This window comes from Thalassophryne amazonica, chromosome 4 (genome assembly GCF_902500255.1).
Source record: "Thalassophryne amazonica chromosome 4, fThaAma1.1, whole genome shotgun sequence".
Lineage (NCBI taxonomy): Eukaryota > Metazoa > Chordata > Actinopteri > Batrachoidiformes > Batrachoididae > Thalassophryne > Thalassophryne amazonica.
Genome location: NC_047106.1, coordinates 58,093,855 through 58,238,033, shown reverse-complemented (window position 1 = coordinate 58,238,033; position 144,179 = coordinate 58,093,855). Strand labels below are relative to the sequence as shown.

The 144,179-nt window shown below is 40.5% G+C and overlaps 3 protein-coding genes across 4 annotated transcripts in view; all 3 read left to right on the top strand.

The window, feature by feature from the left end:
- rap1gap2a (RAP1 GTPase activating protein 2a) overlaps window positions 1-21,273 on the top strand; it is a 291,908-nt gene extending 270,635 nt beyond the window's left edge. The window contains exons 16-24 of one of the 2 annotated variants that reach the window (XM_034167942.1): window positions 2,252-2,338; window positions 2,470-2,610; window positions 9,638-9,784; window positions 11,321-11,433; window positions 11,549-11,644; window positions 12,437-12,557; window positions 16,901-16,997; window positions 17,136-17,209; window positions 20,692-21,273. In XM_034167942.1, the coding sequence (XP_034023833.1) occupies window positions 2,252-2,338; window positions 2,470-2,610; window positions 9,638-9,784; window positions 11,321-11,433; window positions 11,549-11,644; window positions 12,437-12,557; window positions 16,901-16,997; window positions 17,136-17,209; window positions 20,692-20,700 (885 nt within the window). In that variant the 3' untranslated portion in view covers window positions 20,701-21,273. Of the gene's footprint in view, window positions 1-2,251; window positions 2,339-2,469; window positions 2,611-9,130; window positions 9,281-9,637; window positions 9,785-11,320; window positions 11,434-11,548; window positions 11,645-12,436; window positions 12,558-16,900; window positions 16,998-17,135; window positions 17,210-20,691 lie in introns of those variants that run through there. The other variant, XM_034167943.1, reaches the window with a different exon arrangement.
- Window positions 21,274-38,767: 17,494 nt separating this feature from the next.
- Window positions 38,768-41,438, top strand: LOC117508928 (NF-kappa-B inhibitor-like protein 1). Its single transcript, XM_034168764.1, has 3 exons — window positions 38,768-39,041; window positions 40,359-40,477; window positions 41,057-41,438. The coding sequence occupies exons 1-3, from the start codon at window positions 38,768-38,770 to the stop codon at window positions 41,432-41,434; spliced, it is 771 nt and encodes a 256-aa protein (XP_034024655.1). The 3' UTR covers window positions 41,435-41,438.
- A 12,218-nt stretch (window positions 41,439-53,656) lies between these two features.
- On the top strand, window positions 53,657-143,956 carry blmh (bleomycin hydrolase). Its single transcript, XM_034167941.1, has 12 exons — window positions 53,657-53,781; window positions 87,827-88,024; window positions 92,590-92,699; window positions 109,977-110,118; window positions 112,281-112,369; window positions 112,455-112,547; window positions 129,302-129,457; window positions 129,596-129,754; window positions 129,835-129,902; window positions 131,381-131,498; window positions 134,842-134,908; window positions 143,531-143,956. Exons 1-12 carry the CDS (start codon window positions 53,772-53,774, stop codon window positions 143,677-143,679), a joined length of 1,359 nt encoding a protein of 452 aa, XP_034023832.1. The 5' UTR covers window positions 53,657-53,771; the 3' UTR covers window positions 143,680-143,956.
- Window positions 143,957-144,179: the final 223 nt, after the last annotated feature.

Below are 144,179 nucleotides of genomic sequence, written 5' to 3'. Positions count from 1 at the left end.
CAGATGTCCAAACCACCTCAGTTGGCTCCTTACTATTGTGATCCCTCTGTAATTGACAGACACTCTCTGTTCCCCTTTTTTTAAGTTTGCCATTCCTTTGGCACTGTCCCAGACCTCGACACAGTGTCAAAGAGACGGCTCATCCAAGACAGTCCCTCCACACCCAGAGAGTCATTTGACTACCTCAGTGACTTCCACCAGGGAAATTGATGATGACCCCTATCAGCTTCCAGCTCTGCCGTGACTGCAGAGGGTGCTCCAGTCAGATGCAGGAGTTCCTCAAAGTGCTCCTTCCAGCACCCATTTACCTCCTCGGTTGAGGTCAACAGAGGTCAACAGAGGACAACAGGTCATCCTTACTGTATACATTTTGGATGGTTGCCCATTTTCCTCTCCTGTGGTGCCTCACGGCCCTCCAGAAGCACTTTGGTGCCGACCGAAAGTCCTTCTCTTGCTTTGAACTTCTCCCACACCTGCTGCTTTGCCTCCCCCACAGCAGAGGCTGCTAGCCTTTGGGACTGCCTCCAGAGTCCTCCGAGATAACATATCCTGAAAGACTCCTTCTTTAGTCAGACTGCTTCCCTGACCACCGGTGTCCACCATGGTGTTTCAAGAGTTGCCGCCTCTTGAGGTAACTAATACCTTCTGGCCACAGCTCCCTGCTGCAGCTTCACCAACTTGAAAATTGCTTATTCTGGTTCAATGCCCCTGACCTCCACAAAGATGCTAGAAAAGCTCCGTCAGAGGTGTGAGTTGGAGATCTGTCAGACAGTGGGCTCCTCCAGATGTTCCTAGTTCATCCGCACTATCTGTTTAGGCTTACCAGGTCTGTCCAAAGTCCTCCCCACCCTCTGATCCAACTCGCCACCAGATGGTGATTAGTTGACAGCTCTGCCCTTCTCTTCACCTAAGTGTCCAGAACATGCAGCCTCAGATCAGATGATATGATCACAAAATCGTTCATTGACCTTCGGCCTATGGTGCTCTGGTACCAAGTACGCTTATGAGCATCCTTATGTTTGAACATGGTCCAGATGGCGTTATAGATAGTCCATGATCAGCGAAGAAGTCTAATAACAAATGACCACTTGGGTTTAGATCAGGGAGGCCATTCCTCCCAGTCACGCCTCTCCAGGTGTCTCTGTCATTGCCCAAGTGTACACTGAAGACCCCAGCAGAACAATAGAGTCCCCCACTGGAGATGTTGTCCAGACAAGGACTCCAAGAAGGCCAAATACTTGAAGCCGCTGTTCGGTGCATATGCACAACAGCGAAGGCACAGGGAGGCGACCATCTCATCTACCGGGGTAAACTCCAATGTAGCAACGCTCAGCCAGGGACTCATGAGTATCCCCACATTCATCCGGCGCGTCACACTCTGGGCAACTCCAGAGAAGAATAAAGTCCAACTCCAATCAGTGAGAGTGGTTCCAAAGCCGAGGCTGTGCGTGGAGGTGAGGCGCTCCAGATCTAACTGGTAGCACTCCATCTCCGACACAAGCTCCGGCTCCTTCCTCCACAATGAGGTGATGTTCCACACCCCCAGAGCTAGCTTCTGCCACCTAGATCTGGTCCATCGAGGCCCTCGACTTTCATTGCCACTCTTGGGACAGCACATCTGACCCCAGTGGTTCCCCCTGTTGATGGTGAGGCCACAGGGTGGAGATGGAAGATCCATGTTGCCTTTTCGGGCTGTGCCTGGCTGTGCTCTGTGGCAAGGCCATCCACCAGGAGCTCGCTGACAGGCCCTCCGTCCACACCTGGCTCCAGACAGGGGACCCGAGCTTCCTCTGGCCGGGTTCATATTTCCTCTGCCTTGTTTTTCCATGGAGTCTTTGTGGACCATTCTTAATGTGGCCCCTCACCTGAGACCAATTTGCTATGGTCAACCCTACCAGGAGCAAAAAGGCTCCAGACAACACAGCTCTCAGGTTCATAGGGGCACACAAACCTCTCTGGATTCGTCTTTAGGAACCATCACCTTATCATGGTGAGAGAGAGAGATCATGTGAAATATCCAACCCATTGCACTATAAGGAAGTGAGGTCTGGGATCCACTCAGTATGCAGGCTTACACAAAGTGGGACAAGCATCCAACTGAAGTCCTACATGCAGAATTCTGCTGATCTGTCTTGAAAGTCCAGTCAAAAACACCAAATAATGCATGTACAGCAGAATTACACCTTTACCCATTGGCTTTACCAATTCAAAAGACAATATTTCTCTCTCTCTCTGTCTCTCTCACCCCCAGGGCCCCGAGTTTCGAGACTTCCTGCTGACGAAGCTGATCAATGCCGAAAATGCCTGCTACAAATCTGACAAATTCGCCAAATTGGAGGTGACCTGCACTTTCACATGCACTGAAGCACATCAGACCGTCTCCAGTCACCACTTAGCTTCCTCCAGCATCACCATCATTGTCTCCATACAGACAATTAAAGGTCGCCACACTCTGTGATTTCATTCCAGGGGCGTACACGAGCCGCGTTGCTCGACAATCTCCACGATGAGCTACACAGACGGTCCCAGGCCACACTGGGCCTCAGCCAGACGGGAGAGGAGGACAAGCTGGAGAATGGGGGGCATGGCGGCCTGCTGGAGTCCTTCAAGGTGAACATGAACAAGGATGAAAGTGTAACTGACAGCGTGTTGCCTTCCCTCAGCCCCGTGACATTTATTTAGTCGCAGTCGTCTCTGAGGCTTTCTTACTGTAGGTCACCCAAATGCTACAGGTGGGCTTAATGTGCTAAAGCAGCGCTATCATGGCTGCTGGCTTGTTTATTTCTGATTTATGCTTTTAAGGTATTTGTCGGCGTGTGCATTTATGGTATGTGTGGGTGTATTTTATACAAACTCAAATCAGAAAAAGTTCAGACAATATGGAAAATGCAAATTTGAAAACAAGGCAAAAAGCAAGGCATTAATTCTTACATTTACTTTGACATCTGTTTTACTGCAGACAGTATGAATCCAAGATATTTTGTTTTGTGTGGCCAGCTTAATTTCATTTGTTAAAATGCTTCCATTCCTGCATTCAAGGCATGCAACATATTTTACAAAATTTGGGATTAGGCAATTTTGGGCTGCAGATATGATGTAAAGTTAAATTATGATGCTATTTCAAGCAGGTGATGACAACGAGTGATTGTAATCATGATTTGTTATAAAAGCAGTATCCACGAAAGGCTGAGTCTTTGAGGAGTAAAAATGTGAAGAGGATCTCCAGTTCATCACCACATGCATAAAGGCAGTTTGACACTTGTTTGACAAATGTGATCCCCACGCTGCTGCGCAATTTGTTGCCATGCAGTACAAAATAATCATTTTGTAGCTGATAATGCATTTGCTCTCAGAACTTGGGTGATGAAACCATTCTCTCATCGCTCCCAGAATCACAGAGAAACTATCTACAGCTGCAGGTTGTCTAGTGCGCATCGTCCAGTGTAGAATGCATTTGGAATCTTGTCTCAAAGGTAATTATTTATAACATATGTGTTGTAATGAATTGGTAAAACAATTGCATTTTCATTCCTTCTCATGAGTTAGATAATGTATCTGTAAAATTATGTTTATTATAGATGTTAAATCTCCTCATAATTGTCTGGATGCCCTGCGCGCAGTGATATGCAGCGTTTTTGAAGAGGTGGCGCAATGTTCACGACTAGTTCATGAAATTAATGCGTGCCTGAAGTTTTGAACATTTTAAAATTTTCTTTGCGCACTGGCACGCGGCCATGCAGAGTTCACACACAGTTTACAATGAGTTTACTCACTGGCAAGCAAGATTGCGTGCCAGTGCGGTAATCAAATTTATGGAAGTGTCAAAGTGCCTTAAGAAAATTGTTGAAATGTTTACAATGTTTAAAAACAATGATTGGAAAAGATTTGCATATTTCTCCCTTTTCATTAAACAATTCAATAATCTCGAAGAATTTCAATGTGTTATGTGTGTGTGCTACATAGGCCAGCAGGAGTTGCTGTGCACATGGTAGTCGGTAAAGCTCACTTCCCTATGCCAAAAGACACTCTGGCCACAGACGCCAGGGGCCATGGCTTTTAGCCTCTTGGTTAAAGCGATTGCTTCCAGTACTGGAGATTGTGAGTTTGCTTTCCAAGTGGAGCGAGAGGGAAGTGAAGTGCATACACAACACAGGGGTTAAATTGGTGCCATGACCTGTACGTGAGTGAGGTTTAGGGGGGTGAGTGCGATGGACGCCAGCAGGAGTTGCTGTGCATATGGTAGTCAGTAACCCTCACTCCCTAATGCCAAAAGAGGATCTGGCCACAGACGCCAGGCCCCACGGGTTTTAGCCTCCTGATTAGAGTGCCTGCCTCTCATGCCAGAGATCATGAGTTTACGTCCCGACTGGAGCGAGAGTGTGGAGAAACACATACACAACGCAGACGTTAAACGTACAGGGCAAGAGAAGCTAAACACTCATGTTCTCCAATCCCTCAGAGGGCACGGCATCGAGAACAATCATTCATCAATAGCTAATATAACCACATGATCAAGGAATTACTTTGGGACACCTTTGTCAAGCAATACAATATGGAGCTACATTCACAAATACCAGTTAAAACTTTACTGTGCAAAAAAAGAAGCCTTATGTCAGCATTGCACAGAAGCAGTGTAGACTTCTCTGGGCTTAGAGGCATCTGGATTAGACTATTACACAGTGGAAATCTGTATTGTAGTGAGTTGAATCAGTATTCCAGATCTTTTTTGGGAAAAAATGGATGTTGTGTGCTCTAGACCAAAGACAAAAAGGACCGTCCAGACTGTTAGCAAGTCCAAAGGCCAGACTCTTTCTCTCCGATTGTTCTGTCTGAGTTATTTTCATTAGTTACTTCCTCCAAGCCATCAACATGTCTATTAGACCCCATTCCTACCAGGCTGCTCAAGGAAGCCCTACCATTAATTAATGCTTTGATCTTAAATATGATCAATCTATCTTTATTAGTTGGCTATGTACCACAGGCTTTTAAGGTGGCAGTAATTAAACCATTACTTAAAAAGCCATCACTTGAACCAGCTATCTTAGATAATTATAGGCCAATCTCCAACCTTCCTTTTCTCTCAAAAATTCTTGAAAGGGTAGTTGTAAAACAGCTAACTGATCATCTGCAGAGGAATGATCTATTTGAAGAGTTTCAGTCAGGTTTCAGAATTCATCATAGTACAGAAACAGCATTAGTGAAAGTTACAATTGATCTTCTTATGGCCTCAGACAGTGGACTCATCTCTGTACTTGTTCTGTTAGACCTCAGTGCTGCTTTTGATACTGTTGACCATAAAATTTTATTACAGAGATTAGAGCATGCCATAGGTATTAAAGGCACTGCACTGCGGTGGTTTGAATCATATTTATCTAATAGATTACAATTTGTTCATGTAAATGGGGAATCTTCTTCACAGACTAAGGTTAATTGTGGAGTTCCACAAGGTTCTGTGCTAGGACCAATTTTATTCACTTTATACATGCTTCCCTTAGGCAGTATTAGACAGCATTGCTTAAATTTTCATTGTTACGCAGATGATACCCAGCTTTATCTATCCATGAAGCCAGAGGACACACACCAATTAGCTAAACTGTAGGATTGTCTTACAGACATAAAGACATGGGTGACCTAATTTCCTGCTTTTAAACTCAGATAAAACTGAAGTTATTGTACTTGGCCCCACAAAAACATGGTGTCTAACCAGATCCTTACTCTGGATGGCATTACCCTGACCTCTAGTAATACTGTGAGAAATCTTGGAGTCATTTTTGATCAGGATATGTCATTCAATGCGCATATTAAACAAATATGTAGGACTTGTTGTGTGGGCCGCCAGAAGAGGAGGTACTGCTGGCCCACCACCAGAGGGCGCCCTGCCTGAAGTGTGGGCTTCAGGCACGAGAGGGCACTACCGCCACGGACACAACCGGGAGTGACAGCTGTCACACATCAACTCATGACAGCTGTCACCCATCTTCATTTCATCACTCCATAAAAGCCGGATGTCATCTCCACCTCACTGCCGAGATATCATCTACCTGTGAAGGTAATTCTCTGCTAAACTGAAAACACTGACTAATAGTCTGAACTTCTTTGCAGCCGTTTTCCTGTAAGTGTTTCCTTATCTGTGGGATTGCTGTTTGGTGTGATCAGCGACGGCTTTGCTTCACACCCCAACCAGATAAGTGGTTAGACAGGAGCTGCACGAGTGTGTGATTAGAGGTGGAGGTGACTTTCCACCTTCTGACTGTTTTTGTTACTGGGTGTGCACACACCCACATCTCACTGTTTGTGCTCCTCGCCAACAGTACCAGATCCGACAGTCTGGGACGGTGATCACCTGGGAATTCGGGACTTGGCGGCTCCAGTATTCTCCGGGTTCTGTGGCGGTGGAAATCTTGTGGTTCCGGCTCTTCTCAGGACAGACGTCTTCTATCCTCGAGCCTGCCCACACGTCACCTTGGTGTATTGACTGCTGTCAGATTCTGTGATTGTCTGTATCATCGTTGTGCACATTCACAACATTAAATTGTTACCTTTTGGCTCATCTATTGACCGTTCATTTGCGCCCCCTGTTGTGGGTCCGTGTCACTACACTTTCCCCAACAGGACTGCTTTTTTGCATTTGCGCAATATCTCTAAAATTAGAAAGGTCTTGTCTCAGAGTGATGCTGAAAAACTAATTCATGCATTTATTTCCTCTAGGCTGGACTATTGTAATTCATTATCAGGTTGTCCTAAAAGTTCCCTGAAAAGCCTTCAGTTAATTCAAAATGCTGCAGCTAGAGTACTGATGGGGACTAGGAGAGAGCATATTTCACCCATATTGGCCTCTCTTCATTGGCTTCCTGTTAATTCTAGAATAGAATTTAAAATTCTTCTTCTTGCTAAGGTTTTGAATAATCAGGTCCCATCTTATCTTAGGGACCTCATAGTACCATATCACCCCAGTAGAGCGCTTCGCTCTCACTGCAGGCTTACTTGTAGTTCCTAGGGTTTGTAAGAGTAGAATGGGAGGCAGAGCCTTCAGCTTTCAGGCTCCTCTCCTCTGGAACCAGCTCCCAATTTGGATCAGGGAGACAGACACCCTCTCTACTTTTAAGATTAGACTTAAAACTTTCCTTTTTGCTAAAGCTTATAGTTAGGGCTGGATCAGGTGACCCTGAACCATCCCTTAGTTATGCTGCTATAGACTTAGACTGCTGGGGGGTTCCCATGATGCACTGAGTGTTTCTCTTTTTGCTCTGTATGCACCACTCTGCATTTAATCATTAGTGATTGATCTCTGCTCCCCTCCACAGCATGTCTTTTTCCTGGTTCTCTCCCTCAGCCCCAACCAGTCCCAGCAGAAGACTGCCCTCCCTGAGCCTGGTTCTGCTGGAGGTTTCTTCCTGTTAAAAGGGAGTTTTTCCTTCCCACTGTCGCCAAGTGCTTGCTCACAGGGGGTCGTTTTGACCGTTGGGGTTTTTCCGTAATTATTGTATGTCTTTGCCTTACAATATAAAGCGCCTTGGGGCAACTGTTTGTTGTGATTTGGCGCTATATAAATAAAATTGATTTGATTTTCTAGTTTTCTAGAAAATCAATTTTCTAGTTTTGTTTGCATTATTGATCATTATCAATGGTTTATTTTCTTATTTGTGTTATCAGTTATGCAGTCATGTCAGATTTTGTTTTCTGTTATCATGTGGACACTGTTTTTCTATTGTTTGTTTAACCACTTGTTTCCTAGTCAGTTCCGGTGTAGTTTTGCTTTAGTGTTTGTTTCTCATTTATTCTAGTTAGTTCTCATGTTCATGCCTGATCCTAAGTTCCGATTCATAGTAGTATTATATTCTGTTTAGCTCAGTTCATAGTTCCCTGTTGTGCCTCACTCATATCTGATTATGTTCTCACTTCACATCATTGCACCTGCCTCATGTCTGTCTCTCACCTTGTTTCTGCTGCTTTGTTTTGATTCACTCACACTCCCTGCACTTGCCCTAGTATCTTTGTTCCTTACATCACTCTCTTCATCCCAATCTTGCACAGTGTTTAATCTTTGTCCACTAGCCACGCCTCCTTTCTAGAATCTTCCCTCCACACATGCACCTTGTTACCTAATCAGTCTGCACATGCACCTTGTTTACACCACCTGTTAAGCCCTCACAGTCTCACAGCTCACTGCCAGATTATTGTCTTTGTACACTTTCCAGCACCTTCCACAGTCCTGAGTTTTTGTCTTGCTGTGTTCCAAATCCTGCTCGGTACTCCTCGACCATGCCTCTTGCCTCATCCCAGATGTCTGTTTGCTTATGCCTCTGACCGCTGCTCGTTTATGACTGCGTCTCTGCCTAATCCTGCTGGTACTTCTGCTTTGCTGACTGACCACATGTGTACCGAACCAAGGCCTGCAATAAAGACCATGATTTCTTTTTCACCAAAGCCTAGTCTGGGAGTTTGCTTTGCAGGTCCAGCTACTCTAGGTGATGGGCAGCCACCCATCCTGACAATTACATACTGTTGCACCCCTTAAGACATGTTTGCAGAAAGAATGAGAAAAAATAACGCCTGACATGTTTCAGCGTCTGGCACCCACAAAGCCAAAACATCTTTTAAGTGCTGTGAGAAGGAATAACAATGTCACAAAGAGGAAAATGTTTTCATGCCACAATTTTTGGAATGTGCTGCAGACCTTAAATTCATAAATGGATTAATAAATGAAATGAAGTTTACCATATAAAACATGAAATATCTTGTGCTCATACTGTCTGCAATGAAATAGTCATAAGAATCATTGTTTTCTTGTTTTGTTTGTTTAAATTTACATGATGAAATACGTAGAAGTCTAAGTAGAAGTAAAAATCACTATTTTATTGTGGTTTGTTTCTTTGATTAAATTTACATATGGTCTCAACTTTTTGTGGATTGGGGTTGTGCCAATTATCCCAGTGTTTGCTTGAAATGCTTCTTTTTTTATTCATTTTTCCAAAATGTGATCACCACATCACCCTTGCTCGCTCTTCACCATTGTTATTATTATTATCTATTTTTAAGGTTAAGTGGTGTTAAAATGTGGATTAGTTTCTGTACTTGTAATAATGTGACATGAAGTGTGACATGCTATTTTGGCTCTTTCTCTTCACAGGCTTTACGGACCACGATTTTGCACTTTCTGCAGTCAGTTCCAGGGGGCGCTGTTTTGATTGTAGCCCTAGCTGTGACTGTATATTATCTGTCTGCATTCCTGTAGATTAAACAGAAGATGACTGCATCCTAAATAAACATTCTTTCATATAAAGGTGTCTGTGTGTATGATTTTAAATAATGTCATATGATCTCTAATGTACAGAGTAAGATTGGGAAAATAAGAATTTAAAATCCAGTTTTATGAGCTGGAAGTTGTAATGAATTCAGAATAAACTTGTGATATAAATAAATGAAGAGGATGATCACTTTGTATCCATCCACTAAATTAATCTTGTCACTTTTTAGGGAGGTGCTCCATCTGATGGTTGTATTTTGCAATAACAAAACCAAAACCTTTCTCTGTTCTTTCTCTTCCTTATTTTGCATCCGCACCACATTATGCTGTATTTTCACTGTGTCCGTCTTTCTTTCTGCTGATCTGCTGCTGCTCCTCTTCCTCCTGCAGAGAGCCATGCGTGTCAGGAGCCACTCCATGGAGACCATGGTGGGGTCGCACCGTCACAGGAGCCCCGGTGTGGGAGGGGGCGTGCCAGCCAGTGTGAGTGGGGGACTGCCACAGAGCACCAGTGAATGCACAAAAAGTACATTCACGGTGAGTGGAAGTGGATGATGCACAGGGAGGAATCAGTCTGGTCTTTTGGTTACTGTGTGGGATGCTGGACCCGGAGAGGTCACTTGAGGAAGGGAAGTGACCTGTCAACGCATAAACTACAACTGTCTGAGATCACTGACAGTTTATTTAAAAGAAATGGGAATTCTGTGGAAATGGAAGCATGACTTAGAATGACCATGTAGCAGTCAAACAAACTTTAGAAGTGTTTGTGGTAAAGGTGCATGCTTATTAATTAGTACTAAAATAATACATATTAACTCATTCAGTACTGCACATAAGTCTTCAGCACCCTCACATTTTAATTCTAACAGTCAACAGTAATGTTTGATTCCCTCTCCCAACCAGTATCATCGGTGGGTCAACAGATGATTAAATTTGAAACATTTAAACATTGATAATTCAACAAAAGTCAAGTATATGAGGGTTTTTATTTCATGACAAATGACATTTTCAACTTTACAATGAGAAATATTTGATTCCTCTTTCGGTGCACTGTTCAGTGCTTGACCAGTAGCTGATGGTCACTGTGCTCACTGGAACCTTCAAAGCATCAGAAATGTTTCTGTACCCTTCCCCAGATTTGTCCCTTGAGACAATCCTGTCTCAGAAGTCTACAGACAATTCCTTTGACTTCATTCTTGGTTTGTGCTCTGGCATGTACTGTCAACTGTGGGACCTTATATGTAGACAGGTGTGTGCCTTTACAGATCATGTCCAATCAGCTGAATTTACTCCAGGTTGATTCCAATTAAGTTGTAGAACCATCTCAAGGATGATTAGTGGAAACAGGGTGCACCTGAGCTCAGTTTTGAGCTTCATGGCAAAGGCAATGAATACTTTGTACACGTGATGTCTTAGGTTTTTTTGAATAAATTTGCAAAAATCTAAAAAAAAAACCTTTTTTCTCATCGTCTTTATGGGGTATTGTGTATGCTCAAAATTTTGAGGGAAAAAATTAATTTCATCCATTTTGGACTAAAGCTGTACCATAAAATGTAGAAAAAGTGAATTGTGAATACTTTGCATATGCATTGTAGGTGTGTTCTGGATGTACATATTAGCACAAAAAGGAGGAAAAAACCAAAGCACTCCTCAGGAATGTATTTTTAATGCCTATATTGGTGCATTGGAAATGCAAGATAACCTACAGTTGTGGTTTGAAGTTTACATCCATCCATCATGGGCATGAATGTCGTGGTAATTTTGGGCTTTTAATGATGTCTTTGAACTGTTCTTTTACTAGGGTGGACTGATTGTACAGCAGACATTATTAATGACTTTAAAAACAAGACAAATGCCCTGTGAATGTCCCTGTCTTATTCATTCCATCCTAAACTAATTTTTTCAACAAAAAAAAGCTTTTCTCCCAAACTGAATCATTGTTAAATATAAGTACAGCACCCGGATACTTGATTGATGAGTGTTTTAATCTGACTAACATTGTATAAAAATAATAATGAGGGATGCCATCCTTTTAAAAATCTAAATTCTGGTTCTGTAACGTGTGATTCTCAGCCTCCCGCATTATCAGCCAAGTCTCCTCTGAAGAGTCCAGTGAAGCGGCGCTCAGGCCTCTTCCCTCGTTTGCACTTGAGTTCAGAGTCGTCGTCAGACAAACATACACGCAGGTTGGTAGCTGCTCCTGCTTTTCAGTATCACACGTGTATTATGCCGTAGATGTCGGAATTATCTTTGTTTTTGTGCAGGTAGATGACCTCATTAATCTGTTCTTCTTGTCTGCAGTGACCAAAAACCTGCTGACAACTGCCCAGTGTCCCAGGAAGTGAAGTCAGAAACATTATCCAATCCCAGCTCACCTGAGATCTGTCCCAAAGAGCGGTGAGAAAAATACGGTTTCCCTGGAGACTGTGGTGGAAAGTCGATTGTGGCTAATTGGCCTTTTGGGTGCTTCATCAGACAGTCTTTGTATAATTTCAACTACATGTTGTTTTCAACCCTGCATGTCTGAGCAGCATAACTCTGATTTTGAACAGACTTGGTGGAATAACTGTGGTTCAGCCAAGGACAAAGAGATTTGTTTATTGAAAATTTCGCTAAAATTCAAGGTCGCTAGCTACGTTCAAAATCTTGACCCATTGTTTATATTTAGGAAGAAGTCCTACACAGAACCCATGGCTACTGTTAAACACCAATATGAAGTTTTTAATCACATGACATGTGACCTTCAATGACCTTCAGACCCGTCAGCTCTCACGCATTCGACATGTTGTCACGCTCTCACGCTAATGGAATGACATTCTCCCGCACTTCACCAATTTGACCTGCAAGAAGGTCGCTCCTCTAGTCAAGTTGGAATGTCTGCAATGATCGTGTCAGTCACAGCGGGATCACATGTCGGGACAATCTCACTCCTTGAGCGTATCTCACCTTGAAAGCTTCCACTCAAGGTGACAACTGTTTAACTCAAACAGTTTGGAGCCAGTATATGTTAAACATAGTGGAAGGGTTGCTTCAAATGTTAAGACCACACAGAACGATATAATTGGTGTGATTGAATTACGAAGAATTGTTTGTGCGTCCGTGTGAAATGTGTAAGGTACAGCTATTGTGTGAGCGGCATGAGCGCCCTTCTAGCTTAATATCTGTGTCTGTTACACTGTGGTTCTGCAGGCCGTTTATCAAACTGAAGGAGTGCAGCGGCGGCAAACAGAACATCTCTCGTTCGTCATCCAGCACCAGCAGCTTCAGCAGCACAGCAGGAGAAACAGAGGTTCTGGAGGACCTGGACAGTGTGAGTACGCCTCAGAAAAAGAAATGAGGAATTAGGCGCATTAAGTACTGGGGACAAACTGCCTCACCTCTTCGTTTGTCTACACTTTGGGAAAGGGGAGAATGAACGGTTTTGTCTAAGAAGGAAGAGGCCGATTGAGAACATGTGCCTAATGAAGCACAAGCTCGTTCAAAGATCAGCCTGTAATTACTAAAAGACAGTGCAGAATGTCAGCAGAGTGATTGCAAACATCTCTCAGCTATCAGGTCACCGTGTTTGTCAGTCTTGTTTTTTTTGTGAGAAAGTGCCGTAGTAAGGCTGGGGGAACAAAAGATTTCCATAAGGGCTTTTGTACAGCAGATACACACATGAAAATTAATATCAGAAATAAAATAAAAAACTACTTTATCATGCAGAAGCAGTGCAAAAATAAAACGTTTGTATAGAGAGTTTTCATGTGACGTTTCGGTCACGTGATTTTGCGCCCCACGGCCAGTCTAGATTATGACGCGGTGGCCTCTGTGATACGCTACGTGCATTTGGCGAACAACTGCAGAAGCTTCAACAATGGTCAACTTTTGTGCTGTCGTCAGTTGTTCAAAAAGGTGATTAAAAATGAGGCAGTTGCTCATTTTACAGGCTGCCAGCAGTTATTGTGCATCAAGCAGTGGAGTGTTAGGATCTTTCTAAGCGACACAGAGACCTGGCTCAGCAGAAGAGACAGAGCAGATCTGAAGGAAGCTTTAATATGGCCAGAACCAAGCAGACCGCCTGTAAATCCAAATCCAAAGCCGCCCGGAAGAGCGCTGCCCTTCCAGCGCCTGGTGAGAGAAATCGCTCAGGACTTCAAGACTGACCTCCGCTTTCAGAGCTCCGCTGTGATGCTCTGCAGGAGGCCAGTGAGGGTGACCTGGTCGGCAGCTTGCGGATCAGCAGCTCGGTGGATTTCTGGTAGCAGCGGATCTCTCTCACCGCCATGGTGCTGGGCCCGTAATGGTGACGCTTCTTCACGCCACCGGTAGCCAGAGCGCTCTTCCGGCTGGCTTTTGTAGCGAGCTGCTTCCTCTGAGCTTTTCCTCCGTTGGATTTACGGGCAGTCTGTTTGGTTCTGGCCATATTAAGGTTACACTGTGAAACTGCCGGCCACTTTGTTACGTTGTCATTAAATTCACTATCCAGTATAATGTACGGATCCACTGAGCCCACTGCTACACATCGATCACAATAGACAGCTTTATATCGAGGGTTTAAAGCCTCATAATAAGCTTTCATTCTCTCTATTTTCTTTCACGCGCCAGCCGCATAGTAATCCACGATGGAGACGGTAACTAATCGGTCAAGTGATTGAAAACCCTCTATATTGATGTCTTTACAATGTCAACTCTCGCGCGTAATCACGTTCTCGCTGGGGAGGCCGAAATTTCGTTAGTGTAAACAAGCGTTTGTGGGTGGTGGAGTGGACAAGCAACAAGCAACTTGTTTGCAACATTGCGTCATTATGGAGGTGCGTTCAACCAAATATGTATTTAGGTGTTTAACTAAGATAATCGTGAGTCTTTAATGTGAGTTTTATTAAAAAAAAAAAAAAAAAAAAAGCATTTTGTTGTTAGGGTTGCATGTCGGGAACCAGTTTTTTTTGGGGGGGGGGGGTGTATCCTTAAGAAATTATTCAATCCACCAACATCAATAGGTTTTTTGCTTAACGATTCCCTTATCGGCCCTTCAGAGTGGCTGTTGTTTTTGGGGGTGTTTGTCAGGAGAATGATCATTTCTCTACATTGATTACAGACAGTGGTGGGCACAGATAACCAAAAAATTAACTTCCATAACAGATAATCAGATAACTGAAAAGTTATCTTTGATAAAGATAAACCGATAAACCACCCAAAAATGTATCAGAAGTTGCAGATAATCGATAAATTCCAGTATTGTCTCTGGTACATTTGCAATTATTAAGAAGCTGAAATTGACTTTTAACATGATCGCTTTTAAAAGCATCAAAAGTGACAACAGACCCAAAGAATGAGCCTGTATTTCCATGTTTGACCATGCTGGCCCCTGTAGGAAGCTGCACAGACGAATGCTGAGACCACCCACAAAATCAGCTCTCTAATATTCATATTGCTGCAGTCAGGCGGAGGTCTTGAAAAATAAAGTCATACTAACTTATGGTTTTGTGAAAATACTGATAGAATACTCCATTAATGTCAATTGTCATTTGTACAAAGTTAAAATATAACATATATCTTTTAATGTTGAATAATGCACTAATTCTGAGGTTTTGTAACAAACACAGACCGCAAAGCATTCTGGGTAAAAGTGCCTCTGCTAAACACTGATTGGTTCAGTCATTCATTATGTAAACCAACACGTTAATGTGACTTGTGCCGTGTGTTGGTTTAAAGATAAATGTGCTTTTGTAAAATATTCCATTTTTATTTGTAAAAACAGGCATTTTTATGGAGCCCTGGAAGTGTCATCGCAAAATGTTTTGCATGTGGAGAGAATGTGCGCACCTTTTATTAGTGCCGTGCGCACGTTTGATGATGTGCGCACATTTTATGATGTTGTAAAACGTGCACTCAATATTAGTAAGTAAATTTATTTATATAGTGCCTTTCACAGACATAAGTCACAAAGCACTTCACAGGTTAAAATGCAATAATAAATAATAAAAACATAGATAAAACAAAGGACAAGGTTAACAGTTGGTCAGTTCTGAAAAGCCTTATCTTGACACATAAATGTTGGCTTTACACTGTGCGTGTTTTGGCCATTTTTCAGATGATTTTTCATTCGTGCGAGAATTTTTTGGACCGAGTTTCAGGTTAATCGCACGTCCTGCATCGTGTAGTGTAGTTCTCCTTTGCCTACAGAGGACAGAGTGGTTTCTTCTGAAAACAGCTCTCTTCTGTTTGCAGAGGGTAGAACAATATACCTATTAAAATGTTTTTCACTGTTCAGCTTGGTTTACTACGTTATCGGTCTAAAAGTTATCGGTCGGCAATTCATCAGAAGATAATTAGTCCGATGATGGTTTTTAAAGTTATCTAAAAAGATAATCCGATAATGAAAACATTATCTTTGATAATTATCTGTTATCGGATTATCGGAAGTGTGCCCACCACTGATTACAGACCCTGCAGCGGGTCTGTATATTCAAGCGTTTCTGCAGCGTGGCTTTGCTTTGAACCAATGAAGCAGTGCTTCGATCTTCGATCTGCTGCTTTGTTGGTTCTTTGTTTTACTTCGCTTTATCTTAATCTTTCATGTTTTTCACACGTTAGCATGGCTATGGCATTTTCAATGTTAAAGTTAGCATTAAGCTGAGCCATTATCAAGCCTCCCTCCCCAGCGTGCAAAGGATTCTGGGATACTCTAAAATCGTGAATATCAGTTTACAATGGAACAATAAACATTAAAGATTTATACAAAGTAATACCTTATACCTTTACCTTTCAAACTGAATATTTAAATGATGCATATATCATGTTCATAATTAGTTTTATTACAATAATAGACCATTGAGGAATCATGCATTTGACTGTAAACCTGCAGAATGATCATGTTTTTATTCATCTGAACGTAAATCTCTAATTTAGTGTTTTATTGACATAATAATGGAGAACAACCCCAGGGTGCTTAACACATCTGCACAGTACTGTGTATTTTAACACTGTTATTTTTATTTCAAAATGCCATTTATAGAGCTCTGTAAAAGGAAGGATGGAAAATCAGTGAGGCATTGCATAAACACCGGCCATATCCAAAATAATTTAGAACGTCTTTAAAAATCATACCACACATTTCATCAACCAAGGAAATGTGCAGCAGCTGATGACAGAAATATCTTATACATATTTATATACAAAAACGCTAAATATCAGCCAATGACATCGCCAACATTGTCCACAGGTGTGTTGTGAAGGTTATAACAATCCACCACTCAAGGAAGCCTTCAAGAGCAGAAATATAGAGGCCATATCAAAAGATGTAAACCGTTAATTAACAGTAAGAAATGGAATCCTGATGTCGATTTCAAAATGGGGGAAAAATACAGAGATGAGCCACAACAGTTTCAGAACAGAGTTTTATGACAACCTGGAACAATGATGCTGTGACACTCAATTGTGATCTAAATTTTCCCATACAATTCAGTGTTATTTTATAGCACAAAATCACAAGATGACCTCATACAGCAACCTCTAGCCTGACCCTCTAGGAAAACTCCCAGAGTCATGGCTTTTAATTTTTTGACATGAAGGTTTACAGTACACAAACTCCAACAAAATATCACTGATCTTCTACGGAGCTTCTTCAAGTCCTTTTCTCCGTTATACATTTCTCCCTTCTCTGCTCTGTAGCAGGCCAGCCAGCCGTCGTTTTCTGCCTTTAGCCCCACCCTCAGTGTAGACAGCCAGGGGCTAGGTACCCCAGTCATCATGTCTCGCAGTCCCACAGGTAAATCATACAGAGACACACACATGCAGTATTTAAGATTGTCAGCGGAGGTAAGGTTCATGCAGGAGATGTTGGCTTTTTCTGCTCTAAAGAGGATTCTCTTCCTTTCATTTTGTTTCTTTTTCTAATATTCCACAGATGGGAAAAGCAAGACATCGCCGAGGTCAAACTTGAAGTTCCGCTTTGACAAAATGAGCCACTCATCTGCAACTGTAAGTCACAACATCTGTATCCTACTCCACTTTGCTATTGACTTTTTTCCTATTTACTTTGTACATAATTTAAGCACAAACTAAGGTGTAGGGCACAAAGAGGTTGTATTTGGTCTGTTAATTAATCATGGGTTTCTTTGGGGTGTTACATAAAATAAAATAATCAAGAGTGTTATCTGTCACTGCTTTTCAGAGCTGTGTTCACTTGTATCTGGTGCGTTGCTATTTAGATGACAGACTCACAGTGCAGCAGGTAACTGAAAATCTCTCAAATAGTGGCTGGTACAAATATGTTCACCAAATTAGGTAAAAATGCTCCTTAGATGTTATCAAGCCATAAGCGTCAGTGGACTCAAATGAGGCCGACTCGGAATGAGAAACAGTTGCACTTCCTTTGACCGAGACTGGCTCCAAAAGCAAGCAGGGTCCCATAGAAGCCCATGTTAAAATGTCCAGCTTTAGAGAAGAAAAAAAATATGTTTGCAGTCTGGTATAGAAAATGGTTTTGGTCTCTATAGATAGTTTCCCCTCAATAACAATTGTATGGAGGTTACTTTTTCTAACGTCGGTTTAAGATATTTTAAGCAATAAAGATATGCATAATTAAGGGTGTGGCCACTTTGAGTGACATCAGCGTCACTGATTCAGAGGTTCCTGGGCTGCTGCTGCTAGCTGTTGTGGGGGACTGTTGTTTTGAGCATTTTATGACAAATATCTGCAATAATATGGCTTGTGTGATTACTTCTCATAACAGATCATCTAAGACAGTGGTGTCCAAACTATTCCAGAAAGGGCCGAGAGGGTGCAGGTTTTCTTTACAGCCACTGACTTCAGCAGGTGATTTCACTGATTAACATCCCTTTGAACAGGTGGGATGAGTTCATCAGAGAAGTTAATCAGTGAAATCTGCTGAAGTCAGTGGCTGTAAAGAAAACCTGCACCCTCTCGGCCATTTCTGGAATAGTTTGGACACCACTGATCTAAGACGTCTGGGAGTCACTGTTTTGACCAAGGGAAATTATCATGTGATTTTGAAAAATAGCTACTCTTCTGGCATATTGAGTTGCACAGAATCCCATCATGTGTGCCACTTTGGATGAGTTTGATGTCCAAAAGTACAGTTTTGGTTGAACGTTTATATACAATCATCATGGGCATGAATGTCATGGTAATTTTGGGCTTTTAATGATGTCTTTGAACTGTTCTTTTACCAGGGTGGACTGATTGTACAGCAGACATCATTAACGACTTGTTTAAAAAAAAAAAAACAAGAATTGGGTGCACAAGTTTGAATTTATTTTGATTTTTCTATTATCCACACAGGGTCAAAATTAGACATACAGACACAAATATTAACATATCACCCAGTAGTATTTGGTTAACGTTCCCTTAGCAAGTTGCACCTCGACCAGATGCTGTGGTAGCTAATGTATCACTGATTCCTAAGTCGGTTGTTAATGCTATTGCTTTGCTAATTTGTTTTGGATCTTCTCTAATCCACAGAAGGTCAGAATTATACATACAGACAGTCCATCTCTATCACAGAAGTCCAATATTAAACAATTGCTCAGGTTTAGATCAGGGTGGCTATTCCCAATCACACCTCTCCAGGTGTCTCTGTTATTGCCCACGTGTGTGTTCAAGTCCCCCAATAGAACAATGGAGTCCCCCACTGGAGCCCCATACAGGACTCCACTCAGGGACTCTATGAAGCCTCCACCCCCTCCCTGAGGGGAGGGGGTGGAGACAAGGCTGTGTGTGGAGGCGAGGCCCACCAGATCTAACTGGTAGTGCTTTATCTCCCACACAAGCTCCAGCTCCTTCATCACAGTGAGGTGACATTGCACAACACCACAGCCAGCTTTTGCTGCCCGGGTCTGGTGTGTCGAAGCCCTTGACTTTCACTGCCACCCATGGGACAGCGCATTTGACCCCATCAGGTCCGCCTGCGGGTGGTGAGCCCACAGGGTGGAGATGGAAGGTACATGTTGCCTTTTCGGATTGTGCCCGGCCGCTCTCCATGGCAAGCCCGGCTACCAGGCACTCGCTGATGGGTCCTCCATCCACACCTGGCTCCAAAGGTGGGCCCCGGGCTTTCTTCGGGCTGGATCACGTTTCCTCTGCCTCATTTTTCCATGGAGTCTTTGTGAATCATTCTTAGTCTGGCACCTCGCCTGAGACTAATTTGCCATGGGAGACCCTACCAGGAGCATGAAGGCTCCAGACAACACAGGGACACACAAACTTCTCCAACACAATAAGATGATGGTTGGAGCATATACATAAACCCTCACTAATATTTGGTTAAATGTCCCTTAGCAAGCTGCACCTTTTTTAAAGTCATTATTTATGTACGCTGTACAATTATGTAGCCTGTGTCATTATAATAATATGCGGAGAAAAAAGACTTGAACAATGTAGAGACCAAAAACAAATGCCAAAACTTCACATGTGACACTCATTTTGTATTTTTCTATAAGGCTGTTACTGTTATTTCTTGAATAATTTTTGTTTTCAGTTCAGTTTCATTTTAGTTTGATGAGTGATGATGAGGAGGACGATCACTAATCATCACTAAGCAAGTTGAGAACTCGGTGTATCTGAATATTGTGCTGCATAAATTGCTGAAAAACCCAACTTTTTTCAGACCAGTTTTTTTTTTTTTTTTTTAATGATCTTCGGCGTAATAGTTCTCTGCTGCCTTATGATAGCCAGACACACACACTGCACTTGACCACACCCCCTTTTTTTAGATCAACATCATATGTGTTCCTGTATGAGTGCAAGTATAACGTAGACACTGGGCATGAAAATGACAACCAAAAAAGACGAGAGGAAAAAAACAAGATGCTTGTGCTGTGCATTGTTTTGAGCCAGGTGTAAGACCGGACTTGTAAATGTTGTGCTTGTTATGTATTGATTGATATTTTTTTGAAAATATGTGCTTCTTGTCACAAAAACACTAAGAGCAACAAATTAAACCTATACAATGTGTCATTTCAAGAGAGCAGCTCTTTAACGGGTTTCTTGTTCTACTCACTTTTAATCTCTCTTTTAAATAAGGTTGGGTTTTCAACATCTTCACCGTTCTGGATAAAATTTAGGCCTGAAATGCCTTGTTTTATAATTTCTTGACATATGTTACAAAAGTCCATATTTGTACTTCTGCATGTTCTTTGAGGCACTCCCCTCCCTTTGGATGTGGGTGTGGCTAAGAGCAGCTCTTTTCCAATTAAAGTGACAGTGACAGAAACGCCTTTTTGGCTGAGAAGCATAACCTCAGAATCTTCTGGGTATTTTTGACTAAAGAGTTTAAAATCTGTTTTTACAATAACAAATGACCTGATTGTAAGCACTTTAAAGCTGATGTCTTCAAACTACACTGCCGTCCTGATATTTGACCTACAAACTGAAAGAAAACAAGATGGATGATGCACGTGAACACTTTCCACGAACTAACCTCCTTGTTTCTTCTTTTTCAGATGGAGTAGCTTTGGTGAATGGCAGAAGAAATAATTTGCACAACAAACGGGACAGAATGGGCTGATGGAGCTGCAAAAAAAAAAAGAACCACAACATCAAGACAAAACTACTGTAGAACTGCTTCACTAAGCCAAGGATCATCTGAGTCCCTGCGCACTAAAGAAACTGAAAATACTGTGAGTGAATCATGAGCAGAAGCAGTTGAAACGCTGGCTTGAGCTTCTTTTCAATCCACCTTTAGCTACAGATAGTAGTCCATACGTTGCTACCAGTTGCTGCACCTGACTTGCTCGTTGTTTGCTTTACACGGACGTCCTGGTACGGATGTAATACTGTGAGTGTAGGCTGAGCTGAACTGCCTAAATATTTTTTATTTAAATGAGAAGTATAATCGTGAAAACATAAGACTATGGCTGAACTGTTACTATGTATTTTTGACTGCTGAGAAGAGAGTTTGAAAAATTCAACAGCTCAGTGACGTACGTGGCTGACATCAGGGTGTCCTGTTTTGCCTTTGCTCTTAAATAGTTCTCTAGCAACATTTTATATACCTTAAAAAAAAAAGAAATTTCAGACAGGTACACAAATGGAGAATTGTATACGGGCGCAGTAATCCACATTACAGCATCAGTGCAACTGAATCCCCATTAAACCAGTGTTGAATCTGGATTCATTCTTTGCGTATAAGATCAATTACATTGCTACATTGTCACATCTTTCTTTGAAGATCTTCTGGCTTCAGAGCTAAAATTCAACTTGTGATCAGGCTCATTTCAACTAAACTGAAATAAATGTCATTAAGAAATGGCAAAATACGTTGCTGAATGATACAGACAAGTGAAAGTTTTTTAACCCCTCAACCAGTGCACAATGGAAAAGTGAAAAGTAAACCATACCAGTGATCAATTATATGCAGTTGATTTCAATGAAATGTCTTTAATTTTCAATTCTTTAGTCCAGTACCTTACTACCTGCTCCATTGTGTGTATGGCATTACAAATCATGACACTGCTGAAATTCAGTCAGAACTAGGGCTGGGTATCATTGAAAAACTTTTTGATACCAGTACCATTGCTGATACCTTGAGTCTTGACTTTGATACTGGTTGCAGGGCGATACATTTTCAATACTTTATATATATATATATATATATATATATATATATATATATATATATATATATATATATATATATATGCACTCAACAAAAATATAAATGCAACACTTTTGGTTTTGCTCCCATTTTGTATGAGATGAACTCAAAGATCTAAAACTTTTTCCACATACACAATATCACCATTTTCCTCAAATATTGTTCACAAACCAGTCTAAATCTGTGATAGTGAGCACTTCTCCTTTGCTGAGATAATCCATCCCACCTCACAGGTGTGCCATATCAAGATGTTGATTAGACACCATGATTAGTGCACAGGTGTGCCTTAGACTGCCCACAATAAAAGGCCACTCTGAAAGGTGCAGTTTTGTTTTATTGGGGGGGGATACCAGTCAGTATCTGGTGTGACCACCATTTGCCTCATGCAGTGCAACACATCTCCTTCGCATAGAGTTGATCAGGTTGTCAATTGTGACCTGTGGAATGTTGGTCCACTCCTCTTCAATGGCTGTGCAAAGTTGCTGGATATTGGCAGGAACTGGTACATGCTGGCATATACGCCGGTCCAGAGCATCCCAAACATGCTCAATGGGTGACATGTCCGGTGAGTATGCCGGCCATGCAAGAACTGGGCATTTTCAGCTTCCGAGAATTGTGTACAGATCCTTGCAACATGGGGCCGTGCATTATCCTGCTGCAACATGAGGTGATGTTCTTGTATGTTGGCACAACAATGGGCCTCAGGATCTCGTCACGGTATCTCTGTGCGCATTCAGAATGCCATCAATAAAATGCACCTGTGTTCTTCGTCTATAACAGATGCCTGCCCATACCATAACCCCACCGCCACCATGGGCCACTCGATCCACAACATTGACATCAGAAAACCGCTCACCCACACGACGCCACACACGCTGTCTGCCATCTGCCCTGGACAGTGTGAACCGGGATTCATCCGTGAAGAGAACACCTCTCCAACGTGCCAAACGCCAGCGATTGTGAGCATTTGCCCACTGAAGTCGGTTAAGATGACGAACTGGAGTCAGGTCGAGACCCCGATGAGGACGACGAGCATGCAGATGAGCTTCCCTGAGACGGTTTCTGACAGTTTGTGCAGAAATTCTTTGGTTATGCAAACCGATTGTTTCAGCAGCTGTCCGAGTGGCTGGTCTCAGACGATCTTGGAGGTGAACATGCTGGATGTGGAGGTCCTGGGCTGGTGTGGTTACACGTGGTCTGCGGTTGTGAGGCTGGTTGGATGTACTGCCAAATTCTCTGAAACGCCTTTGGAGACGGCTTATGGTAGAGAAATGAACATTCAATACATGAGCAACAGCTCTGGTTGACATTCCTGCTGTCAGCATGCCAATTGCACGCTCCCTCAAATCTTGCGACATCTGTGGCATTGTGCTGTGTGATAAAACTGCACCTTTCAGAGTGGCCTTTTATTGTGGGCAGTCTAAGGCACACCTGTGCACTAATCATGGTGTCTAATCAGCATCTTGGTATGGCACACCTGTGAGGTGGGATGGATTATCTCAGCAAAGGAGAAGTGCTCACTATCACAGATTTAGACTGGTTTGTGAACAATATTTGAGGGAAATGGTGATATTGTGTATGTGGAAAAAGTTTTAGATCTTTGAGTTCATCTCATACAAAATGGGAGCAAAACCAAAAGTGTTGCGTTTATATTTTTGTTGAGTGTATATATGAAGAGCTCACATGCAAAACCCAGTAAGTACTTCTTTTTTTCTCCCCCTGTCTGCATATATAGTAATGGTAAGTGCCACACTGGCAGAACCATTTATGAACATTAATATGCATATATGCAATTTATTCTTGCAAGACAGAAGGTATGTAGTGCATGAGTGAATGTGGTGTGTGTGTGTGTGTGTGTGTGTGTGTGTGTGTGTGTGTGTGTGTGTGTGTGTGTGTGTGTGTGTGTGTGTGTGTGTGTGTGTGTGTGTGTGTGTGTGTGTGTGTGTGTGTGTGTGTGTGTGTGTGTGTGTGTGTGAGACCCCTGTCCGCCCTTCCCGATCAGCCTACAACATCCTACTCAAAGCCAACTGACAGCTTCTATCAGGAAGGGGCAACCACCAAAACAACACAAAGACAGACAAGAATGAGCGACAAGTGGTGAAGACAATAACTGTGACGTGAGACACCGAAGAGACGGGGCCCCAACCATACGACATACCATGTCAAACAACCACACATGAACAAACAGTGACAGCAACAGTCTGTTGTCCAATTAGTGAGCATCCATACTCTAATCTAGAACACCGTAGTGTTAATCCTCTTAAGAGCACCCAAAAACCAAATTGTGGTGACGGCCACAAACACGCGACCATCCACACACAGAGACCCAGATCACAGCTAAATATCTGATCACTACTGTGGCTGGTGTGTTGGGCCAAGACAAGAGTACAGAACCTTACCTATCATATGACATGGACCACTCCGGCACATCAGAAGCCATGCGGCCGGCCGCGAGCCACGACGGAAGTGGGTCCAGGACGCAGGGCCCCAGGAGAAAAGGGGCAGCGGAAGGGCATGGGGGCCAGGAAAGGCAGCCCCCAGAGCCACCGGGCAGCACAGCAAACCAACAGGGGAGCAGCCCGACGGCGCCGGAACACCCCCCCGAATTCTTTCATATTTTGCACACTGATGGTCCCCTTGACAGCCAAGTACATGTTGGCCTCTTCTAAAAATGTATGGTTTTGGAGATACTGGGTTTTGCATCTGAACTCTTCATTCATATATATATATATATATATATATATATATATATATATATATATATATATATACGAGGTCTGTCCATAAAGTATAGGTCCTTTTTATTTTTTTCAAAAACTATATGGATTTCATTCATATGTTTTTATGTCAGACATGCTTGAACCCTCGTGCGCATGCGTGAGTTTTTCCACGCCTGTCGGTGACGTCATTCACCTGTGAGCACTCCTTGTGGGAGGAGTCGTCCAGCCCCTCGTCGGAATTCCTTTGTCTGAGAAGTTGCTGAGAGACTGGCGCTTTGTTTGATCAAAATTTTTTCTAAACCTGTGAGACACATCGGATTGCAGGGTCGGCTCGCAGCCGCCGCGACGCTCCGCCACAGGAAAAACACCTCCGTTGGAAGCCTTAAGGACAAGTTGGAACATGTCCAGCTGTTAAACAATTTCTCATATACTCACTCCACTGAAAACCATCAAAAGCCGCCTGGATTTTACAAATGGTTATCAACACGGAGGTGTTTTTCCTGTGCCGCCGCACCGCGCCGGCTGCATCCCGACGCGCGGACCCGTCCGCACGTCCTTCATTAAAAAAAAATCTCCTTTAACAGTGGAATATCCGGATAAAATGCTGAAACCGACTTCTTCTGAAACTTCTCTGTTCTCTCACGACGTCCTGGATCAATAGAGCCTGAAATGTGGAGGTTTTCAGCTTGAAACAGGCTGACGGCGGCGCCTGAGAGCGTTGCGCGACGTCTCGCACCGTGGGAAGTCCTTAAAGCGACAGTATCACCTCAAAATCTCTCATCAGCTGTTAAAATTTTTACCGAAAACCAGCTTAATTTTTCGAACCGTGTCCACTTCGATGTGTCTCACAGGTTTAGAAAAAATTTTGATCAAACAAAGCGCCAGTCTCTCAGCAACTTCTCAGACAAAGGAATTCCAACGAGGGGCTGGATGACTCCTCCCACAAGGAGTGCTCACAGGCGAATGACGTCAACGACAGGCATGGAAAAACTCACGCATGCGCACGAGGGTTCAAGCATGTCTGACGTAAAAACATATGAATGAAATCCATATAGTTTTTGAAAAAAATAAAAAGGACCTATACTTTATGGACAGACCTTGTATATGTGTATATATATATATATATATATATATATATGTATGTGTATATTTCTTCTTCTTCCAAAAACATGAACGTAAAAGTGAAAGTGTACCGATCCCACATTGGTGTGGAATCACTGTGCATGAATGAGTTCAGAATGCATTTGAGATTAGACCGAAAATGCCACCAAGTAATGATAAAGGTTGGCAGTTCATATGAATTAGTGTAAAATTTCATGGATGAGATAGCCACTGAACAGACAGACAGACAAATACTTTATTAATCCCAAGGGAAATTGTGCATTATCTGTGCTCCAAGGATAAACGGAATTAAAAGATACAATAAAATGGAAGGAACAAAGCCCACAACCGAAATAAATAAATAATAACTAAAAACTAGCTGCTAAAACACATTCTCCATCCTGCCCCTCCCAGCAGAGGCCTCATTAAGCAGCCTAATGGCACGCGGAACAAGTGAGTTCCTCAGTCTCTCTGTAGAACATCTCAATGACCGAAATCTCGAGCTTACTGAACTTCTCTGGATGGAGAAGACAGAGTTCAGCGGGTGACTCTCATTAGACAGGATGGCATGGGTCTTTGTGAGTGTTCTCTGCTCCACCACTGTCTCCACAGAGTCCAAGCCCAGACCCACTATAGAACCGGCCCTCTTAATGAACCGGTTCAGTTGATGAATGTCCTTCTTAAAAGCACTGCCCCCCCCAACACACCGTGGCATAAAAAAGAACACTGGACACAATAGCCAGATAAAACAGGTGCACTAACTTAGGGAAGACTCTGAACGAGGCCAGCCTTCTGAGAAAATACATTCTGCTCTGGCCCTTCTTATAAACAGCGTCCATGTTGGCTGCCCAGTTCATCTTATTGTCCAGATGTAGTCCCAGGTACTTATATGTGGAGACCACCTCCACCTCCGCTCCACCTATGTTAATGGGCTGCAGAAGAGGGTGGCGCCCAGCGAAAGTCCAACACCATCTCCTTTGTTTTAGTGGTGTTCAGCTGGAGCTTATTCAGCCGGCACCACTGCACAAAGTCCTTCACCAGGCCTCTGTACTCCCTCTCGTCCCCCTCCCGAATACATGCCACAGTTGCAGTGTCATCTGAGAACTTCTGCATGTGACGTATTGGAGTTGTAACGAAAGTCCATGGTGTAGAGGGTGAAGAGGAGAGGAGAGAGCACTGTGCCCTGAGATGCTCCAGTACTGCAAGTCAGAGTTGAAGACCTGAAGTCCCCCACCCCGACAAACTGCGGCCTATTGGTAAGATAGTCTGAGATCCAGCTCACTAAATGGGGTCCACAGCCATGATGTTGAGTTTATCCTGTAGAAGGCTGGGGTAGATGGTATTAAAAGCACTGGAGAAGTCAAAAAATAGCATTCTCACAGTGCATCCCCCCCATCCAGGTACTTAAGAACACGGTGTAGGAGATAGAGGACCGCATCCTCAACACCCACCCTCTCCCGATAGGCAAACTGGAGAGGATCCCTCACTGCCTGCACCTGGGGCTGCATGAACTGCAGAACCAGTCGCTCCAATGTTTTCATCACGTGTGACGTGAGGGCGACTGGCCTGTAGTCATTGAGCTCGCGAGGGCGACTGATCTTAGGAACTGGCACAATACAGGATGTTTTCCATAGTAAGGGAACCTTGCCCAGCCGCAGACTCAAGTTGAAGACCGTTGCAGCGGTTCTCCCAGCTCCACAGCACAGGCCTTCAAGAGCCTTGGACAAACTGAGTCAGGTCCCGCAGCCTTCCTAGGGTGGAGACGTTGCAGTGCTGTAGTCACCTGGTTTGTGGTAATGGAGGGGTGAGTTGAGTTGGGTGAGTTGGGGGCTAGTGAGGGAGTGAAAGAGGCACACAGGGGAGAGGCAGGACGGGCGTGGTCTGGGGAGCTGACAATAGGCTGTGGGGGATTGGTCGGGGTGAGCTGAACCGATTAAAAAAGGTGTTCAGCTCCTCAGCTCTCTGAATGTCCATGCAACCCAGATTGCCCTTACTACCACAGCCAGTGATGGTTTTCATTCCTCTCCAGACCTCCTGCATGTTTTTATTAGACAGCGTCCTCTCCAGCTTTTTACCATACTCCTCTTTAGCCTGCTTTAAACAGTTTGAGCTCCCCCTGCACTGCCCTCACCCCCTCCAAATCCCTGCTCCTAAACACCCACTTCTTCCTGTTCAGGAGCCCCTTCACTTCAGCTGTGATCCACGGCAATACTGCATACAATGATTTCAAATCTGCACAGAGTGAGGTTTTATGAGATGCCATAATTTGAGCAAAGCACAAACAAACTTAAAATAGGATAAATATTGAACACAATGCGTCACAAAAAAAGTTAAACTAAAAATAAAGTTTACGTGCTGCACAAAAATTCATACAAACATGAATGGCGAGATGTAATCAATTCATAAACATTTAATGAAAAAACAAAGTTCACATTGACACTTTGTCTCTCGGTGCTAAAGTGGCTGACGACAGCTCTCTCCTGCTCACAGATTAAAGATACTTCATGTAAAAACCAAATTTGTACTGAACCGTGATGTGTAAACACAAATATGACCCGAACTGTGACTTCTGTGTATCATGACATCCATATTATACATAAAACAGACACAAAATTACATGTTACAGTACAAACCTTTGTTTTATAAGGGCCCTGTCCCACTGGCGTTTAGGAGGATTTGCGTATGGATTGCACACAAAATTGGCTCATATTCGCTTAACATCCACAATATGCCTGAAACATGCTTGTATGAGTCGGCTGACACCCAAACACGTCTGCAATTATCTGCAGAAGCACGTTTTTCCGTTACCAGGATTTTTGAGCTGCACAAAATTTTGGCTGCGGATGACATCCGTCTTACATACTCCATACATACACAATACATAATCTATGTGCTGTATATTTGCCGTCATCTGCTGATATCCACAACTGACGGATTTACGGCTTGGCAGCAGACTCGTACAGTGTGTAAAACGGATATTTTGCGTGCCCATCATGTCCACATCACAAACTAAAATAAGTTGTAGCGACTGCATACACATTGGCCACAAATAAAGCATTTTTATTATGTCTGCTTTTCATGTGATTTGCGGCTGGACGCCGTTCTTTGTTCTACCGGCTGCCACGCGCTCTGCGCTGGATGCTGCCTATATAAAATAATTATTTCGTGGCAGATTAATCATTTTATTGTGCAAATTGGCTATTGAAAACGGCTCTAATCACCTCCTGAATCACAGGAAGCTGCAGCTGGGCGTGAACGGCTAACGAGCTGCAGAAAGTATTTTGAGCTGTCTAAAAAGGTAATTATTTGACTTATTTACATTGTCAAGGCCTGATAAAACAGTTGCGTGTTTTTTTCCTTCTTGCCTGCAGCTGTTACAGTATTTATTCCTATGTTTATAACATATTTAACTTCTTGTTATAATCGTTCAGACGAGCTGCGCTCTGATGCGATCTGCTGACGTCACCACTCGCCCTGTTCACTGCTTGTTTACAATCAACTTGTCCAAGTCCAGCAAATGCTCCAGAGGCTGTATTGTTGGTGTGAATAGTGATGCCGAAAGGAGCGAGTGCGCTTCTTTTATGACCACAATGCACACTGTAAAAAAAATAGTTGAGAATACTTCAAATTTGCAGGCAACAGTCTGCACTAAGACTTTTATGTTGTGCCGATGATGAACTATATACTATAACATATATTTCATCATCGGCACAACATAAAAGTCTTAGTGCAGACTGTTGCCTGCAAATTTGAAGTATTCTCAACTATTTTTTTTTTTACAGTGCAAATGCCGTGCACGCGCAAACATGTGCGCGATGCATTCATAATACACCTGTAATACTGCCGTAATAATCGCAATGTGTCGGATCCATTTCCTCACTACATGTGTTATACAACCGTGATTGTTCATGATATATTCGCTATACATTATTAATATATCCGTAATTCACACTGGGACATTTATCATTTTTAGCCATTTTTGTTGCGGATGACAACGAATGCCCGTAATTTGTGTACTCAATTCATGCGCAATTTCCTCTCCCCAGTAGGACAGGGCACTTAGCTGCATGGGAAATTCACAGTGGTTTCATAACATGACAAACATACATGCCTGTGTTTCGACGCCTTGAAATTTTTTCACTTAAATAAAAAAGAAGTAATACCTGTTCACCACAATTGGAACATTTAACATTATATAAATTAACATGGTTAGTGTGTCAAATTTGGTGTGCATTGACAAGGGATTTTTGATACGTGGTAGGATCAGTGCATTTACAACAGTGCCAAAAATATTGAAATTCAATACCCAGCCCTAGTCAGGACACACACGTTTGTATTTAGAATTCAAACTTCTTTGAATCCAAGTGCAGATAAAATGGAGTTTAAGTCAAATGAGGAAATAGGAAAAACACGCTTAATTCAAATATAGTTAGAACTCCTAATTTACACCCACAGTCACATCCATTTTTTAGCTAGATAGCTGTACAGTTGCTACAAACATTATGTAGCTCATTAAAACTGTCTACTTTTAATTTATCTAAAACTTTTCATGCAGACAATACACTTAACAGGTTTTAAAAATCGAGTAAGAGCTCTCACTGTATACACAACCATGTTGATTGTGATGTCATTAATGTACTCAGGATTGACAGAAACTACCTGAGCTCCCAACATTAAACATGCATTTGATTTTATTTTTCCAACTATGACATCAGAAATTCTCAGAGGAATAACCCAATACAACAACACTCTAAATACAGATGGATATTCATATACTGCAAAAAAGCCAAAATCAAGCTCATACACTTGCACTGCCATTTTTTCATGTGTATATAAGTAAAACTGTTCAGTATGTTTATCTGTGGCAGTGGGTGGGATTTATAGTCACTTGTTATAAACATGTAACACAACGCTAGTTTATTAAGATAAGTTTTAACAGTAGCAGCAAAGTTAGCTTGTAACATACAAACTACAAAGCTGCCTCAAGGAAAGTGATGACCTAGCAAACTCTTTAGAAATGAAAAAAATCTCTCTGACTTACAATCTTAAGTTTTCTACAGTACAACTCCTTATGCAAATCAGCATAAAGTAGTCTATACTGAAATAAATGATCATTCAAAATAGCTAAACATGTTGGTCAATCCTTGGCATATCAATATGTTACATGTTGCTAATCTATACCCTTGTGGTTGTGAGATAATATCGTTAAAACTAAATTATCATCAAGAAGGCCCCATAGGTATACAATTACATAAAAAAAGAATTGTACATGTATATTTTGACCCAAGTCTCATTGTAGTAGAAGGCAAAGTTCATGACATGGCCCTTAACCACCCACAAGGGGGCAACAAAGATGTTTTTGCTTCACTTTTCAGGAGTTGTCATATTGTCACTCAATAGGTTATGGAAACATTGTCTCTCTTGTGGGTCTGGTTAAAGCACAGTTGTAGAGAAGCTTGAATCTTCGACTGGACTGGGTTGCTTGACGCGAGGACGTTTCGCTTCAAATCGCAGAAGCTTCCTCAGCTAAAATTCTTGCTCTGGAAGTCTGACTTCTGTCTGACTCTTGTAGAGAAGAATAAAAGTAGGAGAAGAAGAAGAAGAAGAATTAAAGCACAGTTGCAGGTGTCCGATCAACATCCACACTTGCTGAAAATAGATGTTGCACAAAATGTACCTTCACCCATGGAAGCTTGGTCGCTTGCTGTATTTATTGTTTGATGGAAGTTCTGAGCAGGAAGAGAGCGTGTGTTAATTGATGATGATTTGAAAAAGGCTTTTCAGGCTAAATTAAGTTAGTACTTTGGCAAAGTCAATTTGAATGTGAATATTAATTTTATGTTGTGCTTTGCTGTCATTGCAAAGTTTCTTAGAAGTTACTTGCAGATCCAGTTATATAAAAGCACAAAATCTGAGTCTACTTGACTTTTCAACTATAAATAGATATTACTTTGTCAGCTGCACAAACAGGAGTGAGCAGGACATAGTTTGAGCAAGAATATCTTAAGTACATGACCACATAACCAAACTGCTCGACCTACAGTGAAGAAAATAAGTATTTGAACACCCTGCGGTTTTGCAAGTTCTCCCACTTAGAAATCATGGAGGGGTCTGAAATGTTCATTTTAGGTGCATGTCCACTGTGAAAGACATAATCTAAAAAATAAAAAAAAAATCCTGAAATCACAATGTATGATTTTTTTTTAAATAATTTATTTGTATGTTACTGCTGCAAATAAGTATTTGAACCCCGACCAACCAGCAAGAATTCTGTCTCACAGACCTGTTCATTTTTCTTTAAGAAGCCCTCTTATTCTGCACTCTTTACCTGTATTAATTGCACCTGTTTGAACTTGTTACCTGTATAAGGGTGATTCTTAGACTACGGGCACTTATTATGTCCTTTGATCATATTATATGAAAAACAGAAAAAAGGTGAAATTTCACACTTTTATAGTTATCTTTACAATGAAAGTGTGTTAAGAAATTTGTTCTAGTAGTCTATGATGACTTTTTCACCTTTCAGCATCATTATATGCAAATATTGCAGTTTTGTGCTTGTCCCACATCCAGACTTTTGATCTTCAATGATAAAAATGAATGGTAAAGAAACGTTTTTTCCAATGTTTTAAAATATCTCTGAATAAAATATCAGTAAAATAATCAAAACATAATTGGGGTATTCAATGTCATACAACTGTTGTGATTTTTTTTTAAAACAAAATGTAGTTGTCCCACACTATTGCCGTAATTTCCACCACAACACTGTAGTCCCTTTAAACAGTTTGTATGAAAGATTGTTTGGGTAGTTTCTATGGAGATAAACAGTGACATCAGAGCACATGTATATAGCGCCAAATCACAACAAACAGTTGCCCCAAGGCCTTTATATTGTAAGGCAATGGCGTGGTGGAAATTACATTTACAAGGCCAATAGTGCCAGTAATTAAAGAATCACCCATAAAAGACACCTGTTCACACACTCAATCAATCACACTCCAACCTGTCCACCATAGCCAAGACCAAAGCGCTGTCTGACACCAGGGACAAAACTGTAGACCTGCACAAGGCTGGGATGGATGACAGGACAACAGGCAAGCAGCTTGGTAGAAGACAACAACTGTTATGATTATTTATTAGGGGCTCTGTAAGAAGCATTTCAAGGTCCTGGAGTGGCCTGGCCAGTCTCCAGACCTGAACTCAATAGAAAGTCTTTGGAGGGAGCTGAAACTACAAACCTGAAAGATTTGGAGATCTGTATGAAGGAGTGAACCAAAAGCCCTGCTGCAGTGTGTGCAAACCTGGTGGAAAAACTACAGGAAACATTTGACCTCTGTAATTACAAACAAAGGCTACTGTACCAAATATTAACATTGATTTTCACAGGTGTTCAAATACTTATTTGCAGCAGTAACATACAAATAATTAAAAAATCATATATTGTGAGTTCCGAATTTTTTTTTTTTTTTTTTTTTTTAGATTGTCTCTCACAGTGGACATGCACCGAAGATGAAAATTTCAGACCCCTCCATGATTTCTAAGTGGGAGAACTTGGTGTTCAAATATTTATTTTCCTCACTGTATAAATGTCTGTGTAATTATTCCTGAGGCTGAAGGGATGCCAACATGACTGATATTCTGTCATTTCAGATAAATTTCAAAAATCATATAGTGCACTCCTGATACTTCAGACATATGGAAGCAAGGTTTTTAAAAAAAAGATTTAGAAAGTCAAAGGTCTGCTCTTCTTATTTGTCTTTCGGCTGTTCCCGTTAGGGGTCGCCACAGCAGATCAATCGTTTCCATCTCACCCTGTCCTCTGTATCTTCCTCTGTCACACCAACCACCTGCATGTCCTCTCTCAGCACATCCATGAACCTCCTCTTTGGTCTCCCTCTTCTCCTCCTGCGTGGTGGCTCCATCCTCAGCATCCTTCTCCCTATATACCCTGGGTCCCTCCTCTGCACATGTCCAAACCATCTCAATCTCGCCTCTCTGACTTTGTCTCCAAACTGTCCCACCTGAGCTGTCCCTCTGATATGTTCATTCCTAATCTTGTCCATTCTTGTCACTCCCAAAGAGAATCTCAACATCTTCAGCTCTGCCACCTCCAGCTCTGCCTCCTGTCTTTTTGTTAGTGCCACTGTCTCTAAACCATACAACATAGCTGGTCTCACTACTGTTTTGTAAACTTTCCCCTTCACTCTTGCTGATATTCTTCGGTCACAAATCACTCCTGCCACCTGACATAAGATAAATTGTCAGAACTCCCCAAATTTTGACTTTCTAAGTCAGAATTATGAAATTAAAGTTCAAGACTTTTCCTTTAAACAATAAATAAATAAATAAAATCTCATATGATTTCAAATGTTAATCTTTGGCTCTTGTCATAATGAGATTATCATTATAATTATGAGATTTTTTTTTTAAACCTTGACATTTAATCTGATGATTACTTAGAAAATCTAAATCTTGCTCATATCTTACTTCCAAAATGTTAAATATGACTTAGAAAGTCATAATGCAAATTAGTATCTCATCATTAGGAGTCAAAAAAAAGTTATGATCTCAAAATTATAACTTAGTTTCACAATTGTAACTTTTTATTTAATGACTCATAATGCCAACTTAAGATTTCATAATTATGAGTTAAAGTAATTTCAGTTTGGCAAATCTTAATTATGCCTATTTGAAAATTGACATTTTGAGTTTCACACACACAGACACACGCACACACCACCCCCACCCCTGCTCTCGTGAGGTAAACAGATTTCCGTAACACACATTGCACCCCAATACAACAAAAAAATAACAAGGACATTTGAAAACCTGGGTTGTTTCAATGAGTTTGGATTATTATTATTATTGTTGTTGTTGTTGTTCGTATAATAATAATAATTATTATTATTATTGGTTTGGATTATTCATGACAAGAATTAAATTATTTCTGGAAAGTCAAGTGGCTGCTATTTTTCTAAGCTTGAAGCAACTAAAAATTTAATTATATCAGATATAATTATATTATGATAATAGCAGAAAACTCAAAACCAAAATACTTACTCTAGTGCATGTCACTAAGAGTTAAGTATAAAATGTATGATATTTTGTAATTTGTATGAAGTGACTCATAGCAGAGCTGTTTTAGTCTCCAGTTTATTTCTACAGGCACTTCAGTGGTACTTTTCTGATATAACTGGAGTACAAACAGATGTGTTGACTAATATACGTTAGTCAACACTTTGTGTAGGGCAGTGATTACCTCGAGCAAAGGAAGCAGGGATTGAAATTACCTGTAAAGTTCAGATTTTTTGTTTTTTTCTCAAGTGATTGTTTTAGTTTGTAGCAGGTGTTGCTGAAATGCCTGTAGCCTTTAATCTGATCATTGTTAATCTGTTAAATGTTTAATTTATTAAAATAATTTCTTTTGCATTGATATCATTTCTAAATGTAACTGCAGAGTGTGCTAATTATTGAAATTAAAGGAAATATATTAATTTATAAATGTCTATACGTGTATATGTATATTTCGTTACGTAATGTGCCATTGAGGATTTATTCTAAAATGTATTTTGTGTCAGTTATGTGTTGTCAGTTTTTGCTATTTCAAATAAATTGCTAACACAATATAGCTGGAATATGAGCTTGGGTTAATATGCTTGAAAGCCCTTTTTCTTCTCGGCAGAAGTACATGCTCTATTGAGTGCCTGGCTGATCTTATTTATAAAAAAAACATGTTTTTGCCACATTAATTTATCAAGGACGCAGAGTGTAGAATCAAATAACAGTAATACGATGTTAGAAGAATATGTCAAGAAGACATCAACAAATTTCATTGACATTTGAATACTGGGCCTTGTTTCCAGAAAAGGTTGATTACATTTTGAGTCGAATGTAGCTCTAAGAACATTTTTAATTAATCTGTGACTACGAGCAACAGTTTAATCATCTCCCACAGCAGCCTGTACTCAAGGTTCTTGAAATGGTGCACTATCTCTACCTGGTGGATATTGGCTGTTATTGCAGGTAGAACAGAATTTTACCAAGAGCTTTAGTATTTTTATATTTTCAGCTAATTCCCATAAGTATTTTTGCCAAACAGCTCACCCACCTTCAGTGAAGGTTTGTATTTTCAGTTCCCTCCAGTTAAATTAATAACCAGACTTCATTAATTAGTCTCATATATTAGATCTCCTCAAGCCCCACACTGAGCCACAGTCAAAATTAATTCCTTTGACAAAAATCAAGCAGTAACAAAGTATAACCATGTGATTTATTTATTTATTTATTTTTGAGAAGCAGACAGCTTTTGTCCTCTTACATATTATTTAGAATATCTGACAAACACAAAAAGTGTTCAGAAAAGTAGATGTAAAGTTGTACCTACTAACCAGAAGACAGATTCAAGGGTAGCTGAGGAAAAGGTAAAAAGTTTGAGGAAGTGCAAAGAGTATGCTATCTGAAAGCAAAAAAAAAAAATTGAAATGTACAGTTCAGACTACACCAACTATTGTGCACAAATCATCATTCTTTAAACATACTCTACTACTCAAAGTCCAAATGATGAGTTGTTACAGCTAAGAGTTGCCTCTTAGGATTTGGGTGGAGCTGGCCCCCATTACTATGGATGTTTTATCCTGTTTATTTGCCTTTATTACAAATACTTTGACCCCACTCTCTGTTTTTGGAGACCCAATAAACAGGCTTGATTTGATGCTTTAAGACAAGCAAGACTCATATGTATTACTACATTTACGAATGTCATATTTTGACAGAAAAATAATTAGATTTTGGACAGGAAAAAAAAAGAAGAGAAAACGGGAGATCAAAATCATAGAAAAGGGACAGCTTTTTAATCTGGTCACTTCACAGCTCAGTAAGAGTGCCACATATTTTCTATCGAAACACAAAAAATTGTAACGTGCATTTCAAATTCAAAGGCTGTGCAAATACCAAAATAAAGGTGCCTGACAATGTTATTGTCATCACTTTACATTTTTGACTTGATTTTAACCAAACTTGGGAAAATGGTTGAACATCATTCATGGATGAAGTGATTAGACTGAGAAGAATTTGACAAGATCACATCCTACAGTATGCTGTATTTCACAAAGTGTTTGATGCTGTTTACCGGGCTGCTCAATGGAACATCTGGAGTATCTGAGGGATCACCAAAGAAGTTGCTGGACATCATACACAGCACTAAAAGTTGTGGTCTGGCTCGTAAATATAGGGGAACCACTTTTGGTGCTGCTTATAATGCTGATATATTGTATAATAGCATATCAAAAAGTCCCTAGCTGCCATTTTGAGCCCATTTAGTAACAGCCAGCAAATTGTAAAAAAAAAAAAAAAAAAAAAAAACCTCCAGAATTTCCCAAATTGGACCCTCCCCCCACCCCCCATTGTTTTTGGGTTAAATATTTCACGAAGGAAGGACAACATCAGTTTTAATCAATCCAGTATTGTTTCTGTGGGGAACACCAGACCACGTGGAACATTAAACCCCTTGAATTAAAGCTGAAAGTCTACATTAGAGAACATCTTGATGGTTTCATTTCAGTTCCACTGTAGTGGTGTACAGAGTTACAATTACAAACACTACAAAAAAAGTCCAAATACTTATGGACCTGTCTGTAAATATGCTGAGATGACACCTGTGATTCTGCAGACCTGAAGTGATGTTCATGGAGGACATGTGTCCCACATCACTGACTTCCTGACCCCAGTAACTTTGCCTCCATAGAAACCTTCATCCGATTGGTGCACTGAGGAATTTAAAGACGGTCTCGTTGGACAAACGGTGCCTCAAGGTGGCTTCAAAAATCATGAATGTGATTCTGATGATCCATTCACATGCGCAGACACAGCCGCAGTGCTGAACCACGCAAAGACAGACTTGCTGCTGCCTAGTGGTAGATGGTATGTGTGCCGTTTTGCCAGAACAGTGACTTCATTCTTCAGCACAGATACCTGGAAGAAGAAAGTTTGATTTAAGTCACCATGAGACCACAAAATAATGAATCATCCAAGAATACATTTAAATTCCAACATGATTTTTTTTAAATGTATAAAACACTTATTATATGACTTGATCAGATCATTTAATTTCTTCAAATGACAGACAGGCCAGTCCAGGTCAGACAGCACTGCTGCATATTGTTGTTAATATTATATTTTATTGTCTATTTTATTTTTATTTGATATTTATATTTATACATATGTTTATATTATTATGTATCTTATATTGTTTTATTATTTATATTCAAATGTATGATAAAGCCCTTATGTGTTTCAGTTTTTTGAGAATTCATATCTTGATCATCTGATTGGTAATCCAATAATTTACAAATGTCTGTCAGGAATCATTTGAAATGAATTCATTTACACACAACAAGATTTAATTGGGTATATTGTAAGTGACAGAAGAACATTAAAACATGCTGTTAATGAACAACAGGGCCACCTCGCACTGCTGCTTTTGGCCTCAACTTCAAAACAACGAGGGAATCAGGCCTGATTTTTCAAAATAAGCAAAATCATATGGAGCCTTAGCACAAAGAAGATAATGTGTGTGAGCCCACTGACATGAATTTCAAATGTTCTCACTTGACATGTAAAATATCTGAAATGAAATTTTTTTTCAAGAAAAAAAACCTTAAATGTGTCACAAAAATGTGTAATTAGATCTGAAGTAGAGCAAATAAAAAAATAATAAAACAGCTGACTGACTAACTACAATTTTAAACAGCAAAAGGAAAATAATCCGTAAAACATGAACAGGCCTCAGTTCATGTTTTGTCTTTATAATGTCCATGCAACAGCCACATTTTGCATTAGAACATAAAACATTATAAAACCGGACGAAATGCTTCGATAATTCTTCTTTTTTCAATAATGGTGACATCACATGATCGCTGTGCAGTGAGCTGCCCTGGAGATTGATGTATGTTTGTTTGTTTGTTTTGTCAGTTGGACATTATGACGTTTGAGCCAACGGTCTTTGACCTCAGAACTCAGTCTTTCTGACCCTCAGAGGTTGGCAGCAACATTTCCAGGTGCAGAAAGAAATATTTGATCGTGATTTCAGATTAGATTAGCAGCATGTTGACTGACAGTCAGGAGAAGCTGTGGACTCTCGTGGAGGAGGGCGACCTCATCAAACTCAAGTGGTACTTGAGGAAGAACCCGGGCCTGGATGTGAACTTCCAGCGGGGAAGGAGGCGGAGAACCCCGCTGCATCTGGCCTGTGAGCTGGATCAGGACTCTGTGCTCCGGTTTCTGCTGAACCACGGAGCCGATGCCTCTGTGGGAGACTTCAGAGGAGACACGCACCTTCACTACGTGGCCGAGAAGGTGCAGAGACACGGTGGAGCAGGTAAGAAGGAACAAGAACCACTGACAGGAACCCACACAGGGCTCCCAGAATGGATCACCATTTAGACAGTTTTTAACCGGGATTGTGGCCTTTTCAAATCATAATTTTGATTCTTAACTCGATTTAAAAGATGGCCATTCAAATCTCACTGAAAACGAGTTTAAACACTAACGGTTATAAATAGACGTTGAATAAACGTTGGAATTCAGACCAGTTTTCAACATATTTTCAACATAATTTTAAACATCTACTCAATGAAAATCTGAATTAATGATCATAATAATTGTTATTGACCATAACATAAAATAATTTTACTTTTATTTCAGTATAGATTTTGATCACTCAACTGGTCAACTTGTACTATTGCAGAATAAAGAACATTAAATTTGTGTTGCCAGGTTGGATTTTCTGCAATTTTGGCCTAATTTTTTTTCATGAAAATTGTTTATACAAAGTGTATCATATTGGAAATAAACCTAGGAATTTATGTAGAAATTTACTAGTACACGATATCGATATTGAAATTGAACTTGTAAATGAAACTAAATTTCTTGGGGTTTTCATTGACGATATAATGAGTTGGAAACACATATAAATTATGTTTCAACAAATGAACCAACAAATCCATTTTTACACATTTTAAAATTTTGGGACCTGATTAATAATACAAATTATGTTTAGAGTAAAAATATACTTTTACCACAACATGTCTAGGGCCTGTTCAAAATGAGGGATCCAGTTCTAATTTGTGAGTAACATTATTTCAAAAATCAAAGATTCGAACTACTGTAAAAAGTCATTCTGTTTCTGTTAAAGGTGTTAATATTTGGAATTTGTGCCCGGATCACACAAAAATCACTCTGTAACTTGTTTGGCATTAAAAGGATCTACAAAAATCATCTAATTGTGATGGTGTGATGAATTAGGTTTATCAATGTTTGTGTTTTGAATTTTTAGTTTGGTGATGAATTTATATTTTGTATTACTTATCATATATACTTTTTAAAATTTTTCCTTAAACTGGGGCATTTATAAGCTTTTGCTTCTGCCTACACCCTTTCGGCCACATGGGCGCATTGTTGGATTGTTTTCTTTGTGAGTTTGTTTTGGGTCTGTGTGTGCCGAATAAATTCATTCATTCATAAATTCATCCATTCATTTATACATTCTGACAGTGTTTTTCTGGCATCATTTCCAATATTTACTTGGGTATTGGCCCTTTTTTGGTGCGTAAGCTGCTGATTTTTGAATTGTTTTCATAGACACAGGTGCTTCTTTCCAGCTTTTCAGCAGTTTCTCTCTTTTTTGTATTTTCAGTGTTTGAGTGCTTCTTTGTGCCACTCCAGAATCCCTGTCCGAAATCTCAGTATCTTCCCAACAGAGCTGGAGTCACACCTCTGGACCTGATGCACAGGAGGAGCATCAACCCCAACAAGGTAACATCATGGATTCAAGACAAGAGCCAAAACTTCATATTTATGAACAGAGAAGGTTTTGTTTTCACCTGTTTCTTCATGCAGGAAGAAAACTCAAAAGTTTTATCCTGATTTTTAATGTGATGAAGGGATGGGACTTTAACATTTAACCTTATTAAACATGGCTGCACAACAGTTTTATTATTTTTATTTATTAATGTGCAAACAACATCACAAACAGATTCACTTTGTCAAAAATCAGTCTGCATTAAATTTAATTTACAGCTTTGAAATGGTGTAACAGATTTGTTCACTGTTCATGATAGATGTGAGATGAGATGAGATGGGGTTGTCTCACCTCTATCGGTCAGAATCCAAAACTTCAACAGGGAAAAAGCAGCAGTTTTTAACAGTTAGTGAGAGAAACTTTGTGAACTCGCTCACTCCATTATGTCCACACTCACACTGCAGTGAACAAAGTTCTAAAGGTGTGAAACCAGTGAACCACTTACAAGACAGTCAAAATGTAAAACATTAAATATAATATATAAATATGGCAAAATCAGGCAGTTTCTTGAACACATTGTTCTTTATTTTCAGAGGAAATGTCCTGAATCTGCACGTCACAAGGAAGAGAGTTGGGAGGTGAAGAAGCGTCGTTATGATGAGCAGTGTGACGCTATGTTCCACAGCGGCGCTTCATCGCTCACCACAAAGCTGAGCTACAGTGACGTCCCCTGGCCAGCTCCAAACGGCACCGTCCAACAAATGGTGTCCATCATGTTTCACGGTGTTGAACGCAGCAACGAGACAGAGTTTCGCAAAGCGCTCAGGAGGCAACAAGTCATGTGGCATCCTGATAAATTACCCCAGCAATGTGGAGCTCGACTGGAGGAGAAGGACAGACAGAGGATCCTGGACACAGTTACAGCTCTGTCACAGGAACTCAACAGACTGGCTCAGAATCTGAGGACGTAACACCAGCACTGTAAGTAACAGCAGATACTGCAAAACTGATTAACTTGAAAGTAAAACTGTATTTTTCTCAATTGTTTTGTCATTTCAGGTCCGTTATTTTTTGGAGGAAGCACCGTGAAAGTGGGACAACATTTGACATCATTTGAAAGGGTCAGAGTCAGTATGAGGAAATTCTGGACCATCTGGCATACGAAGCAGGACTTCAGAAACAAGAAGCTCAGCTATGAACAAACAATATGTTTGCTGCTGACATCACCAGCAGCTCTAACATCCTGTGGTCGGAGCCGAGGGATCCCTGAGCCGGCCAAGACTCAGAAACCCAACAACATGACTGAGAATCTGTACGCTTAAAGGGGGTCACGTGGAGGCGCACAGAAAAAGAATAAAGTGCCTCATCTTAAAATTAGACTTATTGTACATATAGTCAGACAATTCTGTAAATAGTGGTATTTAAAAAAAAAAAAAGTAATATATTTTATAAATGTATGTGACTGTTGGTGTGTTACCCCCTGCACATACACGTTTTTATGAAACTGTTGAAAATGGGTTTTGAATGATGCTATGATGGATTACATCACAATGAGGCCCAAGAGTGAGTACAGGAGTGAACATATACCCAGGTAAAACTAAAACGTACAAGTTACTGTCTTCAGTTTGAGCATCCCAGCAAAGAAAAACATTTATGTGCGTCCCCATTGTGACGGATGTGTTCACTGGTTGAGAAAAATAAAACCTAATGCCTGGTATCCAAGGTATCACATTTTGTTTTGTTGTTGTTTTTTCAGACAAACTATGAGGATTACTGTGAACACAAATCATCACTTTTACAGTCAGTTTTACTTTGATAATTCAGGGGAATTCATTTAAATCAATTAAGGAGGCAGTTTTTAAAAACTATAACACTAGTGAGGGAAGCCACCAAGACGCCCTTGACAACTCTGAAAGGGTTATCAGCCTCTGTGGTTGTGATTTGACAAATTGTGCATCATGCAACGTTTGTCTGTTGCATCACTGGTTGAAACACCCGGCAGATTTACCACACAGCACCACAATGTTTGTCGTTCTTACTGACTGATGTAAATAAAATCTAAGACGTTCAATGACTTTATACGTTTCCTGATTTGTCTGAAACGGCCTCTAAAAGTATGATTTGTACTAAAAATAGTTTTTATGTTTTAGTTTGTTCAAGTACTTGGGCTCTGAAAATGGAGGCACAGCCTAAAAAAGTGTCTGAAATTCCTAAAGAACTAATATATTTGTGTTAAACCCCTTGAATTAAAGCTGAAAGTCTACATTAGAGAACATCTTGATGGTTTCATTTCAGTTCCACTGTGGTGGCGTACAGAGTTAAAATTACAAACACTACAAAAAAAAGTCCAAATACTTATGGCCCTACCTGTAAATATGTTGACACCTGTGATTCTGCAGACCTGAAGTGATGTTCATGGAGGATATGTGTCCCACATCACTGACTTCCTGACCCCAGTAACTTTGCCTCCATAGAAATCTTCATCCGATTGGTGAATTTAGGAATTTTAAGACGGTCTCGTTGGACAAACGGTGCCTCAAGCTGGTTTCAAAAACCCTGAATGTGATTCTGATGATCCATTCATCTGTCCAGACCATCAATTTCTGTTTAATCCACTAGATGGCGGATGCAGCCTGTGAGCTGTTATTACGCATCACCAGGCTTTAGATTAAATAGAAATCTATGATGCGCTGACTTAAACTTGGGTTCAAGTGATATGAAAATACTGTTTTGTGCAGTGTTCAGGTGCTGCCACAAGCTGACAAAAGAGTATAAATAAAATAAAAAAAAATAATAATAATGAATTGTGTTGTGAGCTTTCATAAATGTGTATTATATGTAATATTAATGATGTGGGGAAACATCTAAAATTTCTGAATAACGGTTAGAAAATGTATGTGTGTGTGGGTGTGTGTGTGTGTGTATATTCTGGAAAGTAACTTCACTTTTATTGCCTGAATGCTTTGTTGTGATAAATATCTCACCATTCGTTTAGCAATTCAATTAGAAGTCTCACTTTCATAAGTCTCAATTTATCCCTTTTAAATTAGCCTCGGGTTTTTAATTCACATCAGGTTTTCCATCCTTAGATATTTTGTAAGAGTAAATTCATAGAATGTAAATGCTTTTTCTCTCAATTTGGTGGGTCAACTTTATCCAGAAATTATTGAACAATCTTATTTTCACCCTGGCTGGCGTGACTGTTTCATGTTTTTTATTTTATTTGAAATTTTCGCCATTCCAAGATGGCGGCCGCATTTCTTGCGTCTCAGCAACCATTCTACTCCTCTTTATGTTCATCTACCATCGGTTTATGGCTTTTTACAGCTTTTTAAGACAACGGTTTGTGGCTTTTTCCCCGCTGGGGAGATTTTTTTGTGCCATTTCCGGTTTGTGCTTTTGTCTACAACACAGCCTTGTGCTGCTGTGTGGCGCTCCGCTCATATTACTTGATCAGATCATTTAGTTTCTTCAAATGACTGGCAGGTCAGTCAAGGTCAGACAGCACTGGTGCATGCTGTCATATCTGTCACTCTGTGAAACCATTAGGTCTTATTGCTGACCAACCAAAGACCAATAAACCCCAAGGCAACTGCACCGACCTGGCAACTTTCATCACATATCTACACTCAACAAAAATATAAACGCAACACTTTTGGTTTTGCTCCCACTTTGTATGAGATGAACTCAAAGATCTAAAACTTTTTCCACATACACAATATCACCATTTCCCTCAAATATTGTTCACAAACCAGTCTAAATCTGTGATAGTGAGCACTTCTCCTTTGCTGAGATAATCCATCCCACCTCACAGGTGTGCCATATCAAGATGCTGATTAGACACCATGATTAGTGCACAGGTGTGCCTTAGACTGCCCACAATAAAAGGCCAAGGCAATGGCGTCGTGTGGGTGAGCGGTTTTCTGATGTCAATGTTGTGGATCGAGTGGCCCATGGTGGCGGTGGGATTATGGTATGGGCAGGCAATGTTATGGACGAAGAACACAGGTGCATTTTATTGATGGCATTTTGAATGCACAGAGATACCGTGACGAGATCCTGAGGCCCATTGTTGTGCCAACATACAAGAACATCACCTCATGTTGCAGCAGGATAATGCACGGCCCCATGTTGCACAGATCTGTACACAATTCTTGGAAGCTGAAAATGTCCCAGTTCTTGCATGGCCGGCATACTCACCGGACATGTCACCCATTGAGCATGTTTGGGATGCTCTGGACCGGCGTATATGACAACGTGTACCAGTTCCTGCCAATATCCAGCAACTTTGCACAGCCATTGAAGAGGAGTGGACCAACATTCCACAGGCCACAATTGACAACCTGATCAACTCTATGCGAAGGAGATGTGTTGCACTGCATGAGGCAAATGGTGGTCACACCAGATACTGACTGGTATCCCCCCCTAGTAAAGCAAAATTGCACCTTTCAGAGTGGCCTTTTATTGTGGGCAGTCTAAGGCACACCTGTGCACTAATCATGGTGTCTAATCAACATCTTGATATGACACACCTGTGAGGTGGGATGGATTATCTCAGCAAAGGAGAAGTGCTCACTATCACAGATTTAGACTGGTTTGTGAACAATGTTTGAGGGAAATGGTGATATTGTGTATGTGGAAAAAGTTTTAGATCTTTGAGTTCATCTCATACAAAATGGGAGCAAAACCAAAAGTGTTGCATTTATATTTTTGTTGAGTGTATATACAGAGACAACTGTGTGTGTGTGTGTGTGTGTGTGTGTGTGTGTGTGTGTGTGTGTGTGTGTGTGTGTGTGTGTGTGTGTGTTCCTCTGCCGTCCAAACGGCACCTCGGAATTGTGTCAAACTTGGCACACGTATACTTTCATTTTTACCTATCGGGTATTGCAAAGTCCTCATGTCTGTCTATCCATCTGTCTGTGCTCACTGCTCAGCATAAAGTCCAGTCCTATTACTGCCATGGTCTTCAAATTCACATGGAGTATTTTTGAGACACAGACCTTGGACAAGTTCAAAGATGGCTAATTTTGACCAATTTTAAGAGGTCAAAAGGTCACATTGTTTCCTATTTTTATGCTCACATGGCCGAGGATATTTTAGCATTACATCATATTTTTAATTAAAGTCAATCTGGAGTTTCACTGCTGCAATTTGTCAGCATTAGTAATCAGTTTTAAAGCTGTACACAGAACTCGCCATCACTAAGGTGCCAGCAAAATAAACGTAATAAGGGAAATACAGCAAATGCTGAACCTGATGGAGCGGGAATGTCTGTCATGGTACTTTCCCCTTCCATCATAATCTGTCATTTGTAAATTTGTTTCAGGACTTTGTAAATTTGTTTTAGTACTTCTTGTAAAAGTGTTCTGCCATTTGAAAAAGTGGTTTTGCACTTCCCAGCCACTGTAGCTTCTTCTGGTTGCTGACTTTATGCATGCAGATGTCTTTCCTGGACAGAAAACCTCTCACTTCTGAGTTCACTCTCTGGATAGGAATGCATCAAATGCTGGTTCATGTGTGTCTTAAAGGAAATGACAGATGACATTCTATTTGGTTTATTTTATGTTGTTCCCCCAAAATACCCATGAATAATTACGTGACAAAGTGCAACCCCTGAGTGCACTGCATCCTCCTTTGAGCTCAGATTTTGCACTGCATAAATAGCGACGTGGAGTTGAAGTGCCCCAGAAGCACTCACACAGGGGTGGCCAAGTTCGGTCCTCGAGAGCCACATTCCTCATTAAAAGTCTGCTAACAAGTCTTTCATTGGATTCAGGTGTGTTGGAGCAGGGAGACAACTAAGAGAGTCAGGAATGTGGTTCTCGAGGACCGAACTTGGCCACTTCTTAACCTCCAAAGTCATTTTACAAACCACCATTCCATGCTAAATGCTCCCTCCCCTGCCACCACCTTACTCTCCAATTTCTTTCAGGTTGCATCTCCTAAAAGGACATAGTCCATGTGCTGAATTAACCACCTGCCTGAACAAATAATTTTGGCTGATATCAGAACTGAAATGGAGTATTGTGTATTGTGTGCTGTACTGATATCTGAGTAATAATTTATTTACTTTAAAGAGAAAATAACCATTTTGCTAACTTGGACAGACCTTGCTACAAATTACAACTGACATCAAAAGCTGAAGATGCTCTGGAACAAAAATACACCCCTGGATGTGCTGCATCCATGTTTTCATCATCTTTCCTACTGTGGTGGTTTTGCAAGAAAATGTGAGGAAGAATGACAGTCTGCCAGGATTATTTGACTCAGCTAACAATGCTACTGGGCTAAGGCACAAATCGACAGTCTGGTTTTAAAGGCACTGCGCTGCGGTGGTTTGAATCATATTTATCTAATAGATTACAATTTGTTCATGTAAATGGGGAATCTTCTTCACAGACTAAGGTTAATTATGGAGTTCCACAAGGTTCTGTGCTAGGACCAATTTTATTCACTTTATACATGCTTCCCTTAGGCAGTATTATTAGACAGCATTGCTTAAATTTTCATTGTTACGCAGATGATACCCAGCTTTATCTATCCATGAAGCCAGAGGACACACACCAATTAGCTAAACTGCAGGATTGTCTTACAGACATAAAGACATGGATGACCTCTAATTTCCTGCTTTTAAACTCAGATAAAACTGAAGTTATTGTACTTGGCCCCACAAATCTTAGAAGCATGGTGTCTAACCAGATCGTTACTCTGGATGGCATTTCCCTGATCTCTAGTAATACTGTGAGAAATCTTGGAGTCATTTTTGATCAGGATATGTCATTCAAAGCGCATATTAAACAAATATGTAGGACTGCCTTTTTGCATTTACGCAATATCTCTAAAATCAGAAAGGTCTTGTCTCAGAGTGATGCTGAAAAACTAATTCATGCATTTATTTCCTCTAGGCTGGACTATTGTAATTCATTATTATCAGGTTGTCCTAAAAGTTCCCTAAAAAGCCTTCAGTTGGTTCAGAATGCTGCTACAGAACCAGGCTCAGGGAGGGGCAGTCTTCTGCTGAGACTGGTTGGGGCTGAGGGAAAAAACCAGGAAAAAGACATGTCGTGAAGGGGGGCAGAGATCGACCACTAATGATTAAATGAAGAGTGATGCATACGGAGCAAAAAATGAAAGAAACAGTGCATCATGGGAACCCCCCCACAATCTACGTCTAAAGCAGCATAACCAAGGGATGGTCCAGGGTCACCCGATCCAGCCCTAACTATAAGCCTTAGCGAAAAGGAAAGTTTTAAGCCTAATCTTAAAAGTAGAGAGGGTATCTGTCTCCCTGATCTGAATTGGGAGCTGGTTCCACAGGAGAGGAGCCTGAAAGCTGAAGGCTCTGCCTCCCATTCTACTCTTACAAACCCTAGGAACTACAAGTAAGCCCGCAGTCTGAGAACGAAGCGCTCTAATGGGGTAATATGGTACTACGAGGTCCCTAAGATAAGATGGGACCTGATTATTCAAAACCTTATAAGTAAGAAGAAGAATTTTAAATTCTATTCTAGAATTAACAGGAAGCCAATGAAGAGAGGCCAACACGGGTGAGATATGCTCTCTCCTGCTAGTCCCCGTCAGTACTGTAGCTGCAGCATTCTGAACCAACTGAAGGCTTTTTAGGGAACTTTTAGGACAACCTGATAATAATGAATTACAATAGTCCAGCCTAGAGGAAATAAATGCATGAATTAGTTTTTCAGCATCACTCTGAGACAAGACCTTTCTGATTTTAGAGATATTGCGTAAATGCAAAAAGGCAGTCCTACATATTTGTTTAATATGCGCTTTGAATGACATATCCTGATCAAAATGACTCCAAGATTTCTCACAGTATTACTAGAGATCAGGGAAATGCCATCCAGAGTAACGATCTGGTTAGACACCATGCTTCTAAGATTTGTGGGGCCAAGTACAATAACTTCAGTTTTATCTGAGTTTAAAAGCAGGAAATTAGAGGTCATCCATGTCTTTATGTCTGTAAGACAATCCTGCAGTTTAGCTAATTGGTGTGTATCCTCTGGCTTCATGGATAGATAAAGCTGGGTATCATCTGCGTAACAATGAAAATTTAAGCAATACCGTCTAATAATACTGCCTAAGGGAAGCATGTATAAAGTGAATAAAATTGGTCCTAGCACAGAACCTTGTGGAACTCCATAATTAACTTTAGTCTGTGAAGAAGATTCCCCATTTACATGAACAAACTGTAATCTATTAGACAAATATGATTCAAACCACCGCAGCGCAGTGCCTTTAATACCTATGACATGCTCTAATCTCTGTAATAAAATTTTATGGTCAACAGTATCAAAAGCAGCACTGAGGTCCAACAGAACAAGCACAGAGATAAGTCCACTGTCCGAAGCCATAAGAAGATCATTTGTAACCTTCACTAATGCTGTTTCTGTACTATGATGAATTCTAAAACCTGACTGAAACTCTTCAAATAGACCATTCCTCTGCAGGTGATCAGTTAGCTGTTTTACAACTACCCTCTCAAGAATCTTTGAGAGAAAAGGAAGGTTGGAAATTGGCCTATAATTAGCTAAGATAGCTGGGTCAAGTGATGGCTTTTTAAGTAATGGTTTAATTACTGCCACCTTAAAGGCCTGTGGTACATAACCAACTAACAAAGATAGATTGATCATATTTAAGATTGAAGCATTAAATAATGGTAAGACTTCCTTGAGCAGCCTGGCAGGAATGGGGTCCAATAAACATGCCGATGGTTTGGACGAAGCAACCAATGAAAATAACTCAGAACAATCTGAGAGAAAGAGTCTAACCAAATACCAGCATCACTGAAAGCAGCCAAAGATAACGATACATCTTTGGGATGGTTATGAGTAATTTTTTCTCTAATAGTCAAAATTTTGTTAGCAAAGAAAGTCATGAAGTCATTACTAGTTAAAGTTAATGGAATACTCAGCTCAATAGAGCTCTGACTCTTTGTCAGCCTAGCTACAGTGCTGAAAAGAAACCTGAGGTTATTCTTATTTTCATCAATTAGTGATGAGTAGAAAGATGTCCTAGCTTTACGGAGGGCTTTTTTATAGAGCAACAAACTCTTTTTCCAGGCTAAGTGAAGATCTTCTAAATTAGTGAGACGCCATTTCCTCTCCAACTTACGGGTTATCTGCTTTAAGCTACGAGTTTGTGAGTTATACCACGGAGTCAGACACTTCTGATTTAAAGCTCTCTTTTTCAGAGGAGCTACAGCATCCAAAGTTGTCTTCAAAGAGGATGTAAAACTATTGACGAGATACTCTAACTCCCTTACAGAGTTTAGGTCTGTCGAGCTGGATGTAAAATTTGTCTAAGTGCCCCCACGACTATGGAGTTGCCGAGTACACGTGACGTGCCACAGTGTCAGCTTCCCCCACAACACGTGTACGTGTGTTTCGTGCGCTCCCCACGCTCCCCCCAACACGTGCGTGTGTGGTTCACGCCCCCTGCAGGCGAGGCGCCTCTCATCTGATCACAGAGTGACACCTTGGTCTGTGTGCTGAATAGATAGGGGGCATGGCTGGCTGTCTCTGGTCCTGGACGTCACAGCTGCAGAACACATACCGTGTTTTGACAGACACGTGCGTGCTTGCTGTCCTCATGTGGAAATACATAAAAACATATATCGCTTTTGCAACGGGCTGGAGAGTGCACACATTGACAGGCTGTTCCAGCTGAAATGGACTGTCAGTTCATGTGGACACGCAGCAGGCGGTCTGACAGGACACGTGTGTCCTATGATTGGCACGCCGCGGGACTATTTGGCAAGCCAACAGTGCGACAAATACACCACTTTCAGTCTCGTATCAGCAGAAATACACTGTAACAAACGCCGTTTGGTCAGTTATCACAGCGCTTTTTCTATTTAAAAAAAAAATCCGTTCATGCTCTTGTTGATTTCAGGCATTTTTCCGCATCTTTTACAGGACAGTGATGGAAGCTCAGTGATAAATTTCCTGGCTGGCAATCAGAGCTTTTGTAAATTCAGGTGCGAATCCTGTGGGTGGCATGTATTTTTTTCTTCCACAGCAGCACGATGTGGTGATACATGCTCCAGCTGCTCAATTTCAATTTATTTCATTGATATAGCACCAAATCACAACAAAGTTGCCTCAAGGCGCTTCACACAAGTAAGGTCTAACCTTACCAACCTCTCGCACTGTGTTCCCGCTGTGACGGTGTCGTGCATGCTTGTGCACGACAACGTTGCAGTAGGTTCATTCACACCTGCCTGCCGGCTCGATGTTTTCGTGGTTCGATCATATGAGTTGTTCCGCCGTGATTCGCCCTGATTTGTACTTATTTGTACTATGTGTGAAAGGGCCCTAAATAACTCAGACCTTATTCACAACAGCATCAGAAGTCTTTAAACAAAAGAGGAGAGCAATAATAATGATAATAATAATACATTTTATTCATAGGTGCCACTGAAAGAGTCCAAGGTCACCTTACAAAGGAGACTTGGACAATGAGATCAATAAAATTAATAAAAAATAAAAATTTACAGTGTAAAAAAAACATTATGAACACAGGATTCATCAAATCAGATGGAAAGGAATCAAGCCAAATATGGTCATTTAAAGAGATGTGATGTGAGACATGATCCTTTCACACAATTAGCTGTACAGCAAGCAGTACTACCTCAGATTTTTGTATTCGGTCCACAGCAACTAGCAGTGGAGCTGTGGACCTGCTTACCGGCATATAAGGGCTGTCACTCAAAGTGGCCCCACCCAATTATTCATGACTTTGTGACTTAAAATATCTTAATTGTGTTTTTAATCACCCGCCACATGGTTGTAATGAAAATCTATAACTAGTTATAGAGACCAAAACCATTGTTTTTTTATCTTAATTAATTAATTGATTAGATTAGATTAGACAGAAATTTATTGATCCCTTGGGAAGACGAGAAACTGAGGTTCCAGCAGCATTGTATAGCGGCACATGGGGTAAGAAGCACACAGAGTATCAAAAGTGAAAGTAAAAAAAAAAAAAAAAAAAAAAAAAAAAAAGCACTTTGCAAATATAAATATAAAACACAAATGTAAATACCAGACATAGCAATCAATACTGATTTACTGGCTACTTGGTTATTTATTGTGTACTGTATTAATTAGATTATTTATTGTGTACCAGGCTGTAAACATGTTCATTTCTGCTATAAAGTTGGGGATTTTAACACAGGTGTCTGCGGAGTGACTTGCCTTTAGAGCAAGACTCAAGTGGCCATTCATGGAACTGCAAAACTTTCCTCTTCCGCCTTTGCTGCAGTTAAGAAGACCGGAAATTGGAGATTGCACTTAAAATGTGTTGATACGAGATTGACACATTACATCTACGAGGAGTCTACAGTGTGGGAAAATCATTCCTTTTGATGTGTCAATTATTGTGTGCACGATGGCTGTAAACAAAGTTAAACGGGTATTTATATTAAACACATGCCACATGGTACTGTTCTGTTTAATGCAAACATCAAAATACCAGTTCACTGACCACTACACAGAAAATGTTGCAGTTATGAAGCCCATTATCACATAAAACAGTCAACAGTTATTTCCTCATTGTGAAGTTGTGAATTTATTTTGGCATATTCTCAAGGTCGGTATCCAGGCAGATTAACCTCGAGGGGCAGAGTTTCTCGGTGAAAACATCACCAAACTCAATACATATAAATGTAATTTGGTCACTTTTCAAAGTCAATTTAATGTACAACGGTTCATTTTAGGTCAGCTTGATTGTTCCAGGCAATGATAGCTGTCAGCTGGTTGTTAGAAGCAAGTTAGAGACAATAAGCGAGCTCAGCATCACCAGTACACATGTGCGGCGCGCGCTTCCAGTCGGCGGCTATTGGGACTAACAAAGCCATTAAGGAGTTTTCATGTATCCCATAATCCCTTGCGTGCCAGAGAGTCGCTGCAGTCAAACAACATATAGAGAATCCACATTCGGAGTTTTCACGTATCCCATAATCCCTTGTGTGCCAGAGGATCGCTGCAGTCAAAACAACATAGAGAATCCACACGATGACAATTGTAATGAATATTATACTACAAAAATGTCATTTTTTTATGCTTTTCATCACGTTAATAAGAGACTGCTGCATGATACCCTGAAAACTTGCTAAAACAATTATAACAAAAAATCCGTGTCTGCTACGTTTAATCTGCGTGGAATTTAATAAGCGCTGACTGAATTTCAGACATATTATATATATTAGTCTGGAACAAAGAGGACAAACAGTGTTGTAAAGAACAATAATCAAGATGTTAAAGAGCAAACTTCACATTCCCCCAGAACGACATGATCAGGAAACGAGTGTAGCTCACAGCAGCTCCCATTGAAAATAACGGAGAGACAGCCTGTGATTCTCACGTTTACATAAAACAAACGCAATAACAGCGTCTATAAACCCAGAGAATATATTCACAAGAGTTTTAGGCACAATATAAAAATAGTTTTACGTTGCGATGTTAATTGTGTTGTCCGTGTGCAGCGGTTAAAGTGCAGCGTATCAGAGCGTATCAATGCAGTTCTCAATGTTACTGAGATCTTGCAGAGCGGTGACCTCTCCGAGGTTTGGCGGGATTTGAAACCTGAAAAGGGCGGATGTGCGCAGCTGTCAGTACTTTGTTAGCATTTATTAACATTTTTATGCTTACTTTTGATGATAAATGCCATTTACTGCAGGCAGTAGTGAGCGATATTACATTGATTACACGTCTGCCGTCAAGCACGTGCATTTGTCTGTCCCGATGCCTTCCCATCAGCCCCTACGTGCCCAAGATGCTGAAAACGCTTATTTAAAAAAACGGCTGATTTCAATAAAACAGCACACAGCCCAAGTGTGTTTTCACCGAGGGGCCAGTCACAGAAATATGAGTTCTCGCCTCGCACCGACCTTACGAATACAATTAATGACAATACAAATAATAAAAAAGTAATACATTTGTTAAAATTACTTATATTTGGGTTGTCTTCATGTGCTTGTTTCAGGAACATTCTAAAATCCAGGTCAAAAAGTGGTGATGGGGGAGGAGCAGACAGTTCCACCTCCTGCTACCTCCGCCTATGGAAACAATCTGCAAACTGGTTTGGGACACAGATTGTACAGACTGTAAGTGTTCGTTTCCGTCTGCATCAAGTGTTGACTGTTCTCGATGCGTCCCCTGGCGCGTCAGCATCATCACGTGACATCCAGCCCACGAATCTAAGTTTGGCCCGTGTGTGTGGTGCTTCAAGATGAAACACGAGCTCTGAAGTGTGTGTGTATCGTTTCTCTCCAAATTCATTCTAAATATGGAAGCTGGTACGTGGAATATTTTATCCTCCTCCCCTCTTTTCCTCCTCTTGTGTAAGCTGGTTTCATTTGCGTAGACCGAAAGCTGTCACAGCTGAGCGACACAGAGCGCTAATTAATGTTCCAAGCAATGATATTGTTTTAGCATGCTAAGCTGCTAGCATGACTCTGCTGTAATTTGTTTCACTTTATGTTGGCACTTTACTTCCATAGATTGCCGGCAGTAGCCGAGGTGTAGAGACAGGTTTTTTTTTATTTTTATCTGTGATGGTTTTATTTGTTTAAGCTATGCTTAAGGCAGCTGTAAATGTGTGCTGTTAGCCCGTGTAGCTAACCGGCACGAGTATGACTTCGGTGTTCGGTCCTCGGGACCTTGGTTACAGGAGTCGGACACCACCAGAATGGACACAAACCTTATCGGTTTTGACCATCAGAGGGCGCTGTGGAAATGCTGATGTAGCGTGACAAAAGCTTCAATAAAACCCATTAGCATTTGTGTTTGTGTGTTTAAGTCTAGGGGTGATTGAGTCTTGCTTTATCAAGCAGCTTCTTATCCACCCAGGTTGCAGAGTGGACAAGAAGTTGGCCTGCCAGTATCTAGACCTGGGTTTGAATCCTACTCAGGCTACCTGCCTGTGTCCTTGGACAAGACACTTAATCTACATGATCTACATGGTACACCTAACTGCAGTAAGCAACTTCAGCATTACAAGTACGCATGCGCGGAGGTTGGTGGCTATCGGGTCAAACAAAGGCATGTGCGCAGCTATCGGTTACGGAAGCGTATTGCATTCACTGTATTTAAAAAAAAATAAAAATTTTGACCGCTGATCTCGTACAGACGGTTGCCCAGTTCCGGATCACCTTTTTTAAAGTCCCGCTATACGGAGCCATAATGCAACTGAATGTCCTTTATTGTGTATTGTTGTATTGGGTATTTGGATGTTATTTAGCTGAAAAAGTCTGGGTGGAGTAGCGCTTCTACTTAAAGTGTGAAGCCACATTATGTGTGGTGCAAACATTTGCCAGAAACGGATCACTTTTGCCAGTTCCGGATCACTACACACTGCGTCACTTTGGGGGCATTCCTGGCATCTGGCTGGAGTCATTCTAATGCAGAATGATACACACTGTGCCCGAGAATGTGTTTTGAACACAAAATGATAGAAATAATACTTATTAAATGAGAATTTACTTAGTTTCGAAAAGCGCCGTTATACGTTTTTACGAGCAAAAAAATGAAGTGTGGAGGTGAGATTTCTCCCGAATTTAAAAAATAAAAGCCCCCACATTCATGCCCATTCGTGATGTTAAGATGATCCCAAAAGTCCACATTGACTTATAACTACAGACACAAGGCTGCTGCTTCAGTGATCCGCAACTGGCAAATTTTCGCGTCGGAGATAAATGTGCGCAGCAATTAAACAGCAAGACATAACACACTAACATTTTCTACCCAAGTAAGTAAGTATTTTCCCACTCTAGAACCAAAAACACAGAACGGCTAACTCACCTTTGCTACGTTTTAGAGATCGTTACTTTAAAACTTGCAGGAATGAGTGAGTCAGAAAAAGCGCGCACACCGCAGACACCGGGATGTTTTAATTCCTCCGCTGATCACAAGGACGGCTGGATCCGGTCGAGCTTGTGGTCGTTTGTAGACAAAACATCAATCTTTCCATTGGTACCAAGTATTAGCTTATTCGTGCTGATTACGAGAAACGGCGGCGCAAAAACTACAGCAGTGGTCCGGAACTGGCAATGATCCGGAACTGGGCAAGTGACTGTAATTCCAAGAAAAGATCTCATAATTACGACATCGGGATCTCGTAATTACGAGATCGGGCTATTTTTATGTTTTTTATTTATTTTGTGTGTGTGTGTGTGTGTGTGTGTGTGTGTGTGTGTGTGTGTAATCACTTCTGTACAGTGTGCTTCCGTACAGTCATTTGCCCAGTTCTGGATCACTTTTTTGAAAGTCCCGCTATACGGAGCCATAATGCACCTGAATATCCTTTATTGGGTATTGCTGTATTGGGTATTTGGATGTTATCTAGCTGAAAAAGTCAGGATGGGGTAGCAATTCTACTTAAAGTGTGAAGCCACATTATGTGTGGTGCAAATATTTGCCGGAAATGGATCATTTTGCCCGGTTCTGGATCACGACACTGTGTCACTTTGGGGTCATTCCTGGCATCTGGCTGGAGCCCTTCTAATGCAGAATGATACACACTTTGCCCAAAAATGTGTTTTGAACACAAAATGATATAAATTATACTTATTAAATGAGAATTTACTTAGTTTTGAAAGGCACCATTATACGTTTTTACGAGCAAAAAATGGAGGGTTTTTAAATAATACATAAATGAAGATAAAATAAAATCAGTGGTAATAAACATTCTTGGACTTTGACATCTCCCCCTAAGCTTTTAACTCAATGAAGTGGGTCAGGATAGCACATGATGCCCCAACTTGCTATCATTTTGCACCTTATATTGTTAGAGATGGAGAACAAAGGAGGGTTTTAAATGTGTGGAGGTGAGATTTCTCCTGAATTTAAAAACTAAAAGCCCCCACATTCATGCCCATACGTGATGTTGAGATGATCCCCAAAGTACACATGGCTCACACGTACTGACACGAGGCTGCTGCTTCAGTGATCCACAACCGGCAAAGAGAGAAATGCGTGCAGCAATTAAACAGCACGACATAACACACTGACATTTTCTACCGATGTAAGTAAGCATTTTCCCACTCTAGAACCAGTGACGCTGAATGGCTAACTCACCTTTGCTACTTCTTACTACTTTCACACTTGCACGAATGAGTGAGTCAGAAAACACGCACACCACAGAGACCGGCTGTTCGGATTCCTCTGCTGATCACAAAGATGGCTGGATCCGGTCGAGCTTGTGGTCGTTTGTAGACAAAACATCAGTCTTTCCATTGGTATCAAGTATTAGCTTATTCGCGCTGATTACGAGAAACGGCGGCGCAAATACTACAGCAGTGATCCAGAAAAGGCAATGATCCAGAACTGGGCAAGTGACTGTACTACCAGTCCCTCGGTAAAGACAAGCACGAGAATTCCCAAGTCATAATCATTTTCAACCATTTTCTCTACTGGTGGTTGGCTCTCACTGCGGTATTGTATCACTTCCTGTTCCGGAGCACAGCGGTGTTTTTCTGTATCTGTTAGCTGTTTAATCTGCGCAGTTAGATTGATCTAGTTATCTAGATTACGATTTGTTTCCCAGTGTAATCTTTACGTGCCTTAACTAAAGCACTCCTTCTGCTGAATCACCTCTAAATTATTTACACATTATTCACTTTGCGTGTTTTTAGGAATCCGCTAGCTTAGCGTAGCTACTAGCTCTTAGCCGATTTAGCATGGCGGCTTCTCCTGTCTCTCCCGCACTTTTCTGCTCTGGGTGTGAAATGTTTAGTTATTCCTCGGCCTCCTTTAGCAGTAACGGTACTTGTAATAAGTGTAGCTTATTCGTAGCTTTGGAGGCCAGGCTGGGCGAATTGGAGACTCGGCTCCGCACCGTGGAAAATTCTACAGCTAGCCAGGCCCCTGTAGTCGGTGCGGACCAAGGTAGCTTAGCCGCCGTTAGTTCCCCCCTGGCAGATCCCGAGCAGCCGGGAAAGCAGGCTGACTGGGTGACTGTGAGGAGGAAGCGTAGCCCTAAACAGAAGCCCCGTGTACACCGCCAACCCGTTCACATTTCTAACCGTTTTTCCCCACTCGACGACACACCCGCCGTGGATCAAACTCTGGTTATTGGCGACTCTGTTTTGAGAAATGTGAAGTTAGCGACACCAGCAACCATAGTCAATTGTCTTCCGGGGGGCCAGAGCAGGCGACATTGAAGGAAATTTGAAACTGCTGGCTAAGGCTAAGCGTAAATTTGGTAAGATTGTAATTCACGTCGGCAGTAATGACACCCGGTTACGCCAATCGGAGGTCACTAAAATTAACATTAAATCGGTGTGTAACTTTGCAAAAACAATGTCGGACTCTGTAGTTTTCTCTGGGCCCCTCCCCAATCGGACCGGGAGTGACATGTTTAGCCGCATGTTCTCCTTGAATTGCTGGCTGTCTGAGTGGTGTCCAAAAAATGAGGTGGGCTTCATAGATAATTGGCAAAGCTTCTGGGGAAAACCTGGTCTTGTTAGGAGAGACGGCATCCATCCCACTTTGGATGGAGCAGCTCTCATTTCTAGAAATCTGGCCAATTTTCTTAAATCCTCCAACCCGTGACTATCCAGGGTTGGGACCAGGAAGCAGAGTTGTAGTCTTACACACCTCTCTGCAGCTTCTCTCCCCCTGCCATCCCCTCATTACCCCATCCCCGTAGAGACGGTGCCTGCTCCCAGACTACCAATAACCAGCAAAAATCTATTTAAGCATAAAAATTCAGAAAGAAAAAATAATATAGCACCTTCAACTGCACCACAGACTAAAACAGTTAAATGTGGTCTATTAAACATTAGGTCTCTCTCTTCTAAGTCCCTGTTGGTAAATGATATAATAATTGATCAACATATTGATTTATTCTGCCTAACAGAAACCTGGTTACAGCAGGATGAATATGTTAGTTTAAATGAGTCAACACCCCCGAGTCACACTAACTGTCAGAATGCTCGTAGCACGGGCCGGGGCGGAGGATTAGCAGCAATCTTCCATTCCAGCTTATTAATTAATCAAAAACCCAGACAGAGCTTTAATTCATTTGAAAGCTTGTCTCTTAGTCTTGTCCATCCAAATTGGAAGTCCCAAAAAACAGTTTTATTTGTTATTATCTATCGTCCACCTGGTCGTTACTGTGAGTTTCTCTGTGAATTTTCAGACCTTTTGTCTGACTTAGTGCTTAGCTCAGATAAGATAATTATAGTGGGCGATTTTAACATCCACACAGATGCTGAGAATGACAGCCTCAACACTGCATTTAATCTATTATTAGACTCTATTGGCTTTGCTCAAAAAGTAAATGAGTCCACCCACCACTTTAATCATATCTTAGATCTTGTTCTGACTTATGGTATGGAAATAGAAGACTTAACAGTATTCCCTGAAAACTCCCTTCTGTCTGATCATTTCTTAATACATTACATTTACTCTGATGGACTACCCAGCAGTAGGGAATAAGTTTCATTACACTAGAAGTCTTTCAGAAAGCGCTGTAACTAGGTTTAAGGATATGATTCCTTCTTTATGTTCTCTAATGCCATATAACAACACAGTGCAGAGTAGCTACCTAAACTCTGTAAGGGAGATAGAGTATCTCGTCAATAGTTTTACATCCTCATTGAAGACAACTTTGGATGCTGTAGCTCCTCTGAAAAAGAGAGCTTTAAATCAGAAGTGTCTGACTCCGTGGTATAACTCACAAACTCGTAGCTTAAAGCAGATAACCCGTAAGTTGGAGAGGAAATGGCGTCTCACTAATTTAGAAGATCTTTCACTTAGCCTGGAAAAAGAGTCTGTTGCTCTATAAAAAAAGCCCTCCGTAAAGCTAGGACATCTTTCTACTCATCACTAATTGAAGAAAATAAGAACAACCCCAGGTTTCTTTTCAGCACTGTAGCCAGGCTGACAAAGAGTCAGAGCTCTATTGAGCTGAGTATTCCATTAACTTTAACTAGTAATGACTTCATGACTTTCTTTGCTAACAAAATTTTAACTATTAGAGAAAGAATTACTCATGACCATCCCAGAGACGTATCGTTATCTTTGGCTGCTTTCAGTGATGCCGGTATTTGGTTAGACTCTTTCTCTCCGATTGTTCTGTCTGAGTTATTTTCATTAGTTACTTCATCCAAACCATCAACATGTTTATTAGACCCCATTCCTACCAGGCTGCTCAAGGAAGCCCTACCATTATTTAATGCTTCGATCTTAAATATGATCAATCTATCTTTGTTAGTTGGCTATGTACCACAGGCTTTTAGGTGGCAGTAATTAAACCATTACTTAAAAAGCCATCACTTGACCCAGCTATCTTAGCTAATTATAGGCCAATCTCCAACCTTCCTTTTCTCTCAAAATTCTTGAAAGGGTAGTTGTAAAACAGCTAACTGATCATCTGCAGAGGAATGGTCTATTTGAAGAGTTTCAGTCAGGTTTTAGAATTCATCATAGTACAGAAACAGCATTAGTGAAGGTTACAAATGATCTTCTTATGGCCTCGGACAGTGGACTCATCTCGGTGCTTGTTCTGTTAGACCTCAGTGCTGCTTTTGATACTGTTGACCATAAAATTTTATTACAGAGATTAGAGCATGCCATAGGTATTAAAGGCACTGCGCTGCGGTGGTTTGAATCATATTTGTCTAATAGATTACAATTTGTTCATGTAAATGGGGAATCTTCTTCACAGACTAAAGTTAATTATGGAGTTCCACAAGGTTCTGTGCTAGGACCAATTTTATTCACTTTATATATGCTTCCCTTAGGCAGTATTATTAGACGGTATTGCTTAAATTTTCATTGTTACGCAGATGATACCCAGCTTTATCTATCCATGAAGCCAGAGGACACACACCAATTAGCTAAACTGCAGGATTGTCTTACAGACATAAAGACATGGATGACCTCTAATTTCCTGCTTTTAAACTCAGATAAAACTGAAGTTATTGTACTTGGCCCCACAAATCTTAGAAACATGGTGTCTAACCAGATCCTTACTCTGGATGGCATTACCCTGACCTCTAGTAATACTGTGAGAAATCTTGGAGTCATTTTTGATCAGGATATGTCATTCAAAGCGCATATTAAACAAATATGTAGGACTGCTTTTTTTGCATTTACGCAATATCTCTAAAATCAGAAAGGTCTTGTCTCAGAGTGATGCTGAAAAACTAATTCATGCATTTATTTCCTCTAGGCTGGACTATTGTAATTCATTATTATCAGGTTGTCCTAAAAGTTCCCTAAAAAGCCTTCAGTTAATTCAAAATGCTGCAGCTAGAGTACTGACGAGGACTAGAAGGAGAGAGCATATCTCACCCATATTGGCCTCTCTTCATTGGCTTCCTGTTAATTCTAGAATAGAATTTAAAATTCTTCTTCTTACTTAGAAGGTTTTGAATAATCAGGTCCCATCTTATCTTAGGGACCTCGTAGTACCATATCACCCCAATAGAGCGCTTCGCTCTCAGACTGCAGGCTTACTGTAGTTCCTAGGGTTTGTAAGAGTAGAATGGGAGGCAGAGCCTTCAGCTTTCAGGCTCCTCTCCTGTGGAACCAGCTCCCAATTCAGATCAGGGAGACAGACACCCTCTCTACTTTTAAGATTAGGCTTAAAACTTTCCTTTTTGCTAAAGCTTATAGTTAGGGCTGGATCAGGTGACCCTGAACCATCCCTTAGTTATGCTGCTATAGACGTAGACTGCTGGGGGGTTCCCATGATGCACTGTTTCTTCTTCCTTTTTGCTCTGTATGCACCACTCTGCATTTAATCATTAGTGATCGATCTCTGCTCCCCTCCACAGCATGTCTTTTTCCTGGTTCTCTCCCTCAGCCCCAACCAGTCCCAGCAGAAGACTGCCCCTCCCTGAGCCTGGTTCTGCTGGAGGTTTCTTCCTGTTAAAGGGAGTTTTTCCTTCCCACTGTAGCCAAGTGCTTGCTCACAGGGGGTCGTTTGACCGTTGGGGTTTTACATAATTATTGTATGGCCTTGCCTTACAATATAAAGCGCCTTGGGGCAACTGTTTGTTGTGATTTGGCGCTATATAAAAAAATTGATTGATTGATTGATAATCGAAAATCGGCCAATTTGTAACCTCCGGCACTGCACTGTGATCCACACCACGGCACACTCAAAGTATGGGATTCCACCGAAACTGTTCCTGGATGAATGAAACTCCTCCAGCGAGGCAGGTCACGGGGCCCACAGACTGGCATGCGCCCGGGTGGGAGTGAGCCCCGCTGTGTCCCTCAGCGGTCGGTGGGGCTGTGTGAGTGAAAGCTGAAAGACGCCCCGTGGTCCTCCCTGGACAGTCATCCGGGAGCACTTCAGGGGAAAATCTACACTTTGTGTTTAATTGCAGTGTGTTATCATCGGCTGAGCTCAGCCCGCGTCTTTGCTGAGGGACTGGAAGTACGGAAGACTACACATAAAACAATTTAGACACCTTGTCTTTTCTTCTAGTTACGAGATCCTGATGTTGTAATTATGAGATCAGCTGTCAATTTTTTATTTATTTATTTATTTTAGCCAGTGAATGCAATATGCTTCCGGAACAACACAGTCCAGTGTACTGGTAAACATTTATTATGCTTACTTTTGATGAGAAATGCCACTTGCCGAACACAGTAGTGAGCGATATTGCGTTGAATACGCGTCTGCCGTCAAGCACGTACAGTAGTGTTCAGAATAATAGTAGTGCTATGTGACTAAAAAGATTAATCCAGGTTTTGAGTAGATTTCTTATTGTTACATGGGAAACAAGGTACCTGTAGATTCTCAAATTGGGCTATTAGTAAAAAAAGTAGAAAAGGGGGTGTTCACAATAATAGTAGTGTGGCATTCAGTCAGTGAGTTCGTCAATTTTGTGGAACAAACAGGAGTGAATCAGGTGTCCCCTATGTAAGGATGAAGCCAGCACCTGTTGAACATGCTTTTCTCTTTGAAAGCCTGAGGAAAATGGGACGTTCAAGACATTGTTCAGAAGAACAGCGAAGTTTGATTTAAAAAGTTGATTGGAGAGGGGAAAACTTATACGCAGGTGAAAAAAATTATAGGCTGTTTATCTACAATGATCTCCAATGCTTTAAAATGGACAAAAAAACTAGAGACGCATGGAAGAAACCGGAAAACAACCATCAAAATGGATAGAAGAATAACAAGAATGGCAAAGGCTCACCCATTGATCAGCTCCAGGATGATCAAAGTAGGGCTGCAGCTATCGATTATTTTATTAATCGAATATTCTATCGATTATTCTGGTGATTAATCGAGTAATCGGATGAAAAGTATTTCTGCGTTTTAAACATCAATAGTCCAAGGCTGTCCATAAGTAATGGCACAATGTCACTGCGCCAAAGTGTTGGCATTTTGCTGAAATGGCGATGGGATGTGGCCTTCTATTTTGTTTTCTCCAATCTGTAAAATTTAACTTTTTAAGTTTTTTTTTTGTTTGTTTGTTTGTTTGTTTTTTTGTTTCTTTGTTTGTTTTGTTTTTTATAAAGGTTGATTGACTGGGTCCCTGCGTGATTTTCTTTTATCCCTCTTTCTCTTCAGCAGACGTATTTCAGCTGGAGGTTGAACATGCAGCCTAGCAGTCAGGTTTTTTATTATTATTATTTTATTTAAGTTACCGTGTTTGTGAAGTGTTGTGTGTTGCCCAAAAACGCAAAAATTAAAAAGTCAAACACTCAGTGTGAGTCTGAGGGAAACGCAGAAGAAAGAGTGGACTTCAGCTGTTTGTCAGTGTAGCCGGGGACAGAGCTCTGACTTGCACGGTCTGAGAGCCCCTCACACCGGGCACAGAGAGAGACAGCAGCCGGCCACTGGGTCAATAGTCCCTCTCCACGTCGAGCAGACTGTGTGTTTTTTAAAAATAGACAAACACACTGCTTCACTTTAAATGCACAGTAAGTCTATTTCAGATGATCAGCGTGGACCATCTTTCTCTTAAAAGGCTTTATTTTACTCTGTGTGTCACGTTGGAAAGCGGTAGCTATTGGTGCTAATTTGATTAGCTGTTATGCTCGTCTTCTGTTTTTTTCTTTTCTGTGGACGGTGCAGCACCACACACAGGTCTGGCATATGTACTACAACGTTAAACGAAGCTTCGAGGCACAGAATTTGCCTCAAACATCTTTTGTAATCGAATTATTCGAGTTACTCGACTAATCGTTTCAGCCCTAGATCAGAGACAGTCTGGAGTTACCTGTAAGTGCTGTGACAGTTAGAAGACACCTGTGTGAAGCTAATTTATTTGCAAGAATCCCCTGCAAAGTCCCTCTGTTAAATAAAAGACATGCAGAAGAGGTTACAATTTGCCAAAGAACACATCAACTGGCCTAAAGAGAAATGGAGGAATATTTTGTCAACTGATGAGAGTAAAACTGTTCTTTTTGGGTCCAAGGGCCGCAGACAGTTTGTGAGACGACCCCAAACTCTGAATTCAAGCCACAATTCACAGTGAAGACAGTGAAGCATGGTGGTGCAAGCATCATGATATGGGCATTTCTCCTGCTATGGTGTTGGGCCTATATATCGCATACCAGGTATCATGGATCAGTTTGGATATGTCAGAATACTTGAAGAGGTCATGTTGCCTTATGCTGAAGAGGACATGCCCTTGAAATGAGTGTTTCAACAAGACAGTGACCCCAAGCACACTAGTAAATGAGCAAAATCTTGGTTCCAAACCAACAAAATTAATGTCTCGCAGATGTGAAGAAATCATGAAAAACTGTGGTTATACAACTAAATACTAGTTTAGTGATTCACAGGATTGCTAAAAAAGCAGTTTGAACATAATAGTTTTGAGTTTGTAGCGTCAACAGCAGATGCTACTATTATTGTGAACATCCCCTTTTCTACTTTTTTTTACTAATAGCCCACTTTCATAGCCTTAAGAGTGTGCATCATGAATGCTTGGTCTTGTTGGATTTGTGAGAATCTACTGAATCTACTGGTACCTTGTTTCCCATGTAACAATAAGAAATATTCTCAAAACCTGGATTAATCTTTTTAGTCACATAGCACTACTATTATTCTGAACACTACTGTACATATGTTTGTCCTGATGCCTTCCCATCAGCCCCCGCTCACCCGAGATGCTGAAGTGGCTTATTGGGTACGTGCCGTGTTGGAGTGCGAGACCTAATACCTTGTGGAGTTTTTACCTTTCCACATGTTGGCGTGGCCCTTTTACCATGGTATTTAACTGAAAACCCAAGACATCAACATCCTGGTTGGATGCGGAATTGTTTACTTCTGTCAAATACCTGTGAACCCAAACATCAACATGTGAAGAGCAAAACTATTTACCTTAAGCCCGTTTCACATTGGCATATTCATAGAGCTGAGTATTGCGGCGTTGTTTCATTTAAATACGCCCAAAATACGCGCATACTCAGCCTTTTTCCATGTTCATAGATCTGCTTGCAGCTGCATGTTTGCTTTTTAATGTGTGCACACAGTTGCGTGTACCTTGCCGCTATTTAAACCCAGTTCACTCCTGCCGGCTGTGCAGAACACATCACTGCACTTGGAAAACAGTGGACTGTATCATGAGGGTTTTACAGTTTCATTACTGCCATGTATGTAGTCAAAGCTGCTATTTTCTGCCTCTATGGATGTGTGGTCTGTCCTCTCCTGCACGGTGTGGTTCATGTCAGAAACAGTCATTTAACATTATTATTATTATTATTATTATTATTTGTCTTGGTGGATCATTTTCATTGTGTCAAGATGCTGCTGAGTCTGGCTGTGGTAAAGGTTGCTGTGAATGAAGCGCTGTGACTCATTAAACTTTTAAAGCTCCGGTTGTTCCAATCAGGTCCGCTGATTTGATCGGACCTGATCGATCAGGGCGTCTGATGATCGCACTGACGTGCAGCGATGGCGCTTTTTATTTTGAAGAGTCACAGCTCTTTTCAGGTTTGATCAGACCTGATCGATTAGGGCGTTTGATGAGCGCACCGACATGCAGCGACATGGCTTTTATTTTAAAGTCACAGGTTTGATCAGACACACACACACACACACACACACAGAGAGAGAGAGAGCGACAGAGGGAGAGAGAGTGACCTGCTGTTTCTGGATTTCTGAGTTGAGGTTCGATTCCCTGTTCTGAACACACAGGCACTGTGGGCTGTGTGATTATGTTCTCAGCTGATTCCTCTGGATTCACGCACTCAGTTTTTGGTTGTGTACAGGAGCGATGTGCTGCGCAGACCTGCTTAAAACTGTCCAGTGCTCTATGCCAAAGAAAGTTAAACATGTTTAATTTCTTCCATCCTACATGCGTAGCCCTCAACATACTGCTGCGTAGGGAGAAAAACTCGACGTAGAGCTGCTAAAAGTTGGTGGAGAGCTGCTCAACTCGGCATAGATGATACGCCACAATGAGCAGGTCTACGAATATGCCAATGTGAAAGGGGCTTTAGGTCGCACACCCCGCGTGTCCGTTGATGCGAAATAAGGAAGTCAGTCTCAATTTATAATGTACATTGTCCCGGAAGACAGACCTCTTGCGCGGGAATTTATGCAGACACTGCATTCTGTGGATCTGTTCGGCTGGCTCCTCCTAATGTAATTCTTAGCAAATCACCAGCAGGGGAGACAGCAGAAAAGACTGAAGACTTTCTGTGTACACTACATTTTTATAATCAGAATCTGCTCTCTGTTGATTGGTTAGAGTCCCATCCATCTTCACCGTCCAACAATGGTCTTCTCCCACGGTCCACCCACTGCACAGTCCTCTCACCTTTGTTCTCCTTTGATATGCAAAATATCATTCACCTCCTTATCAGCTTGCTTTGGTCCTCCTTGGCATGGTTTCCCAATTCAGGTCAACTTGAAATGATACTTCAGTTGACATAATTGATAAAGAAGTGATCCTCCCATGTGTGTGCTTACGTGATCAAAAAATGCCATGTCATGTTTAGGCCATGTGGCTAACTAGGTCAAACTTTAAAGATGTGAAAAGCAGGGCCTTGTATTAGTTGAACCGCTACGTGCTGTTTACGTCTTTTCATGTGATAACAAGATAATGAAAGGCGCTTCGCTTTTACAAGATATACTTTTGGTGCAGACAAGAGTACAGAAACTTACTGTGGAGATATCAAGAACATATTGACCCAGTGCAAACTTGCTGACAGTCATGGCTCTTAACTTCACATAACCCCAGCAGAAATGCAACACTGTATTAAAATGGGGTTTAGAGAGTCTGAAATGAATAATATATATGACATATGTATTTCTAAGTAATTTATTAACAGCCTTGGCGGGGAAGTAACCTGCGTTGGACTAGAATCTCCTGCAGGGGAAGTTGTGGCTTATCTGCTTGATACTACAGAATCCTGGAGAGAAGTACTGGCCCCAATAGCGATATTTCCAGTGACTTCGTGAATCTGGTCATGTGGGATTGTTGACTAGCGTGGTTGGCTTTGTTGTAGGAAATAGCTATCTAGGTTATTCAGAGTGTAGCGGGAAGAATATGTTTTTAGGATTATTTTGAAATTATCACTTGTGGATAATTCTTCCTCAGATACTGGGGGTACCACCTATGACTGAAATATCACTGATTTTAAGATCAGTCAATAGGAAATATTAAAATCAGTCTCTAATCTTACAGTAGTAAGTTCTACAGGTCAAGTCTCACCCCTCTGTAAAACCATACAAAATCGCAGACAACTTCACACTTTAAAACATTTATTTAACTCAGTGAGTTAAATAACAGGATATACGAGGTCTGTTAGAAAAGTATCCGACCTTTTTATTTTTTGCAACAACCTTATGGATTTGAATCATGTGTGCTTGCATCAGCCAAGCTTGAACCTTTGTGCGCATGCATGAGTTTTTTCACGCCTGTCGGTTGCGTCATTCGCCTGTGAGCAGGCGTCCACCCCCCTCGTCGGATTTTCATTGCGAGGAAAATGTCTGAACGATGTGGAGTTTTGCTGCATCACATTTTTCCAGAAACTGTGAGAGACAGCCAGGTGGAAACCATTCGGAAGATTCAGATGGCTTTCAGGGAAGATTCTATGGGCATCACACAGATTAAGGAGTACAACAGGTTTAAAGATGGCGCACAATGGCTGAGGGCGCTCCGAGCGGCGATCGACAGGCTGAAACGGCCAGATCATTTCCAAAGTGAACACTGTGTTGATCCGGGACGTCGTCTGACTACCAGAGAAATGGCAGAAGAGGTGGACATAGCACTTTTTCAGCACATTCCACTGTTACAGGAGTTTTTGTCATGGAAAGAGGAGCGGAGGAATTCGCCATGGAGCCGCTAATGGCGCGGGACAAAAGCACCTCCGTGTTGGTCTCACAGGATATGTTGTAACATGCCCAGCTCTTGCACCATTCGGAAGATTCAGACGGCTTTCGGTGGCTTTTCAGTCGTGTGACTATCCGAGAAATTGTGGACGAAGCTGGACATGCCACAATATGTCCTGTGGGCTTCATCACGGCGTTGCTTTTTGTTCTGGCGCCATGTGGCTCCGTCCCAACGCGCGAATTCCTCCGCACGTCTGTCTCAATGTGTAGTCAGACGACATCCTGGATCAACAAATGATGTGGTCGTTTCAGCCTGTCGCTCGGAGCAAGGCGCGCCCTCAGCCATTGTGCGCCGTCTTTAAACCGGTTGTAACACTCCTTAATCTGTGTGATGCCCATAGAATCATCCCTGAAAGCCATCCGAATCTTCCAAATGGTTTCCACCTGGCTGTCTCTCCCAGTTCTTGAAAAATTTGATTCAGCAAAACTCCAAATCGTTCAGACATTTTCTCGCAATGAAAATCTGACGAGGGGGGTGGACCACTGCTCACACAAAGCCTGCTCACAGGCGAATGACGCAACTCACAGGCGTGAAAAACTCACGCATGCGCACGAAGGTTCAAGCTTGGCTGATGCAAGCATACATGATTCAAATCCATAAGGTTGTTGCAAAAAATAAAAAGGTCGAATACTTTTCTAACAGACCTCGTATCACAGTAAGCAATTTGATGATGATGACGTTCACTGAGCAGTTATTATATGACGCTAAGATAATTTGGTTTAGTTGCGGGAGTTTAAGAGTGAATTCCGTTCTAATCCGCTGGGGATTTACTGTATTATTAACATGAGAGATGGTTAGTGACATTGAATAGAATTAAATAAAGCCCACTCTGTTTTATCTGACACCGGGCAGATCTTGGGCTGTGATGGTTTGCATTGCTCGAAATAGTACGTGCACGTGCTAGTTTGTGCACGTATTATTCAAGCGGTGCACGTAATTTATACTGCACTTGCACTGGTGCAAGTAACGTTATCCAAATTTTATCAACTATAAAGCACCAGTAGAATGACCAATAAAGGAATAAACGAGGGAAAAAACAATTTCCAGTGTGTTGTCTTCATCTTCCCTGCGTTTATGACTCGCACATGGAGCGAGTTGCAGTGCTCTATTTGTTGTGGAAAGCTGACAAACGTCGCCAGCGGCGCACACACGTGAAAAAAAAAAAAAACAAAACTGGCTGCCGCTGCAGTTCCTTACGGAACCTGGGAGTGGTCACTTAAAGTGATATTTTTTCTGGCCATGATAATTTGTGCACACATTTTCCTTTAATTGAGCCCACAAATTAATAAAACGTGCTCTCAAATTAATAAAATGTGCGCACATTTTCCTGGCCATTATATTTCGTGGGAACGTTTTCCTTTAATTGACCCCGCGAATTAATAAAACGTGCGCACGTTTTCCTTTCGTTCAAAATGAACTCCATAATATGACCTAAATTGTCATCCTCATGACGGGGAGACGCTTCACCCTCAGCATCCTTTTTCATGGCATCATCCTCCAGATGATATGTCCTGTATGTCCTTGTGCGCCCAAACCATGATGATATACCCTGACCAGATCCATTTATAATGGGGAAATGTATTACACTGTCTGCTGGTTGTTGACTAATAGTCCAGCATTTATGTCTCAAGACATATTGAATAATTGAGTGCACTTTTACAAATTGGCCACGTTTAAGTAGATCGTGCCCTTTTTTTTTTTTACTCAAACGATGCTTAAACGTGCGCACAATATCATTAAACGAGCACGCAATATCGTTAAAATGAGCGCACTCCTCTAACACATCAGAGAAGAGTTTAAGGTTGATATAAGACTGACTTTGGTTGTGCAAGTAACTTTTTTTTGGTGCAAGTAATTTTTTGTTACTAGCACCAGTGCAAGGAAGGTTAAAATGTATTTCAATCCCTGGTTGCTTTGAGAAGGTTTTTTTTTAATTACTTTTGCTTCATGCAAGCTTAAGAGGTTGGTGTTCACTGCAGGCTGCTCGCTACAAGAGGACCGCCGAATCCTTTCCTGAATTCGAAAATGCACAGTCATTAGCAACCAGAGAAGCCTCTTCAGCCACAGACTGCTCCTTCCCAAAGTGCAGGACCAACAGACTGAAATCTCCTTTCTCATTGAGGCCATCAAACTGTATAACTCCTCACTCGGGGAGGGAGGCGTACAGGAAGACAGAGGTTGGAATGAGAGGACCAGAAGTGGCCAGTAAACCAGATTTGATCAGTATGTCTGGTATTTATATTGTGCATTTATATTTATATTGCAAACTCTTTTTCTTTTTTACTTTCACTTTTGATATTGTGTGTGCTGCTATACAATGCTGCTGGAACCTGCACGCGTTGGTGTCTTGCGAGCAAGAGCAGTGCCAGGTGCAGCACGTGGTGCTGGTTATGTGGTATGTGGAACCACATTGCGCCACTTATGTGGAATAATTAAAAAAAAAAAAGAGAGAGAGAGAAAAACGCATCACCCACTGGACGCGAACTCACACCTTCCAAAAGCTCTGCCTGCCAGTCAGCAACTTTACCACTGAGCTACGGAGCTTTTCTTTGAAAGTTGCGGGAATCTGCCTCATATCAGGAAGGACATGGAAGTTGTTGTTCATTCGGCTGCTCCCGGTTTTGTTGGCGGTCGTCACAGCAGACGCAACCAGATCCACATTGGTAATTGGCACAAGTTTTACACCGGATGCCCTTCCTGACGCAACTCCAGTTTTACCCAGAGAAACACACACAGCCGCTGGTGTTCCAAAGAGGTCTCCCATCCGAGTACTAACCAGGTCCTGCTCTGCTTAGCTTCTGAGAACTGGTGGGATCAGGCTGACACAGAGCAGACCGGCTGCGCAGGAAGGACATGGAAGTATTACAAAAAAATTCAAATCCCACACCTTATAAAAACACCGCATTTATGAAGCGAGCAACACAAATATGATCCTTTCTGTTTGTCTGTAAATGACCCATAGGCACAGACATACAGTCATGAAATGACCAGGGCTGTGAAAACTCTGTGGATCCATGAAATTCCGCGGATTTCATCATGGGGAGGAGGGGGGTTGTTAGTGTTGTACTCTGTAATCATCACTGAGGTTTTTAAAATGTCTATTGCAAAGCTTTTTTTTTTTTTTTTTATGACATCGTGCAAGTTTTATAAGTCTGCGGACACTGATTTGTGTGTTACAGATACAAATCAGTTTCCTCTGATATGCGGAACTTCGTGGAGGATAAATGCCACTCAAAGCCAGGCTGTTACGACAATTGTCGTAAAGCGGGACTGGTTAGTTGCTGTGGTGATGCTGTGTGGCTTGTGCGTGATGCTTAAGCTAAACATAGCATGTGGACATCGCAAACCTTTAGAGCTCTCAAGTTTTTAAAAGAAGAATTTTGCAGCGTGTCTGCCACGGAGCACGGTCAGAGATGGTTTGAAAAAGTCTGAAGGACAAGAATTTGTGGAATTGTCGCTGGCTTCATGAACACACCTGAAAGATAAACAGGGAAAACGAGCTGTGCCATCAAGAAACACGGTAAGAATTTTTCTCTCTGGAAAATAAACATTGTGCTGTTCAAACAGGATTTTAGACAAGATTATGTGTCTTTTCTTTCATTAATCTAGGCTTTCTTTCATTGGAAAAAAGATTGTGGCTTTGAATAATGGATTTACATGAAGAATGTAAATGAGTGTTTTATTAATATAGACTTTTTTCATGGGAAAGAGACATTGGCTTTGAGTGGATTTACAGGAATTTACACAAGAATATGTGACTTTTTTACAATAAGGTGTTATTAATATTTTACCATGATTTTCAAAATATTATCCATATTATATCCATTATCCAATATTATTTGGTTTACAATTATAAGGAAAATCTTTCCAGGTCCTACTTCCATGTCATATTCTGTTATTTCAACATTATCATTGACAGTTCAAATGAAAGGTTGAATATAGGATCATTAAATGTGCACTAATTTTGAGATTTTCTTCCAGGAGATGCTGAAAATGTATCATTAGATAAAAAATTAATTTGGTTTCTGCGGCCCCACAGGGCGCCAGAAGCCCCCAGATCCTCTGCAAATTTTCCTCGGATTTCGCAGTTTTAATTTCACAGCCCTGAATGACATGAATGAGAAGCAGTTCATTCATCTCATTCATGTCCACATCTGCTGGCGTGTCTCCAACCGGCCGTGCACGCGTCTTGTGGACGACGCGCTGTAGGACACCGCATCATGTGGAAAAGAGCTCACGTAGGTGACGTGACAGTGAGATTGCCTACTGCGTGTTCTGATCTTACCGTCAGTTTCAACCTGGGAGCAGCCTGTCCATGTGCGCTCTGTGTGCGCGCTCACTGCAGCATGTCGCCACAGTGATATGTTTATATTTATGTCCACTTGATAACAGCAAACAGACACGCGCTTCACAGTGGGCAGTTGTTTGTCCATGTCCATCCAAACACAGTTCGTGGTGTCCAGCTGGACTGTCCAGGTCCACAGATTTCCACAGTTGCTTCAATGGGATGACACACCTCCTGTCATCTCGGCGCATAGACCAAAGCTATACTCGTGTGGGACTTAGACAGATTTCTCTGCAACTACGAAGGTGATTGTCTGCAGTCTGTTATCGTGCCAAGAATGCAACTGACCACACATTTTCTAAGTGCCATGCGAGCAGTGTTAGATGTTCGTGCATGTCACCTGGAATTTGGCCAGCACCTGCCATGAGAGGGTGCGTGCGATGGATTCGCACAGCACACACTTTGCCTTTCAGGCGCTTGTTTGCGCAAATGGTTGTAGCAACAGGTGTACAGGTGTTGGAGGCAGGGGCAACATTACACGGTTTGCACAGGATTCCTGCATCATGCACACTAAGTGTGCACTTCGTCCAAACTTCACACTATGTGTGAAGGAGCCCTAAAAGAAGAAATTGCTGGACATTCAGCATTTCAATGATGTAAGGCAATCCTTTAAGGATTTCATGTGTATGAGATGTGTATGAGATAAACAGCAAAACGGCATGTATAACGGAGTGTCATCAGCATAGCAATGAAAGGTAATCCCAAATATGCCGCATTCTAATCCAATTACATTTATTCCGAAAATCTGATTGGTTAATCGTGTGCAATTTCAGACCATAAAATATCGAGTAGACGGTGGCAAAATATTCGACCATTTCATGTTTGGTGTATAACTTCGCGCCCTGACCGCGTTGCTGTGCAGGTGTCAATAATGGCGCTGTCAGCTGAGAGCGACAGAAACTGTTGGAGCAACGATGTCGAAATAAGTGGATTCAGTGGATTTAACTGGATTGATTGATTGGCTTTACCATGGATTTAACTCGATGCAGCTGATGAGATGGAGAAATCTGTGGGTCTGCTCACAGAATTTCCAGTTTGGCATGAAGACGCTGTTGCTATGGTAAGCTTCGCTGACCGAATAACTTACAGAAAAATAAACTGTGCAAATGATGGAATTGGATTAGAATGGGAATAACCACATTGTGTCTGATGATTTACAGACATTCATGCTGGATTACTATCGCAAATACCTGTAAAACTCAATTTGCCATTTCCAGTTTGGCATGAAGACGTTGTTGGTATGGTAAACTTCGCCAACCAAATTACTTACAGAAAAATAAACCGCGCAAATGATGGAATTGGATTAGAATGCCTGGTAATAAGTTAAATAAAATGTTCTCAAATAAACAATATCCATCCATCCATCCATTTTCTTCCACTTTATCCGGAGTCGGGTCGCGGGGGCAGCAGCTCAAGCAAAGCCGCCCAGACCTTATTATAAAAAATAAATTCCTAGTAAACACTGCTTTTAACAAAATCTTTCCATAAGTAAAGCACAGCACAATGGTTCCAACATGAAGCCCTGTTCAATTTTATTCAACCTTCATATTTTTTGCCAGAAAAATTAACTTGTCCAAAATTCACACTCTATAAGGAATTTTTAAGGAGAATTAATGTTAAAGAATCTCTTTACTTTTGTACAGTTTATTTTATTTTCTATGTCTTTCTATTAACTGTCTGTTTAATGTTTGTTATATCTTTTTAAGTAAAGTTTTGAAAAAAAGCATTGTGGGAGAGGCAAAAAAAACCTGAATAAAACCACCTTTAAAATATTTAGAACCACAAATTCAGAGGAATGGTCTATTTGAAGAGTTTCAGTCAGGTTTTAGAATTCATCATAGTACAGAAACAGCATTAGTGAAGGTTACAAACGATCTTCTTATGGCCTCGGACAGTGGACTCATCTCTGTGCTTGTTCTGTTAGACCTCAGTGCTGCTTTTGATACTGTTGACCATAAAATTTTATTACAGAGATTAGAGCATGCCATAGGTATTAAAGGCACTGCGCTGCGGTGGTTTGAATCATATTTGTCTAATAGATTACAATTTGTTCATGTAAATGGGGAATCTTCTTCACAGACTAAAGTTAATTATGGAGTTCCACAAGGTTCTGTGCTAGGACCAATTTTATTCACTTTATATATGCTTCCCTTAGGCAGTATTATTAGACGGTATTGCTTAAATTTTCATTGTTACGCAGATGATACCCAGCTTTATCTATCCATGAAGCCAGAGGACACACACCAATTAGCTAAACTGCAGGATTGTCTTACAGACATAAAGACATGGATGACCTCTAATTTCCTGCTTTTAAACTCAGATAAAACTGAAGTTATTGTACTTGGCCCCACAAATCTTAGAAACATGGTGTCTAACCAGATCCTTACTCTGGATGGCATTACCATGACCTCTAGTAATGCTGTGAGAAATCTTGGAGTCATTTTTGATCAGGATATGTCATTCAAAGCGCATATTAAACAAATATGTAGGACTGCTTTTTTGCATTTACGCAATATCTCTAAAATTAGAAAGGTCTTGTCTGAGTGATGCTGAAAAACTAATTCATGCATTTATTTCCTCTAGGCTGGACTATTGTAATTCATTATTATCAGGTTGTCCTAAAAGTTCCCTAAAAAGCCTTCAGTTAATTCAAAATGCTGCAGCTAGAGTACTAACGGGGACTAGAAGGAGAGAGCATATCTCACCCATATTGGCCTCTCTTCATTGGCTTCCTGTTAATTCTAGAATAGAATTTAAAATTCTTCTTCTTACTTATAAGGTTTTGAATAATCAGGTCCCATCTTATCTTAGGGACCTCGTAGTACCATATCACCCCAATAGAGCGCTTCGCTCTCAGACTGCAGGCTTACTTGTAGTTCCTAGGGTTTGTAAGAGTAGAATGGGAGGCAGAGCCTTCAGCTTTCAGGCTCCTCTCCTGTGGAACCAGCTCCCAATTCAGATCAGGGAGACAGACACCCTCTCTACTTTTAAGATTAGGCTTAAAACTTTCCTTTTTGCTAAAGCTTATAGTTAGGGCTGGATCAGGTGACCCTGAACCATCCCTTAGTTATGCTGCTATAGACGTAGACTGCTGGGGGGTTCCCATGATGCACTGTTTCTTTCTCTTTTTGCTCTGTATGCACCACTCTGCATTTAATCATTAGTGATCGATCTCTGCTCCCCTCCACAGCATGTCTTTTTCCTGGTTCTCTCCCTCAGCCCCAACCAGTCCCAGCAGAAGACTGCCCCTCCCTGAGCCTGGTTCTGCTGGAGGTTTCTTCCTGTTAAAAGGGAGTTTTTCCTTCCCACTGTAGCCAAGTGCTTGCTCACAGGGGGTCGTTTTGACCGTTGGGGTTTTACATAATTATTGTATGGCCTTGCCTTACAATATAAAGCGCCTTGGGGCAACTGTTTGTTGTGATTTGGCGCTATATAAAAAAAAATTGATTGATTGAAATAAACTTGATTCTTGACTTGTTTATTTATTTTGCCATTAAAATTGGCCATCACTTACTAAAATTAAATAACTTCTCAAAGTCAGGGCTTCTCAAAGTCTGGGGACTATTTAATCACAGTGCAGCAAACGAGGTCAGCAGCCTGAGCGAGTTCAAGTGAGGAGGATTGTAGATATCCCTCCGCTCAGTGCTTTCAGGCTGCTGCAGGCAGCGGAGGAGGGGGAGACCCGCTGCTGCTCGGTGAAGTAGCTGGATTTGTCACTAGTCGCTTTTGAGAAAATAAGTCGGCAAGAGGGTTTGGAAAGTCGCCAGATTTAGCGAGAAAGTCACTAAGTTGCCATAGTGAATGTAAACACACGCAGTGTGAACGAATCCGTACACAGCCCCCTGTACTGAACCGAACGTCCCGTACCGAAACAGTTCAATACGAATACATGTAGCAATACACCCTTAATAAATCAATACAAATACATGTAGCATTACACCCTTAATAAATCAATACAAATACATGTACCGTTACACCCTTAATAAACATACTTTTACAACTGCTTATAAAGAAGGAATGAACATGCAACTGTTTTACCAAGCTTGGTCCAACTTTTAACTTTGTGTTCATCCATTATTGTCTCCATAAATGCTCTTTTGTGACCTTGCATTCTGCGTAAATGCTTGTCTTGAGTGCTAAATGGCAAAATTAAAAAAAAAATTAAGTGAATCAGGCACCATTTTTAAATATTTCAGCAAGTAATCCACAGCACATCATAGAGACTTAATTTGCCTGTTTCATACTCAGCTGTGAATAAAAATCGACTTTGTGTGGTGAAAAACCATGGACTTGATTAACATTAAAATTATTATTTTATTACTATTATTATTTTGAAGTTACATTGCTTTTATTTGTAAGGTGGATTGGAAACTTTAAATTGTTCATAGGTGTGTGTGGATGTGTTTGTTTGTCTATATACCCGCCTTGTGCTCTATGACTGCTGGGGTAGGCTCCAGCACCTGCGACCCTTAATTGGACTAAGCGGTTGAAGATGAGTGATGAATGACTGATTATTGTTTTTTTACAAGTTATGTAATGTTACTGTTGTATCAGTTTTAAATGACTTACAAGTGGCAAAAAGACTTTTCATTGGCAGTAGTTATGTCTTTAAGAGTTTTATTTACTAAAAGCAGACAGGGTGCAATTATGTATTTGTTTTATAAGACACAGCTACAATTTGATCAATGTAGAATGAAGTTGATGCAGACAGCCAGTCCATTTGTGGAAACGTATTACAGACAATACATTGCAAGATAGTAAATAAATTTTAATGAAATCTATACTTGAGCCATATTTTGTTCCAGTATAAGAGTCAAATACCACTAGGGATGGGCATTGATAAGATTTTATCTGTCAATTCCACTTATCGATACCTCTTGGGAATTTTATGTGTACTAAAAGTAGGCTTTACAGGTTTTCTATGTCAACAACATTTTATTGAGTCTTAAAGTAAATAAATATGAAATTGGTCACTGGATCCTTAAACTCTGGACATAAATGGAAATAAACAAAATCTGTATTATGTTGTCAAAAGTATTTCCTTTCAGACATTATTGGCATGAATGTCTTTCCATACATCTGAGCTGAGCTCTTGCAGCTGGTTGTGCTGCACGCCAGGATGTAATTCATAAAGAATGCAGGACGTCTCATTTTGGGAGGGGAAAAAAACGTTTTAGTCAAATGTAGTTTGTATTACAGCGTTTGGAAAGAGGTGTCATTTTATTTAAAGCGGCAATTCATTTTGAAGTTACTAATTCCGACCAGACTCTATCTCGGCAGAGAGCCACACAGCATTTGGAGCTGTGCCAACGGAACGGAGGACGATTCTTGTTTCTTGACTGCAACAAGACAAGAGTCCCAGTTAGCAGTGTTGTATAGTAACGAAGTAAAAATACTTCACACCTGTACTTAAGTACGTTTTGGGAGAATTTGTACTTGAGTTTTTTTAAATTCAGCTTACTTTCACTTCACTACATTTCCGACCTTAACTGCATACTTCTACTCCGATACATTTTCTATGCACCATGCCGTTACTCGTTACAAAAAAACACACACACTGTATTGAAAAAATGTATTGAAAAGGTGTGAGTGTCTTTATTCTGAAGGCTCCCTGACACAAGCATGCCTTTGACTCACGCACTAGCACGACCTGTGTAATGTTGGAGAGTAAACTCATCTTTAACTGATACAGACAGGGCGCCAGAGGGGCAGCAGTGAGTGCTATTGCGCACAGAGAATTTTGAAATGTTCAAAAAATCTTTCATGCATAAATGTCCTACTACGTGGCACAATCTAATCGGCAACACGACGTACAGCTCAAGTGGGGTAAAGAAGTGAACAGAGCAAGTGGTGACATCAGCGGATCGCATCAGAGTGCAGCTCATTTGAACGATTATTACAAGAAGTTAAATCTCTCATAAACATACTTTAACAGCTGCACACAAGAAGGAAAGAACACACAACTGTTTTACCAAGCCATGACAATGTAAACATGACAAATAATTACCTTTATAGACTGCTCAAAATGCTTTCTGCAGCTTGTGAGGCGCATGTGAACTGCTGAAGCTGGAGCGGTCCTCTGTGATTCAGGAAGTGATTACAGCCATTTTCAACAGCCAATTTGCAGAGAAAATGATTAATCTGACACAAAATAACTATTTTATATACACAGCATCCAGCACAGAGCACATGGCAGGTGGTCTAGAACGGCGTCCAGTTGGTAACACAGCGGGTGGGATTCATCACACAACATGCGTGCTAGGCGTGCCGGGAAAAAAATCGATTCACGTCTGAATCCGATTCTTATTTATTAAGATTCTGAATCGATCCAAAATGTCCAAGAATCGATTTTTAAAAAGCAATTTTTAAAACATTTTCTTGCTTACTCGCTGCGTGTATTGTTTGTCAGGCAGCGGCCTCCGTACTACAGCGTCCCCGCGAGGGGAGGATCCGGCATGCTTCAAACATTCGTGAGCTGCAGCTTAGCATGGCGGACCAAGAACTATCAGCCAGCACCGTCTTTGCTGAAGGTAAATGTTTGAGCGCATTTTGGATTTTATTATTTGCTTCGTAAAAAGGTGCTTGACATGACTTATGCAGTGTGCAAAATCTGCAAAATGAAAGTCATGTACTTCGGAAACACTTCAAATCCGCAAGCCCATATGCAGTGCCATCACCCGGAGCTGAAAGAAGCGGAGCAGCGGTCTCTGCTGATGACTGACCAGCGCACACTCCATCACTTCGCTAAACTGCCAGCCAACTTTGAACAAGCAAAGCAGATAAGTAAATTTACATCTTTAGAATCACTTGATTACTGCGACAGACTGGCGTCCTGTCCTGGGTGTACCCCGCCTCATGCCGTATGACTGCTGGGATACGCTCCAGCCCTCTGTGACCCATAACTGGATTAAGCGGTAGAAGATGAATGAATGAATCACTTGATTAACCTTGTAAAGCTGCATTTTCTTAAACATAAACTTTTTTTTAAGTAATATAACTATTTCTCAGAGCTCTTTCAATCGATTCTGAATCGAATCATCACCCCAAGAATTGGAATCAAATTGAATCATGAGTTGTAAGATTCACATCCCTAATGCGTGCTATTGCATGAATCAAACACATGCTTGTGTCAGGGGGCCTTGATCCGTGCCTTCTGTATTTCACTTATGGCAGGTTGCCTGCCCATCCTCCACAGTTTTAGGATTTGTGCCCTCTGTTGTTGAGCCCTTTGCACATTAGAGAATAGGCCATGTGAGGTTATTGTGGTTGTACGTGATCCCATAAATGGTTTTAGAAATAAAATTCATGATAATTTGCTAAATATTATTAAAAATGCATAAATGTCTTGTTCTTCTCATGATTTTGGCCCAGTTTTCTAAAAATTAATAAATTCTGATGGCTTTTAGAAAAGCCGGGCAATTCCTGGTTTGACAATTTTGACCAGTCAGGAGGCAGCATTTTCTGGCTTGTACACACACAAAACATCCAACATGGGGTCTGATGCGACCGACGTGAGTGAAGAAATCAAATGTTTTATTCACTTCGGGTTTGTTGATGTTAAATTGAACTTGTGTAACGTAACAACGTGGGCCAAATCTTTGGCCCAAATTGCAACACACTTTCTGGCACTTAACTCGAATACTACTACAGTACCACAGTGTGTACGAACACCAAAATTCCAATACCAAACCAAGCTGTTATTATCAGGAATGATACCAAAAAAATCACTGATAAATGAAAGCTTGAACAAGCAGAGAGAAAGCAAAAGAAAGTGGAGGATGAAGAAAAAAACCTGTACTGGAGGGTGAGTCTTCTTGTAGTTAATCAAAGATATTTTATGTGCTTGCATGCTTGACTGATGTAAATGAAACTGACCATGTGATAACACCATGTCATGAACTGCTTGATTCCAAATAAAGTATTTATTCATTTGAATGCACCACATTCCATGATATCATTATGTATTGTAGGGTTGACTGGGACCAAAGAAACGTTTTACATTTATATCCCTCTGAAACACTATTGAATGCATTTTGAGGGCCAAATTTTGTTAAGTTAAGCCATAGTTTTTTGTTTTTTGTTTTTTAATCTTTATTGCAACCTTAATTTAAAGACAAAATAAACGAGGCATCAGACCAAAATATGGAAGAGTTTAGAAATGTGTGTCACTGCACTGGAGCATCAGAACTGCTAATTTATACACAGCAGTTTACTATAGAAAATCCTTCCAAATGTTTTATTTTTTTAACTTCAAGATTAATTTCTGATTACATTTTGAAGTAAAAAAAAAAAAAAAACACCAAATAAGGCCCTTTATAAGCCCATAAAGCAAAAGCTTCACAGGGTTGAAGCCAAAGCAGTCCCCGAACCTCCGGCTTCTTACGGTGATTTTTTTTTTTTTTTTTTTTTTTCCATCCCATTACGCTGAGAAAAAAATCCTACTGAGAACCCTGGCCTATAGTATGGACTGTATTGTGAATATAATAATTGACAGTTTTTTTTTTTGTTTTTTTTCCGTGAATGTTACATGCTATAAATGTTGTACATACCGATGCATGTCATTGACATGCCATTGTGAATGTACACTGGCTTTTGTATTTCATTCATTTTAACTTATCTATGCCATTTCAAATACAGTAGTAAAGTAAATTAGGCTTCTCAGTATAAAAATTTGGAAAATTATGTTCCTTAAAGTCAAACTGTGGCACCCCTTGGGCGTATACTGTGGAGTTTTGGGATTGCCTTTCATTGTTATGCTGACGATACTCAGTTGTACATGCCGATAACTGTGGGAAATCTCACTCCCATACTTCTATCGTCTTCTATCAGTGAGAAGTTGGATGTCTAGTAACTTCCTATTTTTAAACTTTGATAAGACTGAAATGATGGTTCTTGGTCCAGCGAGACATTGGCATGAGTTTGGCCAGCTGGCGCTCAGCCTGGGTTCCTGTGTCATACATCATACGGACAAAATGAGGAACCTTGGGGTAATTTTTGATCCCACGTTATCTTTTGACCTCCACATCAGGGATGTTACTAGGACTGCTTTTTTCCATCTGAGAAATATAGCGAGGATCCGCCCCATCCTGTCCGTGGCTGATGCTGAGACCCTGATTCATGCTTTTGTTTCTTCTAGACTAGATTATTGTAATGTTCTATTTTCAGGGTTACCACAGTCCAGCATTAGGGGTCTTCAGCTGGTTCAGAACGCTGCCGCCAGACTTCTGACACGTAGCAGAAGGTCTGAACATATCACACCCATTTTGGCATCTTTGCACTGGCTCCCTGTCTCTGTGAGAGCAGATTTTAAGGTTTTGTTATTGATTTGTAAAAGTAGGGATGGGTATCGAGAACCGGTTCCTTTCGAGTATCGTTAAGAAATGATTCTATCCACCGACATCAATAAGCTTTGTGCTTAACGATTCTGTTATCGGTCCTTCAGAGTGGCCGTTGTTTTGGCGGGTGTTTGTCAGGAAAATGATCATTTCTCTACATTGATTACAGACCCTGCAGCGGGTCCTTAATCAACTTTTCTGCAGCGCGGCTTTGCTTTGAACCTTGAACCAATCGAAGCGTGGTTCGCAGATTGAAGCAATGCTTCAGTCGATTGCTTTATTTCTTTTTCGCTTAATTTTCCGCCGCTAAAACCCTAAAGCGCATACGTCTGTGAGTATTATTTACCTTTTCTATGTTAAACCGACCTGTTATGTTCTTCTGAAACAGTTGATAGATGTATTTTATTATTTATTTATTTATTTATAGATGTATTTTATTAACTTAAAAACGGGAGCGATGCTAACGCGTTAGCATGTCTATGGCATTTTCAATGTTAAAAGTTAGCATTTAGCAATTGCAGCCGTCATCACGTTCGGGTGCATTGTTTTCAAATTGTAATATTCCTTAAATTTATTTTTGCTTATATATTAATAATCTAATGATTATTACATACAATTTTAGAGAAAGAGACAAAAAGAACCTGAATAAAAACACAACAGAAAATATAAAACCAACTAACAATGAACATACATAAATAAATACATGCATACAGAAATAAATAAATGTTTCCTGTGAACACCTAGTGACTCTCACACCTCCATTTCATCCCTGTCTTATTTAAGTTTAATGACAGTTTGTTTCGGTCAAACCATATTTTCAGTTTAATTTCTTTAGTGATTTCTCCAGAACTATCTGCCAAACTAGAAAACTGCTGCATCCTAGTAAGAGCAGAATACTACTGGAATGAATCTGAATAAGGAAAGTTGTATTTTTTTTCTCACCTAAATGGATTCAGCACTCACTCCAGTTTATTGTCTGGAATAGTCCCAGATTGCATTTCAGAGCTTCTAGAATTCAAACATTTTCGTGCAGGTGGTGTTGGGGGGTAATTTTGGGTTTCAGCTTTTTTTTGTTTTTCACCACTTTCATCCCTGAATATGAGTTGTGATTCACTTTTGTGCGGATTAAAGTTACTAACTGGGACTCCTGTCTTGTTGCGAGAAAGAAACGAGAATCATCCTCCGTTCTGTTCACACGGCTCCAAACGTTGCGCGGCTCTCTGACAAGTCAAGATAGAACGACAGAATTCAGTCTGAATTAATCACTTCAAAGTGAAACACAGTTTTGTTTATTTTTATGTCCAGAGATCAAGGATACAGTGACTAATTTCATATTTACTTTAAGACTTAAGGAAATACATAGAAAACTTGTATAGCCTACTTTTAGTACAAAATTCACGAGGTATCGATAAGGGAATCGATAAGGAATCGGATCGATAAGCAGAATCGATAATGGCATCGATATCGATAAAACCTTATCAATACCCATCCCTACTTGTAAGGTTGTTCATGGACTGGCGCCATCTTATCTGGGTGATCTGGTGGAACTCTACGTGCCAGCCCGGGCTTTGCGGTTGCAGGATGCGGGACTTCTCTGTGTTCCCAGGGTGAAGAAGAAGTCAGCAGGTCAAAGAGCCTTTTCGTATCGTGCACCCACCCTGTGGAACAGTCTTCCTGCGACCGTGAGGCAGTCTGAGTCTGTGGACATTTTTAGGTCAAAACTCAAAACCTATTTTTATTCTCTTTCTTATGGATAGTTTTTATTTTTATTTGTTTTATTCTTTTACTTCTGTTTTTATTTATGTATTTGAATTTTTTATTCATTTTTAATTATTTATTCAATTTTATGTTGACTTGTTTTATGTAAGGCACCTTGAGACGGCTTTTGCTGTGATTTGGCGCATTATAAGCTAATTAAATTAAAATTAATTCATTTAATTAAATTAAACTGAAAACGAATCTCTACAACTTGTTATAAATTAATCAAAATATAAATGCCAAGGTGATTGTTGCATAAGTGATGGACCCCTTTGGTATAATACCTGTAAATAATCAGTTTTCTTGCCAGTTTTCTTCAGACAAGTCGGAATGGATACATGAACATTTCCAAGTCACTGAATATGTTTTGGGCTTTATTTACTGTAATTATGAAGAAATACAAACAGTATGGCACTCTATGGTAAATTTGCATAGACAGTTCTCAAAACCTGAGGAGGTCTGCAAGAAAGAGAAGAGTGAGGACAAGCCACCAAGAGACCCTGAACAATCCAAGTAAGTTACAAGTACTGTGGCTGTGATTGGAGAGAAATTGTGCATAGTTCATATTTTGCATCACCACGATACAGCTTCATGATGAAGTCGTATAGAGGAGAATTTTCTTAAAAAAAAAAAAACTTGAATGTTCAGCTACAATTTGCTGGGAGGTACATCTGAGATGTAAGCTTAGATTTGATGTTTAAGCGATCAAAGTGCAAGCCAGAGGATACAGATGATGAATGCTCTACTAATCTTGGTCTTTGGTGTACAGACCTATGCCAGTGCAAAAACTGTGACAACATGGAACCTATACTATTCATGCAGATCAAGACGCAATAATCCAATTGATTATTCTGATGATGAGGAGGCAGGGGAGGAAGATTTTGATGAAGAGGGCAGTAAATAATTGGTTTGGGCATAATTGCACCTTGCGCAATGTTTGCATAGTCAGTTGATCAGTCTAAAAAGAGCTACAAGCACATTGTATTATAGTCTGTTGTTAAGAATTTGTGTTCTTCCAGATATCAGTTGTGTTGCAAAACATGTATGTTAATGGCACTGCATATTTTTTATCTGTAATTGTAGTGCATGCACAGCCCTGCATACAAGTAAATGAAAATAAAGCGTGCAATGCCATGAATGGTCAGCTGAATAAACTAAACATATTAAATCAGTGCACAGCATCACTGGACTACACGTTGCAATTTGGACTTTAGCAGCAGCGGAACACCAAAATGTAAGTCCCTTTTCTGTTGTTTATAAATTAATAAAAATGTCAAATGACAAGGATCTATTTTAGCTGTTATATAAACAAATAATGAATGTTTTATATTCTTTTTCATGGAACGAATATTTAATTCAGTTGAAAGCTGGAACAAAGAATTCAGCTTGGCTTCCATCTCGTTGAATGGTATGTTCCAGCTTTCACCTCATGAAATATTCATACCATTCATACCATACCATTCATAAACATTCATTATTTGTATACCAATAGATATTTTCTACAATACTGTGATAAATGAAAAGCAAAACAATTTAATATCAGTTAGAACTTATTTGCAGTACATGCTGCTCTTTTCCTTTTAATGGAATGCTTGTAGAAATGGAATTTTTACTAATTAGTGGATTATCTCATTAATGGGACAGAGGATTCTGGAGAACAATTATGTTTTTTCTTAAGTATCAACCATATAATCAATTAATAATGTTAATGCATAAAATCAATCAGGGGACTATGCAAGTTTTTAAATAAGGCCATAAGATTCCCATGGCCTGCTGTCTACACGAAGGTGTAGGCATAATAAAGTACTTAGCTGATATAAAACCAGTTGTGTAATCAACAGTGTGTAAATTTACAAGTTACCCTGGATAACTGTGCTTTTGGTGCCTTGACTACAGAAACGCACTGTGATCTCAGTGTTCATACATCACTTGCCAAATATGATAGAGAAACACAAAGACCAGTTGTGTGACTTTCCCTATGTAGTGCTTGTGTAAACTTTCATTTTCAGATCCACTTCATCTTTGATCTGTAACTACTGTTTGTTTTGTCGTTAGGCTGACTGCTGTACCTGGTTGCTCAGGGTCACCACTTCAGATCTGCATTGAGAATTGGCACAAGTTTTACACCGGGTGCCCTTCCTAGCACAACTCTATTCCCATGTGGAGGAAACACACACGCACAGCCTCGGATGTTTCCACTTGAGTCCTCACAGTCCAGTGCTAATTTGAGATCTGATGGGTTTATCCATAACCATGACAATTAGAGGTATTGTGCCACAGGCAAAATGATGTTTGTGTGACATTCTTGATGTGTCTGCCCACAGAATACTACCTTAGAGGAACAACTTCTTTCAATTTATCTGAGAATTACATATTTTTATTGATCAAAGCTTGGTATCTGTGGTAATCTGAGACCAATTCAGTGGAAGAGTAGTTGGGTAGGTAATGTTCTCTCGGTGTTTAATCACTCTGCTTGTTTTTGCTTTAAAAAGAATTACAAATCTTGACATGCAGGCCAGGTTGATTCAGTGTGTGCGTGTGTATCCCTCATTCCCCATGTTCAGTGTGACTAGTTTAGCCAAAGTACTATTTACCAAAAAAAAAGATGCAACACTAACCAAAAAGCCCACATACCCACTGACTCACACCACACATAAATAAATAGTGAATAAAATCACATTTCAAAATTTCAGGTGAAGAATAAACCAAAGAAAACAAGATTTTTAAAGAGGATTAAAAAAAAAATCTATGTAATGTCTGCTGTTATCTCCCAGCTGCTAACAGGCTGTTTTAGCCAGTGTAACAGTATATCTTCTAGGGATGTAAATCGTACAACAACTCACGATTCAATTCGATTCCGATTCTTGGGGTGACGATTTGATTCAGAATAGATTTTCGATTCAAAGAGCTCTGAGAAATAGTTATATTACTTAAAAAATGTTTATGTTTAAGAAAATGCAGCTTTACAAGGTTAATCAAGTGATTCTAGATGTAAATTACTTATCTGCTTTGCTCGGTTCAGAGTTGGCTGGCAGTTTAGCGAAGCGCTGGTCAGTAGTCGGCAGAGACCCGATGCTCCCCTCTTTTAGCTCCGGGTGATAGCGTAGCATGTGGGCTTGCGGATTTGAAGTGTTTCTGAAGTACTTGACTTTCATTTTGCAGATTCTGCACACTACATAAGTCATGTCAAGCTCCTTCTTATGCAGCAAATAATAAAATCCAAAATGCACCCAAACATTTGTCTTCAGCAAAGACAGTGCTGGCTGAATTAGCTCTTCGTCAGCCATGCTAAGCTACAGCCACTGAACTCTGCAGCACACGAGTGTTTGAAGCACGCTGGACCACCCCCCACCCCCCCCTCGCGGGGACACTGTAGTACGGAAGCCGTTGCCTGACAAACAGTACACACAGCAAAGTAAGCAAGATTATGTTTAAAAAAAAAAAATGTTTTAAAAATCTATTCTTGGACATTTTGGATCAATTCAGAATCGTAATAAATAAGAATCGCGATTCGGACGTGAATCGATTTTTTTCGACACCCCTAATATCTTCCTCCAACCCCTGACAGGCAACATACCTACAGGGCAACACTTGAAAGCTTGATAAGGCCCAATCAGGATAGAGCAACCTTAAACTCTATAGTTAATGGATTGTTTTATGGTCCAAGATAAAGCAGTTTGAGTGCAAAGAAACATATGTTTAAGAAACATAATGAAAATGAGGGGCCTATAATATCTGCCACCTTTCTCAAATCTCTTTTGTGCAAACTAGGTCATAAATATAAGGAGTAGCAGATAGGAATCAACAGTAATATAAATGTAGCATGAAATTGACAAATGTGATTATTTGAAACCGTGTGATTCTCACTGGATGAGCAGCTCGGCAGGGGAAAGAATTAATAAAGGTGTATTCAAATCATTTTTATCCACTAAATATTACAGCAATGTGGAGTACCTGGAGAAAACCCACGCAAACACAGGGAGAATATGCAAACTCCACACAGAAAGGGCACAGGTGGAAATCGATCCCATGACCTTCTTGCTGTGAGGCAACAGCGCTAACCACGAAGCCACCGTACTGCAATATAAACCTAAGTGGGACAGTCTGTAGTATCAACATTAATTACAGCAAGAGCAGTTATCTCTACAATATCAAAACCTCCTTATTACAGGGGAGGATATGAGGACATGCAGTTGTCTTTAAGTGCTGAACTGTCAGATGAATGGGCAGGAGGTTGAACTAACTGATAGCAGTTAGACACATAGATTGACGGGTTAATAGTCAGGCAAGTACTTAGGAATAAATAACATTAACAAAATTATACACCCATACGATTTGTGTATTGATTTGTTGAAATTAATTCATCAGACTATTTTATTCATATATTGTTCCTTTATTATTATTACTATTGATTGCTGTTTGCCAGGCATTACTGTGACATGTGAGTTGCACGAGTTCTTGTAAATTTTGTCTTTTGGGGGAAGCGCAAATGCTTAATTGCACAGATGAATCAGTGAATTGCAACACTGTGAAATTTCACTTATGGTTAATCATCATCTGTCTGACACTATCTTTTGTGCTCTTGCAGGTGTGGCTCAGGAAAGGATAGCATCTTTTCTTAAGCGTCTACGGGCTGAGCCACGCTATTTGTTGGCCCAGAATGTGTCAACATGCATTGACCCGTTGGAGGTTTGTTTGCATCGGCAAACTGTCCAGGATACCGTGCACATCTTTCAGCACTCAATCCTGACAGAGGGCAAGCCTGTCACTAACCAAAAAAACTCAGGTACGATGCAATACAGAAACAGTCACAAGCTTTCCCCCCATCAAAAGAAATGCCTTCAAATGGCAATGAATGATGTTGATGGCTTCAGGAAAACTCCGGCAGATCCCTTGTATCATAGCTGGTAATAATAGTGGAAATAAGTGTTTTCACTTTCCTGTGTCATCCGTGTATTTTTAACGTATTTACAATTATATTATGTAATTACGTTGAACTTAGGAAATAAAATCACTCACAGCACTCACACTTTTAATATAAAGATGACTTGCCACCCTCTGCTGGAATGGCGTGTGAATCCAGAAATTAGTTAACAACATCCACTGTTGATTGTTGTTACCCGTAGCTTCTCTAAAAATATTAGTCCTATCAATGTTCTGTTTTGGCTTCCTTAATCCTTGATTCATATTACATAAGCATACAAACTGCAAATGTCTGCTGTCCCCCGTTTTCTCGTGATCAAATTACATAATACATGCACAGCTGTTGTAAGCAGGTGCTTTTAATTGGACAAAAAGACACTGATTGAAGACCTGAAACCAGTAAACATTCATTTATGATACCAACTTGAGACTTAACTCTCTCATGGTAAGAGCAACATAACACTTAACTAAACTGACTAAACCAATTGAACTATAAAAGCACAATAAATCAATAACACTAACAACACAGTTAAACTAATATGAACCACAATAACATTTTAAACCTGAAAACCCCAAACTCCCATGGTGCATTGCAGCACCATGTCCAATGTTTACTGGTTAGCTAAAGTTGCTAATTTCTCTAAAAAAAACACACACACACACAGATCCCACTTGGCTATTATAATATAGATAAAAGGGTTGAGTTCTTCTAAAAACTGTTGAGGTCTAAGGTTCTAAAACATCCTGGATTTACACGCTATTCCAACTCATTATACAACCCCTGGCAAAATTATGGAATCACCGGCCTCTGAGGATGTTCATTCAGTTGTTTAATTTTGTAGAAAAAAAGCAGATCACAGACATGACACAAAACTAAAGTCATTTCAAATGGCAACTTTCTGGCTTTAAGAAACGCTATATAGAAATCAGGAAAAAAAAATTGTGGCAGTCAGTAACGGTTACTTTTTAGACCAAGCAGAGGGAAAAAAAAATATGGATCACTCAATTTGAGGAAAAAATTGTGAATCATGAAAACAAAAGAATGCTCCAACACATCACTAGTATTTTGTTGCACCACCTCTGGCTTTTATAACAGCTTGCAGTCTCTGAGGCATTGACTTATGAGTGACAAACAGTACTCTTCATCAATCTGGCTCCAACTTTCTCTGATTGCTGTTGCCAGATCAGCTTGCAGGTTTGGAGCCTTGTCATGGACCATTATCTTCAACTTCCACCAAAGGTCTACCAGTATGTTGCACTTTAACAACTTCCATGTTGTTTGTATTTGGTCCAGAGTTAGACACAGCTGACTGTGAACAACCAACATCTTTTGCAACATTGCGTGATGATTTACCCTCTTTTATGAGTTTGATAATCCTCTCCTTTGTTTCAATTGACCATCTCTCGTGTTGGAGCCATGATTCATGTCAGTCCACTTGGTGCAACAGCTCTCCAAGGTGTGATCACTTCCTTTTAGATGCAGACTGAACGAGCAGATCCATTTGATCAGGTGATAGTTTTGGGGATGAAATTTACAGGGTTGATTCCATAATTTATCCTCAGAATTGAGTGAGTCCATATTTTTTCCCTCGGCTTGTCTAAAAAGTAACCATTACTGACTGCCACAATTTTTTTCTTTATTTCTTGTAGTGTTTCGTAAAGCCAGAAAGTTGCATTTGAAATGACTTTAGTTTTGTGTCATGTCTGTGATCTGCTTTTTTCTACAAATTAAATAACTGAATGAACATCCTCTGAGGCCGGTGATCCATAATTTTTGCCGAGGGGTTGTAGAAAACTTTGCATAATTTATTACTACCCTTGAAAAATGTCAGCTCCATTTTATAAACACTACCCAGTCTAGGCCTGTGGATCCCCACGGGCAACGCACTAGTGAACTTAATTTCATGTAGGCATTTAACCAACTTTCTTGAAAAAAAGCAGGTGGGCTAACGCTTAGCCCTGGGCCCTCTAATTGGCAAATACGGTATACTGTTCCAGAATTTCAGTGGACAATATTACTGCCATTTTTACACCAGTTTTATGCAGCTTGTAGTGCAAACGCAGCCTTTCAAGGATTAATGCACTTTTAATTCTTAAGAATATTTAGAAGTTGGAACTGTAATGTTTTTTAAAAAAACAATTTATCCTAAATACATATAAACATCAAATAAAATGAACTCTCAGCTCTGTCAACACAAAATGCTCTGACACTTAATAAGCAAAGGGACTTTAAATGCCTCTGTATTTGTGCTTGCCTTCTGTTTGCAAACTTTACTTTGCCCAACTGTTGCACAGTTCTATTATCATTGCTACTGTGACACTGCATATTTCCCCCATGCTGGACTCTTAAAGAAACATTTATCTTGAGGGTTTTTCTCTGCACTCTGCACTATTGGGCACTGTGTACATTTTTGCACAATGCAGTGAGCTAAAATAAATGTTTCTTAATATTTTATAATATTCATTTACAGTTGTTTTTCTTTTTCGTTTCATGTTTGTTTAAAAATTTGCTCAGGAATATTAATATTTACAATATGTCACAATATTAAGTGAGAAAATCTGCTAATGAAATAAGATGCACAAGCTGTAACATTGGTGCAATTTATCGCACGTATTGTGGCGTTGTCTTTTCTATAACTTTGCTGTTTAAACAAATTGCATTTATTATCCTCTCGCAATAATTGATTTACCAGGTCATTACATAAGTCAAATTAGGTTTTGAAATCAGGTACAGCACTGAAATCACAGAATGACAGTGCAAGTCATGAATTGTTGTTCGATTAACAACACCTAAATGTAGAGCTAATGTTAAATACGAGGTCTATTAGAAAAGAAACCGACCTTTTTATTTTTTCAAAAACTACATGGATTTGAATCACGTGTGATTGCGTCAGACAAGCTTGAACCCTCATGCGCATGCATGAGTTTTTCCATGCCTGTCGGTTGCATCATTCGCCTGTGAGCAGGCTTTGAGTGAGGAGTGGTCCACCCCCTCGGCGGATTTTCATTGTCAGGAAATGGCGGAATGATTTGGGCTTTTTTTCCATCAGAATTTTTTCAGAAACTGTTAGAGACTGGCAGCTGGAAACCATTAGAAAAATTTATCTGGCTTTCGGTGAAAATTTTACGGGCTTCACAGAGAATAAGGACTGTTACTACAGCTTTAAGGACGCTCGGCGCGCCGCGCTCCGTGCCGCCATCGAGAGCCACAAACCACCGGATCATTTCTAAACGGATGGCTCTGTGGATCCGAGACCGTCGTGTGCACTTTCTCTGGTTATCACAAGAGCTGGACATCAATCATTTTCCGGCAGATTTCACTTTTAACAAGAGATTTTGTCATGGAAAGCCGAGCGGAGGCTTTGCGCGTCACGACCGATTTGCTGATGGAGCGAGACAAAACCACCTGCATTTTGGCCTCACAGGACGGCTTTGAGATGGCGTTGAGACAGCTGTCGGTGGTTTTTCCATCGAGTGATTATCCGAGAAATTGTGGATGTGCCTGGACATGCTAGAACATGTCCCGTGAGGCTTCATCACGGCGTTGCTTTGCGCCATGCAGCATCGCCACGACGCGCGAAGCCTCCGCTCCTCTTTCCATGACAAAAACTCCTGTAACAGTGGAATGTGCCGTTCATTTCCAAACTGGACGCTGTGTTTTATCCGGGACGTCGTCTGACTAGCACAGGAATTGTGAAAAGACGTGGACATCAGCACTTTTTCGGCACATTGAGACAGACGTGCGGAGGAATTCCGCGCGTCGCGGCGGTGCCGCATGGCGCAAAGCAACGCCGTGATGAAGCTTTCCATGACAAAATCTCTTGTTAAAAGTGAAATCTGCTGGAAAATGGCTGATGTCCAGCTCTTGTGATAACCAGAGAAAGTGCACACGACGGTCTCGGATCCACAGAGCCATCCATTTAGAAATGATCCGGTGGTTTGTGGCTCTCGGTGGCGGCACGGAGCGCGGCGTGCCGAGCGTCCTTAAAGCCATCCTTAAAGCTGTAGTAACAGTCCTTATTCTCTGTGAAGCCTGTAAAATTTTCACCGAAAGCCAGATAAATTTTTTCTAATGGTTTCCAGCTGCCAGTCTCTAACAGTTTCTGAAAAAATTCTGATGGAAAAAAAGCCCAAATCATTCCGCCATTTCCTGACAATGAAAATCCGCCGAGGGGGTGGACCACTCCTCACTCAAAGCCTGCTCACAGGCGAATGAGGCAACCGACAGGCGTGGAAAAACTCACGCATGCGCACGAGGGTTCAAGCTTGTCTGACGCAATCACACGTGATTCGAATCCATATGGTTTTTGAAAAAAATAATAAGGTCGCATACTTTTCTAATAGACCTCGTACTGTGGGTGTTGTTCCTGTAAAGGCTTTGCAAACATGCATATTTATCAAACTGTGTATTTGTGTTTTCATTTTAAGGGAGATGTTGGATCTTCTCGTGCCTCAATGTCATGCGACTTCCCTTCATGAAGAAGTACAACATAGAGGAATTTGAGTTTAGTCAGAACTATCTTTTTTTCTGGGACAAGGTAAGAGTCTAAGCTGAGACTATAAACTTGATCACATCTCTTCACTTCAGTTTTCTCTGTTTTCCATGGTTCCTGTGGAGCCTTACAAAGTTTACAAACTGCATTAAATTTGATTGCCTAAAAATAAGGCCATAATTGGTATTAAATGTCTTTCAAAAGTCTTAAAAAAATAACATGATGTAGGAAGTGAAAATTTATTCCTGCTTTCTTCTGACATCAGTTAAACAGCCTCTTGTAATGTATGCAAAGCTGGACACCAGAACCAACAAATCTCTTGTTTGTTGCTAGAATGCTCAAAGCAGAGACACTGAATAGCTAGACGTAGCTTGCAAGATGACATGGAGATGTATACATGCACTGAAAACAGGCTTTTGTAGTGTGGCTGAAACCAGGAACAATATTTTTTGTTACAATAAATATTTCAGTAAATCTGTCTCTAACCCTGAGCTATATATATATATATATATATATATATATATATATATATATATATATATATATATATATATATATATATATATATATATATATATATATATATATATATATAAACAATTTCCTCCTCTCTTGCTTTGTTTTGGGGGGGGATATTCTCTTAATTTTTGTTCAACAGGCATTAAAAAAAGTCTAAATTTGATCTTGCATTAACCTATAGCATCCTGGTTTTCATAGTGAGAGGTTTATTGTTAGATAATTTTTAAACTGACTAAACCAGTTGAACTACAAAAACACAAATCAATAACACTAACAACACTGTAAAAACTAACATGAACTTCAATAACATTTAAAACTCCAAAACCTGATTCCCATTGCGTACTCCAGCACAATGTCCATTGTTTACTGGTTAGCTAAAATTGCTAATTTCTCCAAAAATATTAGGCCTATCAACTTTCTGTTTTTGCAGCATTGATCCTTGACCCAACATACATAAGCATACCAAACGGCACATGTAATTTGTCAGTAGCATGGCCCAAGCAGAGGGTCACCCCTTGTGAGTCTGGTCTGGCTTGAGGTTCTTCCTCAGAGGGAGTTTTTTCCTTACCACTGCTGCTCTGGGAGTTAGTAAGTTAGACCTTACTTGTGTGAAGTGCCTTGAGGCAACCTCTGTTGTGATTTGGTGCTATATAAATGAAAATAAATTGAAATTGAAAAAAATGTCAGCTTTCACAGTTTTCCCGCATGATCAAAGCCATATATATACACACACACACACACACACCACACAGAGAGGCCACTTGGCTATTAATATAGGTAATCTGTGTGCGAGCGTTTTTTGCCATCTTGGATTATTGTGTTTGGATGAGCAGCCAGCTGACGTCACCGTGCATCTTTCCTCCAAATAGTTGTCGGCGTGTGCTTCCCAGCATCCCTCATGTTGGGGGAAGCTCCCACGTGATCTGTGATGTCTATCATAGACTGTATGGGTTACTGCTGAACATAGTTCAAGGCTGTCTGTTCATTTCAAGTTTTTCCTTTCATGGGGACCGTTTATAAATTTATTTTTCCAGATAATGCAATTTTTTTTTTCCATTAAATTTTAGTTGAGGGCAGACTTTATCATACATTGACATATCAATAATACAATGAAAATAACAATTAGCCCTTTTTTTCCAAATAGATCAATTCACTGTACGTACTTAACAGTTTTACGTTTTAAACATACAAAGCAAAAAAAAAAAAAAAAAAGAAATTAAAATTACAAAAACGGGAACAATAACAGATACAATGCAATGGTTTCAGCAATTGCCTTCAGTTAAAGTCGGATCTAAATGGGGTAATAAATTCTATAAAGGCTTTCCAGTATTTGGAAAATTTATCAAATTCAGGCTTAAAAGAAAAGGACAATTTTTCCATAACATAAATATCATGGACAGCATTCATCCACTCCTCCAGGGTGGGGGCAGTATCACTTAACCACTTCAGTCAATGCAAATTTTGATAATATTGGCAAGATCATATAATATTGGCAAGATAATATTACGTATGAATGCCTTATTTAAAAGCTAATGAATAAAATTATAGTGGTGCCAAAGAAAATTCTTTTTTTTTTTTTTTTACTTAAATCTTAGGACCCCTTCACACATAGTGTGAATATGTGCAACTCAGGGCAATTCCCATCGGAACAGCTTGTGTGAGTGCACCACAAAACATCACGCCGACGGGCAGGCATGCACGATCCCGGTGCGAACGGTTTGTGCACACGGGAACATAGTGCCAGCAGTTGCGTGCTGTTGTACCCATCGCGCAGCTGCTGTAAAAACAAAAACAAAAAAATACATTCAAACCCGCGCTTTTCCAAAAGCTCTGATTGCCAGTCAGAAACTACCAGTGAGGCTACCATGCTGGCCTGTGAAAGGTGCAGGAAAATCCTGATTTAGGAAGGACATGGAGTATTTAAAAAAAGTAAATAAAAACCACACACCATGTAAAACATCGCATTATATGCTGCTAAATGTTGCACAAAACAGTGAATGTTGGCATACTGATGCACTATTATGTACATATAATGTAGGCCATTACACAAGCCATATTTTATATTTCTCTTTTACAGTGTATATTTCTTTTTATTACATTGCTTGTTATATTCTATTGTTCTTACCAGCATGCTTATTTTATGTTATTTCTTCTCCCCCCCCCACTTTTTTCCCCCCACCATCCCTGGTTCTCAAGACCAGGCACCTAAGTGGCTCTACTCTACTCTTTTCTCTACTCTTAGTATACTAGCATAGTTCCACCTTAGAATTGGAATATAATATATAACATATACCTTATGAATTTTCTTATATTTAGATATTTTATACTTAGTTATTTATTATATAGATTTGGCATCCAGTGTGGGCAGCAATAGTAAGAATTTCATGGTACAGGGAAACATGTTTCTTTACTATGCATATGACAATAAAAGTTTTGAATCTTATATTGAATCCCTCTTATCAGCGGGCAAAACAAATATGATCCGTTTGTTCCTCTACAAGATGACCCATGGTCACAGACGTACAGTCATGAATGACATGAATGAGAAACAGTTCGCTTTTCTCATCATGTCCACATCTGCTGGAGTGTGTCCAGCCAGCCTATGCGTGTGTCTTGTTGGGCGATGCATCTCAGGACTGACAGCCCGTCATGTGGAACAGAGCTCACGTGGGTGACGTGACAGTCTGCTCGAATTGTGTTATGATCTGACAGTCCATTTCAACCTGGAGGCAGCCTCTCAATGTCTGCGCCGTGCGGCGCTCACGATCACTGCAGCCCGATGCCACAGCGATATATGTTTTATTTATGTCCACATGATGACGGCTGTTGGTATTTTCTCCTCCAAACATTCTTAAAACCTTTGATAAGACAACAGAGTCAAGACCACCAGTGAGACAGAAAGTCAAATTTTACACGCGGAGTGCAGTCAGGCTATACACCAAAGCTACACTAAAGTCTGGCCTGCGCTTCGCTCTTTTATTAGTGAATCCCTCATCACATAACAAAAACTTGTCCTAAGGGTGGGGGGAATGACGCAAGACAGTTTCTTCCCGTAACATAAACACACACGTCAATAAGTGCAGCTGTAAGCAAAACAGTTTCTTTCTTTTACTCTTATCGTCGAAGGTCAGCACATCTCGTTCGCAGTTATCAGCTGTTCTGCATCTGCCTGGAACACTAAGCATCACATCACAATCAGAATAATAATAAGTACATCCAGCTTCTCATTCCCAGTTCAGATTGACCCCAGCATGCTAAAACAGGTTGAATAACACATACATTCTCGGGGTTAGGTGCAAACAGCACAACACCGTTCTCATCAGAAAGAAGACAAAAGTGTACAAATGTTTAACAGTGATAACATATATATATATATAAAAATCCTTAACAACGGCAAGCAGACAAATGCGCATCACAGTGGGCAGTTGTTTGTCCATGTCCGTCCAAGCACAGTACTTGTTGTCCAGCTGGGATGTCCAGATCCTTACTGTGGATGGCATTACCCTGACCTCTAGTAATACTGTGAGAAATCTTGGAGTCATTTTGATCAGGATATGTCATTCAAGCGCATATTAAACAAATATTGTAGGACTGCTTTTTTTGCATTTAGGCAATATCTCTAAATCAGAAAGGTCTTGTCTCAGAGTGATGCTGAAAAACTAATTCATTGCATTATTTCCTCTAGGCTGGACTATTGTAATTCATTATTATCAGGTTGTCCTAAAAGTTCCCTAAAAAGCCTTCAGTTAATTCAAAATGCTGCAGCTAGAGTACTGACGGGACTAGAAGGAGAGAGCATATCTCACCCATATTGGCCTCTCTTCATTGGCTTCCTGTTAATTCTAGAATAGAATTTAAAATTCTTCTTCTTACTTATAAGGTTTTGAATAATCAGGTCCCATCTTATCTTAGGGACCTCGTAGTACCATATCACCCCAATAGAGCGCTTCGCTCTCAGAACTGCAGGCTTACTTGTAGTTCCTAGGGTTTGTAAGAGTAGAATGGAGGCAGAGCCTTCAGCTGTTCAGGCTCCTCTCCTGTGGAACCAGCTCCCAATTCAGATCAGGGAGACAGACACCCTCTCTACTTTTAAGATTAGGCCTAAAACTTTCCTTTTTGCTAAAGCTTATAGTTAGGTCTGGATCAGGTGACCCTGAACCATCCCTTAGTTATGCTGCTATAGACGTAGACTGCTGGGGGGTTCCCATGATGCACTGTTTCTTTCTCTTTTTGCTCTGTATGCACCACTCTGCATTAATCATTAGTGATCGATCTCTGCTCCCCTCCACAGCATGTCTTTTTCCTGGTTCTCTCCCTCAGCCCCAACCAGTCCCAGCAGAAGACTGCCCCTCCCTGAGCCTGGTTCTGCTGGAGGTTTCTTCCTGTTAAAAGGGAGTTTTTCCTTCCCACTGTAGCCAAGTGCTTGCTCACAGGGGGTCGTTTTGACTGTTGGGGTTTTACATAATTATTGTATGGCCTTGCCTTACAATATAAAGCGCCTTGGGGCAACTGTTTGTTGTGATTTGGCGCTATATAAAAAAATTGATTGATTGATTGATGTCCAGAACCACAGATCTCCACAGCCGCTTCTGTCAGCGGCCACACCTCCTGTCAGTTCAGTGCGCACACACCAATGTGTCACTGTCTGTTTGCAAAGCCACACTCATGGGGAACTTAGACAGATTTCACTGCCAGCCCGACAGTCATTGTCTGCTGACTGATGGTGACCACTGGTGTGCGCACATAGTTGTCGTAACAGGTGTACGAAGCGTTAAAAGCAGCTACAATTTTACACATTCTGCATACGATTCCTACTTCATGTGCAAATCGACCAAATTCACACTGTGAAGGAACCCTTAAGAAAACCCCAAAAACCGTACACTTTTATGTTAACAAAAACGTCTGTTTTTGCTCATGAAGAATTGAGAAATAAATACAAATCAAATTGGAAGACCATATATTTACTATGTTGCTGTCACAGTATTTCCCAGTAATAAAATGTCTTTGTCATGAAATTGTGCAGCCCTAATCATTACCTTTAGACAAATATTTTTGAGCTTTTTCCAATACAATCCCAAGTTGGGATGTTGTGTAAAATGTAAATAAAAACAGAATACAATGATTTGCAAATCCTCTTCAATCTGTATTCAATTGAATACACCACAAAGACAGGATATTTAATGTTCAAACTAATAAACTTTGTTTTGTGCAAATATTTGCTCATTTTGAAATGAATGCCTGCAACACTTTTCAAAAAAGCTGGGACAGTGGTATGTTTACCACTGTGTTACATCACCAAATTCTTGAAAGGGTAGTTGTAAAACAGCTAACTGATCATCTGCAGAGGAATGGTCTATTTGAAGAGTTTGTCAGGTTTTAGAATTCATCATAGTACAGAAACAGCATTAGTGAAGGTTGCAAATGATCTTCTTATGGCCTCGGACAGTGGACTCATCTCTGTGCTTGTTCTGTTAGACCTCAGTGCTGCTTTTGATACTGTTGACCATAAAATTTTATTACAGAGATTAGAGCATGCCATAGGTATTAAAGGCACTGCGCTGCGGTGGTTTGAATCATATTTGTCTAATAGATTACAATTTGTTCATGTAAATGGGGAATCTTCTTCACAGACTAAAGTTAATTATGGAGTTCCACAAGGTTCTGTGCTAGGACCAATTTATTCACTTGATACATGCTTCCCTTAGGCAGTATTATTAGACGGTATTGCTTAAATTTTCATTGTTACGCAGATGATACCCAGCTTTATCTATCCATGAAGCCAGAGGACACACACCAATTAGCTAAACTGCAGGATTGTCTTACAGACATAAAGACATGGATGACCTCTAATTTCCTGCTTTTAAACTCAGATAAAACTGAAGTTATTGTACTTGGCCCCACAAATCTTAGAAACATGGTGTCTAACCAGATCCTTACTCTGGATGGCATTACCCTGACCTCTAGTAATACTGTGAGAAATCTTGGAGTCATTTTTGATCAGGATATGTCATTCAAAGTGCATATTAAACAAATATGTAGGACTGCTTTTTGCATTTACGCAATATCTCTAAATTAGAAAGGTCTTGTCTCAGAGTGATGCTGAAAAACTAATTCATGCATTTATTTCCTCTAGGCTGGACTATTGTAATTCATTATTATCAGGTTGTCTTAAAAGTTCCCTAAAAAGCCTTCAGTTAATTCAAAATGCTGCAGCTAGAGTACTAACGGGGACTAGAAGGAGAGAGCATATCTCACCCATATTGGCTTCCTGTTAATTCTAGAATAGAATTTAAAATTCTTCTTCTTACTTATAAGGTTTTGAATAATCAGGTCCCATCTTATCTTAGGGACCTCGTAGTACCATATTACCCCATTAGAGCGCTTCGCTCTCAGACTGCGGGCTTACTTGTAGTTCCTAGGGTTTGTAAGAGTAGAATGGGAGGCAGAGCCTTCAGCTTTCAGGCTCCTCTCCTGTGGAACCAGCTCCCAATTCAGATCAGGGAGACAGACACCCTCTCTACTTTTAAGATTAGGCTTAAAACTTTCCTTTTTGCTAAAGCTTATAGTTAGGGCTGGATCAGGTGACCCTGAACCATCCCTTAGTTATGCTGCTATAGACGTAGACTGCTGGGGGGTTCCCATGATGCACTTTCTTTCTTTCTCTTTTTGCTTTGTATGTACCACTCTGCATTTAATCATTAGTGATCGATCTCTGCTCCCCTCCACAGCATGTCTTTTTCCTGGTTCTCTCCCTCAGCCCCAACCAGTCCCAGCAGAAGACTGCCCCTCCCTGAGCCTGGTTCTGCTGGAGGTTTTTTCCTGTTAAAAGGGAGTTTTTCCTTCCCACTGTAGCCAAGTGCTTGCTCACAGGGGGTCGTTTTGACCGTTGGGGTTTTACATAATTATTGTATGACCTTGCCTTACAATATAAAGCGCCTTGGGGCAACTGTTTGTTGTGATTTGGCGCTATATAAAAAAAAATTGATTGATTGATTGACTTTTCCTTCTAACAACACTCAATAAGCATTTGGGAACTGAGGACACTCGTGATTGGGTATAAAAGGAACATCCTCAAAAGGCTCAGCCATTCACAAGCAAAGATGGGATGAAGATCACCACTTTGTGAACTGCATGAAAAAATAGTTCAACAGTTTAAGAACAATGTTTCTCAACTTTCAATTACAAGGAATTTAGGGATTCCATCATCTACAGTCCATTATATAATCAGAAAATTCAGAGAATCTGGAGAACTTTCTACACGTAAGCGGCAAGGCTGAAAACCAACGCTAAATGCCAGTGACCTTCGATCCCTTAGGTGCCACTGTATTAACAACTGACATCATTGTGTAAAGGATCTTACTGCGTGGGCTCAGGAACACTTCAGAAAACCATTGTCATTTTGCACAGGTTGTCGCTACATCTACAAGTGCAAGTTAAAACTCGACCATGCAAAGCGAAAGCAATACATCAACAACATCCAGAAACGCTGCCACCTTCTCTGGGCCCGAGCTCATTTGAAATGGACAGACGCAAAGTGGAAAAGTGTGCTGTGGTCTGATGAGTCCACATTTCAAATTGTTTTTGGAAATCATGGACGTCGTGTCCTCTGGACAAAAGAGGAAAAAGACCATCCAGATTGTTACCAGCACAAAGTTCAAAAGCCAGCATCTGTGATGGTATGGGGATGTGTTAGTGCCCATGACATGGGCAACTTACACATCTATGATGGCACCATCAATGTTGAAAGGTACATCCAACTTCATTGGAATTGGGGTTGTATATCTGTGTATTTGTGGAATGCATCGTTGGTAGGATGTTGGAATGTTTGTTTCTTTTCTTCAGATGCTTGGCTGATTTTTTTTTTTTTTTTTTTTTTTTTTAATTCTTCTTCTTCTTCTTTCCTCCTTCTTCTGTGTGTGGACCAAAAATAGAGGACAATAAAACAATTATTTTGGTTGTATGTGACTTGTGCAGGCTCGGTGTTTTACAGTCCTGCACTATACAGTCATTGTCCATCGAAAATCCTCTTTTGTGTGTCACAGTAAGTCCTCTTCCATGACTGACGTCACAGTGACACCAAATGTTTATCCTTGCAGTTTTATGCTCCCACATTTTTCAAGGTTTTGACCTCAGCATTCTACACTGGGGCTGCCCAGATCTGCTGCTGGAGGGCACCTGCCCTGCAGTTTTTTTTTAATTTATTTTTATTTTTTTCCCACTCTCCATTTTCCACCCACAGCTAATTGATCCCAACAGGTGTCCTCAGGCAATGATGAGCTGGGAAACACCAGAGTTAAATAATCAGGTGTGAAGAGCAGGTAGACAAGAAAACATACCGGGCTGTAGATGCTCTCCAGGAACTGATTTGGGTAGCACTGTTCTACACTGAGTGTACATTTATTTATGTAAATACCTTAAAGCAAGTCAAGACTTTAATGTGCCTTTCACACCATGCGTGCCACGCAGTCATTCTGCTGCATCCACTCATGTTTTTTGCAAAAGTGGATGTCGCAAGAACGTGTCTGGATGCACAAAGGGGGCAGAGATTTCTACATCACTATCTGGCTTTTCAAGCATCCAATGAATGTCGCCATCATGGGTTTGCGACAGTAAAAACCGAAATGCTCAGTGTACGAGTCATAACCACAACATTCGGAGTAAAAAGCAGAAGAATGAGTGATATACATCACCTTGCAGAGAGAAGCTTTTTTTTTTTTTTTTTTTCAGCGACTGTTTGGAGTGAGGCTGGGCGGAGCTGAGGTGGCCGGACCAGCCAGGGACCCACAGACCCGGTCAGAGAGAGAGACAGCCGGTGTGATTGAGCAAACACACTCCATCTGAAATTCTTCACTTTTCGATATATACACACGCCAGTTTGAGCAACGGAGCTTCTGCAGATTTGTCTGAGGTGAGTGAATAATCTGAAAATAAAACTTGACATAAGTGCACCACTGAACTCTTTTAAATTTCATCGGCTAACGTTAACATAACTTTTACGCTTTAGCTGCAGAATCAATCACTCAATCTTGTTTGATCTAATTTCATTTTCCCAAATTAATCTACACAGTTTTTTAATTGTTACTGCTGTGACTACAAGAAGTCTCAATTTTATTTAACTTAGATTTTTTTATTTAAATGTTTTTAAATATGGAGTAATCAGACCTTAAAGAAAATAGCACAGCACTGTTTCGTGTTTCTTTATATTTTAAGAAATATATTTCTTCACTTGTCCCACATCAGGAACATTTCAACATTTGCTATGAAGAGAACCTTGTAAATCCAGATGCACCTCAAAAACTTTCAGTGATGGAGCTGACCACCAACACCTGAAGTCCAGAAAGAAGAAGAGAACATCTGTTCTTTAAAATGTGAGGAAGGTGTCTCCAAAAACTCCACCAAGAGGGCGAGGCTGTGGAGGAGACCTTCATCTGGTTAAATGTCCTGAGGGTCCAACCCACCTGTCATCTCTACAAACTCACACCTGCTGCTACGCTTCTAATTAAAACAGTTTCTTTCAAGCAAAACTATTTTATAATTTGAAAAAGCTGTTTCCTTTATATTTTAACATTGACTTCATGGACATGTTTAATGATTCATTCAAAGTTCAGTCAATGAGACACTTGAACAGGCAGAAGAAGCCCCGCCCCTATTGTGCATAATTTCAAAGCATTTACAATAACTAGAATAGTCAAATTCATAATTTAGTAATTAGGCTACTGATTACAACATTAAAAGCAATCACACAGTCAATGTGAACATAATTAATTGCTGAAATGACTACATTAAAAAATTATTTCATCATGAGGTTTGTAACATTGAGAAATCCTAATTAACAGACTGCGGTTGTCGTTGCATCATTTCCTGTTGTTTATAATAAATATTTATATTTATTTTTTCTTGGTTGAAATGCAAATATGAGTGAATCTACCAGAATTAAAAATATACACATTACTTTTCATGCCATTTTGTTTGTCTAAAAGTCAATGTCCAATGTTCATTATTATGACTATCAAAGATGTCTAAATCTTTTTTAACTTAAAGCTATGTTAATTGCAAGTTTTCAAATGTAAGAAATGTTTAACTTCATTATGTAATCAGAAATTAATCTTGAGGTAAAAAAAAAAAAAAAATTAGATATATATCTTTAGAAAACTACTGTGTATAAATTAGCAGTTCTGATGTTCCTCTGGCGCATGTTTCTGCACTCTGTCATCTTCTGTGTTTTGGCCTGATGCCTCGTTTCTATTGGATGCGCAAAGCTACATCACTGCGTGCAGCGGCGAAAGTTGGATTTGGTTGAACATTGACCCTGGTGAGTTTGGTCAAGCAGCGGTGTGTGCTCCCTGCAGAGCGGCATTCAAGCTCTGTTTATGTCTGTAGATGTGGACACCACTAAGTAATATTTAGGTTCAAAATGGCTACGAAAGAGATAGATATCGCGATTTATTGCCAAACAAATATTATTTCTCATCCTCAGCAGCCGTTCTCTTAGTCTCTGCAATTTCACATAAGACTTTCCTTATTTTCAAGCTCTAATAATATTGTGTTGCTCTGTCATCCAGGCAGTAATTCTTAACTTAACAGTGCACCTGGAAAATATTCACAGCACTTCCCACATTTTATGTTACAGCCTTTTTTCAAAAATGGATGAAATTCAATTTTTTCCTCAAAATTCTACACACAATACCCCATAATGACGATGTGAAAATATTTTTTTGATTTTTGCAAATATATATATATATATATATATATATATATATATATATATATATATATATATTTAAGAAAAATTTTACCTTTTATTTAACCAGGTTAGTCCCATTGAGACCGGTTTTGCACCTGGACAATTACAAAGTTTTACAATTCACCTAACCTGCATGTCTTTTAAATGTGGGAGGAAATCAGAGCACCTGGAGGAAACCCATACAAACACGGGGAGAACATGCAAATTCCACAGAGAAAGGCCACAGGTGGGAATCAAACCCATGACCTTCTTGCTGTGAGACAACAGTGCTAACCACTAAGCCATCGTGCTGACATGAAGTTCAAAATTAAGCTCAGGTGTTTCCACTGATCATCCTGTTTATACGTCTGGAGATAAATTTAGTTGATTGGACTGATTTGGAAAGGGACACATCTGTTTGCTGGGAGACTAGTCAGGATTGAGGCAAAAATGAATGCAACAATGTACAGAGACATCCTGGATGAAAACCTGCTCCAGAGTGCTTTGATCTCAGACTTGAGATCACTGTTCATCTTTCAGCAGGACAGTGACTCTCAGCGCACAGCCGAGGCACATTTAGAGCAGTAATTGTTCACTATCACTGCCCTAAATGTTTACGTCCACTTTATAAACTGTGATTTATTTATATGTTAACATTTTATATACAGCAAACACAGCGATCTGCATTTTGAATTGGCACAAGTTTTACGCCCTTCCTGATGCAGCTTCGCATTACATGGAGAAATGTGGCTGTTGATGGGGTTTGAACCGGGAACCTTCCACTGTGAAACAAAGCGCGCCAACTACTTGGCCACCACCCTTGCCGTGTGTATGTATATGTGTGTATGTATATATGTATACGAGGTCTCTTAGATAATAAACCGACCCTTTTATTTATTTTTTTAACTATATGGATTTGAATGACATGCGATTACACCAATCATGCTTGAACCCTCGTGCGCATGCGTGAGTTTTTTCACGCGTGTCGGTGACGTCATTTCCCTGTGGGCAGGCCTTGAGTGAGATGTGGTCCCGCCCTCGGCTGAATTCCTTTGTTTCACACGCTGCTCGAGACAGCGCGCGTTGCTTTATTAAAATTTTTTCTGGACCTGTGAGGAATATCCGAGTGGACACTATTCGAGAAATTAAGCTGGTTTTCTGTGAAAAGTTTAACAGCTGATGAGAGATTATGGGGTGTTTCTGTCGGTGTAAGGACTTCCCACGGAGCGGGACGTCCTGCAGCGCTTCCAGGCGCTGTCGTCGGCCTGTTTCGAGCTGAAAACATCCTAATTTAAGGCTTAATTCACCCAGGACATCGTGAGAGAACAGAGAAGATTCAGAAGAGGCCGGCATGAGGAATTTATGCGGACATTCCACTGTTTAAGGACATTTTTTTAATGAAAGACGTACGCGCAAATTCGCCGAGTTGTTTCCGTGACAACTCGGCAAATCTGTGTGCGCCGCGACAGGAAAAACACCTCCGTGTTGAAAACCATTTGTAGAATTCAGGCGGCTTTTAATGGCTTTCAACAAGTGAGTAACTGAGAAATTGTTTAACAGCTTGGGCATGTTCCAACTTGCCCGTTAAGATTTCCAACGGAGGTGTTTTTCCTGCCGCGACCCCCCGCGGTCAGGTCCAGCCCGACATGCGACTCTGCCCGCACGTTCTTTCATTACAAAATGACCGTTAACAATGGAATGTCCGAATAAACTCCTCATGCCGACTTCTTCTGAAAGTTCTCTGTTCTCTGACGACTTACTGCGTCAACAGAGCCTGAAATGTGGAAGTTTTCAACTTGAAACGGCGAGACGCTGCCGCCTCGAAGCGCAGATCGCCGTCAGGCGCCGTGGACCGTCCTTAAAGCGACACTACCAGACCAAAATCTCTCATCAGCCGTTAAAATTTTTACCTAAAACCAGCTGAATTTATTGAATGGTGTCCACTCAGTTGTGCCTTACAGTTTTGAAAAAATTTTTATCAAACAAAGCAACAGTCTCTGAGCCATTCCTAAACAATGAAAAAAATCGACGAGCGGGTGGACGACTCCTCACTCAAAGACTGCCCACAGGCGAATGACGTAACCGACAGGCGTGAAAAAACTCTCGCATGCCCACGAGGGTTCAAGCATGTCTGATGTAATCACACGTGATTCAAATCCATATGGTTTTTGAAAAAAATAATAAGGTCGGATACTTTTCTAATAGACCTCGTATGTGTGTGTGTATATATATATATATATATATACACATACACAGTAGCTCTACAGAAGCACCCCCAGTTTTGTTGTACTCCACCACCACCCCCCTTGTATACATGTGACTAATTATTTATTTATTTATTTTTTTAATAAACTTTCCTAAACAAAAAAAAAAAAAACACTTTTCAAGTTGTCATTATGAGGTGTTGTGAGTAGAATTTTGTGGGGGGAAAAAATTAATTTACTCCATTTTAGAGTAAGGCTGTAACATAGGCAGCACGGTGGCTTTGTGGTTAGCACTGTTGCCTCACAGCAAGAATTCCCACCTGTGGAGTTTCCCTCCAGGTCCTCCGGCTTCCTCCCGCATCTAAAGACGTGCAGGTTGGGTGAATTGGAAACTTTATAATTGTCCAGGTGTCTCTTGTAAAAGAGATCGTGATCTCAGTGAGACTCACCTGGTTAAACAAAGGCTAAATTAAAATAATGTGGAAAAAGTGAAGCTCCGTGAATACTTTCCAGATGCACTGTAGATTATAGTAGGGGTGTAGCGGAGCACAAAACTCATGGTTCAGACAGTTCAGCTAAAAAGTAGGGTTCAAATATGTTTGCTTTCTCAGTTTTCAGAGTTTTCTTAATTCTTCACGGCTGTTTATGTGAAACAAACGTAAATCTGTGGAGGAAAAAAAAATTGTATTGTTTGGAACCTTGGCGTCATATCCATATAATGCTTTTTCCTGAACGTTGTCTCTTTTCTTCTTCTTTTCTTTTGGTGCACTGTTTTATTTGTGTGACTATTCCAAGTGCTTTAAAGCTGAGATCCCTGAGCTTTTCATAAGTATGCCATGACGCTACTGCAGTGCAGAGCAAAATTTCTCAGCTTTACAGAAGTCATTTATTTTTGCTGTTAACAGTCTCCAGTTTGCTGAGTTTTCTCAGGCAAAATCAATCACAGTAGAGACCAAAAGTTCATGTGATAGCAGATTTGACACATGCTATGGTCCTGTGAAGATAAGATGATCTTTTAATAGTACCACGACGGGGAAATTTACAGTGTTACAGCAGCACGGGGACAGTCAGTCAGTCAGTCTTTTCATTGCCGTACATTATACATTATAAGTTAGTCATTAACTGTTTGTCATAGAAACAAATCCCAGGAGCTCTCTTTCCTTTAAGGAAGTGCTGAGATGAGGTGCTGGGGCAGAAATTTTTTCTCAGCACTTTGCTGCAAGGAGGGAAGAAAAAGCTCTTTAACATCATTCAGTCCACAAGTCTGTTGAGGCTTAGAAAGCAAATGTGGTGCCAAGTTTGATTTTATTCTGAGCCAATATCATACAAAATCATGTTATTTTTCGATGCGAACACTATGTTTTGAGATAAAAATGCTTTGAAAGCATAACACTTCCACTGATAGCTAGAGGAGCCTGACTTTGTTTTAATAATTACTTGCTAGAAATTATCACATTAAAATTTTCATCCAGTCAGTGAGCATGTAGTACTGCACTTTCATTCTTGGTCAGTGTCACTGTTGGATGGATGTAACAATAGTATGAGGCACGTAATGTTTCATTAACTTCTGTAAATCCATCTGGAGGTGTGTGTGTGTGTGTGTGTGTGTGTGTGTGTGTGTGTGTGTGTGTGTGTGTGTGTGTGTGTGTGTGTGTGTGTGTGTGTGTGTGTGTGTGTGTGTGTGTGTGTGTGTGTGTGTGTGTGTGTGTGTGTGTGTGTGTGTGTGAACTGACTTGAAAATGTGTAAAAGAATATGCAAATACATACAAAATGTGTCAGTGTGCAGGGTTCTCAGCAGGATTTTTTTTTTCTCAGTGTAATGGGATGGAATAATCACCTTAATAAGCCGGGGGTTCGGGGACTGCTGAGGATTCCACCCCGCTGAAGCTTTTGCTTTATGGGCTTATAAAGGGCCTTCTTTGGTGTTTTTTTTTTAACTTCAAAATGTAGAGTAATCAGAAATTAATCTTGAAGTTAAAGTTTTCTATAGTAAACTCTTGTGTACAAATTAGCTCCTGTGCAGTGACACACATTTCTACACTCTTCCATGTTCTGATCTGATGCCTCTTTCTTTTGGTTTTAAAGTAAGGCTGTAAAAAAGATGAAGAAAAAAACCAACGATGGCTTTACTTAACAAAATTTTGCCCTCAAAATGCAGGCAACAGTGTTTCAGAGGGATATAAATGTAAAATGTTACTTTGGTCCCGGCCTCCCCTGCAATACTCACGCCAGGAATGCTGCTGCACGGCTGTGGTCAGACTGGAGCACTGAGACTGTGACACTGGGATAAGTTCTCCCCGAAGGAACGGAGCACATCTTATTTTGGGGAAAACAGCTTTCGTCGGTTGTAGTTTGTCTGTTTTACAGTGTTTGGAAAGAGGTGCCATTTGATTTAAAATGGCAATTCACTTTGAAATGATTGATTGTGGAATGATCTGTTTTTCCACCTCGGCAGAGAGCCGCAGAGCAAATCCCGCAACACACATGGAGTGGGGGATATTATTATTATTTTATTTTCACGAGGGACACAAACTTTAGTTTAGGAACCAGAGAAATGGGAGATATTAAGGTTCCAGTCCACGTCAGAGAGCCGCGTCATTAGCTGCTCCACAAAAAAGGCACGTTAATGAGGAACGAATAGAAACTGTTTATGTGAAGCCGGGGATGATTCTCACAGATAGTCCCGTTTAGAGACTTTAATCAGCAGAAAAGGCAGAAATGGCTTTGGTACAGACTGATCAATAAATTGTGGGTGCGCTGCTTCTACATCGGAGCCAGCGGCGACAATCACCATAGAGAAATGATTATTTTTCCGTTACTCACCCTCAAAAACAACGTAACAGCCCAACTGCAGTGTAATTTTTTTATTGTAACAGCGTAACGGACCGTTAAGCTCTTACAATGTTGGTGAGAACCCTGATGTGTATTCAGAATATGTGAGTTTGTAGTTAGATATCAGTGTATAAAATCTGTGAATGCATAATGAGATTTGAAAGTGTATTGAGATCTGTAAATGTATAGACAAGTCTTTAAATGTGTGCTCTACCAGTCAATAGTTTGGACACACTTTCCCATTCAACTGAATGGGAAAATCTGTTAAAACTCCCCCACCCCGTTCATTTGAAGGGGAAAGTGTGTCCAAAAGCATTAACTGGTAGAGTACATGGATATCAATAGCAGAGAAGTTTTTGGCTTCCAGATCTCAACATACAGACAAGCAATGACTTACAACTCAGGCATGATTCTTAATTTGCTCTGATTTTACACATGAATTTTGCCATGCTTACGCCACAGCCAGTCTACAAGCAGAGATTTGTCTGTAAAAATTTTTTTTTCTCTCTCTCTCTCTCTCCCTTCTTTTTTTCCTAACTTGAACCTGATGTACGGCAAGCTGGCGTGTCTGTTCTTGGTTTCGCATCATTTTCTTGCAAATACATTATAAAAAGAAACACACACACGTCCCAGTACATAACACAAACAGCCTGCAGCTTAAATCCAAAATGTAAAAAGCAGTAAAAACTACTTTTAATTATCATATAAACCTGATTTAAAAAAAAAAAAATCGCTTTCCTCCCTTGCTTCTAATTGCCTTTATCATGCGTTTTGTTTTGTTTTTTACTTTCAACCATGTCGTAATTCTTTCCCTGTGTGGATCTCAACTTGCATCACTAAAAAAAAGAAACAAATTAATACACATTTATGTAAAACTTCCAGTTAATCCACAGTTCATATGCAAGATGAACCATGGGGGGCGCAATCTGTACGGATCAATTATGGCCCATTACACAACTACATTGTAATAAATGTGTAAAGGTTAAGACCTTTTGGATTCTCTTCTCTCTCCTTAGTCAGCATATATCTTTCTCTTTTCTCTAGGTTGAGCGTTGTTTCTACTTCCTTCAGGCCTGTGTGGATGTGGCACAAAGGAAGGAGCCAGTAGATGGACGCCTGGTCCAATTCATGCTCTCCAATCCAACCAATGATGGTGGACAATGGGATATGCTGGTCAATCTCATTGGTTTGTTCTCATTATCTTCCATAATCACAGTACTGAGACAAAAATGCTGAATACTCAAATAGCAGTTCCAATTGGGATTACGTTTGACCCCATGTACAGCTGAAATGAGGACTTCATTCACACTTGTGCTCAGGTGTTCACAAAGCTGGAGGTACAAGTACTGAAGGTAGAAATCACTAAGAAAGTGCAGTAAAGTAGGTTCAGGTTGTTTGGACATGTGATGAGACAAGTATGCTTGTGAAAGAGTGATGAGAATGAAAGTACAGGGAAGAGAAAGAGATAAAACTGAAATGTAGTTGATGGATAGAGTAATGGAAGACTTGGAGCAGGGACTGAGTGGAGAGCAGTGAGGTGCAGTGAGGTTGATGGCTGGTGAGGCACTGACTTTATCAGTCAGATTTCCAAACATGAACCCCACAGAGTAGCTTATTCACCCTTTGATTGGCAGCATTTAACGGGTTATGTTTAATATATGTTTTATATCAGCATTCTTTACACATACAAACTGTAGCACACAAAAAGCACATTTAATTAAAAAAAATATTGTTATGGTCTTACCTTAGAAATGAAGTCCATGTGCTGCTGCTTCTGAAAAAAGAATCAATGACTTGTTTGTAGAAGTTTTCCTCATTTTGCTTCAGTTTTAAAGTCTCTCTGTCTCAGTGGAGGTCACTGCCCGAGAAGGAAGCCGTCCTTCATCAGTCCTGTTTTGACTGTTTTGAGCCTTTTCTGGCTTTGAATGTGAGTGGTTGACCGCTCGTGTTTAAGACTTTTTTTTGCAAATTCTTCAGGGTACAATAGCCCATCTGAGTCCACACATTGTCACAAGTTGAGAAAAGAAGGCAGGAAAAGCAGAAAGGCAGTTTCTTGCTGGACATCCATGCACCCAGACTGTGTTCCATTTGAAAGAGCAGGTCTTCTGTTCTGGAGTGTGAAGCAAACCTTTTGGCTCCAATGTTGGTTGCTCTTTAATTATCATCTCTTGCATTGATTGAAAGTGCAGTTCAGAAAATTGTTTTAGTTTGTATGTGTAATCCTCCTTTCTGAAACTAATGTCCAGGCGAGAGGGGGAAAAAAGCAAATGAACAGCTGCTCTTGTAGCTTGCTGTCACTTATTCTGCAGCTGAAGAATTGCTGCAAGAAGAATCCTTGGAGTGACTGGTGCCCCCTACCTTGAGGCAGGAGAACTGCGTGCCTCACCTGGTGACTTTTTGCAGTTTTATGATCGCTCAGCACACAGAACACGTTACTTAGAGACACACACATATACAGTTATTGACAGAAAACACTGTACATTATGTACATCAGCTAAACTATGGTATTTAAGTTCATATAACCAAAATGTTTAATCATTTCATTTGTGACATACAGAGAGACAGTGAGACAGTCTCAGTGCACAGCATGCCAGCAGTTAGCCCAGTGATTGTGCAGTCCATGATGAGGCTCAGCTGGCTGCTGCCTCACCATGGTATTTGAATGGTAAATGTGAAAATTCATCGATTTTGAATTAAAAATAATCTAAAACTGGTGTAGTTAAATGGTAAATGGACTGCATTTATATAGGGCTTTTTCCATCTGCATCAGACCTTCAAAGCGCTTTACAAATAGTGCCTCACATTCACCCCGATGTGAGGGTGCTGCCATACAAGGCGTTCACTACACACCGGGAGCAACTAGGGGATTAAAAACCCTGCCCAAGGGCCCTTAGTGATTTTCCAGTCAGGCTGGGATTTGAAAAGAGGATCTTCTGGTCTCAAGCCCAACGCCTTAACCACTGGACCATCACCTCCCCTAGTTAAAAGGAAAATAACTTTATAGTACAAATCACTGTATAAATATAACCATTTAATGTGTTTTTTCATTTTACATTTTTTTTTTCTTTCCATGATGACAGGTGAGGCACAGTCTCACGTGCCTCCCCTGACTGCACATCAGTGGTGGAGAGTCAGTTCAAGACTGGTTTATACAAAGAAAGTTACACGGATACATCACCTCTGCATTGATGTGGGGAAAAGATGAAACAAAAGAACTTGAACTGACCTTTAATTCTGCATCAAAGCATGTACCTGCATCTATTTAAGGCAGGATGAAATCATATAGAAATAAATGAAATGTGAAGAACTGTGTAATAAGACATTGTTTTCCACTTTTTGTTTCTTCAGAAAAGTATGGCGTCATTCCCAAAAAATGTTTTCCTGAGTCACACAGCTCAGAAGCCTCACGCAGAATGAATGACATCCTCAACCATAAGGTTCATTTGCATATTTTCCTCAAACAAATTCAAGTTACAGTCATGTTAGACAATGAGGCTCTTTTTTTTCTGTCTGTAATTGCAGCTAAGAGAATACTGTCTAAGACTGAGGAACATGGTAGCCAGCGACTCCACTGAAGCTGAGCTGTCAGATGCTATGGACACGATGATGGAGGAGGTGGGTCGGCTGAGCACGCTCCACATGCAGTACAAGCCTGAGCTAAATTGTAACTGTTCAGACAGGTCAGCTGTATGTTAAAGAGTCCATTATTTTTACAAACCACTCTGACACAAATGTACACATTGACAGAATTGAGTTCAGACATTGAAATGGGAAAAACCTTGTTCCTTTTTTGCCAGAAGAGGGGGCTGTGATATAATAGTTCAATGAAGCAATGTGGTGCCAGTTTGATAATCTTAAAAGCATTCTGCAGATAATCAGTCTTAGTCAGCCTTATGTTTTAGAAGAAAGACATGGTTACAATGCTTTTCTGTATATTTGGCAGTTGGTATTTATTCTGCACCAGTAGCAAACCCCTTATTTATTTATTTTTAAAACAAATTTTCCATATCAAGAGTTTTTATAACCCCCGCAAACAGAAGTTTGGAATTAGTCATCCTGTCCACCTGACTCTTTGTTAGTCTTGAAAATGCTACTCTGAAATATATATACACACACACACACACACGGTGGGCCAATAAAATGTTACCACTTTTTTAATTCGTACAATTAGAGAGTGTACTACAACAACCCACAGACCATTGAGGCCCTGAAGACCGACATCCATCAGGAAGTTCAGAGAATCCATCTTGAGATGTGTGGCAATGTTATCACAAACTTCAATGTGCGTGTTGCAGCTGTAATCCAAAGAAGAGGAGCTTGGATTGAACATGTCATCAATTATTAAACTGCGGAAAACAAGAGACAATGTGGGAAACCTTTGGTATCGAATGTTAATTTGATGCTTCTGTTGCAAGTCTGTAAATAAAATTTTCGAATAAATTCTCATTTCAAAAACTTGAGTACGATCAAAAAGTGGTAACATTTTATTGGCCCACCCTATATATACAGTGAGGAAAATAAGTATTTGAACACCCTGTGATTTTGCAAGTTCTCCCACTTATAAATCATGGAGGGGTCTGAAATTTTCATCTTAGGTGCATGTCCACTGTGAGAGACATAATCTAAAAAAAACAAATTCCAGAAATCACAATGTATGATTTTTTTTTTTTTTTTAATAATTTATTTGTATGTTACTGCTGCAAATAAGTATTTGAACACCTGTGAAAATCAATGTTAATACAACCCCTGGCAAAAATTATGGAATCACCGGCCTCGGAGGATGTTCATTCAGTTATTTAATTTTGTAGAAAAAAAGCAGATCACAGACATGACACAAAACTAAAGTCATTTCAAATGGCAACTTTCTGGCTTTAAGAAACACTATAAGAAATCAGGAAAAATAATTGTTGCAGTCACTAACGGTTACTTTTTTAGACCAAGCAGAGGGAAAAAAAATATGGACTCACTCAATTCTGAGGAATAAATTATGGAATCACCCTGTAAATTTTCATCCCCAAAACTAACACCTGCATCAAATCAGATCTGCTCGTTAGTCTGCATCTAAAAAGGAGTGATCACACCTTGGAGAGCTGTTGCACCAAGTGGACTGACATGAATCATGGCTCCAACACGAGAGATGTCAATTGAAACAAAGGAGAGGATTATAAAACTCTTAAAAGAGGGTAAATCATCACGCAGTGTTGCAAAAGATGTTGGTTGTTCACAGTCAGCTGTGTCTAAACTCTGGACCAAATACAAACATGGGAAGGTTGTTAAAGGCAAACATACTGGTAGACCAAGGAAGACATCAAAGCGTCAAGACAGAAAACTTAAAGCAATATGTCTCAAAAATTGAAAATGCACAACAAAACAAATGAGGAACGAATGGGAGGAAACTGGAGTCAACGTCTGTGACCGAACTGTAAGAAACCGCCTAAAGGAAATGGGATTTACATACAGAAAAGCTAAACGAAAGCCATCATTAACACTTAGAAAAAAAACAAGGTTACAATGGGCTAAGGAAAAGCAGTCGTGGACTGTGGATGACTGGATGAAAGTCATATTCAGCGATGAATCTCGAATCTGCATTGGGCAAGGTGATGATGCTGGAACTTTTGTTCGGTGCCATTCCAATGAGATTTATAAAGATGACTGCCTGAAGAGAACATGTAAATTTCCACAGTCATTGATGATATGGGGCTGCATGTCAGGTAAAGGCACTGGGGAGATGGCTGTCATTACATCATCAATAAATGCACAAGTTTACGTTGATATTTTGGACACTTTTCTTATCCCATCAATTGAAAGGATGTTTGGGGATGATGAAATCATTTTTCAAGATGATAATGCATCTTGCCATAGAGCAAAAACTGTGAAAACATTCCTTGCAAAAAGACACATAGGGTCAATGTCATGGCCTGCAAATAGTCCAGATCTTAATTCAATTGAAAGTCTTTGGTGGAAGTTGAAGAAAATAGTCCATGACAAGGCTCCAACCTGCAAAGCTGATCTGGCAACAGCAATCAGAGAAAGTTGGAGCCAGATTGATGAAGAGTACTGTTTGTCACTCATTAAGTCCATGCCTCAGAGACTGCAAGCTGTTATAAAAGCCAGAGGCGGTGCAACAAAATACTAGTGATGTGTTGGAGCGTTCTTTTGTTTTTCATGATTCCATAATTTTTTCCTCAGAATTGAGTGATTACAAATTTTTTTCCCTCTGCTTGGTCTAAAAAAGTAACCGTTACTGACTGCCACAATTTAAAGCCAGAAAATTGCCGTTTGAAATGACTTTAGTTTTGTGTCATGTCTGTGATCTGCTTTTTTCCTACAAAATTAAACAACTGAATGAACATCCTCCGAGGCCGGTGATTCCATAATTTTTGCCAGGGGTTGTATACTCAACAAAAATATAAACGCAACACTTTTGGTTTTGCTCCCATTTTGTATGAGATGAACTCAAAGATCTAAAACTTTTTCCACATACACAATATCACCATTTCCCTCAAATATTGTTCACAAACCAGTCTAAATCTGTGATAGTGAGCACTTCTCCTTTGCTGAGATAATCTATCCCACCTCACAGGTGTGCCATATCAAGATGCTGATTAGACACCATGATTAGTGCACAGGTGTGCCTTAGACTGCCCACAATAAAAGGCCACTCTGAAAGGTGCAGTTTTGTTTTATTGGGGGGGGATACCAGTCAGTATCTGGTGTGACCACCATTTGCCTCATGCAGTGCAACACATCTCCTTCGCATCATCCGTGAAGAGAACACCTCTCCAACGTGCCAAACGCCAGCGAATGTGAGCATTTGCCCACTCAAGTCGGTTACGACGACGAACTGGAGTCAGGTCGAGACCCCGATGAGGACGACGAGCATGCAGATGAGCTTCCCTGAGATCGTTTCTGACAGTTTGTGCAGAAATTCTTTGGTTATGCAAACCGATTGTTCCAGCAGCTGTCAGAGTGGCTGGTCTCAGACGATCTTGGAGGTGAACATGCTGGATGTGGAGATCCTGGGCTGGTGTGGTTGCACATGGTCTGCGGTTGTGAGGCTGGTTGGATGTACTGCCAAATTCTCTGAAACGCCTTTGGAGATGGCTTATGGTAGAGACATGAACATTCAATACACGAGCAACAGCTCTGGTTGACATTCCTGCTGTCAGCATGCCAATTTCACGCTCCCTCAAATCTTGCGACATCTGTGGCATTGTGCTGTGTGATAAAACTGCACCTTTCAGAGTGGCCTTTTATTGTGGGCAGTCTAAGGCACACCTGTGCACTAATCATGGTGTCTAATCAGCATCTTGATATGGCACACCTGTGAGGTGGGATGGATTATCTCAGCAAAGGAGAAGTGCTCACTATCACAGATTTAGACTGGATTGTGAACAATATTTGAGAGAAATGGTGATATTGTGTATGTGGAAAAAGTTTTAGATCTTTGAGTCCATCTCATATAAAATGGGAGCAAAACCAAAAGTGTTGCGTTTATATTTTTGTTGAGTGTATTTGGTACAGTAGCCTTTGTTTGCAATTACAGAGGTCAAACCTTTCCTGTAGTTTTTCACCAGGTTTGCACACACTGCAGCAGGGATTTTGGTCCACTCATCCATACAGATGTTCTCCATATCTTTCAGGTTTGGAGTTTCAGCTCCCTCCAAAGATTTTCTATTGAGTTCAGGTCTGGAAACTGGCCAGGCCACTCCAGGACCTTGAAATGCTTCTTACGGAGCCCCTCCTTAGGTGCCCTGGCTGTGTGTTTGGGGTCATTGTCATGCTGGAAGACCCAGCCATGACCCATCTTCAATGCTCTTCATGAGGGATTGAGGTTGTTTGCCAAAATTGGTCCAGATGGTCACTGGTGAACTTCAAACGGACCTGGACATGTGCTGGCTTGAGCAGGGGGGCCTTGCTGCCCTGCAGGATTTTAAACCATGACAGCATCATGTCTTGCTAATGTAATCTTTGTGACTGTGGTCCCAGCTCTCTTCAAGTCATTGACCAGGTCCTCCTCTGTAGTTCTGACCTTTCTCAGAATCATCCTTACCCCACACAGTGAGATCTTGCATGGAATCCCAGACCGAGGGAGATTGACAGTCATCTTGTGTTTCGTCCACTTTCTAATAAATAATCATAACGGTTGTTGTCTTCTACCAAGCTGTTTGCCTGTTGTCCTGTAGTCCATCCCAGCCTTGTGCAGGTCTACAGTTTTGTCCCTGGTGTCCTTAGACAGCTCTTTGGTCTTGCTATGGTGGATAGGTTGGAATGTGATTGATTGGGTGTGTGAACAGGTGTCTTTTATACAGGTAACAAGTTCAAACAGGTGCAATTAATACAGGTAAAGAGTGCAGAATAAGAGGGCTATTTAAAGAAAAATTAAGAGGTCTGTGTGAGCCAGAATTCTTGCTTGTTGGTATGTGGTCAAATACTTATTTGTAGCAGTAACATACAAATAATTTATTAAAAAAATCATACATTATGATTTCCGGATTTATTTATTTTTTTTTTATTATGTCTCTCACAGTGGACATGCACCTAAGATGAAAATTTCAGACCCCTCGATGATTTCTAAGTGGGAGAACTTGCAAAATCGCGGGGTGTTCAAATACGTATTTTTCTCACTGTTGTTGTCCATTCGGCTGCTCCTGTTTTTTTGTGTTTGGGGTCGCCACAGCGGATACAACCAGATCCGCATTGATATTTGGCACAAGTTTTACGCTGGATGCCCTTCCTGACGCAACCTGGAGAAACACACAGCCGCTGGTGTTCCAAAGAGGTCTCCCATCCAAATAGTAACCAGGTCCTGCACTGCTTAGCTTCTGAGATCTGATCGGCTGCATTTTTCTCACTGTGTGTGTGTGTGTGTGTGTATATATATATATATATATATATATATATATATATATATATATATATATATATATATATATATATAGACTCACGGTTCTCTTTGATTCAGAAACTGTAATCTAATGTGCCTGAATGGTGGCATTTTCAGTTAGCCACAGAGAAAGGGGAAATGCTAATACATACTAATGCACATAAACATATTTATGTGTTAAAGTTTGAGGCAGAAATAATATTATTTGGAGTTGCTGAGACAAACTCTCAAAGGCCAGTTGTTAGAAATCAAGAATGTTTTTAGGTGTTTTTGTTAGTGCATTGGAATGTTGAATGTTTCAATATTCCATGTTCCTTTTAAAAATGAGGGTGGTTATGGTTGTTGTTGGAAATTATATGAAAGTAGAAAGGATTATGTATTATCTGAACAGGTTCAGATGTACAACTTTCAGAAGATTTAAAAAATTTGAATTTTAGTCCAAAGTATTCAGTAATCCAGCCACATGTTAGTCTGTCCCAGAGCACCATTTACTTGTATAACTAGACTTGCTGAGCTTTTCAGTACAGAGGTTGATAGGTTTGTTAATTCAGGCATTTCATGACAAAAGTGTCTGTGTCTATGCATCACAAAACACAGAGTAAATGTGGTCAAGTCTTTTGTATGGGTGTGTGCACATCCGTGACCGGACTTTCTTCACTTTGGCGCATGTGTACGTGCATGCATGTAAAAATGTACATCATGTGTCGTCGCTCAATCAGTCTGCTATTGAGTGTGTTGCACACACTGCGTGGCTCTGGTTAAGCTGCCTTTGTTGTTAGCTGCTTAGTTGTGCTGCTCGCTGATTGTTTAAACAGCCGCGTGTGTGTCTGTGCGCCTCATGAATGTCCAGTCATCACCACACATACAAACGCAGGTTGTGCAACTGTGAAAGGCTGCTACCAATGCACGACGCAGTGGGTTGTCAGTGTGTCTGTTTGTCCACCTGGAAGCGGTTTGTTTTGCGAAAACGCCACGTCATGGCCACTGGTGATAGAGGGTTTACTCATGTCAAAAGAATGACCAGGATAGCGAAAGATGAATTGTTCTGAGACATCGGGCCGCTTTAAATTACTATGAAATAGAAGGACATTTGAACACGATTTTAAATTAAACTGTTCTTGTTCAAAAGGAAATGCTAGCATAGTGGTTTGTTTAATGTTTACACTTTTGTAGCCCCACTTTTCTAGTAAGCCAGCACTCTGATGTGGAATTAACATTTAAATTTGTAGATGGCAAATTTAGTGTGTTTGAGATAAAATTAGTTTTGTCTTTTATCAAGAGTATGGAGTGGCCTCCAAGAGGACAGGACTCTGCATTTTCATTTATTTTAAGCAAATTCAGCATCATTTTAAATTGGTCAGTTATGAAACTATTTTAAGATGACTGATTTCTTTCTTTACTGGTGTTTTTGTATTAATAACATGTAATAAAGTTGCTATTATAAACTATACATAAGTTTTCTACCACTCATTTTTCTATGGGCTCAGACGCTACACATCTGCTGTGTTATTGGGGCAGAGGAGATGATTTTAAGTTTTAGAGTTAATCTTTCTAGTTCATGCTTTATCTGTTGTGTCTCTGCTGCTGTAGTTGCATTGACAAAAAGACACTCACTGATCACAGTACATGCATGTACGTACAGTACTTACACACACAGGTGTTATTCCTTGCATCACAACTACCCATTCCACACTCCATTACATCATGATTAAAAAAAAAAACCATCATGTGCACTTCTGGTTTTTGGTTCTGAATGCAGCAGCAGTGATTCTTAGGGCAGCTCTAATATATGAGACAGCCGTCAACTTGCAGAGGAACTGTGAGCTCAGACACTCAGTGCTGCTGCCTATTGGCTGAGATGATTTGTTGTCCGACGTGGGTGGCTTCCTGCAGTCTAAATGGCTGCAACAATAACCTTGGCAGTTCCGAACTGTCCAATCACATTTCTTGAATTTTACATCATTGTTATAATTTAACAATGACCAGTGACCACATGTTGCCTGTTTACAAAATATGAAAACGTAATCAAAAACCCAATTCATTTTTGTCCAAACTGTTTGAGTTGTCTCATTTGCTTACACTGGCTGAGCCAGATTCTAAACTCGGTTCAGCAGCAGGAACATGTCAATCAAGAGCTGGGAGACACCAGCCTCTCGTTACCCGAAAATGCCTGATGATACAAGTGTGTGTGGGGAGCAAGGAAAGCTTGAGGATGTGAATGAGTGCGTAAGGACCCAATGGTCTACATTTTTGTTAATGTTTGTTTTTAATAGCAAAACGTAAACGGGGCCATATAGGAGACCTTAGTCTCGTTTGAACCCTCCGTGGTATCGCGGGATTTGACCACTTACGGGGAACTCCATTTAATATATACACAACATAACTTCACATGGATAAATGGTGTACAGTTTTGTTTTTGGCTGCAATCACCGAAGCAGTCGCAAAAAGTTTTTTTTGTTTTGTTTTATTTTTCGGTTCCTGGTGGAGAAGAAAAGGCGAGGAGGTAGGAGACATCGTGTTGGTAAGTGTTAGCCTACACAGCTAACCAGAGTAGCTCCGTTCTCTCACCTGCAAAGCCACCTCAACACGTTTGTGCTCCAGATCATAGACAAACTGCAACACATATCCACTTTCCCACCGCATTGTCACGTTTTCTTTGCATTTTCATTTTGTTTGTGTGTAATTTGCCCAAAACCCCATTGAAAATGCCGTGGTTTGTACCCCGGAAGTAGAAAAATTACGTCATATGCGTCATATTTTACCCCTTTAGCGCCCACACCCAAATGAGACTGCGCTTCCCTATTCTTTCAGGTGTCCATTAGCTCTTGGTTTCAAAGGACGTTTCACACCCTGGACATTGTCAGTTTCAGCTCATGCCATCAGGCAGGAGATACAGAACATTACAAACCAGAACAGATTGTCTAAAAAATAGTTTCTATCCAAAGGCAATCATGGCACTTAACTCTTTAAGGTGAAATAGTATGTTCAGTATGCAGTACATCTGGTGGCAGTCTTTTTCACCCAGTGCTATCTGTGACCGTACCATTCCTGTCCATAAACAGTGTAATATATGTTTTATTTTTTTTATTCCTGTTCATAGCCAGTGCAATATGTTTTATTCTTTTATGTTTTTAAACTATTTATTGCTCTTAACTCACGAGCCGAAGCACTTTCAATTTCGTCGTGACTTTGTAAAAAGTAACAATGACAATAAAGACTATCTATCTATCTTTTTCTTTCTTTCTTTTTCTTTCTTTAGCACATAGTTCTCAAACTGTGGTACCACCTCTGGTATGCGAGCTCCCTCTGGTGGTACGTTGAATCAACCAAACAACTTTTTTATGGTGTAATTAGTCAGCTGCTTTATTTCAAATAAGGTTAAGGCTAAGTCAACAATTTTTTTATTGAATTAATACAACCAAACATAGCAGACTGTTCATAATGAAGGATTTAGCAGCTTTACAGCTTCGACACATAAATTAAACCAATCTGACACTGCTCTCTGCTGAAAGCAAAGCTAAATGAAGCAATGCTTCATAAGAGTTTGGATTGAAGCGAAATGAAACAATGCTTCATAAGAGTTGAAAACGTTGACTGGGTAGCCACTCTCTAGTTTGAAAGGACATACAGTCACTTTGATAACTTCCCTGGCCTCCTGTCAAAATGTACTGCAGATTCTGGATCGATGCTTTATAGGTGAAGCAAAATGAAGCAGTGCTTCATAATAGTCAGACTTCGCTCTATAAACTAAGTGAAATGAAGCAATAATTCATAAGAGTGGGACTCTGCTAATACATGCTTCAGATTCCGAGCTACAAATCAGTTTCTGCTGTAACAGACAAATGTGACAGAGAACAATTATAAATTGATGGAAATCTCCCACATGCATGTAAGTCTGTTATGCCTGCTTCACATGATGCAAATATAATGCCTGTCCTCTCTTTAGCATTCTGCTCGCAACAAAAATAAATCTCATTAATGATCCAACAAGACAAAAAAAAAATTCTAAATGACATTAACAACAATAACGTCATTAATTATGGGTGGCTGAGGTTACAGAGGTTGTTTCAGAATTTAAATACATCCAGTGTCTTTGTGCTGATGTGACAGAACCTGACCCGACCTGAGTAACATTTTGAAATATTTGTCCTAACCTGAACCAACCCGTCGGACCCAGATGGGGTATCCGTGTTCTAGTTTGCAAGTACATGCAGTTATTTTGACAACTTCTCTGTCCTCCTCCTCTGTCAAAACTCACTGCAGATTCTGGACCGATGCTGTGTATGTGAGAGCAATCAGCTCTTCTTCACTGCCAACACAGTGTCACAGGCGGTCCACGACGAACGCAAAAATGCTGTCAACATCAGTTTAAACTGATCTAAGATCCCACAATGCAGCGGGCGAGTTGAGATGTGCAAATCGCTCTATGCTAGCCTAGTTTATTCTTATGCTTTAATTCTTACAGGGAGGTTTTCATCACCACTTTTTTGTCAATGTGCCTGCTGGGGGGGGTAGATTTTAGCCTTGTGAAGTGCCATGGAGTAACTATTGTAATTTGGTGCTATATAAATAAATTGAGTGGACTTGAATTATTTTATTTCTACTTGAAAATTCCAAATATTTTAGGTGGTACTCTTTGTAAAAAGATTGTGGACCACTGGGCTAAACAAACCTGAATGACATAATCGGTATTGTGTTGGGAATCTGAGGAAAAAAATTAATTTCATCCATTTTGGAATAAGGCGTAAAATAACAAAAGGTGGAAAAAATAAAGCTCTGAATACTTTCAAGATGCACTGTATTTATTCAAAACTTCATGTTAACAAGGATTAATAGGATGCAATGTTGGCCTGTCCACGTAGGTCCAAATTAAGCAAAGCCTCGGTCCCACCGAATAATGAAGGCTGAAGAAGGAGCCACGCATGGGTGTGGGGTGATTATTTGAAGAATGACCCACGTTTTGATCTATCACGTATCCACTATGAAGGTGCCACTATGTGCCTCTCTGTACCCCGCATGTGCTGTGTAGCAGCATCTAGTGAGCCACGACCGACCTGTCATTACAGCCTCGAATGGCTCGCATCAGCCACACTAATCCACGTAGTGCCATGATAGCGCCATGATAACGCCATGTTGGCGCACGTTTAGGCATGAGTTTGGTCCAAACCTCCAGCCCTCCCACACCTGGTCCCTTCAAAGTGTGGGTTTTCAATTCACTGATTCACAGCAGCATTTAAAGATGTCCCTTTTTTTTTTTTTTTTTTTAATGCAGTCCAAAAATAGACACTCCATCACAGTTCCGCAGTTGTGCGCTGTGCGCCAGGCTGATGTCCACCTGTAATGCACCAGACCAGCTAGACCCGAACCACGGGTTCCTGGAGAGCCGCCTCTGTGCTCCTCGCTGGCTCTGCGGCTCTTTCTTTCTTTTTTTTTTTTTTTTTTTTTTTTTTTTTTTTTTTGCAGCTTTAAACACACAAAACTTTTTGTCCATTTATTTCTGCAAAATCGCTCTTTTGCGCGCGCGCTGCTGTTGTCCTTTCATGGGCAGCCGCCTCTCTGCTCTTTCTGGCTTCCTTTCCATCCGTGGCTTGCTGGCTTTATTTTAACTTTAACTTTATGTTCGTCCATTTATTTCTGCAAAAGCACTCTTTTGCGCGCGGTGCCATTCTGCATACAGAATGAGGTTTTATTATATACACCTGTGGATCATTTTCAATATATATATATATATATATATATATATATATAATATTTCTTTATTTCTTCCGCAGCTTACAAGTCACCATGATACAACTTTTAACTTTGTGTTATGTCTTCAAAATCGGTCTTTTATGCGCTCTCCACCTGTATTGCCGCACAGCTCCTGCTCTTAGCTGCTCCACTGGAGTTATCTTCCATAGCTTTAAACACACATCCACTTTCACGCAGTCACCCAAATTTTAACTTTGTGTTCATCCAATATTGACTGAAATATCACTCTTTTGTGAGCTGGCGTTCTGCCTAAATGCTCGCTTGAAGCGTGATGATGAGTCACTGCCTCAGTGCGCACACACAGCGGAGCTCATGTGATCCATTAATTCCAGAAGTGATTATCGGCATCGAAGGTTTGACAGAAAATGATTAATCTGCTACAAAATAATTATTTTATATAGAGTCCAGCGCACGGAGCTGGTGGAATTGTGTGCGCAAGACAGCTGCTCCAAAAATAGCCTCTCAGGTCCTGCCTCAGTGTGCACACACAGCGGAGCTCATGTGATCCATTAACAAGATATTAAATTAACATACTTTTACATACAACAGACATCAACATACAGACATACTTTGAAAGCTAGGAACTGTTTTATCAAGCTATAAAAAACATTAAAAATAATTACCTTAAGCTGTTCAAAATACATCCCATATGGAGCAGGAAAGAGAGGAAAAAAAGTGTCCAGATGAAATAGTCCTCTGTGATGCCAGAAATGGTTAGAATTGTGGTTAGACTGTGGTAACCCTGAAAATAGAACATTACAATAATCTGGTCTAGAAGAAACAAAAGCATGAATCAGGGTCTCAGCATCAGCCATGGACAGGATGGGGCGGATCCTCGCTATATTTCTCAGATGGAAAAAGCAGTCCTAGTAACATCCCTGATGTGGAGGTCAAAAGACAACGTGGGATCAAAAATTACCCCAAGGTTCCTCATTTTGTCCGTATGATGTATGACACAGGAACCCAGGCTGAGCGCCAGCTGGTCAAACTGATGCCGATGTCTCGCTGGACCAAGAACCATCAATTCAGTCTTATCAAAGTTTAAAAGTAGGAAGTTACTAGACATCCAACTTCTCACTGATAGAAAACAGTCCTCCAGGGATTTTATGAGAGTGAGATTTCCCCCAGTTATCGGTATGTACAACTGAGTATCATCAGCATAACAATGAAAGGCAATCCCAAAACTCTGCAGTATATGCCGAAGGGGTGCCACATACAGGGAGAAAAGCAAGCGGCCTAAAACAGATCCCTGTGGAACCCCAAATCTCATGTCAGCAAGGTCAGAGGTAGTGCCATTATACAAGACACATTGAGAACGACTGGACAGATATGACGTCAACCAGGCAAGGGCACTTCCAGTAATCCCCAAAAAATTCTCCAACCTATTGAGCAAAATATGATGATCCACGGTATCAAACGCAGCACTGAGATCTAACAACACCAGAACCGTAGTGGTGTCTGAGTCCATTGCTCGCAGAAGATCATTCACAACTTTAGTGAGTGCTGTCCCTGTGGAGTGATATTTCCTAAAAGCAGACTGCAGCGGCTCAAAAAGATCATTCTCAGTGAGGTGGTCTATGAGCTGCCGTGAAACCACCTTTTCTAAAATTTTGGAACAGAATGATAGATTTCATATCGGCCTGTAATTTTTCAATACACTAGGGTCAAGATTAGATTTCTTAAGTAATGGTTTAATCACTGCTGATTTAAAACATTTCGGAACAGATCCAGAGGTTAATGACAGATTAATAATTTCCAGCACAGTTTGCCCAAGAGTGAGCCACAGGTCCTTAAACAATTTTGTTGGTATGGGATCAAATAAACAGGTTGTGCTTTTTGTAGACGCCACAAGTTTCGTCAGCACGCCTAATGAAATACTATTAAATTCTGTCAATCTAGGTAACGCCTCAATGGTAGCGCCCACCTCCATAGCAGGGTTTAATGGCTGGGCCGAGTCGTGCTGAGATATGCTCAGCCTAATATCTTCTATTTTCTTCTCAAAATAATCCAAGAAATCCTGTGCTGAAAAGGGCGAACGACTAACAGGTGGCTGCCCGTGAATAAGAAATGCGACCGTGACAAACAAAAACTTTGAGTTATGTTTGTTTTTACTGATCAAATCAGAGTAATGGGTCCGCTTCGTGGCCATGCTTATAATCTAAATAGGATCCCGCCACACAAGGCGGAACACCTCTAATTTGGAATAACGCCATTTCCGTTCCAAACCTCTAGCCTTCTGCCTGAGGTCATGCAAATAATCATTGAACCAAGGTGACTGTGCCTTAGGAGGACGTGACCTTAAAAGAGGAGGCGCAATCTTATCAAGTGTAGTTTTAAGCGTTAAATTTAGACTATCCGCAAGGCTGTCCACTGATTTAGCATTCTCCAGATTCAAAGCTAAAATATCAGGTAGTCTGGCCTCAAGTTCAGTCATAGTTGAGGGTTTAATACGACGCTGCAGTAGTAGACAAGGTTGTTGTTCCACTAAACGTGAATGTAAACCTGATTAGAATGGTTTTCAACATCCAAGGTTTGGCAGAAAATGATTAATCCACTACAAAATGTAGTCCAGCACACAGAGCAGGTGCAATTGTGTGCGCAAGAGGAGCCGCTCCAAAAATAGCCTCTCAGGTCCTGCGAAGGTGCCAGGCGCACGGATAATGGACTTTTTGCAGACTCGTAAGCACCACGCAAATGCCTCTAAACCGTCGCAGTAACTCGAACACAAACTGCGCCATGCTGTTGTTGCTAAATTTTGAACATCTTGAAGTTAGCGCCACGCTCAGAGAGGAGCCTCGTTATCTGAAGATAATGTCTCTAAGAGCCACTCTGAGCCACTATACTGCCACGATAGCTCACGAAACAAAAAAAACAGAGTACGTGGCTCCTTCTTCACTCCTTCTTCACTCGGTGGGACCGAGGCTTGAGTGATTAATTCAACAAAACCGTGAGCGAGTTCTGGCAGACAACTCGAGCTGCTTTGCTCTACATTCACTTGTCATGCCTAACACGTAATCTACCCACACACTTCCTGCAAATTGGGAGGACTGTTTCCCAGCGCTCTCTTCTACCTATGAATACCACTGCTGGATCAACGTTGTTGCCTCTTGTCAGCCCCACCTCCACGCTGTCCTCCATGTGTGCATTCTGATGAGGGGAATAATTTGTATAGCTAATCATTAACCCCAAATATCACAAGTAATAATCTGCAGAGCGTGTTGGGGTCAGATCTTCGATGCCAAACTCTTAACTATGTGCTGCTGTCGCCCTACAGATTCTCAAACATGAGTTGCCTGACTGAAATACTCTATTGCATATGGCAGCTACATGGATGTAGTACCTTTTAGATTCTAGAGTCTTCATCAAAGAAAATTAAACATACAGTGAGGAAAATAAGTATTTGAACACCCTGCGATTTTACAAGTTCTCCCACTTAGAAATCATGGAGGGGTCTGAAATTTTCATCTTAGGTGCATGTCCACTGTGAGAGACATAATCTAAAAAAAAATTCTGGAAATCACAACGTATGATTTTTTTAAATAATTTATTTGTATGTTACTGCTGCAAATAGTATATAACACCTACCAACCAGCAAGAATTCTGGCTCACACAGACCTGTTAATTTTTCTTTAAGTAGCCCTCTTATTCTGCACTCTTTTCCTGTATTAATTGCACCTGTTTGAACTTGTTACCTGTATAAAAGACACCTGTTCACACACTCAATCAATCACATTCCAACCTGTCCACCATAGCCAAGACCAAAGAGCTGTCTAAGGACACCAGGGACACAACTGTAGACCTGCACAAGGCTGGGATGGACTACAGGACAACAGGCAAACAGCTTGGTAGAAAACAACTGTCATGATTATTTATTAGAAAGTGGAATAAACACAAGATGACTGTCAGTCTCCCTCGGTCTGGGATTCCATGCAAGATCTCACTTTGTGGGGTAAGGATTGTGGGGTAAGGATTAAGCTCAGAACTACACAGGATGACCTGGCCAATGACTTGAGAGCTGGGACCACAGTCACAAAGCTTACATTAGTAACACATGATGCTGTCATGGTTTAAAATCCTGTAGGGTAGCAAGGTCCACCTGCTCAAGCCAGCACATGTCCAGGTCCGTTTAAAGTTCACAAGTGACCATCTGGATGATCCAGAGGAGGCATGGGAGAAGGTCAAGTGGTCACATGAGACCAAAATAGAGCTCTTTGGAATCAACTCCACTTACCATGTTTAGAGGGTGAGAACAACCCCAAGAAAACCATCCCAACCGTAAAGCATGGGGGTGGAAACATCATACTCTGGGGGTGCTCTTCTGCAAAGGGGGCAGGACGACTGCACTGTATTGAAGGGAGGATGGATGGGGTCATGTATTGCAAGATTTTGGCAAACAACCTCCTTCCCTCAGTAAGAGCACTGAAGATGGGTCATGGCTGGGTCTTCCAGCATGACAATGACCCCAAACACACAGCCAGGGCAACTAAGGAGGGTCTCCGTAAGAAGCATTTCAAGGTCCTGGAGTGGCCTGGCCTTGACCAAAATCCCTGCTGCAGTGTGTGAAAACTTGGTCAAGAACTACAGGAAACATTTGACCTCTGTAATTGCAAGCAAAGGCTACTGTACCAAATATTAACATTGATTTTCACAGGTGTTCAAATACTTATTTGCAGCAGTAACATACAAATAATTATTTAAAAAAATCATACATTGTGATTTCCGGATTTTGTTTTTAGATTATGTCTCTTACAGTGGACATGCACCTAAGATGAAAATTTCAGACCTCTCGATGATTTCTATGTGGGAGAACTTGCAAAATCGCAGGGTGTTCAAATACTTATTTTCCTCACTGTAGATAGCTAGATTAAAAAAAAAAAAAAAAGTCTGTACACCCCTGTAGTACTGTATTGTGAGGCTGTTTTGTGTGCGCGCATCTGCCTTTGGTCAATGTCCAACTGTACTTCTTTTTTCCAGCACCAATAATTAACTGTACTGTGTATCAGTCTGAGGGATTTTGAGTGTTATTTACTGTGAAAGCCTCTTTTTGATCAGTAATTGAAGCAGCACAGGCGTTTTCTGAGATGGCTTTATCACAGGATAAAGTAGCCGGATTGAGGAACGGCCCATTCTACACAACCTAATCTACTCCACAGGAACTCAGTCTGAACTTTGGCTTTGCATAAGGAGGGGAAAGGGTGTCTGGGTGCACATGGGGAAATGACAGGATTGGAATAGATGGGGTAGAAGGACGTGCTGTAGAGAGGGTGAGAGAAGAGTATTTTGAGGGAAGTTGGGGGGGAAGGTAGAATTCCAGACAGGGATTAATGCTTTTGTGCACAGTTAGATGTACTAAGCCTTTTATGCCTTCATTTTAAAGGCTAGGTAAAAATGCTATGCTTATTAATTTGTGGTAGTTCCTTTTCTACAACAGATGTGAAGATGATGCCTTCTTTCCATATGTGCAGTATACCCAGTAAACATCACATTTTTATTTGCAGTGTCATTCCCAGACTAGCTTGCAATCATAGCACTGGCTTTGAAAAAGTGGAGATTTAATAGGATTATTGCTCATTTGTTCTGTTGTCTGAGCTTTGCATTCAAAAAATAACTCAAGCAGGGATTTAGTCTCCTTTAAACTCTGAACTGTGTTTCACATTCCAGTGTAATTATGAAATTCAGCCTGTGAATTACTGTTAAGTTTGAACTCTTTCAAATTTTGTGCGTGGTGCAGGTGTTCCGGGTAACCAGTGTTTGTCTCGGCACTCCCCCTGAAACCATTTGTTGGGAGTACAGGGACAAGGACAAGAACTTCCATCGCACAGGACCCCTCACTCCCCAAGAGTTTTACAGAGACCACGTGAAACCCTTATACAACCTTCAGGACAAAGTATGTGACCCCAAAAAACACATTAGATAGAGTATGTAACCTTTTATTGGACACTGATATGAAGTTCAGCAGTGCCATGCTTCTTAAGGGAAGCTGTGTAACATCTCAGCCTCTGTGCCAAACAATTTTTGCCCTTAGGTCTGCCTTGTCAATGACCCTCGACCCCAGAACCCGTATGGTAAGCTGTACAGTGTTGAGTTTTTGGGGAATATGGTTGGAGGTCGACCAACTCTGTACAACAACCAACCTATCCACCTGCTTAAAAAGGCTGCAGCTGAGTCCATCAAGGAAGGAGAGGTGGGTGATAGTCACATTTGAACACATCTGCCATTATCACTAAATACTCCATAAATTCATGGCTGTTGTTCCCTCCCTAGGCAGTATGGTTTGGTTGTGACGTTGGAAAACATTTCCACGGCAAGCTAGGCATTAATGACATGAATGTGTGAGTATATTTCAGACACAACGCTATGATCCACCCTGATGTCTGTTATCTTCTAAAAGCCACGTCTCAGTGAGACAGTTTCTATATATATATTCTGTGGATCAGTTCAGGCAAAACACTTGTCATTTTGTATCAGAATATGTCTGTTCTGGACAGTCCAGACTCATTTGAATCATTATTGCAGAAAAGCCTGTGACATGAAGATAAAAGAATACTCCAAGCATCTTCAGCAAAACTGATTGAAAAGCAAAGCTCAGGCTCTAGATCATAGAGATGAATGGATGCTAGAGCAGACATGGTCATTCTCTGAAGTAACAAGTAGGTATTGAGTGATGTTCCACAATGTCAACAAAGCAACATCTTTACTAGAGCAGCAAAAATGCTTGGAGATGTTTAACACGAAACCTTAAACCATGCAAAATATGAAGGGTAGATTAAAAACTGATTTTCCACAATATGGCCCCTTTAATAATTATCTGATTCCATATTTTCATATGGACTATTTTCATTTTCATACCTGCTTGAAAGTAAAACCTGAATGGAAAAACCTCTGCAACACACATTTCAGATAAAACCGTTAAAATCATTTCTGTCATCATTGAAATGACTAATGTAAAATCACGTGTTTGTGAACACTACGGCTCTTAATCTGTTTCTTCATTTGCACCTTTAACAGATTTTTTCCTCTATTTTAAGAAAATCTTTCCTTTCTTCTGTGAAGCGTTGAAAGCAAATCTTGTTTGCACAGTTTTGCATGTTTAACCAATAGCACTGTATTAACAGGTGATGGGAACACACAATTTTACAACAACTTACTGTCACACTTTCTTCTGCCTTCATGTGAAAATAATTTCATCATGATGTGCAGCCATTTTGTGTGTAGCCTCCAGGGAAAAGATGAAGTGGCGCTGTGATCTATTTTGTAATTGATTTTATGCTCATCGTAATAGAGGTGGGAATTTTTTGGTACTTCATGTTACTAATACAATTTAGAGGTCTATGGTTCGATTATAAAACAATAACTTTTTTTTTCCACTGTGTGACTGCTTGTTCATTTTCAGATCAAAGCTTTTGTAATGATCTATAATGAATTTATTTCCAATATATTCATTAACAGCTCAGCCATTTGCATCTGTTTGGCTCTCAGTCACTGTCTTCGTTTTTCTTTTTTTTTTTTCCCGTTTGTTTTGTTTTTATTCTTAAACCTATCGGGGCTATTGCAAGAGGCTGTTACAAAGAGACGCTGTAATGAAGGCATAGGGCAAAAGTACATTATCAATTCAGAAAAATGCCTTGAGTAAAAGTAGAAACACAAGTTTTACATAAGGAATGTGAAAAGTGCTCATTGGTGGTGGCCAGCCAAAGAGTGTTAAGTTGGCATTTCTTTTGAAATGATCTTTGTGTGTGTGTTGGGGGGGTTACAGGAAGCATGAAGGGCTGAGAAGGTTGTGCAAAAAGTTACTTATATTTGTGTGCAGCTTCAACCACGAACTTGTATTTGGAGTATCGGTAAAGAACCTTTCTAAAGCAGAGAGACTAACCTATGGAGACTCTCTGATGACCCACGCGATGATCCTCACTGCTGTCACAGACAAGGTACAGTTTTTACAGTTCCATGCAAACGTACCCACCAGCTGATGCAAATGTGCACACGTGCACTAACAATAAGACACAGATGGTTCCACGTTTGTCCTGCATGAAAGCATTGCTTGATGTTTACTCCACTTTAACTGGCTGCAGTGTTTCACCACACTGTCAATTTCCACTTAGTAAGTAGCTCTAGCCTGTCAAGACACCTGTATATATGGTTCCAGATCATTTTCTCACTCATCTCTCCCATTATTAGATATGGGCCGAGCACGGGCCGAGGCGGAGGATTAGCAGCAATCTTCCATTCCAGCTTATTAATTAATCAAAAACCCAGACAGAGCTTTAATTCATTTGAAAGCTTGACTCTTAGTCTTGTCCATCCAAATTGGAAGTCCCAAAAACCAGTTTTATTTGTTATTATCTATCGTCCACCTGGTCGTTACTGTGAGTTTCTCTGTGAATTTTCAGACCTTTTGTCTGACTTAGTGCTTAGCTCAGATAAGATAATTATAGTGGGCGATTTTAACATCCACACAGATGCTGAGAATGACAGCCTCAACACTGCATTTAATCTATTATTAGACTCAATTGGCTTTGCTCAAAATGTAAATGAGTCCACCAACCACTTTAATCATATCTTAGATCTTGTTCTGACTTATGGTATGGAAATTGAAGACTTAACAGTATTCCCTGAAAACTCCCTTCTGTCTGATCATTTCTTAATAACATTTACATTTACTCTGATGGACTACCCAGCAGTGGGGAATAAGTTTCATTACACTAGAAGTCTTTCAGAAAGCGCTGTAACTAGGTTTAAGGATATGATTCCTTCTTTATGTTCTCTAATGCCATATACCAACACAGTGCAGAGTAGCTACCTAAACTCTGTAAGTGAGATAGAGTATCTCGTCAATAGTTTTACATCCTCATTGAAGACAACTTTGGATGCTGTAGCTCCTCTGAAAAAGAGAGCTTTAAATCAGAAGTGCCTGACTCCGTGGTATAACTCACAAACTCGCAGCTTAAAGCAGATAACCCGTAAGTTGGAGAGGAAATGGCGTCTCACTAATTTAGAAGATCTTCACTTAGCCTGGAAAAAGAGTCTGTTGCTCTATAAAAAAAGCCCTCCGTAAAGCTAGCACATCTTACTACTCATCACTAATTGAAGAAAATAAGAACAACCCCAGGTTTCTTTTCAGCACTGTAGCCAGGCTGACAAAGAGTCAGAGCTCTATTGAGCCGAGTATTCCTTTAACTTTAACTAGTAATGACTTCATGACTTTCTTTGCTAATAAAATTTTAACTATTAGAGAAAAAATTACTCATAACCATCCCAAAGACGTATCGTTATCTTTGGCTGCTTTCAGTGATGCCGGTATTTGGTTAGACTCTTTCTCTCAGATTGTTCTGAGTTATTTTCATTGGTTACTTCATCCAAACCATCAACATGTCTATTAGACCCCATTCCTACCAGGCTGCTCAAGGAAGCCCTACCATTATTTAATGCTTCGATCTTAAATATGATCAATCTATCTTTATTAGTTGGCTATGTACCACAGGCTTTTAAGGTGGCAGTAATTAAACCATTACTTAAAAAGCCATCACTTGACCCAGCTATCTCAGCTAATTATAGGCCAATCTCCAACCTTCCTTTTCTCTCAAAAATTCTTGAAAGGGTAGTTGTAAAACAGCTAACTGATCATCTGCAGAGGAATGGTCTATTTGAAGAGTTTGTCAGGTTTTAGAATTCATCATAGTACAGAAACAGCATTAGTGAAGGTTACAAATGATCTTCTTATGGCCTCAGACAGTGGACTCATCTCTGTGCTTGTTCTGTTAGACCTCAGTGCTGCTTTTGATACTGTTGACCATAAACTTTTATTACAGAGATTAGAGCATGCCATAGGTATTAAAGGCACTGCACTGCGGTGGTTTGAATCATATTTATCTAATAGATTACAATTTGTTCATGTAAATGGGGAATCTTCTTCACAGACTAAGGTTAATTATGGAGTTCCACAAGGTTCTGTGCTAGGACCAATTTTATTCACTTTATACATGCTTCCCTTAGGCAGTATTATTAGACGGCATTGCTTAAATTTTCATTGTTACGCAGATGATACCCAGCTTTATCTATCCATGAAGCCAGAGGACACACACCAATTAGCTAAACTGCAGGATTGTCTTACAGACATAAAGACATGGATGACCTCTAATTTCCTGCTTTTAAACTCAGATAAAACTGAAGTTATTGTACTTGGCCCCACAAATCTTAGAAACATGGTGTCTAACCAGATCCTTACTCTGGATGGCATTACCCTGACCTTTAGTAATACTGTGAGAAATCTTGGAGTCATTTTTGATCAGGATATGTCATTCAAAGCGCATATTAAACAAATATGTAGGACTGCTGTTTTGCATTTACGCAATATCTCTAAAATTAGAAAGGTCTTGTCTCAGAGTGATGCTGAAAAACGAATTCATGCATTTATTTCCTCTAGGCTGGACTATTGTAATTCATTATTATCAGGTTGTCCTAAAAGTTCCCTGAAAAGCCTTCAGTTAATTCAAAATGCTGCGGCTAGAGTACTAACGGGGACTAGAAGGAGAGAGCATATCTCACCCATATTGGCCTCTCTTCATTGGTTTCCTGTTAATTCTAGAATAGAATTTAAAATTCTTCTTCTTACTTATAAGGTTTTGAATAATCAGGTCCCATCTTATCTTAGGGACCTCATAGTACCATATCACCCCAATAGAGCGTTTCGCTCTCAGACTGCAGGCTTACTTGTAGTTCCTAGGGTTTGTAAGAGTAGAATGGGAGGCAGAGCCTTCAGCTTTCAGGCTCCTCTCCTGTGGAACCAGCTCCCAATTCAGATCAGGGAGACAGACACCCTCTCTGAACCATCCCTTAGTTATGCTGCTATAGACTTAGACTGCTGGGGGGTTCCCATGATGCACTGAGTGTTTCTTTCTCTTTTTGCTCTGTATGCACCACTCTGCATTTAATCATTAGTGATTGATCTCTGCTCCCCTCCACAGCATGTCTTTTTCCTGGTTCTCTCCCTCAGCCCCAACCAGTCCCAGCAGAAGACTGCCCCTCCCTGAGCCTGGTTCTGCTGGAGGTTTCTTCCTGTTAAAAGGGAGTTTTTCCTTCCCACTGTTGCCAAGTGCTTGCTCATAGGGGGTCGTTTTGACCGTTGGGGTTTTTATGTAATTATTGTATGGCCTTGCCTTACAATATAAAGCGCCTTGGGGCAACTGTTTGTTGTGATTTGGCGCTATATAAATAAAATTGATTGATTGATTGATTATTTAATATTTCTGCACCTCTCTGTTTGACTTTCAGGATGGGAAAGAAGGCTATGAGAAATGGAGGGTGGAAAACTCGTGGGGTGATGATCGTGGGAACAAAGGTAACCTGAGAGATGCATGTTGATTACTTTCTTTGATGTGATTTTCTTTATTTGTTTTTGTCATTACCTGCCTTCATAATTTGTCAACATGTATTCATCGTAACATTTTCCACCTCAAAACAAATTGTAGTTTGGTAGATTAGATTAATTAATTAATTATATTTATTAATCCCTAAGATTCCCTCAGGGAAATTGAGGTTCCAGCAACATTGTATAGCAGCACACAGGGTAAGAAGTACACAGGGTATCAAAAGTGGGGAAAAAAAGAAAAACAGTTTGCAAATATAAATACAAATGCACAATATAAATACCAGACATACTGATCAATACTGGTTTACTGGCTACTAGTGTTCCTCTCATCTTCGACCTCTGTCTCTGTTACTCCTCAAATGTCAAAAATACAAAAAACAAAACAAAAAAAAAATCAAATTACTTTAAAATGTTTTGTGACATTTCAAGTATATTGAATTAGTTAGATGTAGTCAACATAGTCCTTTTTGGGGTACAGGATGACTTAAACTTAATTCTGTTTTTTCCTTGGTCAGGTACCTAAAATATTTCTGCCCCAAAATGTTCTCACCTCTCCATTAATTTTCTCTCTCTCTCGGTCTCTCTGTCTCTGTCTCCTTCACACACCATTGTGGTCCATCATAGGTCATGCCTATACCCACGTCACTTCCTTGTTGTGGAGTGAAAAGTTGAACCCAAAGACGTCTAAAAAATAGGCCCCAAGGTGAAAAAGCCCACAGTTCCCCTTAAATCTTTGTCCAAGCATTTTTGTCTTTATATTTTCCAACACTGGGCTTGACATTCCACTGTGGATTGAAACAGGTCAGTCATGTGTTGTCCAGGAATACACCCATAGAAGACAGCATATTCACAGAAACATTCAGGCAGTCAAAATATTTGCTTTTACCCACAAACCCTACTGAATGTTGGGAAAATGTGAAAAAGTCTCCGTCAAATGAAGTTCACACATATCTTATTCCAGAAACACCAGCAGATGGGGAAAACCAAGATCCGCAAGTCCTTTCATGGCGAAATTAATAAAGCTTTAAGCACAGTGTTGAAAAGTGTAATTTGTCTGGGAATCCATGGAGTTTGATTGTTTGACAAATGTTGAGGGAGGAAAGAGACACAAGCAAAGAGAGCAGAAGAAAACATTCAGGAGATCAGAGATGAAACAAATGAAAACACCGTACACTTGATATGCACATTGGAATAAAGGTCATTTGACAACAGATTTAAAAATGATAATAATAATTGTCATAAAAGCTTTCCATATGGCTCAAAGGTTTTCCACTGTGTTTTTAATGTTTTTCCTGAACAGGACAAAATCCTCTTTAAACCTTTGTGCCTTCTGTTATGGCTGTGCTCATAAATTTTACAGTTTTAGATTATGAGCCCTGTCTTTCACGTGTTATCAAGTAGTGTACAAGTGTTGTTGTAATTTGTTGAGTATTTTTCACCATGAGATCAGTGATATACTGGAAATACAGAAACGAGAGCGGGAGTGGACCACAGCTGGTGCATTGCAGTCATGAGGCAGCAGAAAGAGATTGCACCATAGACTAAAGAAAAACTGGGATCAAGTTGAACACTGTTTTTCTGATATTTATATGTGGCAGTATTCAGGTAGAACTTAGAAAGGCAGGCAGCTCAGTAGGACACCCTGTCTCTTTCTTTGGACCACACAATTCATCTACATCATTCCACTTCACCCAGTAAATGGGTTTTTCATAAAGATATTTTCACACACATTTTTGGCAGCGTTATGTCGAGTGTTTCCTCTACCATAGGCTCGGCATGGTGGCTGACAGCTCAGCCATCTACTGCTAATAATCATTTTCTACAGAATATGTTTAACAATTTAAAAGCCCAGACCAGCTGTAGCTACACTAAGAACACAGTGCAAGGCTTTACTGTGAAAGGATAATGAGAATTATTCCCTCCATGATCCAAGTTGCCAGTAGTTCTGTACTTTAATATTGTGGGCTGCACAGTTGAAGAAAGTAAGGAAAACCAAAATGTTTGCTCCACATGCTTCTGTTTTACAATAAATCTGTCTGTTCTGAGAGGATAGTCGACCTCTCCCCAAAAACAAACAGTGACACTGTGCATGTACATAAACACACCACCGTACCACCCAACACGCAATTTCCAGGAAGGACACATGAAACATGCGCAGAGAGCGATGGTTGTGTAAGACTTACACACATGAAACAACGCACACAGACACACTATCTCTGGTAGTGCTTTTGAAGTACGGTACATTCTTGTGGTCAACCTCGACATCTTTGATAAGTCAGCATCCCGTTGGGAGGAATCGTTTCCGTTTACTCAATTCTGGATGTGAGACGCGGAAAAACTGGATAAGTGGTGACATCAGGGGGGAAAAGGTGAATAAAACAAATCAACTTCATTCTTTCGATCTCATTACTTAAACAAGTGGCTTCAGTTTATCCCATTCTCATCTATATTCCCAGTACAAGTTGACTTTGTAATTTATGTAAAATACACACTCACGCAAACTTACATTCCACTTTAATCAAATTCAGCATGAAGCAACATCCTCATCTGAAGTGAGATTAGCTTGTCCTAACCTATTTTTCTTCAGTCTGGGTTCAAGGTACGCTTTCATAACCATGCTGGATTCAGACACAGTCGCCTTAAATTGACACACAAAGAACGAGACAGACATTGTTTAGTTTTTATCTGGGAGGGCGTGTAGGGGTGATAGCAGAAGGCTTGAATGCACACTGTTCTGCAGGGTGGGGCCCCTTCCTCTACCCTTCTGCCTGTTCAAACAGTACGCTTTATTGCCAGAGGTCCTAGGAAAAGAGAACTTTGCAGTTAAAATGTGCACGCATAGGCAAATGGATTTATATATTAAAATTACTAGCAGCATTAACATTCCTCCTATTTGAGTGGACATGAAGACTGGGCTTGTACTACATCGCTCCCTTATTAAAAATGATACAATGCATCATGCATCTTGACAGGAACAATAATTTTTTTTAGTACAGAAATAATCAGTGAGCTTATGTTGGATGTGATACAATGCAATCAGTACAATTCTTTGTTGAATGTTGATATTCATTTTCCAATACAAATTAGAATAAGCCAAAAGAGGCGTTGGTTACCTTTAAATATATATTTCATGAAAAATCAGGGAGTTTTTGATAGTGCTGCTGCTGATTCTGCTCGCCATTGGATCACCACCACATATAGTAGCAGAAAGAACAGACCTTTGAAGTAGCAACACAAGCTGAACCGATTTATACGTTAAAATTGTGCAGTGGACTGGTTCATAGTAGATTTTGATGGATTCAGGGGTCCATATATTGATATTGATTTTCTATTCCTACCTGTAAATTGTTTCATCCCTAATGAAGACCTATTAATTGCTTCAGATAAGGAAGTATAGCCAGTGATTAAGTGTCTGTCAGGGTTGATTTTAAATGTTTTCTTCAGTAAGTCCCTTCGGCTTGTCCCTTGTTTTTCACTTGGCTCTGCAACAGTAGATCCGAGGTGGATCTGCATGTTGATTTGGCACAAGGTTAATGCCAGATGCCCTTCCTGACACAACTCCACATTACATGGAAAATGGGTGGCCTTGAACCAAGAACTATCCGCACTGGAATCGAGCACACTTAACCACTTGACCACCACCCCTGCCAAAAACATTTTCTTGAGTATCCAGCAATACTTAAAGGCTGAACCATTTTTTTCAGTGTATACTTTCCACAAGGCACCTGACCATGTTTATTTTGACCGAGAGCATTGTTTTCTTTCTCTTGATAATGATCTGATGCTGATCCAAAGCATTTTGTAAAACTTCATTGTAATCACAGTTGTCGTTATTTAAAATTAGAATCAAATGTGAATTGTTTTTGTTCAGTGTCAGCAGGTTTTTGGCATTTGCATCAGGCAGAAATAATGTAACCGATTGCGTAACATGGTCTAAATCATGGGTTTTTCTGCCTTTTTAAGTCAACAGATTATACAGTATGTAAAATTTGTCCAGCAGATGGGAAATCAAGGTTCTCTGGCCTCAAGCAATCATATTCACTTATTTATTTAAAAAATATAGCAACTGCACTGATCGACTCATTTCTCTTTGTTGTTTATTATGCCTGGATTTGTTTTGCAGTGTGTGTCATTTATGTCTGATTTGCAGTTGAGTAACATTTAATGAGATCACGAACCTCAAGACTGTAATTCATTTTACTCAGTACTGTGAATTTTTATCATTATTGACTGATTGGTTGTAATTCTAGGATATTCTGGAAACTTTTCAATAGAAGCCAGCAGTTTTACTTTGTAAGTCATGTCATGGGTGGGAGCAACACATTCAGTAGGTCAGATTTGTGTAAATGGAACCACATTGTCAGTAAAGGCACGCAAGATGACGTGTGGTGCAGCGTGTTGGGACGTGAGGATTGTAATTCTGCCTCTTAATTACAGAGAGCCATGTAGCATTAGCAAATAGGAGTCACTACAGTAATAATGTGTGTGTAGACTTGGGTTCAATTCCTGGTCATGCTACCTGATATTGTCCTTGGACAAGACACTTTATATGCGTTGTTCTAGTCTACCAGTTCAATTATCAACTTATTCAATTTTTAGAGCACCACAGCATCGCCCCAAGGCGCTTCACACAAACCAACCCAAAAACAATTTAAAATGAATTAAAAGATTAAAAAGCACAATTAAAAGACACAATTAAAAAAGTAAAAGAAATATTAAATATTTAAAGAAATAAAAAGCATAATAACAATAAAAACCATAGTGACAAATATGCTAACTAAACAAGAGGGAGAACAGATGCGTCTTCAATCTGGCTTCAAAAGTGTCGACAGAATCTGACTGCTTTATTGACGCTGGAAGACTGTTACAGAAAGGGGGCACGATAGGAGAAAGCTCTTTGCCACGCAGACTATTTATTCACTGTAGGAACACAAAATAGTCCTGCATCCTGCGAGTGCAAGGCCTGGACTGAAACACGGGGTTTTGCTAAGTCAGCCAGGTAGGAAGGTGCCGGTCTGTGAACAATTCTACCCAGCTGTAAATGGATGTCAGTCTTAATTGGGCATGTACCCTGCACCAGGCTACTGTTCCAGTCAAGGTTAGTCATAGGCTTAGTTCAGACTGCCAGTTAGAATCTGATTTAAATCTGGCTGCACCGATTGATTTGCCACATCATAAAGAGCAAGTAACCAGATCTGATCTGTGTGCCCGTGTAGTAGTCCGCATTTTCTGTCTTAACCACAGTGATTGTTACGGTTATGACATAGCTCCCAGCAGAACATGTGGGCAAAGCAGTCTGGGATTTTCTTGGAGTGGAAAGAAAACAATGCATTAAAAATCAGACATAACACACACCTAAATCCGGTCTAAGTATTTAGACAAAATTGTATTTGGTGCAACTTAAATCACATCTCAAGCCACCTATGAATGAGGCTTGAAACAAGTTTCATGTGACTTATGACTGTTCAGACATGCAGTGTGGAATCAGATTCAAACTGGACATACTGTGAAATCTGGGAATAAGCACCAGCACCAGTGGGCCTAGGAGCCTACATAGAGTGTGTGTGTGTGTGTGTGTGTGTGTGTGTGTGTGTGTGTGTGTGTGTGTGTGTGTGTGTGTGTGTGTGGTGTGTGTGTGTGTGTGTGTGTGTGTGTGTGTGTGTGTGTGTGTGTGTGTGTGTGTGTGTGTGTGTGTGTGTGTGTGTGTTCTTTGAACTTTTGCATTTCTTTGTGATTTTTTACTTTTAAGGGCTGCCTTTGAAGTGACACCTACTGGGCACATCAAGAATCTGCTCCCATATCAAATTATTAATTTTATATTTAAACACTGAAGTCTGTGCACAGTCTGTATGTGCACGAGCATGTACAGTAGTGTTCAGAATAATAGTAGTGCTATGTGATTAAAAAGATTAATCCAGGTTTTGAGTATATTTCTTATTGTTACATGGGAAACAAGATACCAGTAGATTGAGTAGATTCTCACAAATCCAACAAGACCAAGCATTCATGATATGCACACTCTTAAGGCTATGAAATTGGGCTATTAGTAAAAAAAAAAAAAAAAAAAAGTAGAAAAGGGGGTGTTCACAATAATAGTAGTGTGGCATTCAGTCAGTGAGTTTGTCAATTTTGTGGAAAACACAGGTGTGACTCAGGTGTCCCCTGTTTAAGGATGAAGCCAGCACCTGTTGAACATGCTTTTCTCTTTGAAAGCCTAAGAAAAATGGGATGTTCAAGACATTGTTCAGAAGAACAGCGTAGTTTGACTAAAAAGTTGATTGCAGAGGGGAAAACGTATACGCAGGTGCAAAAAAATATAGGCTGTTCATCAACAATGATCTCCAGTGCTTTAAAATGGACCAAAAAACAGATGCGTGGAAGAAAACGGAAAACAACCATCAGAATGGATAGAAGAATAACCAGAATGGCAAAGGCTCACCCATTGATCAACTCCAGGATGATTAAAGACAGTCTGGAGTTACCTGTAAGTGCTGTGACAGTTAGAAGACGCCTGTATGAAGCTAATTTATTTGCAAGAATCCCCCGCAAAGTCCCTCTGTTAAATAAAAGATGTGCAGAAGAGGTTACAATTTGCCAAAGAACACAACTGGCCTAAAGAGAAATGGAGGAATATTTTGTGGACTGATGAGAGTAAAATTGTTCTTTTTGGGTCCAAGGGCCGCAGACAGTTTGTGAGACAACCCCCAAACTCTGAATTCAAGCCACAGTTCACAGTGAAGACAGTGAAGCATGGTGGTGCAAGCATCATGATATGGGCATTTCTCCTGCTATGGTGTTGGGCCTATATATCGCATACCAGGTATCATGGATCAGTTTGGATATGTCAAAATACTTGAAGAGGTCATGTTGCCTTATGCTGAAGAGGACATGCCCTTGAAATGGGTGTTTCAACAAGACAATGACCCCAAGCACACTAGTAAATGAGCAAAATCTTGGTTCCAAACCAACAAAATTAATGCCTCGCAGATGTGAAGAAATCATGAAAAACTGTGGTTATACAACTAAATACTAGTTTAGTGATTCACAGGATTGCTAAAAAAGCAGTTTGAACATGACGAACATGACAGGTTTGTAGCGTCAACAGCAGATGCTACTATTATTGCAGATGCTACTATTATTGTGAACACCCCCTTTTCTACTTTTTTTTTTACTAATAGACCAATTTCATAGCCTTAAGAGTGTGCATATCATGAATGCTTGGTCTTGTTGGATTTGTGAGAATGTACTGAATCTACTGGTACCTTGTTTCCCATGTAACAATAAGAAATATATTCAAAACCTGGATTAATGGCGTCCAACTTCGTCCAACCTCCCAAGTCCGACGTCTTGCACAAACCTTGTATACACACACACACACACACGGCTGTTTGCATGCCGTCTTTGGCTGGAGAGGCTGTGTGCCACAGACGGCTGTGCGCCACAGATGGCTGTGCTCACGTTTGCGTGCCGTCTTTGGCTGTAAAGTCTGCGTGCCACGGTTTGTGTGAGAGGCTCATAAACCGGAAGTCTTAGTTTCAAGATGGCGGCACATCTAGGAAATTGTCCATTCTACCCACTGAGCTGGTTTACTGTGTATGGTACACGCCCAAGCAGTGGCGGCCCCTCAGCCCCCCCAAACTGACATATTTGTGGATCTCAACTGCAGTTTTGCGCTGAGAATGTCTCAATATTGCGTAACTGAGCAAAATGATGAATGTGTGTGTTCGGTGATCCACCAATGCTGAAAAACCCTTCACAAACAGAATTTTCAGTTTTGCAAATAAACATTTATTTGTAAAAACCCACACACGTTACAAATCAGAAATTTGTGTTTGTGGATCACAAAGCACGTGTACAAATCAAAGAATATTTGTAAATCACCCTCTGTGCATTTGCAAGTATTAATGAGACAAATTTAACTCCATACTCCAAAAATTTAGGTTTCCTAAATATTTATTAGGGCCACTCTTAAAACTTCATTTTATAATTTTATTACTGGTAAATTTTAGAATTGATTTAGATGAGATATACTTATTATCTCACAGGAATATAGCACAGTTATCTGGGAACTACTTTTTGCGCAGGAATTCATCAAGCACGTCAGCCGCAGCCGCACACTAACACACAGTATACAGAAGCACTATATTGTTGTTCGGCAATCATTCTAAGTGATGTGTGTGCATTGATACCACATTTTAGAGGAGCATGGGTGACTGAAACATATACCTTGGTATTTATAAAGCAATTTACTATATATTGTTCATTTCGACGACATTTTGTGGAGCCCCTCCAACTTTTATCCCAGCCCCCCCCCAACAAAAATTTCCTGGTGCCGCCACTGTGCCCAAGTGGCTTGTGGAAGAACCTCCGCCTCTTGTCACAGAGGGGGGGTGGCAAACAACAGGTCCTTTCCAATTAAAGTGAGAGAGAAATTGTTTTTGTTGTCAAAGGATACATCAGCTCCATATCTATGGGCCAATTTTTTAGTTTTAATATGTGAATGTGATTGCAGCTTTGACTTTATCAACATGTTTTTTAAAAATCTCAAAAGGCTTTAACAGCGGCTTTATTGTTTGCTGTGTGTTTCTGTAGGTTACCTGATCATGACAGACGACTGGTTCTCAGAGTATGTGTACGAAGTGGTGGTAGACAAGCGGTTCGTCTCCTCTGATGTCCTAGAAGTGATGAAACAAGAACCCGTTATACTTCCTGCCTGGGATCCAATGGGCGCTCTGGCTTAACGACAGGAATCTAGTTTTTAGTCCAAATCTCTGATCTCTTTGACTCTGGCCTCTTCGTTGGCTGCTTTTAATTCTTTAATAATTCCTCTACATCTCCTTCCAAACAGCCTATTCTTTTAAGACGAAATAGTAAGTTTTGGGGATTTTTTTATTTATTTTTTTTTCTTTTTAGCAGGACTGCCTGTCTTTTACATCTTTTTATTCTAGAGTGGGCCCTGAATGTGCCATTTGTTTTGTATATATTCTGGATTTCTGGGATATAAAAATGAATATTGGGCAATGACTACAGAATTTTATTGCATCACAAATATATTTTGTTACCTGAGGCCAAAATATGGCCATCAGTATTGCAAAGACTTTGCATCCGTCTGTCTGTCCTCAGCATACCTCCAGTCCTATTACTGCCAGGGTCTTCAAATTCACAGGGAGCATTCTTGGGACACAGACCTTGGACAAGATCAAAGATGGCTAACCTTGACCAATTTTAAGTGGTGAATCGG

Coding starts and splice junctions, on each gene's coding strand:
- blmh (XM_034167941.1), top strand. Junction 88,025..92,589: donor CACTAACCAAAAAAACTCAG/GTACGATGCAAT, acceptor TTTCATTTTAAG/GGAGATGTTGGATCTTCTCG. Junction 112,370..112,454: donor ATGACATCCTCAACCATAAG/GTTCATTTGCAT, acceptor CTGTAATTGCAG/CTAAGAGAATACTGTCTAAG.
- LOC117508928 (XM_034168764.1), top strand. CDS start 38,768: ATGTTGACTGACAGTCAGGAGAAGCTGTGGACTCTCGTGGAGGAGGGC. Junction 39,042..40,358: donor GCAGAGACACGGTGGAGCAG/GTAAGAAGGAAC, acceptor TTGTATTTTCAG/TGTTTGAGTGCTTCTTTGTG. Junction 40,478..41,056: donor GGAGCATCAACCCCAACAAG/GTAACATCATGG, acceptor CTTTATTTTCAG/AGGAAATGTCCTGAATCTGC.